The following is a 144,179-nucleotide window of genomic DNA, read 5'->3' as shown; positions in this document are numbered from 1 at the left end:
ATGTATTTCAGGTCATGTAAACCAGGCAAAACATGTTAAGCATGAGTCATTTGTTTCAAATGAGAACGAGTGCGATAAAGTACACACTCGACTCCATTTTTCAAAACCAAGTAGGCTAAGCATGTAATCAGGTAAGCCAAGCATGAATCAAGTCCATAGAGTTCAAGTAGCCATACACTTGACACTCACCACGTAAAACGAGAAGAAAAGGGCACTCGAAATTTAAGCGTCCACCGTGGGATCCTTTTGTGGGTCCTCGTGTGCGCCTGAGCAAATAATAGTGAAGCATCACTCATATATCCCAATTGTCAAGGAAAATTGTACACTAGTACAATCTAAGGAAATCTCATGAAATCGAACCTCAATTACTCGTAAATCGAGATTCGAGTGGGGTTTGATAACGTTCAAGAGTATTTAAGTCTTTATCTAGGAAATCGGGGATAAAACATTTAGATAATATCAAAAGAATAAAGAGTTCTTGAAAAACTCTATTTGCTTGAAAGTTGAAAAATTTCAGTTTTGTTATGAATTTTTGAAAAATCGTAACTCACTCGACATAAGTCAGGAATTGGAAAAATTTATACCGTTGGAAACCTCTTAGAAAGTACTATAAATTCCTAGAAGACACTTTTCCATGAATCGAAGTGGAAAGCGCTAAAAAATGAGCTTGAAGGTACTGTCTCGGTTCACAAGGCAGAATTAAGTCTTTATTTTGGCCAATTTTGAAAATTCTGCAAAATTCACACGTTGCGAACCGGCCTCTGAAATTTGTAACTCAATTAGAGTTGCAAGTGAGGTTTATAGCAGAGCAAGCGGATCAAGAATCAGAGTTTCGAGTACCGCGATACGGTAGCTCAAAGTTGGGGAAAATTCAAGACTGGAGAAGAATTTCCAGATTTAAACTTCCAACATTGGAAGTTTAGTTAGGTATCGAAATGAACTTGGATTGGTACCAAAATTGGAAGTATTTTACTCTTATATGAAGGGTATCTCTCTATCAAATTTCACAGAAAAATACCTTCGGGAAGGTAGTCAACGAACCAACTAAAGTTTGAAAAAATTCTTAAGGCAATCTGCCTTTAATCCTTTTCTTTCCAAATCCAATCGTTTGGCTAAGAAAATCCTCCAATCATGGTTCATATGTGAAAGGAAAGTCTAAGGAACATTCATGGTACATTTGGTAGGTGTTTAATACCAAGAATTTCATTTAGTAAGACCACAACAAGTCTCATCTCAAATCTGTCCAAAACTAGATTTTTCCAAAACAGAGCAGTGTTCTTGTTTTGATCACAACTCAGTCGACTTAACTCGGAATTGAGCATGGTTTATGGCGTTGGAAAATACATTTACAGGGATAAAAATTCACAGAAGAAAACGTTCTGAAATTTGGCAAACAACCAGCTCGAAATTGAGCCTCAAGTTGCTGCCTCTACAAATCATTCCAGCAGAACATAGAAACAGGATAGCTATCTTAAAACGAATGGTTCGGCTCCCACACATGGAACCAGAACGTGTATTTTATACCGTTGGAAAGGTATGGATGTCTAGTTTCAAATACCACCGACGGCACTCGATTTCGACGTCGGAGGACAAAGTTATGGTCAAAATGCTACCGCTGGACAGGGTTATCCGAAAACAGTTTTCCAGCTTGACTAGTTCACAAATAAATTCATTTTCCCAACCAAACGTTAATGTTTTCCAATGAAAATTTTTACACATCTAATACAACATATAAACATCAGATTCAAGCCATTAGATCATCAAAAATTGGCCTTATCATGGCCGAACAAAGCTGGGGCAGTTTCGGAAATTTTTGTCATGGCCTCAACTTTGAGTTTCCAACAATAATACTCCATAGATCTATCATTTTAACCACTAAACCACCATTAAATCCAACATTAAACCTCTTATCAGCAACAACCCAAGAGTGGGAGTTCATAGAGCCCACTTTTCAAATTTTCCAACAATATCAAGCCATCCACTTACATGCAAGTGCTTAGAGATGCATTTCTACTACCATAAACCAAGTTTAAGGTGTTGGATTATCTTATACCTCCTTAGTGCTTTAGATCAGAAAATTTCGGTCCTCAAGAGGCTCCAAGAAACCGTGAAATGCAGCCCTTTGCTTAGCTCGATCCAACCTCCAAGTAGTTTGCTAGTTGATCTACAAGTTTGGTGAAGATTGGTTGGAGTTTTGTTGTTGATTTGGTAAAGAAATTTTTGAAACAATGGAGTTAGAGAGGGAGAGGGGGCTGGCAGGCAATAGGAGATAGAAGAGAGAGTGTGATTTGATCAAGGTTAGCTTCCAAGAGAAGATTAAAATGAGTGGTGTAAATTCACTCCAAGGTCAACTCTCATTAGGGCTCGTTTGGTGCGTTTAGGGCTCGATTTTCTCTCGCGTTTGGTTCACTAGTGCACTAAACCTCTAATGCACTTATGTTAATATAAATATTATTCACTCTTAATTGTCCCGAAATAAGGGTCTAAAGTCCCTCAAATAAAGTCGCGCGTGTGAAAACGCGTACCGTCAATTTTAACGCTATAACGCGAAACCTCCGAAAAATGCTTATAACGACAATACTAATAACTGTCACTTGAGTATTTAAATATTAAAATACCTAATTTAGGTCCATTGTATAAGTCTCCAATATTCCAAGTTTATTGCAATCTCAATCGGTTAAAATTTCCAAGCACTATCCACTATTCTCACTAAACGTGCTTCCGGAAATTAAATTTTGAATCAAATCACTTTAAAAATATAATGAAGCTATAATTCCATGTAATTAGGTTCAATAGGTCTAGAAAATAATATTCGGAATAAATGGACGATTAAATCATTAAATAAGCCCAAATTAGGGTTTCAAAATAAATAAATTTCTTGGGAATCCTCACATGAGTCGAGTATTAATTCCTTAATTAGCCTTTCTTAATCTACCATTGATCATTCTTAACTCTCCAATATTAATACACTCCCGATTCAAGTATAGTCTCAAAAAACGCGTACTCTTCATTTCAAACTAAACGAATTTTCGAAAAGTGAATTTTTCAACAAAACGCTTTAAAAACATAAAAGAAGCGTCGTTCCATATAAATGGATTTAAAATGATCGAAATAATTAATTCGAAAAAAAATGAGTGAATAATAATTTAAATAGTCCAGTAATATTCTATAAAAATAAGAAAATTTTCGGGTCCTCACATCCTCCCCTCCCTAAAAGGAATTTCGTCCTCGAAATTCACTCTTAGAACAATATCATTACCTTCATGGTTAAGCCTATTAGATCAATCATTAACTTACGTTTTCCAACTCATATTTCAAAATTTCTACTCATCCTACTAGCAATCAAGTCTTGACCCCAATAGGCATTTTAACTTCCAAGTCGTATGGCAATTTAATCGGTTCCAGGTCTACCTCATATAGGTAATGTTTTCACTTCTATAATGCAAATTTATAACTACTAACTCCAAATCATGAGTTAGCTACTTTCTCTTGTGATATTAACTTTCTAGAGACATACACAATCGTCTCATCATGTATCGTTAGTATACATTCTAATTCTTCCTTTAAAGCATCTGGATAAATTACAAAACTACCTTTTCCGCTCGGTAGGGCTAACACAAGTGTATCGGTTAAAAAAAACACCTTTCACTTTTAAAATTTTTCCTCACATTTAGAATCCCAAATAACTTGGCAAGTCTTGCACTCTTGGAAAACTCCTTGAATAAATCAAAGGTAATATTCGACTACCTCGAAGAACTCCAATTTTCGGTAGAATTTCCTAGTTGTTTCCTCTTAAACAACTTCTACTGCAGCTGAGTTAATAACAATTCCTTCCTTAGATATTGTACAATCTAGAAAGGCTATTTCATTCCAATCGAACTCGCATTTATTTGACTTAACGAAAATTGGCATTCTCTCGAGATTTGTAAACTATCATCAGGTGTTTTTTTTTCTTCATGATTTTTCAAACCTTAGAGTATACCGATATATCATCAATAAACGTCACCACAGATTAATCCAATTACGATTTAAAACCTTGATGCATTAAAGCAACAATTGCTGCTAGTGCATTAGTCAACAAAAATGGCATAACTGAAAATTCAAGCATCCCCATCTTGAATTGAAAGTGGTCTTAATCACACCGGTCCCTAGGATTCCTGGTTGGTAGTAACTCTACTTTAAATCCCTTATTCACTGCTCCTGGCCATTGATTATAATTTTTGTTTATGTGAGGCTACGGAATATTTGTTCTTATTAGCCACATCGTTCAAGTCTCGATAATCTATATACATATAACCACAAGCGTCTATTCCAAATATGATATCCGGTCCTTAATTGTTAGGCTCATAGAATTTGTCAAATGTTTCAATTCACCAACTCAAATCTCCCGATTTTAATATCTCAAATTGGCATTCAAACATTGGATCCTACTTTAATACTAAGTTCTCATTTTGGTCCAAATCCCTGATTATCTTCAAGATCTCAAGTTTGCCTATGCTCTCAAGTACAATTTTGGTCATGTCTACTATCATTCATATCTTATTATCAATCTAAAGGTGTAGGGAAAGGTACGACCATACATATAAGTCATGAAATCGATTAAAAGCAATGTACCTCTCCGTAGGTCATGGAAAATCGTAATAGTTGCATCAAGTCGGGATAGATTTATCAAATTATTTCAAAAGGGAAAGGAAAACAACAAGATTATATCAAAACGTGCCAAGTCACCAAGGTACAAAATAACAAAAGACTTTTCCTTAAGCAAAAGATTGAGTTTCTAGAAGTGCTAGTCTAGTCTAGACTAACTATCACCTCTAATTCTCGAGTGAAGTTATCTACCCCCACTCGTAAATTTTCATCATTTAGGCCTCTTTTGGCACTCGATTACTTTGTGACGAATCTAGTTGGCCGCTAAGTATTTCCTCTTTTTAGATGCACTGGGGCAATTCGAAATCTTATGCTCGATACTACTGCACCTCAGACACTTTCCTTGCTTCATCCAGTATTTGTCCTCAGTGTGGTTAATCTTGCCACAGTATTCACAATTTACATGAGAATTGACGGCTTGACTAGTTTGAGGATTTTCCTTGTATTCCTTTTCTAGTTCCACATTCTTACGTAGCGACTCAGTTTTCTCTGCATATTCCTGCTTCCACCGTCCTTCCTAGTAGTCAGCCAATTTCTTTTGAAATTTCACCTCATTTCGAAGAACGTTCATCTCCTTACGCATTTCTTCCAAAGTTGTCATCTTATCGGTCGACTTAAGTCAAGTGCTAACCTGCCAGGCAAATCAAAGGATCAAAATGAGTGGCTGTTCATAATGAAAGCTCGAGCCGTATTACTCTTGCATTCTTTCACTTATAGGTTACCCTGACATATAAATTTTAACTATTCTCTGCTTAATACGGCCAAGTCCTTAGGTTTCCACGAGGTTACTGTCATCATTTACAAACACGACAAGATACGGGGCCTTATTCCCTAATATGAAGGTTCCATATCTTAATTCACTTTCCAATACTTATCTATAAAGTTGTTCGAGAAGAAATCATAACCTCTTGCTCACACTAGTGTCTTATTGTATCCTTTCAAATCAATTTTACTATTTCGAGATTAGGTCTTCCGTGAAACTTAGATAGGCGAACTTGAAGAATCATTCTATTTTCACATCTCTCTTGATTCTTAGGTTAGCGTATTAGTCTAGAGCTTTAGTACTCAACCAATCGTGCTGGAACATCAGTGATATGGTCAATAATAGTAACTACGTGATTATTTTTCTCCATTTCTAGGGTTTCGGTTTGGTCCAGCAGTCGCTCTATAATCATCCCCTTGAGCTTGGGGTTGCTTAACCTCTTACCCTCTGTCCCTTTTCATTTGTTTGGCCACTCATGGATTTAACATTCACAAAGGCATGTCATAACATAAGTGCACATAGACGAAGTTTGAGAAGTGGTACTTTAATCATGCCAAACAAATATAAAAATAAAAGGGAAGACACCGAAATAATCGCAAATGTGTACAACCCAATCATAGATTTGAAATCATGAAGTAATAAAATCAAGTGTCTCATGAGTAACATTCAATTGTTTCACAAGATAGTAAACATAATCAAGCAAAACACGAAATGCAATGGCCTTCGAGTAAGCATCACCCCGACCACTATGGCAAAGCCATTAAAGTGAACTACGTCACTAGTTTAGGGATTGGTAGAGCCAAAAGTCTCTACTATCTCGTAGGATCATTTTCGATTCCAGCACTAGGGGTTTTAATCTCATGTCCCTTATCGAATATCTTGTCATTCTCCACTTGTTCAACCAAGCCAACATACCCAACCATCGACTTATCCATTCGATTTTTAATTTCGAGCACTACCTTAACAAGTCGGTTCTTAACTTTTTAAAGTTTCTCACAAGGTGCCTTTGTTTTTCCCCACTCCTCAAGTACCCCAGTTCCTGCTTCAAGAACACTAGTAATCTAGGCATTCATAATTACCCTCGATTCTCGATTGTTCTTTCGAACTACCCTAGTTTCCTCGGATAGCCACTTCTAATGATCGACCACTATTAACACCCTATCATTTGGGTGCAAACATGTCCTTTGAAATCACGTGAAGTCCTAGTTCAGTAAATTGGACTTTCTCTCCAATGCTCCCTTAGGTCTTCCTCGACAATGGACCACCATAATGCGTCCCTGAGACGGTTCGATACCACCGTTACCTTCCGTAACTTACAATTAAAATTAAAAGCTTAAATGGGTCCAAGAATCTTAAACAAACTAGATTTGATCATCTCGTACTATCTCACATATCTCTTACAAGATCGAGACTCCCAATTGTCCATTAGTTCAAACCTAAGTTCCAATTTTCATCCCCACAAGTGGTCACTTTAACTTCCCAACCAGTTCCACAGTCCGACATCCTAAATTTCAAGCCTAGGATACACTACAGAGATCTAAAGCCTAAGCTCTGATACCAACTGTGACGCCCCTACTTCTCCCTAAGGCGAACCAAAGGGTATCCGCGGGACGCCTGCCCGACTCTCGCCAGGACTCAAGTAATTCCGTCCAAACTTAGTACAATACTAGACGTTACGATTAAATATCATAAATACAATCAGTGCGTAAGCATTCAAGTTTATCAATATTCAACTTCTGCCAAATCGTTACATCGGGTTCTCGAAATACATCAATATTCAAAATACACATCAATCACAAGTCTAGCCCCAAAGTGCAACGAAAACCCTAAAACAAAAGTACGCCAAGAGGGGTTTCTCCAACATTTCTCCAAGTCCAATCCTGTTAAGGAAAACAAATCTACAGGGTGAGCAAAAGGCTCGTGAGGCCAAGAACACACATGCAAGCACGTTGTTCAGATAACAAGCCCAAGTAACAATTCAAGTGATAAATTACAAGTAATTCATAAAGCCAACGAAATGTAAACAGAAACAATTCAAGGATATGGTAGCTCTCAGGAGCTAAGTTCCACTTGCTTTGCCAGTTCATTTGTATATCTTCCCACGATGACTCTCCGTCAACCGGGTTGATATTTCCAAATCGTAGATCACTACTTACTTCTCATCCATCCACCATACACCGCTTCGGGCCCGCACGACATTTATAAGGCTATACTCCACGAGTATGCCAAGCAAGATCTCTTCAATAGATCAAGCTTATCATGTGATTCTCATGACTCACCAAGGTTCCCGACCAAACCCATGCCGGCTCGAGTTCCAAGGTCGGCCTATGAGCTTGGGCGTCCCCCATGTATCAGGTAAGTGTCGAGGAGATTCACTCCAACGACGTATGCAACCATAGCATACCATGTCATGTAATAAAGCATTCGACAGGTTTAAGCATGTATTTCAGGTCATGTAAACCAGGCAAAACATGTTAAGCATGAGTCATTTGTTTCAAATGAGAACGAGTGCGATAAAGTACACACTCGACTCCATTTTTCAAAACCAAGTAGGCTAAGCATGTAATCAGGTAAGCCAGGCATGAATCAAGTCCATAGAGTTCAAGTAGCCATACACTTGACACTCACCACGTAAAACGAGAAGAAAAGGGCACTCGAAATTTAAGCGTCCACCGTGGGATCCTTTTGTGGGTCCTCGTGTGCGCCTGAGCAAATAATAGTGAAGCATCACTCATATATCCCAATTGTCAAGGAAAATTGTACACTAGTACAATCTAAGGAAATCTCATGAAATCGAACCTCAATTACTCGTAAATCGAGATTCGAGTGGGGTTTGATAACGTTCAAGAGTATTTAAGTCTTTATCTAGGAAATCGGGGATAAAACATTTAGATAATATCAAAAGAATAAAGAGTTCTTGAAAAACTCTATTTGCTTGAAAGTTGAAAAATTTCAGTTTTGTTATGAATTTTTGAAAAATCGTAACTCACTCGACATAAGTCAGGAATTGGAAAAATTTATACCGTTGGAAACCTCTTAGAAAGTACTATAAATTCCTAGAAGACACTTTTCCATGAATCGAAGTGGAAAGCGCTAAAAAATGAGCTTGAAGGTACTGTCTCGGTTCACAAGGCAGAATTAAGTCTTTATTTTGGCCAATTTTGAAAATTCTGCAAAATTCACACGTTGCGAACCGGCCTCTGAAATTTGTAACTCAATTAGAGTTGCAAGTGAGGTTTATAGCAGAGCAAGCGGATCAAGAATCAGAGTTTCGAGTACCGCGATACGGTAGCTCAAAGTTGGGGAAAATTCAAGACTGGAGAAGAATTTCCAGATTTAAACTTCCAACATTGGAAGTTTAGTTAGGTATCGAAATGAACTTGGATTGGTACCAAAATTGGAAGTATTTTACTCTTATATGAAGGGTATCTCTCTATCAAATTTCACAGAAAAATACCTTCGGGAAGGTAGTCAACGAACCAACTAAAGTTTGAAAAAATTCTTAAGGCAATCTGCCTTTAATCCTTTTCTTTCCAAATCCAATCGTTTGGCTAAGAAAATCCTCCAATCATGGTTCATATGTGAAAGGAAAGTCTAAGGAACATTCATGGTACATTTGGTAGGTGTTTAATACCAAGAATTTCATTTAGTAAGACCACAACAAGTCTCATCTCAAATCTGTCCAAAACTAGATTTTTCCAAAACAGAGCAGTGTTCTTGTTTTGATCACAACTCAGTCGACTTAACTCGGAATTGAGCATGGTTTATGGCGTTGGAAAATACATTTACAGGGATAAAAATTCACAGAAGAAAACGTTCTGAAATTTGGCAAACAACCAGCTCGAAATTGAGCCTCAAGTTGCTGCCTCTACAAATCATTCCAGCAGAACATAGAAACAGGATAGCTATCTTAAAACGAATGGTTCGGCTCCCACACATGGAACCAGAACGTGTATTTTATACCGTTGGAAAGGTATGGATGTCTAGTTTCAAATACCACCGACGGCACTCGATTTCGACGTCGGAGGACAAAGTTATGGTCAAAATGCTACCGCTGGACAGGGTTATCCGAAAACAGTTTTCCAGCTTGACTAGTTCACAAATAAATTCATTTTCCCAACCAAACGTTAATGTTTTCCAATGAAAATTTTTACACATCTAATACAACATATAAACATCAGATTCAAGCCATTAGATCATCAAAAATTGGCCTTATCATGGCCGAACAAAGCTGGGGCAGTTTCGGAAATTTTTGTCATGGCCTCAACTTTGAGTTTCCAACAATAATACTCCATAGATCTATCATTTTAACCACTAAACCACCATTAAATCCAACATTAAACCTCTTATCAGCAACAACCCAAGAGTGGGAGTTCATAGAGCCCACTTTTCAAATTTTCCAACAATATCAAGCCATCCACTTACATGCAAGTGCTTAGAGATGCATTTCTACTACCATAAACCAAGTTTAAGGTGTTGGATTATCTTATACCTCCTTAGTGCTTTAGATCAGAAAATTTCGGTCCTCAAGAGGCTCCAAGAAACCGTGAAATGCAGCCCTTTGCTTAGCTCGATCCAACCTCCAAGTAGTTTGCTAGTTGATCTACAAGTTTGGTGAAGATTGGTTGGAGTTTTGTTGTTGATTTGGTAAAGAAATTTTTGAAACAATGGAGTTAGAGAGGGAGAGGGGGCTGGCAGGCAATAGGAGATAGAAGAGAGAGTGTGATTTGATCAAGGTTAGCTTCCAAGAGAAGATTAAAATGAGTGGTGTAAATTCACTCCAAGGTCAACTCTCATTAGGGCTCGTTTGGTGCGTTTAGGGCTCGATTTTCTCTCGCGTTTGGTTCACTAGTGCACTAAACCTCTAATGCACTTATGTTAATATAAATATTATTCACTCTTAATTGTCCCGAAATAAGGGTCTAAAGTCCCTCAAATAAAGTCGCGCGTGTGAAAACGCGTACCGTCAATTTTAACGCTATAACGCGAAACCTCCGAAAAATGCTTATAACGACAATACTAATAACTGTCACTTGAGTATTTAAATATTAAAATACCTAATTTAGGTCCATTGTATAAGTCTCCAATATTCCAAGTTTATTGCAATCTCAATCGGTTAAAATTTCCAAGCACTATCCACTATTCTCACTAAACGTGCTTCCGGAAATTAAATTTTGAATCAAATCACTTTAAAAATATAATGAAGCTATAATTCCATGTAATTAGGTTCAATAGGTCTAGAAAATAATATTCGGAATAAATGGACGATTAAATCATTAAATAAGCCCAAATTAGGGTTTCAAAATAAATAAATTTCTTGGGAATCCTCACATGAGTCGAGTATTAATTCCTTAATTAGCCTTTCTTAATCTACCATTGATCATTCTTAACTCTCCAATATTAATACACTCCCGATTCAAGTATAGTCTCAAAAAACGCGTACTCTTCATTTCAAACTAAACGAATTTTCGAAAAGTGAATTTTTCAACAAAACGCTTTAAAAACATAAAAGAAGCGTCGTTCCATATAAATGGATTTAAAATGATCGAAATAATTAATTCGAAAAAAAATGAGTGAATAATAATTTAAATAGTCCAGTAATATTCTATAAAAATAAGAAAATTTTCGGGTCCTCACATCCTCCCCTCCCTAAAAGGAATTTCGTCCTCGAAATTCACTCTTAGAACAATATCATTACCTTCATGGTTAAGCCTATTAGATCAATCATTAACTTACGTTTTCCAACTCATATTTCAAAATTTCTACTCATCCTACTAGCAATCAAGTCTTGACCCCAATAGGCATTTTAACTTCCAAGTCGTATGGCAATTTAATCGGTTCCAGGTCTACCTCATATAGGTAATGTTTTCACTTCTATAATGCAAATTTATAACTACTAACTCCAAATCATGAGTTAGCTACTTTCTCTTGTGATATTAACTTTCTAGAGACATACACAATCGTCTCATCATGTATCGTTAGTATACATTCTAATTCTTCCTTTAAAGCATCTGGATAAATTACAAAACTACCTTTTCCGCTCGGTAGGGCTAACACAAGTGTATCGGTTAAAAAAAACACCTTTCACTTTTAAAATTTTTCCTCACATTTAGAATCCCAAATAACTTGGCAAGTCTTGCACTCTTGGAAAACTCCTTGAATAAATCAAAGGTAATATTCGACTACCTCGAAGAACTCCAATTTTCGGTAGAATTTCCTAGTTGTTTCCTCTTAAACAACTTCTACTGCAGCTGAGTTAATAACAATTCCTTCCTTAGATATTGTACAATCTAGAAAGGCTATTTCATTCCAATCGAACTCGCATTTATTTGACTTAACGAAAATTGGCATTCTCTCGAGATTTGTAAACTATCATCAGGTGTTTTTTTTTCTTCATGATTTTTCAAACCTTAGAGTATACCGATATATCATCAATAAACGTCACCACAGATTAATCCAATTACGATTTAAAACCTTGATGCATTAAAGCAACAATTGCTGCTAGTGCATTAGTCAACAAAAATGGCATAACTGAAAATTCAAGCATCCCCATCTTGAATTGAAAGTGGTCTTAATCACACCGGTCCCTAGGATTCCTGGTTGGTAGTAACTCTACTTTAAATCCCTTATTCACTGCTCCTGGCCATTGATTATAATTTTTGTTTATGTGAGGCTACGGAATATTTGTTCTTATTAGCCACATCGTTCAAGTCTCGATAATCTATATACATATAACCACAAGCGTCTATTCCAAATATGATATCCGGTCCTTAATTGTTAGGCTCATAGAATTTGTCAAATGTTTCAATTCACCAACTCAAATCTCCCGATTTTAATATCTCAAATTGGCATTCAAACATTGGATCCTACTTTAATACTAAGTTCTCATTTTGGTCCAAATCCCTGATTATCTTCAAGATCTCAAGTTTGCCTATGCTCTCAAGTACAATTTTGGTCATGTCTACTATCATTCATATCTTATTATCAATCTAAAGGTGTAGGGAAAGGTACGACCATACATATAAGTCATGAAATCGATTAAAAGCAATGTACCTCTCCGTAGGTCATGGAAAATCGTAATAGTTGCATCAAGTCGGGATAGATTTATCAAATTATTTCAAAAGGGAAAGGAAAACAACAAGATTATATCAAAACGTGCCAAGTCACCAAGGTACAAAATAACAAAAGACTTTTCCTTAAGCAAAAGATTGAGTTTCTAGAAGTGCTAGTCTAGTCTAGACTAACTATCACCTCTAATTCTCGAGTGAAGTTATCTACCCCCACTCGTAAATTTTCATCATTTAGGCCTCTTTTGGCACTCGATTACTTTGTGACGAATCTAGTTGGCCGCTAAGTATTTCCTCTTTTTAGATGCACTGGGGCAATTCGAAATCTTATGCTCGATACTACTGCACCTCAGACACTTTCCTTGCTTCATCCAGTATTTGTCCTCAGTGTGGTTAATCTTGCCACAGTATTCACAATTTACATGAGAATTGACGGCTTGACTAGTTTGAGGATTTTCCTTGTATTCCTTTTCTAGTTCCACATTCTTACGTAGCGACTCAGTTTTCTCTGCATATTCCTGCTTCCACCGTCCTTCCTAGTAGTCAGCCAATTTCTTTTGAAATTTCACCTCATTTCGAAGAACGTTCATCTCCTTACGCATTTCTTCCAAAGTTGTCATCTTATCGGTCGACTTAAGTCAAGTGCTAACCTGCCAGGCAAATCAAAGGATCAAAATGAGTGGCTGTTCATAATGAAAGCTCGAGCCGTATTACTCTTGCATTCTTTCACTTATAGGTTACCCTGACATATAAATTTTAACTATTCTCTGCTTAATACGGCCAAGTCCTTAGGTTTCCACGAGGTTACTGTCATCATTTACAAACACGACAAGATACGGGGCCTTATTCCCTAATATGAAGGTTCCATATCTTAATTCACTTTCCAATACTTATCTATAAAGTTGTTCGAGAAGAAATCATAACCTCTTGCTCACACTAGTGTCTTATTGTATCCTTTCAAATCAATTTTACTATTTCGAGATTAGGTCTTCCGTGAAACTTAGATAGGCGAACTTGAAGAATCATTCTATTTTCACATCTCTCTTGATTCTTAGGTTAGCGTATTAGTCTAGAGCTTTAGTACTCAACCAATCGTGCTGGAACATCAGTGATATGGTCAATAATAGTAACTACGTGATTATTTTTCTCCATTTCTAGGGTTTCGGTTTGGTCCAGCAGTCGCTCTATAATCATCCCCTTGAGCTTGGGGTTGCTTAACCTCTTACCCTCTGTCCCTTTTCATTTGTTTGGCCACTCATGGATTTAACATTCACAAAGGCATGTCATAACATAAGTGCACATAGACGAAGTTTGAGAAGTGGTACTTTAATCATGCCAAACAAATATAAAAATAAAAGGGAAGACACCGAAATAATCGCAAATGTGTACAACCCAATCATAGATTTGAAATCATGAAGTAATAAAATCAAGTGTCTCATGAGTAACATTCAATTGTTTCACAAGATAGTAAACATAATCAAGCAAAACACGAAATGCAATGGCCTTCGAGTAAGCATCACCCCGACCACTATGGCAAAGCCATTAAAGTGAACTACGTCACTAGTTTAGGGATTGGTAGAGCCAAAAGTCTCTACTATCTCGTAGGATCATTTTCGATTCCAGCACTAGGGGTTTTAATCTCATGTCCCTTATCGAATATCTTGTCATTCTCCACTTGTTCAACCAAGCCAACATACCCAACCATCGACTTATCCATTCGATTTTTAATTTCGAGCACTACCTTAACAAGTCGGTTCTTAACTTTTTAAAGTTTCTCACAAGGTGCCTTTGTTTTTCCCCACTCCTCAAGTACCCCAGTTCCTGCTTCAAGAACACTAGTAATCTAGGCATTCATAATTACCCTCGATTCTCGATTGTTCTTTCGAACTACCCTAGTTTCCTCGGATAGCCACTTCTAATGATCGACCACTATTAACACCCTATCATTTGGGTGCAAACATGTCCTTTGAAATCACGTGAAGTCCTAGTTCAGTAAATTGGACTTTCTCTCCAATGCTCCCTTAGGTCTTCCTCGACAATGGACCACCATAATGCGTCCCTGAGACGGTTCGATACCACCGTTACCTTCCGTAACTTACAATTAAAATTAAAAGCTTAAATGGGTCCAAGAATCTTAAACAAACTAGATTTGATCATCTCGTACTATCTCACATATCTCTTACAAGATCGAGACTCCCAATTGTCCATTAGTTCAAACCTAAGTTCCAATTTTCATCCCCACAAGTGGTCACTTTAACTTCCCAACCAGTTCCACAGTCCGACATCCTAAATTTCAAGCCTAGGATACACTACAGAGATCTAAAGCCTAAGCTCTGATACCAACTGTGACGCCCCTACTTCTCCCTAAGGCGAACCAAAGGGTATCCGCGGGACGCCTGCCCGACTCTCGCCAGGACTCAAGTAATTCCGTCCAAACTTAGTACAATACTAGACGTTACGATTAAATATCATAAATACAATCAGTGCGTAAGCATTCAAGTTTATCAATATTCAACTTCTGCCAAATCGTTACATCGGGTTCTCGAAATACATCAATATTCAAAATACACATCAATCACAAGTCTAGCCCCAAAGTGCAACGAAAACCCTAAAACAAAAGTACGCCAAGAGGGGTTTCTCCAACATTTCTCCAAGTCCAATCCTGTTAAGGAAAACAAATCTACAGGGTGAGCAAAAGGCTCGTGAGGCCAAGAACACACATGCAAGCACGTTGTTCAGATAACAAGCCCAAGTAACAATTCAAGTGATAAATTACAAGTAATTCATAAAGCCAACGAAATGTAAACAGAAACAATTCAAGGATATGGTAGCTCTCAGGAGCTAAGTTCCACTTGCTTTGCCAGTTCATTTGTATATCTTCCCACGATGACTCTCCGTCAACCGGGTTGATATTTCCAAATCGTAGATCACTACTTACTTCTCATCCATCCACCATACACCGCTTCGGGCCCGCACGACATTTATAAGGCTATACTCCACGAGTATGCCAAGCAAGATCTCTTCAATAGATCAAGCTTATCATGTGATTCTCATGACTCACCAAGGTTCCCGACCAAACCCATGCCGGCTCGAGTTCCAAGGTCGGCCTATGAGCTTGGGCGTCCCCCATGTATCAGGTAAGTGTCGAGGAGATTCACTCCAACGACGTATGCAACCATAGCATACCATGTCATGTAATAAAGCATTCGACAGGTTTAAGCATGTATTTCAGGTCATGTAAACCAGGCAAAACATGTTAAGCATGAGTCATTTGTTTCAAATGAGAACGAGTGCGATAAAGTACACACTCGACTCCATTTTTCAAAACCAAGTAGGCTAAGCATGTAATCAGGTAAGCCAAGCATGAATCAAGTCCATAGAGTTCAAGTAGCCATACACTTGACACTCACCACGTAAAACGAGAAGAAAAGGGCACTCGAAATTTAAGCGTCCACCGTGGGATCCTTTTGTGGGTCCTCGTGTGCGCCTGAGCAAATAATAGTGAAGCATCACTCATATATCCCAATTGTCAAGGAAAATTGTACACTAGTACAATCTAAGGAAATCTCATGAAATCGAACCTCAATTACTCGTAAATCGAGATTCGAGTGGGGTTTGATAACGTTCAAGAGTATTTAAGTCTTTATCTAGGAAATCGGGGATAAAACATTTAGATAATATCAAAAGAATAAAGAGTTCTTGAAAAACTCTATTTGCTTGAAAGTTGAAAAATTTCAGTTTTGTTATGAATTTTTGAAAAATCGTAACTCACTCGACATAAGTCAGGAATTGGAAAAATTTATACCGTTGGAAACCTCTTAGAAAGTACTATAAATTCCTAGAAGACACTTTTCCATGAATCGAAGTGGAAAGCGCTAAAAAATGAGCTTGAAGGTACTGTCTCGGTTCACAAGGCAGAATTAAGTCTTTATTTTGGCCAATTTTGAAAATTCTGCAAAATTCACACGTTGCGAACCGGCCTCTGAAATTTGTAACTCAATTAGAGTTGCAAGTGAGGTTTATAGCAGAGCAAGCGGATCAAGAATCAGAGTTTCGAGTACCGCGATACGGTAGCTCAAAGTTGGGGAAAATTCAAGACTGGAGAAGAATTTCCAGATTTAAACTTCCAACATTGGAAGTTTAGTTAGGTATCGAAATGAACTTGGATTGGTACCAAAATTGGAAGTATTTTACTCTTATATGAAGGGTATCTCTCTATCAAATTTCACAGAAAAATACCTTCGGGAAGGTAGTCAACGAACCAACTAAAGTTTGAAAAAATTCTTAAGGCAATCTGCCTTTAATCCTTTTCTTTCCAAATCCAATCGTTTGGCTAAGAAAATCCTCCAATCATGGTTCATATGTGAAAGGAAAGTCTAAGGAACATTCATGGTACATTTGGTAGGTGTTTAATACCAAGAATTTCATTTAGTAAGACCACAACAAGTCTCATCTCAAATCTGTCCAAAACTAGATTTTTCCAAAACAGAGCAGTGTTCTTGTTTTGATCACAACTCAGTCGACTTAACTCGGAATTGAGCATGGTTTATGGCGTTGGAAAATACATTTACAGGGATAAAAATTCACAGAAGAAAACGTTCTGAAATTTGGCAAACAACCAGCTCGAAATTGAGCCTCAAGTTGCTGCCTCTACAAATCATTCCAGCAGAACATAGAAACAGGATAGCTATCTTAAAACGAATGGTTCGGCTCCCACACATGGAACCAGAATGTGTATTTTATACCGTTGGAAAGGTATGGATGTCTAGTTTCAAATACCACCGACTGCACTCGATTTCGACGTCGGAGGACAAAGTTATGGTCAAAATGCTACCGCTGGACAGGGTTATCCGAAAACAGTTTTCCAGCTTGACTAGTTCACAAATAAATTCATTTTCCCAACCAAACGTTAATGTTTTCCAATGAAAATTTTTACACATCTAATACAACATATAAACATCAGATTCAAGCCATTAGATCATCAAAAATTGGCCTTATCATGGCCGAACAAAGCTGGGGCAGTTTCGGAAATTTTTGTCATGGCCTCAACTTTGAGTTTCCAACAATAATACTCCATAGATCTATCATTTTAACCACTAAACCACCATTAAATCCAACATTAAACCTCTTATCAGCAACAACCCAAGAGTGGGAGTTCATAGAGCCCACTTTTCAAATTTTCCAACAATATCAAGCCATCCACTTACATGCAAGTGCTTAGAGATGCATTTCTACTACCATAAACCAAGTTTAAGGTGTTGGATTATCTTATACCTCCTTAGTGCTTTAGATCAGAAAATTTCGGTTCTCAAGAGGCTCCAAGAAACCGTGAAATGCAGCCCTTTGCTTAGCTCGATCCAACCTCCAAGTAGTTTGCTAGTTGATCTACAAGTTTGGTGAAGATTGGTTGGAGTTTTGTTGTTGATTTGGTAAAGAAATTTTTGAAACAATGGAGTTAGAGAGGGAGAGGGGGCTGGCAGGCAATAGGAGATAGAAGAGAGAGTGTGATTTGATCAAGGTTAGCTTCCAAGAGAAGATTAAAATGAGTGGTGTAAATTCACTCCAAGGTCAACTCTCATTAGGGCTCGTTTGGTGCGTTTAGGGCTCGATTTTCTCTCGCGTTTGGTTCACTAGTGCACTAAACCTCTAATGCACTTATGTTAATATAAATATTATTCACTCTTAATTGTCCCGAAATAAGGGTCTAAAGTCCCTCAAATAAAGTCGCGCGTGTGAAAACGCGTACCGTCAATTTTAACGCTATAACGCGAAACCTCCGAAAAATGCTTATAACGACAATACTAATAACTGTCACTTGAGTATTTAAATATTAAAATACCTAATTTAGGTCCATTGTATAAGTCTCCAATATTCCAAGTTTATTGCAATCTCAATCGGTTAAAATTTCCAAGCACTATCCACTATTCTCACTAAACGTGCTTCCGGAAATTAAATTTTGAATCAAATCACTTTAAAAATATAATGAAGCTATAATTCCATGTAATTAGGTTCAATAGGTCTAGAAAATAATATTCGGAATAAATGGACGATTAAATCATTAAATAAGCCCAAATTAGGGTTTCAAAATAAATAAATTTCTTGGGAATCCTCACATGAGTCGAGTATTAATTCCTTAATTAGCCTTTCTTAATCTACCATTGATCATTCTTAACTCTCCAATATTAATACACTCCCGATTCAAGTATAGTCTCAAAAAACGCGTACTCTTCATTTCAAACTAAACGAATTTTCGAAAAGTGAATTTTTCAACAAAACGCTTTAAAAACATAAAAGAAGCGTCGTTCCATATAAATGGATTTAAAATGATCGAAATAATTAATTCGAAAAAAAATGAGTGAATAATAATTTAAATAGTCCAGTAATATTCTATAAAAATAAGAAAATTTTCGGGTCCTCACATCCTCCCCTCCCTAAAAGGAATTTCGTCCTCGAAATTCACTCTTAGAACAATATCATTACCTTCATGGTTAAGCCTATTAGATCAATCATTAACTTACGTTTTCCAACTCATATTTCAAAATTTCTACTCATCCTACTAGCAATCAAGTCTTGACCCCAATAGGCATTTTAACTTCCAAGTCGTATGGCAATTTAATCGGTTCCAGGTCTACCTCATATAGGTAATGTTTTCACTTCTATAATGCAAATTTATAACTACTAACTCCAAATCATGAGTTAGCTACTTTCTCTTGTGATATTAACTTTCTAGAGACATACACAATCGTCTCATCATGTATCGTTAGTATACATTCTAATTCTTCCTTTAAAGCATCTGGATAAATTACAAAACTACCTTTTCCGCTCGGTAGGGCTAACACAAGTGTATCGGTTAAAAAAAACACCTTTCACTTTTAAAATTTTTCCTCACATTTAGAATCCCAAATAACTTGGCAAGTCTTGCACTCTTGGAAAACTCCTTGAATAAATCAAAGGTAATATTCGACTACCTCGAAGAACTCCAATTTTCGGTAGAATTTCCTAGTTGTTTCCTCTTAAACAACTTCTACTGCAGCTGAGTTAATAACAATTCCTTCCTTAGATATTGTACAATCTAGAAAGGCTATTTCATTCCAATCGAACTCGCATTTATTTGACTTAACGAAAATTGGCATTCTCTCGAGATTTGTAAACTATCATCAGGTGTTTTTTTTTCTTCATGATTTTTCAAACCTTAGAGTATACCGATATATCATCAATAAACGTCACCACAGATTAATCCAATTACGATTTAAAACCTTGATGCATTAAAGCAACAATTGCTGCTAGTGCATTAGTCAACAAAAATGGCATAACTGAAAATTCAAGCATCCCCATCTTGAATTGAAAGTGGTCTTAATCACACCGGTCCCTAGGATTCCTGGTTGGTAGTAACTCTACTTTAAATCCCTTATTCACTGCTCCTGGCCATTGATTATAATTTTTGTTTATGTGAGGCTACGGAATATTTGTTCTTATTAGCCACATCGTTCAAGTCTCGATAATCTATATACATATAACCACAAGCGTCTATTCCAAATATGATATCCGGTCCTTAATTGTTAGGCTCATAGAATTTGTCAAATGTTTCAATTCACCAACTCAAATCTCCCGATTTTAATATCTCAAATTGGCATTCAAACATTGGATCCTACTTTAATACTAAGTTCTCATTTTGGTCCAAATCCCTGATTATCTTCAAGATCTCAAGTTTGCCTATGCTCTCAAGTACAATTTTGGTCATGTCTACTATCATTCATATCTTATTATCAATCTAAAGGTGTAGGGAAAGGTACGACCATACATATAAGTCATGAAATCGATTAAAAGCAATGTACCTCTCCGTAGGTCATGGAAAATCGTAATAGTTGCATCAAGTCGGGATAGATTTATCAAATTATTTCAAAAGGGAAAGGAAAACAACAAGATTATATCAAAACGTGCCAAGTCACCAAGGTACAAAATAACAAAAGACTTTTCCTTAAGCAAAAGATTGAGTTTCTAGAAGTGCTAGTCTAGTCTAGACTAACTATCACCTCTAATTCTCGAGTGAAGTTATCTACCCCCACTCGTAAATTTTCATCATTTAGGCCTCTTTTGGCACTCGATTACTTTGTGACGAATCTAGTTGGCCGCTAAGTATTTCCTCTTTTTAGATGCACTGGGGCAATTCGAAATCTTATGCTCGATACTACTGCACCTCAGACACTTTCCTTGCTTCATCCAGTATTTGTCCTCAGTGTGGTTAATCTTGCCACAGTATTCACAATTTACATGAGAATTGACGGCTTGACTAGTTTGAGGATTTTCCTTGTATTCCTTTTCTAGTTCCACATTCTTACGTAGCGACTCAGTTTTCTCTGCATATTCCTGCTTCCACCGTCCTTCCTAGTAGTCAGCCAATTTCTTTTGAAATTTCACCTCATTTCGAAGAACGTTCATCTCCTTACGCATTTCTTCCAAAGTTGTCATCTTATCGGTCGACTTAAGTCAAGTGCTAACCTGCCAGGCAAATCAAAGGATCAAAATGAGTGGCTGTTCATAATGAAAGCTCGAGCCGTATTACTCTTGCATTCTTTCACTTATAGGTTACCCTGACATATAAATTTTAACTATTCTCTGCTTAATACGGCCAAGTCCTTAGGTTTCCACGAGGTTACTGTCATCATTTACAAACACGACAAGATACGGGGCCTTATTCCCTAATATGAAGGTTCCATATCTTAATTCACTTTCCAATACTTATCTATAAAGTTGTTCGAGAAGAAATCATAACCTCTTGCTCACACTAGTGTCTTATTGTATCCTTTCAAATCAATTTTACTATTTCGAGATTAGGTCTTCCGTGAAACTTAGATAGGCGAACTTGAAGAATCATTCTATTTTCACATCTCTCTTGATTCTTAGGTTAGCGTATTAGTCTAGAGCTTTAGTACTCAACCAATCGTGCTGGAACATCAGTGATATGGTCAATAATAGTAACTACGTGATTATTTTTCTCCATTTCTAGGGTTTCGGTTTGGTCCAGCAGTCGCTCTATAATCATCCCCTTGAGCTTGGGGTTGCTTAACCTCTTACCCTCTGTCCCTTTTCATTTGTTTGGCCACTCATGGATTTAACATTCACAAAGGCATGTCATAACATAAGTGCACATAGACGAAGTTTGAGAAGTGGTACTTTAATCATGCCAAACAAATATAAAAATAAAAGGGAAGACACCGAAATAATCGCAAATGTGTACAACCCAATCATAGATTTGAAATCATGAAGTAATAAAATCAAGTGTCTCATGAGTAACATTCAATTGTTTCACAAGATAGTAAACATAATCAAGCAAAACACGAAATGCAATGGCCTTCGAGTAAGCATCACCCCGACCACTATGGCAAAGCCATTAAAGTGAACTACGTCACTAGTTTAGGGATTGGTAGAGCCAAAAGTCTCTACTATCTCGTAGGATCATTTTCGATTCCAGCACTAGGGGTTTTAATCTCATGTCCCTTATCGAATATCTTGTCATTCTCCACTTGTTCAACCAAGCCAACATACCCAACCATCGACTTATCCATTCGATTTTTAATTTCGAGCACTACCTTAACAAGTCGGTTCTTAACTTTTTAAAGTTTCTCACAAGGTGCCTTTGTTTTTCCCCACTCCTCAAGTACCCCAGTTCCTGCTTCAAGAACACTAGTAATCTAGGCATTCATAATTACCCTCGATTCTCGATTGTTCTTTCGAACTACCCTAGTTTCCTCGGATAGCCACTTCTAATGATCGACCACTATTAACACCCTATCATTTGGGTGCAAACATGTCCTTTGAAATCACGTGAAGTCCTAGTTCAGTAAATTGGACTTTCTCTCCAATGCTCCCTTAGGTCTTCCTCGACAATGGACCACCATAATGCGTCCCTGAGACGGTTCGATACCACCGTTACCTTCCGTAACTTACAATTAAAATTAAAAGCTTAAATGGGTCCAAGAATCTTAAACAAACTAGATTTGATCATCTCGTACTATCTCACATATCTCTTACAAGATCGAGACTCCCAATTGTCCATTAGTTCAAACCTAAGTTCCAATTTTCATCCCCACAAGTGGTCACTTTAACTTCCCAACCAGTTCCACAGTCCGACATCCTAAATTTCAAGCCTAGGATACACTACAGAGATCTAAAGCCTAAGCTCTGATACCAACTGTGACGCCCCTACTTCTCCCTAAGGCGAACCAAAGGGTATCCGCGGGACGCCTGCCCGACTCTCGCCAGGACTCAAGTAATTCCGTCCAAACTTAGTACAATACTAGACGTTACGATTAAATATCATAAATACAATCAGTGCGTAAGCATTCAAGTTTATCAATATTCAACTTCTGCCAAATCGTTACATCGGGTTCTCGAAATACATCAATATTCAAAATACACATCAATCACAAGTCTAGCCCCAAAGTGCAACGAAAACCCTAAAACAAAAGTACGCCAAGAGGGGTTTCTCCAACATTTCTCCAAGTCCAATCCTGTTAAGGAAAACAAATCTACAGGGTGAGCAAAAGGCTCGTGAGGCCAAGAACACACATGCAAGCACGTTGTTCAGATAACAAGCCCAAGTAACAATTCAAGTGATAAATTACAAGTAATTCATAAAGCCAACGAAATGTAAACAGAAACAATTCAAGGATATGGTAGCTCTCAGGAGCTAAGTTCCACTTGCTTTGCCAGTTCATTTGTATATCTTCCCACGATGACTCTCCGTCAACCGGGTTGATATTTCCAAATCGTAGATCACTACTTACTTCTCATCCATCCACCATACACCGCTTCGGGCCCGCACGACATTTATAAGGCTATACTCCACGAGTATGCCAAGCAAGATCTCTTCAATAGATCAAGCTTATCATGTGATTCTCATGACTCACCAAGGTTCCCGACCAAACCCATGCCGGCTCGAGTTCCAAGGTCGGCCTATGAGCTTGGGCGTCCCCCATGTATCAGGTAAGTGTCGAGGAGATTCACTCCAACGACGTATGCAACCATAGCATACCATGTCATGTAATAAAGCATTCGACAGGTTTAAGCATGTATTTCAGGTCATGTAAACCAGGCAAAACATGTTAAGCATGAGTCATTTGTTTCAAATGAGAACGAGTGCGATAAAGTACACACTCGACTCCATTTTTCAAAACCAAGTAGGCTAAGCATGTAATCAGGTAAGCCAGGCATGAATCAAGTCCATAGAGTTCAAGTAGCCATACACTTGACACTCACCACGTAAAACGAGAAGAAAAGGGCACTCGAAATTTAAGCGTCCACCGTGGGATCCTTTTGTGGGTCCTCGTGTGCGCCTGAGCAAATAATAGTGAAGCATCACTCATATATCCCAATTGTCAAGGAAAATTGTACACTAGTACAATCTAAGGAAATCTCATGAAATCGAACCTCAATTACTCGTAAATCGAGATTCGAGTGGGGTTTGATAACGTTCAAGAGTATTTAAGTCTTTATCTAGGAAATCGGGGATAAAACATTTAGATAATATCAAAAGAATAAAGAGTTCTTGAAAAACTCTATTTGCTTGAAAGTTGAAAAATTTCAGTTTTGTTATGAATTTTTGAAAAATCGTAACTCACTCGACATAAGTCAGGAATTGGAAAAATTTATACCGTTGGAAACCTCTTAGAAAGTACTATAAATTCCTAGAAGACACTTTTCCATGAATCGAAGTGGAAAGCGCTAAAAAATGAGCTTGAAGGTACTGTCTCGGTTCACAAGGCAGAATTAAGTCTTTATTTTGGCCAATTTTGAAAATTCTGCAAAATTCACACGTTGCGAACCGGCCTCTGAAATTTGTAACTCAATTAGAGTTGCAAGTGAGGTTTATAGCAGAGCAAGCGGATCAAGAATCAGAGTTTCGAGTACCGCGATACGGTAGCTCAAAGTTGGGGAAAATTCAAGACTGGAGAAGAATTTCCAGATTTAAACTTCCAACATTGGAAGTTTAGTTAGGTATCGAAATGAACTTGGATTGGTACCAAAATTGGAAGTATTTTACTCTTATATGAAGGGTATCTCTCTATCAAATTTCACAGAAAAATACCTTCGGGAAGGTAGTCAACGAACCAACTAAAGTTTGAAAAAATTCTTAAGGCAATCTGCCTTTAATCCTTTTCTTTCCAAATCCAATCGTTTGGCTAAGAAAATCCTCCAATCATGGTTCATATGTGAAAGGAAAGTCTAAGGAACATTCATGGTACATTTGGTAGGTGTTTAATACCAAGAATTTCATTTAGTAAGACCACAACAAGTCTCATCTCAAATCTGTCCAAAACTAGATTTTTCCAAAACAGAGCAGTGTTCTTGTTTTGATCACAACTCAGTCGACTTAACTCGGAATTGAGCATGGTTTATGGCGTTGGAAAATACATTTACAGGGATAAAAATTCACAGAAGAAAACGTTCTGAAATTTGGCAAACAACCAGCTCGAAATTGAGCCTCAAGTTGCTGCCTCTACAAATCATTCCAGCAGAACATAGAAACAGGATAGCTATCTTAAAACGAATGGTTCGGCTCCCACACATGGAACCAGAACGTGTATTTTATACCGTTGGAAAGGTATGGATGTCTAGTTTCAAATACCACCGACGGCACTCGATTTCGACGTCGGAGGACAAAGTTATGGTCAAAATGCTACCGCTGGACAGGGTTATCCGAAAACAGTTTTCCAGCTTGACTAGTTCACAAATAAATTCATTTTCCCAACCAAACGTTAATGTTTTCCAATGAAAATTTTTACACATCTAATACAACATATAAACATCAGATTCAAGCCATTAGATCATCAAAAATTGGCCTTATCATGGCCGAACAAAGCTGGGGCAGTTTCGGAAATTTTTGTCATGGCCTCAACTTTGAGTTTCCAACAATAATACTCCATAGATCTATCATTTTAACCACTAAACCACCATTAAATCCAACATTAAACCTCTTATCAGCAACAACCCAAGAGTGGGAGTTCATAGAGCCCACTTTTCAAATTTTCCAACAATATCAAGCCATCCACTTACATGCAAGTGCTTAGAGATGCATTTCTACTACCATAAACCAAGTTTAAGGTGTTGGATTATCTTATACCTCCTTAGTGCTTTAGATCAGAAAATTTCGGTCCTCAAGAGGCTCCAAGAAACCGTGAAATGCAGCCCTTTGCTTAGCTCGATCCAACCTCCAAGTAGTTTGCTAGTTGATCTACAAGTTTGGTGAAGATTGGTTGGAGTTTTGTTGTTGATTTGGTAAAGAAATTTTTGAAACAATGGAGTTAGAGAGGGAGAGGGGGCTGGCAGGCAATAGGAGATAGAAGAGAGAGTGTGATTTGATCAAGGTTAGCTTCCAAGAGAAGATTAAAATGAGTGGTGTAAATTCACTCCAAGGTCAACTCTCATTAGGGCTCGTTTGGTGCGTTTAGGGCTCGATTTTCTCTCGCGTTTGGTTCACTAGTGCACTAAACCTCTAATGCACTTATGTTAATATAAATATTATTCACTCTTAATTGTCCCGAAATAAGGGTCTAAAGTCCCTCAAATAAAGTCGCGCGTGTGAAAACGCGTACCGTCAATTTTAACGCTATAACGCGAAACCTCCGAAAAATGCTTATAACGACAATACTAATAACTGTCACTTGAGTATTTAAATATTAAAATACCTAATTTAGGTCCATTGTATAAGTCTCCAATATTCCAAGTTTATTGCAATCTCAATCGGTTAAAATTTCCAAGCACTATCCACTATTCTCACTAAACGTGCTTCCGGAAATTAAATTTTGAATCAAATCACTTTAAAAATATAATGAAGCTATAATTCCATGTAATTAGGTTCAATAGGTCTAGAAAATAATATTCGGAATAAATGGACGATTAAATCATTAAATAAGCCCAAATTAGGGTTTCAAAATAAATAAATTTCTTGGGAATCCTCACATGAGTCGAGTATTAATTCCTTAATTAGCCTTTCTTAATCTACCATTGATCATTCTTAACTCTCCAATATTAATACACTCCCGATTCAAGTATAGTCTCAAAAAACGCGTACTCTTCATTTCAAACTAAACGAATTTTCGAAAAGTGAATTTTTCAACAAAACGCTTTAAAAACATAAAAGAAGCGTCGTTCCATATAAATGGATTTAAAATGATCGAAATAATTAATTCGAAAAAAAATGAGTGAATAATAATTTAAATAGTCCAGTAATATTCTATAAAAATAAGAAAATTTTCGGGTCCTCACATCCTCCCCTCCCTAAAAGGAATTTCGTCCTCGAAATTCACTCTTAGAACAATATCATTACCTTCATGGTTAAGCCTATTAGATCAATCATTAACTTACGTTTTCCAACTCATATTTCAAAATTTCTACTCATCCTACTAGCAATCAAGTCTTGACCCCAATAGGCATTTTAACTTCCAAGTCGTATGGCAATTTAATCGGTTCCAGGTCTACCTCATATAGGTAATGTTTTCACTTCTATAATGCAAATTTATAACTACTAACTCCAAATCATGAGTTAGCTACTTTCTCTTGTGATATTAACTTTCTAGAGACATACACAATCGTCTCATCATGTATCGTTAGTATACATTCTAATTCTTCCTTTAAAGCATCTGGATAAATTACAAAACTACCTTTTCCGCTCGGTAGGGCTAACACAAGTGTATCGGTTAAAAAAAACACCTTTCACTTTTAAAATTTTTCCTCACATTTAGAATCCCAAATAACTTGGCAAGTCTTGCACTCTTGGAAAACTCCTTGAATAAATCAAAGGTAATATTCGACTACCTCGAAGAACTCCAATTTTCGGTAGAATTTCCTAGTTGTTTCCTCTTAAACAACTTCTACTGCAGCTGAGTTAATAACAATTCCTTCCTTAGATATTGTACAATCTAGAAAGGCTATTTCATTCCAATCGAACTCGCATTTATTTGACTTAACGAAAATTGGCATTCTCTCGAGATTTGTAAACTATCATCAGGTGTTTTTTTTTCTTCATGATTTTTCAAACCTTAGAGTATACCGATATATCATCAATAAACGTCACCACAGATTAATCCAATTACGATTTAAAACCTTGATGCATTAAAGCAACAATTGCTGCTAGTGCATTAGTCAACAAAAATGGCATAACTGAAAATTCAAGCATCCCCATCTTGAATTGAAAGTGGTCTTAATCACACCGGTCCCTAGGATTCCTGGTTGGTAGTAACTCTACTTTAAATCCCTTATTCACTGCTCCTGGCCATTGATTATAATTTTTGTTTATGTGAGGCTACGGAATATTTGTTCTTATTAGCCACATCGTTCAAGTCTCGATAATCTATATACATATAACCACAAGCGTCTATTCCAAATATGATATCCGGTCCTTAATTGTTAGGCTCATAGAATTTGTCAAATGTTTCAATTCACCAACTCAAATCTCCCGATTTTAATATCTCAAATTGGCATTCAAACATTGGATCCTACTTTAATACTAAGTTCTCATTTTGGTCCAAATCCCTGATTATCTTCAAGATCTCAAGTTTGCCTATGCTCTCAAGTACAATTTTGGTCATGTCTACTATCATTCATATCTTATTATCAATCTAAAGGTGTAGGGAAAGGTACGACCATACATATAAGTCATGAAATCGATTAAAAGCAATGTACCTCTCCGTAGGTCATGGAAAATCGTAATAGTTGCATCAAGTCGGGATAGATTTATCAAATTATTTCAAAAGGGAAAGGAAAACAACAAGATTATATCAAAACGTGCCAAGTCACCAAGGTACAAAATAACAAAAGACTTTTCCTTAAGCAAAAGATTGAGTTTCTAGAAGTGCTAGTCTAGTCTAGACTAACTATCACCTCTAATTCTCGAGTGAAGTTATCTACCCCCACTCGTAAATTTTCATCATTTAGGCCTCTTTTGGCACTCGATTACTTTGTGACGAATCTAGTTGGCCGCTAAGTATTTCCTCTTTTTAGATGCACTGGGGCAATTCGAAATCTTATGCTCGATACTACTGCACCTCAGACACTTTCCTTGCTTCATCCAGTATTTGTCCTCAGTGTGGTTAATCTTGCCACAGTATTCACAATTTACATGAGAATTGACGGCTTGACTAGTTTGAGGATTTTCCTTGTATTCCTTTTCTAGTTCCACATTCTTACGTAGCGACTCAGTTTTCTCTGCATATTCCTGCTTCCACCGTCCTTCCTAGTAGTCAGCCAATTTCTTTTGAAATTTCACCTCATTTCGAAGAACGTTCATCTCCTTACGCATTTCTTCCAAAGTTGTCATCTTATCGGTCGACTTAAGTCAAGTGCTAACCTGCCAGGCAAATCAAAGGATCAAAATGAGTGGCTGTTCATAATGAAAGCTCGAGCCGTATTACTCTTGCATTCTTTCACTTATAGGTTACCCTGACATATAAATTTTAACTATTCTCTGCTTAATACGGCCAAGTCCTTAGGTTTCCACGAGGTTACTGTCATCATTTACAAACACGACAAGATACGGGGCCTTATTCCCTAATATGAAGGTTCCATATCTTAATTCACTTTCCAATACTTATCTATAAAGTTGTTCGAGAAGAAATCATAACCTCTTGCTCACACTAGTGTCTTATTGTATCCTTTCAAATCAATTTTACTATTTCGAGATTAGGTCTTCCGTGAAACTTAGATAGGCGAACTTGAAGAATCATTCTATTTTCACATCTCTCTTGATTCTTAGGTTAGCGTATTAGTCTAGAGCTTTAGTACTCAACCAATCGTGCTGGAACATCAGTGATATGGTCAATAATAGTAACTACGTGATTATTTTTCTCCATTTCTAGGGTTTCGGTTTGGTCCAGCAGTCGCTCTATAATCATCCCCTTGAGCTTGGGGTTGCTTAACCTCTTACCCTCTGTCCCTTTTCATTTGTTTGGCCACTCATGGATTTAACATTCACAAAGGCATGTCATAACATAAGTGCACATAGACGAAGTTTGAGAAGTGGTACTTTAATCATGCCAAACAAATATAAAAATAAAAGGGAAGACACCGAAATAATCGCAAATGTGTACAACCCAATCATAGATTTGAAATCATGAAGTAATAAAATCAAGTGTCTCATGAGTAACATTCAATTGTTTCACAAGATAGTAAACATAATCAAGCAAAACACGAAATGCAATGGCCTTCGAGTAAGCATCACCCCGACCACTATGGCAAAGCCATTAAAGTGAACTACGTCACTAGTTTAGGGATTGGTAGAGCCAAAAGTCTCTACTATCTCGTAGGATCATTTTCGATTCCAGCACTAGGGGTTTTAATCTCATGTCCCTTATCGAATATCTTGTCATTCTCCACTTGTTCAACCAAGCCAACATACCCAACCATCGACTTATCCATTCGATTTTTAATTTCGAGCACTACCTTAACAAGTCGGTTCTTAACTTTTTAAAGTTTCTCACAAGGTGCCTTTGTTTTTCCCCACTCCTCAAGTACCCCAGTTCCTGCTTCAAGAACACTAGTAATCTAGGCATTCATAATTACCCTCGATTCTCGATTGTTCTTTCGAACTACCCTAGTTTCCTCGGATAGCCACTTCTAATGATCGACCACTATTAACACCCTATCATTTGGGTGCAAACATGTCCTTTGAAATCACGTGAAGTCCTAGTTCAGTAAATTGGACTTTCTCTCCAATGCTCCCTTAGGTCTTCCTCGACAATGGACCACCATAATGCGTCCCTGAGACGGTTCGATACCACCGTTACCTTCCGTAACTTACAATTAAAATTAAAAGCTTAAATGGGTCCAAGAATCTTAAACAAACTAGATTTGATCATCTCGTACTATCTCACATATCTCTTACAAGATCGAGACTCCCAATTGTCCATTAGTTCAAACCTAAGTTCCAATTTTCATCCCCACAAGTGGTCACTTTAACTTCCCAACCAGTTCCACAGTCCGACATCCTAAATTTCAAGCCTAGGATACACTACAGAGATCTAAAGCCTAAGCTCTGATACCAACTGTGACGCCCCTACTTCTCCCTAAGGCGAACCAAAGGGTATCCGCGGGACGCCTGCCCGACTCTCGCCAGGACTCAAGTAATTCCGTCCAAACTTAGTACAATACTAGACGTTACGATTAAATATCATAAATACAATCAGTGCGTAAGCATTCAAGTTTATCAATATTCAACTTCTGCCAAATCGTTACATCGGGTTCTCGAAATACATCAATATTCAAAATACACATCAATCACAAGTCTAGCCCCAAAGTGCAACGAAAACCCTAAAACAAAAGTACGCCAAGAGGGGTTTCTCCAACATTTCTCCAAGTCCAATCCTGTTAAGGAAAACAAATCTACAGGGTGAGCAAAAGGCTCGTGAGGCCAAGAACACACATGCAAGCACGTTGTTCAGATAACAAGCCCAAGTAACAATTCAAGTGATAAATTACAAGTAATTCATAAAGCCAACGAAATGTAAACAGAAACAATTCAAGGATATGGTAGCTCTCAGGAGCTAAGTTCCACTTGCTTTGCCAGTTCATTTGTATATCTTCCCACGATGACTCTCCGTCAACCGGGTTGATATTTCCAAATCGTAGATCACTACTTACTTCTCATCCATCCACCATACACCGCTTCGGGCCCGCACGACATTTATAAGGCTATACTCCACGAGTATGCCAAGCAAGATCTCTTCAATAGATCAAGCTTATCATGTGATTCTCATGACTCACCAAGGTTCCCGACCAAACCCATGCCGGCTCGAGTTCCAAGGTCGGCCTATGAGCTTGGGCGTCCCCCATGTATCAGGTAAGTGTCGAGGAGATTCACTCCAACGACGTATGCAACCATAGCATACCATGTCATGTAATAAAGCATTCGACAGGTTTAAGCATGTATTTCAGGTCATGTAAACCAGGCAAAACATGTTAAGCATGAGTCATTTGTTTCAAATGAGAACGAGTGCGATAAAGTACACACTCGACTCCATTTTTCAAAACCAAGTAGGCTAAGCATGTAATCAGGTAAGCCAGGCATGAATCAAGTCCATAGAGTTCAAGTAGCCATACACTTGACACTCACCACGTAAAACGAGAAGAAAAGGGCACTCGAAATTTAAGCGTCCACCGTGGGATCCTTTTGTGGGTCCTCGTGTGCGCCTGAGCAAATAATAGTGAAGCATCACTCATATATCCCAATTGTCAAGGAAAATTGTACACTAGTACAATCTAAGGAAATCTCATGAAATCGAACCTCAATTACTCGTAAATCGAGATTCGAGTGGGGTTTGATAACGTTCAAGAGTATTTAAGTCTTTATCTAGGAAATCGGGGATAAAACATTTAGATAATATCAAAAGAATAAAGAGTTCTTGAAAAACTCTATTTGCTTGAAAGTTGAAAAATTTCAGTTTTGTTATGAATTTTTGAAAAATCGTAACTCACTCGACATAAGTCAGGAATTGGAAAAATTTATACCGTTGGAAACCTCTTAGAAAGTACTATAAATTCCTAGAAGACACTTTTCCATGAATCGAAGTGGAAAGCGCTAAAAAATGAGCTTGAAGGTACTGTCTCGGTTCACAAGGCAGAATTAAGTCTTTATTTTGGCCAATTTTGAAAATTCTGCAAAATTCACACGTTGCGAACCGGCCTCTGAAATTTGTAACTCAATTAGAGTTGCAAGTGAGGTTTATAGCAGAGCAAGCGGATCAAGAATCAGAGTTTCGAGTACCGCGATACGGTAGCTCAAAGTTGGGGAAAATTCAAGACTGGAGAAGAATTTCCAGATTTAAACTTCCAACATTGGAAGTTTAGTTAGGTATCGAAATGAACTTGGATTGGTACCAAAATTGGAAGTATTTTACTCTTATATGAAGGGTATCTCTCTATCAAATTTCACAGAAAAATACCTTCGGGAAGGTAGTCAACGAACCAACTAAAGTTTGAAAAAATTCTTAAGGCAATCTGCCTTTAATCCTTTTCTTTCCAAATCCAATCGTTTGGCTAAGAAAATCCTCCAATCATGGTTCATATGTGAAAGGAAAGTCTAAGGAACATTCATGGTACATTTGGTAGGTGTTTAATACCAAGAATTTCATTTAGTAAGACCACAACAAGTCTCATCTCAAATCTGTCCAAAACTAGATTTTTCCAAAACAGAGCAGTGTTCTTGTTTTGATCACAACTCAGTCGACTTAACTCGGAATTGAGCATGGTTTATGGCGTTGGAAAATACATTTACAGGGATAAAAATTCACAGAAGAAAACGTTCTGAAATTTGGCAAACAACCAGCTCGAAATTGAGCCTCAAGTTGCTGCCTCTACAAATCATTCCAGCAGAACATAGAAACAGGATAGCTATCTTAAAACGAATGGTTCGGCTCCCACACATGGAACCAGAACGTGTATTTTATACCGTTGGAAAGGTATGGATGTCTAGTTTCAAATACCACCGACGGCACTCGATTTCGACGTCGGAGGACAAAGTTATGGTCAAAATGCTACCGCTGGACAGGGTTATCCGAAAACAGTTTTCCAGCTTGACTAGTTCACAAATAAATTCATTTTCCCAACCAAACGTTAATGTTTTCCAATGAAAATTTTTACACATCTAATACAACATATAAACATCAGATTCAAGCCATTAGATCATCAAAAATTGGCCTTATCATGGCCGAACAAAGCTGGGGCAGTTTCGGAAATTTTTGTCATGGCCTCAACTTTGAGTTTCCAACAATAATACTCCATAGATCTATCATTTTAACCACTAAACCACCATTAAATCCAACATTAAACCTCTTATCAGCAACAACCCAAGAGTGGGAGTTCATAGAGCCCACTTTTCAAATTTTCCAACAATATCAAGCCATCCACTTACATGCAAGTGCTTAGAGATGCATTTCTACTACCATAAACCAAGTTTAAGGTGTTGGATTATCTTATACCTCCTTAGTGCTTTAGATCAGAAAATTTCGGTCCTCAAGAGGCTCCAAGAAACCGTGAAATGCAGCCCTTTGCTTAGCTCGATCCAACCTCCAAGTAGTTTGCTAGTTGATCTACAAGTTTGGTGAAGATTGGTTGGAGTTTTGTTGTTGATTTGGTAAAGAAATTTTTGAAACAATGGAGTTAGAGAGGGAGAGGGGGCTGGCAGGCAATAGGAGATAGAAGAGAGAGTGTGATTTGATCAAGGTTAGCTTCCAAGAGAAGATTAAAATGAGTGGTGTAAATTCACTCCAAGGTCAACTCTCATTAGGGCTCGTTTGGTGCGTTTAGGGCTCGATTTTCTCTCGCGTTTGGTTCACTAGTGCACTAAACCTCTAATGCACTTATGTTAATATAAATATTATTCACTCTTAATTGTCCCGAAATAAGGGTCTAAAGTCCCTCAAATAAAGTCGCGCGTGTGAAAACGCGTACCGTCAATTTTAACGCTATAACGCGAAACCTCCGAAAAATGCTTATAACGACAATACTAATAACTGTCACTTGAGTATTTAAATATTAAAATACCTAATTTAGGTCCATTGTATAAGTCTCCAATATTCCAAGTTTATTGCAATCTCAATCGGTTAAAATTTCCAAGCACTATCCACTATTCTCACTAAACGTGCTTCCGGAAATTAAATTTTGAATCAAATCACTTTAAAAATATAATGAAGCTATAATTCCATGTAATTAGGTTCAATAGGTCTAGAAAATAATATTCGGAATAAATGGACGATTAAATCATTAAATAAGCCCAAATTAGGGTTTCAAAATAAATAAATTTCTTGGGAATCCTCACATGAGTCGAGTATTAATTCCTTAATTAGCCTTTCTTAATCTACCATTGATCATTCTTAACTCTCCAATATTAATACACTCCCGATTCAAGTATAGTCTCAAAAAACGCGTACTCTTCATTTCAAACTAAACGAATTTTCGAAAAGTGAATTTTTCAACAAAACGCTTTAAAAACATAAAAGAAGCGTCGTTCCATATAAATGGATTTAAAATGATCGAAATAATTAATTCGAAAAAAAATGAGTGAATAATAATTTAAATAGTCCAGTAATATTCTATAAAAATAAGAAAATTTTCGGGTCCTCACATCCTCCCCTCCCTAAAAGGAATTTCGTCCTCGAAATTCACTCTTAGAACAATATCATTACCTTCATGGTTAAGCCTATCAGATCAATCATTAACTTACGTTTTCCAACTCATATTTCAAAATTTCTACTCATCCCACTAGCAATCAAGTCTTGACCCCAATAGGCATTTTAACTTCCAAGTCGTATGGCAATTTAATCGGTTCCGGGTCTACCTCATATAGGTAATGTCTTCATTTCTATAATGCAAATTTATAACTACTAACTCCAAGTCATGAGTTAGCTACTTTCTCTTGTGATATTAACTTTCTAGAGACATACACAATCGTCTCATCATGTATCGTTAGTATACATTCTAATTCTTCCTTTAAAGCATCTGGGTAAATTACAAAACTACCTTTTCCGCTCGGTAGGGCTAACACAAGTGTATCGGTTAAAAAAAACACCTTTCACTTTTAAAATTTTTCCTCACATTTAGAATCCCAAATAACTTGGCAAGTCTTGCACTCTTGGAAAACTCCTTGAATAAATCAAAGGTAATATTCGACTACCTCGAAGAACTCCAATTTTCGGTAGAATTTCCTAGTTGTTTCCTCTTAAACAACTTCTACTGCAGCTGAGTTAATAACAATTCCTTCCTTAGATATTGTACAATCTAGAAAGGCTATTTCATTCCAATCGAACTCGCATTTATTTGACTTAACGAAAATTGGCATTCTCTCGAGATTTGTAAACTATCATCAGGTGTTTTTTTTTCTTCATGATTTTTCAAACCTTAGATTATACCGATATATCATCAATAAACGTCACCACAGATTAATCCAATTACGATTTAAAACCTTGATGCATTAAAGCAACAATTGCTGCTAGTGCTTATTATCAATCTAAAGGTGTAGGGAAAGGTACGACCATACATATAAGTCATGAAATCGATTAAAAGCAACGTACCTCCCCGTAGGTCATGGAAAATCGTAATAGTTGCATCAAGTCGGGATAGATTTATCAAATCATTTCAAAAGGGAAAGGAAAACAACAAGATTATATCGAAACGTGCCAAGTCACCAAGGTACAAAATAACAAAAGACTTATCCTTAAGCAAAAGATTAAGTTTCTAGAAGTGCTAGTCTAGTCTAAGCTAACTATCACCTCTAAGTCTCGAGTGGAGTTATCTACCCCCACTCGTAAATTTTCATCATTTAGGCCTCTTTTGGCACTCGATTACTTTGTGACGAATCTAGTTGGCCGCTAAGTATTTCCTCTTTTTAGATGCACTGGGGCAATTCGAAATCTTATGCTCGATACTACTGCACCTCAGACACTTTCCTTGCTTCATCCAGTACTTGTCCTCAGTGTGGTTAATCTTGCCACAGTATCCACAATTTACATAAGAAGTGACGGCTTGACTAGTTTTAGGATTTTCCTTGTATTCCTTTTCTAGTTCCACATTCTTGCGTAGCGACTCAGTTTTCTCTGCATATTCCTGCTTCCACCGTCCTTCCTAGTAGTCAGCCAATTTCTTTTGAAATTTCACCTCATTTCGAAGAACGTTCATCTCCTTACGCATTTCTTCCAAAGTTGTCATCTTATCGGTCGACTTAAGTCAAGTGCTAACCTGCCAGGCAAATCAAAGGATCAAAATGAGTGGCTGTTCATAATGAAAGCTCGAGCCGTATTACTCTTGCATTCTTTCACTTATAGGTTACCTTGACATATAAATTTTAACTATTCTCTGCTTAATACGGCCAAGTCCTTAGGTTTCCACGAGGTTACTATCATCATTTACAAACACGACAAGATACGGGGCCTTATTCCCTAATATGAAGGTTCCATATCTTAATTCACTTTCCAATACTTATCTATAAAGTTGTTCGAGAAGAAATCATAACCTCTTGCTCACACTAGTGTCTTATTGTATCCTTTCAAATCAATTTTACTATTTCGAGATTAGGTCTTCCGTGAAACTTAGATAGGCGAACTTGAAGAATCATTCTATTTTCACATCTCTCTTGATTCTTAGGTTAGCGTATTAGTCTAGAACTTTAGTACTCAACCAATCGTGCTGGAACATCAGTGATATGGTCAATAATAGTAACTACGTGATTATTTTTCTCCATTTCTAGGGTTTCGGTTTGGTCCAGTAGTCGCTCTATAATCATCCCCTTGAGCTTGGGGTTGCTTAACCTCTTACCCTCTGTCCCTTTTCATTTGTTTGGCCACTCATGGATTTAACATTCACAAAGGCATGTCATAACATAAGTGCACATAGACGAAGTTTGAGAAGTGGTACTTTAATCATGCCAAACAAATATAAAAATAAAAGGGAAGACACCGAAATAATCGCAAATGTGTACAACCCAATCATAGATTTGAAATCATGAAGTAATAAAATCAAGTGTCTCATGAGTAACATTCAATTGTTTCACAAGATAGTAAACATAATCAAGCAAAACACGAAATGCAATGGCCTTCGAGTAAGCATCACCCCGACCACTATGGCAAAGCCATTAAAGTGAACTACGTCACTAGTTTAGGGATTGGTAGAGCCAAAAGTCTCTACTATCTCGTAGGATCATTTTCGATTCCAGCACTAGGGGTTTTAATCTCATGTCCCTTATCGAATATCTTGTCATTCTCCACTTGTTCAACCAAGCCAACATACCCAACCATCGACTTATCCATTCGATTTTTAATTTCGAGCACTACCTTAACAAGTCGGTTCTTAACTTTTTAAAGTTTCTCACAAGGTGCCTTTGTTTTTCCCCACTCCTCAAGTACCCCAGTTCCTGCTTCAAGAACACTAGTAATCTAGGCATTCATAATTACCCTCGATTCTCGATTGTTCTTTCGAACTACCCTAGTTTCCTCGGATAGCCACTTCTAATGATCGACCACTATTAACACCCTATCATTTGGGTGCAAACATGTCCTTTGAAATCACGTGAAGTCCTAGTTCAGTAAATTGGACTTTCTCTCCAATGCTCCCTTAGGTCTTCCTCGACAATGGACCACCATAATGCGTCCCTGAGACGGTTCGATACCACCGTTACCTTCCGTAACTTACAATTAAAATTAAAAGCTTAAATGGGTCCAAGAATCTTAAACAAACTAGATTTGATCATCTCGTACTATCTCACATATCTCTTACAAGATCGAGACTCCCAACTGTCCATTAGTTCAAACCTAAGTTCCAATTTTCATCCCCACAAGTGGTCACTTTAACTTCCCAACCAGTTCCACAGTCCGACATCCTAAATTTCAAGCCTAGGATACACTACAGAGATCTAAAGCCTAAGCTCTGATACCAACTGTGACGCCCCTACTTCTCCCTAAGGCGAACCAAAGGGTATCCGCGGGACGCCTGCCCGACTCTCGCCAGGACTCAAGTAATTCCGTCCAAACTTAGTACAATACTAGACGTTACGATTAAATATCATAAATACAATCAGTGCGTAAGCATTCAAGTTTATCAATATTCAACTTCTGCCCAATCGTTACATCGGGTTCTCGAAATACATCAATATTCAAAATACACATCAATCACAAGTCTAGCCCCAAAGTGCAACGAAAACCCTAAAACAAAAGTACGCCAAGAGGGGTTTCTCCAACATTTCTCCAAGTCCAATCCTGTTAAGGAAAACAAATCTACAGGGTGAGCAAAAGGCTCGTGAGGCCAAGAACACACATGCAAGCACGTTGTTCAGGTAACAAGCCCAAGTAACAATTCAAGTGATAAATTACAAGTAATTCATAAAGCCTACGAAATGTAAACAGAAACAATTCAAGGATATGGTAGCTCTCAGGAGCTAAGTTCCACTTGCTTTGCCAGTTCATTCGTATATCTTCCCACGATGACTCTCCGTCAACCGGGTTGATATTTCCAAATCGTAGATCACTACTTACTTCTCATCCATCCACCATACACCGCTTCGGACCCGCACGACATTTATAAGGCTATACTCCACGAGTATGCCAAGCAAGATCTCTCCAATAGATCAAGCTTATCATGTGATTCTCATGACTCACCAAGGTTCCCGACCAAACCCATGCTGGATCGAGTTCCAAGGTCGGCCTATGAGTTTGGGCGTCCCCCATGTATCAAGTAAGTGTCGAGGAGATTCACTCCAACGACGTATGCAGCCATAGCATACCATGTCATGTAATAAAGCATTCGACAGGTTTAAGCATGTATTTCAGGTCATGTAAACCAGGCAAAACATGTTAAGCATGAGTCATTTGTTTCAAATGAGAACGAGTGCGATAAAGTACACACTCGACTCCATTTTTCAAAACCAAGTAGGCTAAGCATGTAATCAGGTAAGACAATCATGAATCAAGTCCATAGAGTTCAAGTAGCCATACACTTGACACTCACCACGTAAAACGAGAAGAAAAGGGCACTCGAAATTTAAGCGTCCACCGTGGGATCCTTTTGTGGGTCCTCGTGTGCGCCTGAGCAAATAATAGTGAAGCATCACTCATATATCCCAATTGTCAAGGAAAATTGTACACTAGTACAATCTAAGGAAATCTCATGAAATCGAACCTCAATTACTCGTAAATCGAGATTCGAGTGGGGTTTGATAACGTTCAAGAGTATTTAAGTCTTTATCTAGGAAATCGGGGATAAAACGTTTAGATAATATCAAAAGAATAAAGAGTTCTTGAAAAACTCTATTTGCTTGAAAGTTGGAAAATTTCAGTTTTGTTATGAATTTTTGAAAAATCGTAACTCACTCGACATAAGTCAGGAATGGGAAAAATTTATACCGTTGGAAACCTCTTAGAAAGTACTATAAATTCCTAGAAGACACTTTTCCATGAATCAAAGTGGAAAGTGCTAAAAAATGAGCTTGAAGGTACTGTCTCGGTTCACAAGGCAGAATTAAGTTGGATTTTGGCAAATTTTGAAAATTCTGCAAAATTCACACGTTGCGAAACGGCCTCTGAAATTTGTAACTCAATTAGAGTTGCAAGTGAGGTTTATAGTAGAGCAAGCGGATCAAGAATCAGAGTTTCGAGTACCGCGATACGGTAGCTCAAAGTTGGGGAAAATTCAAGACTGGAGAAGAATTTCCAGATTTAAACTTCCAACATTGGAAGTTTAGTTAGGTATCGAAATGAACTTGGATTGGTACCAAAATTGGAAGTATTTTACTCTTATATGAAGGGTATCTCTCTATCAAATTTCACAGAAAAATACCTTCGGGAAGGTAGTCAACGAACCAACTAAAGTTTGAAAAAATTCTTAAGGCAATCTGCCTTTAATCCTTTTCTTTCCAAATCCAATCGTTTGGCTAAGAAAATCCTCCAATCATGGTTCATATGTGAAAGGAAAGTCTAAGGAACATTCATGGTACATTTGGTAGGTGTTTAATACCAAGAATTTCATTTAGTAAGACCACAACAAGTCTCATCTCAAATCTGTCCAAAACTAGATTTTTCCAAAACAGAGCAGTGTTCTTGTTTTGATCACAACTCAGTCGACTTAACTCGGAATTGAGCATGGTTTATGGCGTTGGAAAATACATTTACAGGGATAAAAATTCACAGAAGAAAACGTTCTGAAATTTGGCAAACAACCAGCTCGAAATTGAGCCTCAAGTTGCTGCCTCTACAAATCATTCCAGCAGAACATAGAAACAGGATAGCTATCTTAAAACGAATGGTTCGGCTCCCACACATGGAACCAGAACGTGTATTTTATACCGTTGGAAAGGTATGGATGTCTAGTTTCAAATACCACCGACGGCACTCGATTTCGACGTCGGAGGACAAAGTTATGGTCAAAATGCTACCGCTGGACAGGGTTATCCGAAAACAGTTTTCCAGCTTGACTAGTTCACAAATAAATTCATTTTCCCAACCAAACGTTAATGTTTTCCAATGAAAATTTTTACACATCTAATACAACATATAAACATCAGATTCAAGCCATTAGATCATCAAAAATTGGCCTTATCATGGCCGAACAAAGCTGGGGCAGTTTCGGAAATTTTTGTCATGGCCTCAACTTTGAGTTTCCAACAATAATACTCCATAGATCTATCATTTTAACCACTAAACCACCATTAAATCCAACATTAAACCTCTTATCAGCAACAACCCAAGAGTGGGAGTTCATAGAGCCCACTTTTCAAATTTTCCAACAATATCAAGCCATCCACTTACATGCAAGTGCTTAGAGATGCATTTCTACTACCATAAACCAAGTTTAAGGTGTTGGATTATCTTATACCTCCTTAGTGCTTTAGATCAGAAAATTTCGGTCCTCAAGAGGCTCCAAGAAACCGTGAAATGCAGCCCTTTGCTTAGCTCGATCCAACCTCCAAGTAGTTTGCTAGTTGATCTACAAGTTTGGTGAAGATTGGTTGGAGTTTTGTTGTTGATTTGGTAAAGAAATTTTTGAAACAATGGAGTTAGAGAGGGAGAGGGGGCTGGCAGGCAATAGGAGATAGAAGAGAGAGTGTGATTTGATCAAGGTTAGCTTCCAAGAGAAGATTAAAATGAGTGGTGTAAATTCACTCCAAGGTCAACTCTCATTAGGGCTCGTTTGGTGCGTTTAGGGCTCGATTTTCTCTCGCGTTTGGTTCACTAGTGCACTAAACCTCTAATGCACTTATGTTCATATAAATATTATTCACTCTTAATTGTCCCGAAATAAGGGTCTAAAGTCCCTCAAATAGAGCTATGACGCGAAACCTCTGAAAAATGCTTATAACGATAATACTAATAACTGTGACTTGAGTATTTAAACATTAAAATACCTAATTTAGGTCCATTGTATAAGTCTCCAATATTCCAAGCTTATTGCACTCTCAATCGGTTAAAATTTCCAAGCACTATCCACTATTCTCACTAAACGTGCTTCCGGAAATTAAATTTTGAATCAAGTCACTTTAAAAATATAATGAAACTATAATTCCATGTAATTAGGTTCAATAGGTCTAGAAAATAATATTCGGAATAAATGGACAATTAAATCATTAAATAAGCCCAAATTAGGGTTTCAAAATAAATAAATTTCTTGTGAATCCTCACATGAGTCGAGCATTAATTCCTTAATTAGCCTTTCTTAATCTACCATTGATCATTCTTAACTCTCCAATATTAATACACTCCCGATTCAAGTATAGTCTCGAAAAACGTGTACTCGTCATTTTAAACTAAACGAATTTTCGAAAAGTGAATTTTCCAACAAAACGCTTTAAAAACATAAAAGAAGCGTCGTTCCATATAAATGGATTTAAAATGATCGAAATAATTAATTTGAAAAAAAATGAGTGAATAATAATTTAAATAGTCCAGTAATATTCTATAAAAAAAAGAAAATTTTCGGGTCCTCACATGCTCCCCTCCCTAAAAGGAATTTCGTCCTCGAAATTCACTCTTAGAACAATATCATTACCTTCATGGTTAAGCCTATCAGATCAATCATTAACTTACGTTTTCCAACTCATATTTCAAAATTTCTACTCATCCCACTAGCAATCAAGTCTTGACCCCAATAGGCATTTTAACTTCCAAGTCGTATGGCAATTTAATCGGTTCCGGGTCTACCTCATATAGGTAATGTCTTCATTTCTATAATGCAAATTTATAACTACTAACTCCAAGTCATGAGTTAGCTACTTTCTCTTGTGATATTAACTTTCTAGAGACATACACAATCGTCTCATCATGTATCGTTAGTATACATTCTAATTCTTCCTTTAAAGCATCTGGGTAAATTACAAAACTACCTTTTCCGCTCGGTAGGGCTAACACAAGTGTATCGGTTAAAAAAAACACCTTTCACTTTTAAAATTTTTCCTCACATTTAGAATCCCAAATAACTTGGCAAGTCTTGCACTCTTGGAAAATTCCTTGAATAAACCAAAGGTAATATTCGACTACCTCTAAGAACTCCAATTTTCGGTAGAATTTCCTAGTTGTTTCCTCTTAAACAACTTCTACTGCAGCTGAGTTAATAACAATTCCTTCCTTAGATATTGTACAATCTAGAAAGGCTATTTCCTTCCAATCGAACTCACATTTATTTGACTTAACGAAAATTGGCATTCTCTCGAGGTTTGTAAACTATCATCAGATGTTTTTTTTTTTTCATGATTTTTCAAACCTTAGACTATACCGATATATCATCAATAAACGTCACCATAGATTAATCCAATTACGATTTAAAATCTTGATGCATTAAAGCAACAATTGCTGCTAGTGCATTAGTCAACAAAAATGGCATAACTGAAAATTCAAGCATCCCCATCTTGAATTGAAAGTGGTCTTAATCACACCGGTCCCTAGGATTCCTGGTTGGTAGTAACTCTACTTTAAATCCCTTATTCACTGCTCCTGGCCATTGATTATAATTTTTGTTTATGTGAGGCTACGGAATATTTGTTCTTATTAGCCACATCGTTCAAGTCTCGATAATCTATATACATATAACCTCAAGCGTCTATTCCAAATATGATATCCGGTCCTTAATTGTTAGGCTCATAGAATTTGTCAAATGTTTCAATTCACCAACTCAAATCTCCCGATTTTAATATCTCAAATTGGCATTCGAACATTGGATCCTACTTTAATACTAAGTTCTCATTTTGGTCCAAATCCCTGATTATCTTCAAGATCTCAAGTTTGCCTATGCTCTCAAGTACAATTTTGGTCATGTCTACTATCATTCATATCTTATTATCAATCTAAAGGTGTAGGGAAAGGTACGACCATACATATAAGTCATGAAATCGATTAAAAGCAATGTACCTCTCCGTAGGTCATGGAAAATCGTAATAGTTGCATCAAGTCGGGATAGATTTATCAAATTATTTAAAAAGGGAAAGGAAAACAACAAGATTATATCAAAACGTGCCAAGTCACCAAGGTACAAAATAACAAAAGACTTTTCCTTAAGCAAAAGATTGAGTTTCTAGAAGTGCTAGTCTAGTCTAGACTAACTATCACCTCTAATTCTCGAGTGGAGTTATCTACCTCCACTCGTAAATTTTCATCATTTAGGCCTCTTTTGGCACTCGGTTACTTTGTGACGAATCTAGTTGGCCGCTAAGTATTTCCTCTTTTTAGATGCACTGGGGCAATTCGAAATCTTATGCTCGATACTACTGCACCTCAGACACTTTCCTTGCTTCATCCAGTACTTGTCCTCAGTGTGGTTAATCTTGCCACAGTATTCACAATTTACATGAGAATTGACGGCTTGACTAGTTTGAGGATTTTCCTTGTATTCCTTTTCTAGTTCCACATTCTTACGTAGCGACTCAGTTTTCTCTGCATATTCCTGCTTCCACCGTCCTTCCTAGTAGTCAGCCAATTTCTTTTGAAATTTCACCTCATTTCGAAGAACGTTCATCTCCTTACGCATTTCTTCCAAAGTTGTCATCTTATCGGTCGACTTAAGTCAAGTGCTAACCTGCCAGGCAAATCAAATGATCAAAATGAGTGGCTGTTCATAATGAAAGCTCGAGCCGTATTACTCTTGCATTCTTTCACTTATAGGTTACCCTGACATATAAATTTTAACTATTCTCTGCTTAATACGGCCAAGTCCTTAGGTTTCCACGAGGTTACTATCATCATTTACAAACACGACAAGATACGGGGTCTTATTCCCTAATATGAAGGTTCCATATCTTAATTCACTTTCCAATACTTATCTATAAAGTTGTTCGAGAAGAAATCATAACCTCTTGCTCACACTAGTGTCTTATTGTATCCTTTCAAATCAATTTTACTATTTCGAGATTAGGTCTTCCGTGAAACTTAGATAGGCGAACTTGAAGAATCATTCTATTTTCACATCTCTCTTGATTCTTAGGTTAGCGTATTAGTCTAGAGCTTTAGTACTCAACCAATCGTGCTGGAACATCAGTGATATGGTCAATAATAGTAACTATGTGATTATTTTTCTCCATTTCTAGGGTTTCGGTTTGGTCCAGCAGTCGCTCTATAATCATCCCCTTGAGCTTGGGGTTGCTTAACCTCTTACCCTCTGTCCCTTTTCATTTGTTTGGCCACTCATGGATTTAACATTCACAAAGGCATGTCATAACATAAGTGCACATAGACGAAGTTTGAGAAGTGGTACTTTAATCATGCCAAACAAATATAAAAATAAAAGGGAAGACACCGAAATAATCGCAAATGTGTACAACCCAATCATAGATTTGAAATCATGAAGTAATAAAATCAAGTGTCTCATGAGTAACATTCAATTGTTTCACAAGATAGTAAACATAATCAAGCAAAACACGAAATGCAATGGCCTTCGAGTAAGCATCACCCCGACCACTATGGCAAAGCCATTAAAGTGAACTACGTCACTAGTTTAGGGATTGGTAGAGCCAAAAGTCTCTACTATCTCGTAGGATCATTTTCGATTCCAGCACTAGGGGTTTTAATCTCATGTCCCTTATCGAATATCTTGTCATTCTCCACTTGTTCAACCAAGCCAACATACCCAACCATCGACTTATCCATTCGATTTTTAATTTCGAGCACTACCTTAACAAGTCGGTTCTTAACTTTTTAAAGTTTCTCACAAGGTGCCTTTGTTTTTCCCCACTCCTCAAGTACCCCAGTTCCTGCTTCAAGAACACTAGTAATCTAGGCATTCATAATTACCCTCGATTCTCGATTGTTCTTTCGAACTACCCTAGTTTCCTCGGATAGCCACTTCTAATGATCGACCACTATTAACACCCTATCATTTGGGTGCAAACATGTCCTTTGAAATCACGTGAAGTCCTAGTTCAGTAAATTGGACTTTCTCTCCAATGCTCCCTTAGGTCTTCCTCGACAATGGACCACCATAATGCGTCCCTGAGACGGTTCGATACCACCGTTACCTTCCGTAACTTACAATTAAAATTAAAAGCTTAAATGGGTCCAAGAATCTTAAACAAACTAGATTTGATCATCTCGTACTATCTCACAAATCTCTTACAAGATCGAGACTCTCAACTGTCCATTAGTTCAAACCTAAGTTCCAATTTTCATCCCCACAAGTGGTCACTTTAACTTCCCAACCAGTTCCACAGTCCGACATCCTAAATTTCAAGCCTAGGATACACTACAGAGATCCAAAGCCTAAGCTCTGATACCAACTGTGACGCCCCTACTTCTCCCTAAGGCGAACCAAAGGGTATCCGCGGGACGCCTGCCCGACTCTCGCCAGGACTCAAGTAATTTCGTCCAAACTTAGTACAATACTAGACGTTACGATTAAATATCATAAATACAATCAGTGCGTAAGCATTCAAGTTTATCAATATTCAACTTCTGCCCAATCGTTACATCGGGTTCTCGAAATACATCAATATTCAAAATATACATCAATCACAAGTCTAGCCCCAAAGTGCAACGAAAACCCTAAAACAAAAGTACGCCAAGAGGGGTTTCTCCAACATTTCTCCAAGTCCAATCCTGTTAAGGAAAACAAATCTACAGGGTGAGCAAAAGGCTCGTGAGGCCAAGAACACACATGCAAGCACGTTGTTCAGGTAACAAGCCCAAGTAACAATTCAAGTGATAAATTACAAGTAATTCATAAAGCCTACGAAATGTAAACAGAAACAATTCAAGGATATGGTAGCTCTCAGGAGCTAAGTTCCACTTGCTTTGCCAGTTCATTCGTATATCTTCCCACGATGACTCTCCGTCAACCGGGTTGATATTTCCAAATCGTAGATCACTACTTACTTCTCATCCATCCACCATACACCGCTTCGGGCCCGCACGACATTTATAAGGCTATACTCCACGAGTATGCCAAGCAAGATCTCTCCAATAGATCAAGCTTATCATGTGATTCTCATGACTCACCAAGGTTCCCGACCAAACCCATGCCGGATCGAGTTCCAAGGTCGTCCTATTAGTTTGGGCGTCCCCCATGTATCAGGTAAGTGTCGAGGAGATTCACTCCAACGACGTATGCAGCCATAGCATACCATGTCATGTAATAAAGCATTCGACAGGTTTAAGCATGTATTTCAGGTCATGTAAACCAGGCAAAACATGTTAAGCATGAGTCATTTGTTTCAAATGAGAACGAGTGCGATAAAGTACACACTCGACTCCATTTTTCAAAACCAAGTAGGCTAAGCATGTAATCAGGTAAGACAAGCATGAATCAAGTCCATAGAGTTCAAGTAGCCATACACTTCACACTCACCAAGTAAAACGAGAAGAAAAGGGCACTCGAAATTTAAGCGTCCACCGTGGGATCCTTTTGTGGGTCCTCGTGTGCGCCTGAGCAAATAATAGTGAAACATCACTCATATATCCCAATTGTCAAGGAAAATTGTACACTAGTACAATCTAAGGAAATCTCATGAAATCGAACCTCAATTACTCGTAAATCGAGATTCGAGTGGGGTTTGATAACGTTCAAGAGTATTTAAGTCTTTATCTAGGAAATCGGGGATAAAACGTTTAGATAATATCAAAAGAATAAAGAGTTCATGAAAAACTCTATTTGCTTGAAAGTTGGAAAATTTCAGTTTTGTTATGAATTTTTGAAAAATCGTAACTCACTCGACATAAGTCAAGAATTGGAAAAATTTATACCGTTGGAAACCTCTTAGAAAGTACTACAAATTCCTAGAAGACACTTTTCCATGAATCGAAGTGGAAAGTGCTCAAAAATGAGCTTGAAGGTACTGTCTCGGTTCACAAGGCAGAATTAAGTTGGATTTTGGCCAATTTTGAAAATTCTGCAAAATTCACACGTTGCGAACCGGCCTCTGAAATTTGTAACTCAATTAGAGTTGCAAGTGAGGTTTATAGCAGAGCAAGCGGATCAAGAATCAGAGTTTCGAGTACCGCGATACGGTAGCTCAAAGTTGGGGAAAATTCAAGACTGGAGAAGAATTTCCAGATTTAAACTTCCAACATTGGAAGTTTAGTTAGGTATCGAAATGAACTTGGATTGGTACCAAAATTGGAAGTATTTTACTCTTATATGAAGGGTATCTCTCTATCAAATTTCACAGAAAAATACCTTCGGGAAGGTAGTCAACGAACCAACTAAAGTTTGAAAAAATTCTTAAGGCAATCTGCCTTTAATCCTTTTCTTTCCAAATCCAATCGTTTGGCTAAGAAAATCCTCCAATCATGGTTCATATGTGAAAGGAAAGTCTAAGGAACATTCATGGTACATTTGGTAGGTGTTTAATACCAAGAATTTCATTTAGTAAGACCACAACAAGTCTCATCTCAAATCTGTCCAAAACTAGATTTTTCCAAAACAGAGCAGTGTTCTTGTTTTGATCACAACTCAGTCGACTTAACTCGGAATTGAGCATGGTTTATGGCGTTGGAAAATACATTTACAGGGATAAAAATTCACAGAAGAAAACGTTCTGAAATTTGGCAAACAACCAGCTCGAAATTGAGCCTCAAGTTGCTGCCTCTACAAATCATTCCAGCAGAACATAGAAACAGGATAGCTATCTTAAAACGAATGGTTCGGCTCCCACACATGGAACCAGAACGTGTATTTTATACCGTTGGAAAGGTATGGATGTCTAGTTTCAAATACCACCGACGGCACTCGATTTCGACGTCGGAGGACAAAGTTATGGTCGAAATGCTACCGCTGGACAGGGTTATCCGAAAACAGTTTTCCAGCTTGACTAGTTCACAAATAAATTCATTTTCCCAACCAAACGTTAATGTTTTCCAATGAAAATTTTTACACATCTAATACAACATATAAACATCAGATTCAAGCCATTAGATCATCAAAAATTGGCCTTATCATGGCCGAACAAAGCTGGGGCAGTTTCGGAAATTTTTGTCATGGTCTCAACTTTGAGTTTCCAACAATAATACTCCATAGATCTATCATTTTAACCACTAAACCACCATTAAATCCAACATTAAACCTCTTATCAGCAACAACCCAAGAGTGGGAGTTCATAGAGCCCACTTTTCAAATTTTCCAACAATATCAAGCCATCCACTTACATGCAAGTGCTTAGAGATGCATTTCTACTACCATAAACCAAGTTTAAGGTGTTGGATTATCTTATACCTCCTTAGTGCTTTAGATCAGAAAATTTCGGTCCTCAAGAGGCTCCAAGAAACCGTGAAATGCAGCCCTTTGCTTAGCTCGATCCAACCTCCAAGTAGTTTGCTAGTTGATCTACAAGTTTGGTGAAGATTGGTTGGAGTTTTGTTGTTGATTTGGTAAAGAAATTTTTGAAACAATGGAGTTAGAGAGGGAGAGGGGGCTGGCAGGCAATAGGAGATAGAAGAGAGAGTGTGATTTGATCAAGGTTAGCTTCCAAGAGAAGATTAAAATGAGTGGTGTAAATTCACTCCAAGGTCAACTCTCATTAGGGCTCGTTTGGTGCGTTTAGGGCTCGATTTTCTCTCGCGTTTGGTTCACTAGTGCACTAAACCTCTAATGCACTTATGTTCATATAAATATTATTCACTCTTAATTGTCCCGAAATAAGGGTCTAAAGTCCCTCAAATAGAGCTATGACGCGAAACCTCTGAAAAATGCTTATAACGATAATACTAATAACTGTGACTTGAGTATTTAAACATTAAAATACCTAATTTAGGTCCATTGTATAAGTCTCCAATATTCCAAGCTTATTGCACTCTCAATCGGTTAAAATTTCCAAGCACTATCCACTATTCTCACTAAACGTGCTTCCGGAAATTAAATTTTGAATCAAGTCACTTTAAAAATATAATGAAACTATAATTCCATGTAATTAGGTTCAATAGGTCTAGAAAATAATATTCGGAATAAATGGACAATTAAATCATTAAATAAGCCCAAATTAGGGTTTCAAAATAAATAAATTTCTTGTGAATCCTCACATGAGTCGAGCATTAATTCCTTAATTAGCCTTTCTTAATCTACCATTGATCATTCTTAACTCTCCAATATTAATACACTCCCGATTCAAGTATAGTCTCGAAAAACGTGTACTCGTCATTTTAAACTAAACGAATTTTCGAAAAGTGAATTTTCCAACAAAACGCTTTAAAAACATAAAAGAAGCGTCGTTCCATATAAATGGATTTAAAATGATCGAAATAATTAATTTGAAAAAAAATGAGTGAATAATAATTTAAATAGTCCAGTAATATTCTATAAAAAAAAGAAAATTTTCGGGTCCTCACATGCTCCCCTCCCTAAAAGGAATTTCGTTCTCGAAATTCACTCTTAGAACAATATCATTACCTTCATGGTTAAGCCTATCAGATCAATCATTAACTTACGTTTTCCAACTCATATTTCAAAATTTCTACTCATCCCACTAGCAATCAAGTCTTGACCCCAATAGGCATTTTAACTTCCAAGTCGTATGGCAATTTAATCGGTTCCGGGTCTACCTCATATAGGTAATGTCTTCATTTCTATAATGCAAATTTATAACTACTAACTCCAAGTCATGAGTTAGCTACTTTCTCTTGTGATATTAACTTTCTAGAGACATACACAATCGTCTCATCATGTATCGTTAGTATACATTCTAATTCTTCCTTTAAAGCATCTGGGTAAATTACAAAACTACCTTTTCCGCTCGGTAGGGCTAACACAAGTGTATCGGTTAAAAAAAACACCTTTCACTTTTAAAATTTTTCCTCACATTTAGAATCCCAAATAACTTGGCAAGTCTTGCACTCTTGGAAAATTCCTTGAATAAACCAAAGGTAATATTCGACTACCTCTAAGAACTCCAATTTTCGGTAGAATTTCCTAGTTGTTTCCTCTTAAACAACTTCTACTGCAGCTGAGTTAATAACAATTCCTTCCTTAGATATTGTACAATCTAGAAAGGCTATTTCCTTCCAATCGAACTCACATTTATTTGACTTAACGAAAATTGGCATTCTCTCGAGGTTTGTAAACTATCATCAGATGTTTTTTTTTTCATGATTTTTCAAACCTTAGACTATACCGATATATCATCAATAAACGTCACCATAGATTAATCCAATTACGATTTAAAATCTTGATGCATTAAAGCAACAATTGCTGCTAGTGCATTAGTCAACAAAAATGGCATAACTGAAAATTCAAGCATCCCCATCTTGAATTGAAAGTGGTCTTAATCACACCGGTCCCTAGGATTCCTGGTTGGTAGTAACTCTACTTTAAATCCCTTATTCACTGCTCCTGGCCATTGATTATAATTTTTGTTTATGTGAGGCTACGGAATATTTGTTCTTATTAGCCACATCGTTCAAGTCTCGATAATCTATATACATATAACCTCAAGCGTCTATTCCAAATATGATATCCGGTCCTTAATTGTTAGGCTCATAGAATTTGTCAAATGTTTCAATTCACCAACTCAAATCTCCCGATTTTAATATCTCAAATTGGCATTCGAACATTGGATCCTACTTTAATACTAAGTTCTCATTTTGGTCCAAATCCCTGATTATCTTCAAGATCTCAAGTTTGCCTATGCTCTCAAGTACAATTTTGGTCATGTCTACTATCATTCATATCTTATTATCAATCTAAAGGTGTAGGGAAAGGTACGACCATACATATAAGTCATGAAATCGATTAAAAGCAATGTACCTCTCCGTAGGTCATGGAAAATCGTAATAGTTGCATCAAGTCGGGATAGATTTATCAAATTATTTAAAAAGGGAAAGGAAAACAACAAGATTATATCAAAACGTGCCAAGTCACCAAGGTACAAAATAACAAAAGACTTTTCCTTAAGCAAAAGATTGAGTTTCTAGAAGTGCTAGTCTAGTCTAGACTAACTATCACCTCTAATTCTCGAGTGGAGTTATCTACCTCCACTCGTAAATTTTCATCATTTAGGCCTCTTTTGGCACTCGGTTACTTTGTGACGAATCTAGTTGGCCGCTAAGTATTTCCTCTTTTTAGATGCACTGGGGCAATTCGAAATCTTATGCTCGATACTACTGCACCTCAGACACTTTCCTTGCTTCATCCAGTACTTGTCCTCAGTGTGGTTAATCTTGCCACAGTATTCACAATTTACATGAGAATTGACGGCTTGACTAGTTTGAGGATTTTCCTTGTATTCCTTTTCTAGTTCCACATTCTTACGTAGCGACTCAGTTTTCTCTGCATATTCCTGCTTCCACCGTCCTTCCTAGTAGTCAGCCAATTTCTTTTGAAATTTCACCTCATTTCGAAGAACGTTCATCTCCTTACGCATTTCTTCCAAAGTTGTCATCTTATCGGTCGACTTAAGTCAAGTGCTAACCTGCCAGGCAAATCAAATGATCAAAATGAGTGGCTGTTCATAATGAAAGCTCGAGCCGTATTACTCTTGCATTCTTTCACTTATAGGTTACCCTGACATATAAATTTTAACTATTCTCTGCTTAATACGGCCAAGTCCTTAGGTTTCCACGAGGTTACTATCATCATTTACAAACACGACAAGATACGGGGTCTTATTCCCTAATATGAAGGTTCCATATCTTAATTCACTTTCCAATACTTATCTATAAAGTTGTTCGAGAAGAAATCATAACCTCTTGCTCACACTAGTGTCTTATTGTATCCTTTCAAATCAATTTTACTATTTCGAGATTAGGTCTTCCGTGAAACTTAGATAGGCGAACTTGAAGAATCATTCTATTTTCACATCTCTCTTGATTCTTAGGTTAGCGTATTAGTCTAGAGCTTTAGTACTCAACCAATCGTGCTGGAACATCAGTGATATGGTCAATAATAGTAACTATGTGATTATTTTTCTCCATTTCTAGGGTTTCGGTTTGGTCCAGCAGTCGCTCTATAATCATCCCCTTGAGCTTGGGGTTGCTTAACCTCTTACCCTCTGTCCCTTTTCATTTGTTTGGCCACTCATGGATTTAACATTCACAAAGGCATGTCATAACATAAGTGCACATAGACGAAGTTTGAGAAGTGGTACTTTAATCATGCCAAACAAATATAAAAATAAAAGGGAAGACACCGAAATAATCGCAAATGTGTACAACCCAATCATAGATTTGAAATCATGAAGTAATAAAATCAAGTGTCTCATGAGTAACATTCAATTGTTTCACAAGATAGTAAACATAATCAAGCAAAACACGAAATGCAATGGCCTTCGAGTAAGCATCACCCCGACCACTATGGCAAAGCCATTAAAGTGAACTACGTCACTAGTTTAGGGATTGGTAGAGCCAAAAGTCTCTACTATCTCGTAGGATCATTTTCGATTCCAGCACTAGGGGTTTTAATCTCATGTCCCTTATCGAATATCTTGTCATTCTCCACTTGTTCAACCAAGCCAACATACCCAACCATCGACTTATCCATTCGATTTTTAATTTCGAGCACTACCTTAACAAGTCGGTTCTTAACTTTTTAAAGTTTCTCACAAGGTGCCTTTGTTTTTCCCCACTCCTCAAGTACCCCAGTTCCTGCTTCAAGAACACTAGTAATCTAGGCATTCATAATTACCCTCGATTCTCGATTGTTCTTTCGAACTACCCTAGTTTCCTCGGATAGCCACTTCTAATGATCGACCACTATTAACACCCTATCATTTGGGTGCAAACATGTCCTTTGAAATCACGTGAAGTCCTAGTTCAGTAAATTGGACTTTCTCTCCAATGCTCCCTTAGGTCTTCCTCGACAATGGACCACCATAATGCGTCCCTGAGACGGTTCGATACCACCGTTACCTTCCGTAACTTACAATTAAAATTAAAAGCTTAAATGGGTCCAAGAATCTTAAACAAACTAGATTTGATCATCTCGTACTATCTCACAAATCTCTTACAAGATCGAGACTCTCAACTGTCCATTAGTTCAAACCTAAGTTCCAATTTTCATCCCCACAAGTGGTCACTTTAACTTCCCAACCAGTTCCACAGTCCGACATCCTAAATTTCAAGCCTAGGATACACTACAGAGATCCAAAGCCTAAGCTCTGATACCAACTGTGACGCCCCTACTTCTCCCTAAGGCGAACCAAAGGGTATCCGCGGGACGCCTGCCCGACTCTCGCCAGGACTCAAGTAATTTCGTCCAAACTTAGTACAATACTAGACGTTACGATTAAATATCATAAATACAATCAGTGCGTAAGCATTCAAGTTTATCAATATTCAACTTCTGCCCAATCGTTACATCGGGTTCTCGAAATACATCAATATTCAAAATATACATCAATCACAAGTCTAGCCCCAAAGTGCAACGAAAACCCTAAAACAAAAGTACGCCAAGAGGGGTTTCTCCAACATTTCTCCAAGTCCAATCCTGTTAAGGAAAACAAATCTACAGGGTGAGCAAAAGGCTCGTGAGGCCAAGAACACACATGCAAGCACGTTGTTCAGGTAACAAGCCCAAGTAACAATTCAAGTGATAAATTACAAGTAATTCATAAAGCCTACGAAATGTAAACAGAAACAATTCAAGGATATGGTAGCTCTCAGGAGCTAAGTTCCACTTGCTTTGCCAGTTCATTCGTATATCTTCCCACGATGACTCTCCGTCAACCGGGTTGATATTTCCAAATCGTAGATCACTACTTACTTCTCATCCATCCACCATACACCGCTTCGGGCCCGCACGACATTTATAAGGCTATACTCCACGAGTATGCCAAGCAAGATCTCTCCAATAGATCAAGCTTATCATGTGATTCTCATGACTCACCAAGGTTCCCGACCAAACCCATGCCGGATCGAGTTCCAAGGTCGTCCTATTAGTTTGGGCGTCCCCCATGTATCAGGTAAGTGTCGAGGAGATTCACTCCAACGACGTATGCAGCCATAGCATACCATGTCATGTAATAAAGCATTCGACAGGTTTAAGCATGTATTTCAGGTCATGTAAACCAGGCAAAACATGTTAAGCATGAGTCATTTGTTTCAAATGAGAACGAGTGCGATAAAGTACACACTCGACTCCATTTTTCAAAACCAAGTAGGCTAAGCATGTAATCAGGTAAGACAAGCATGAATCAAGTCCATAGAGTTCAAGTAGCCATACACTTCACACTCACCAAGTAAAACGAGAAGAAAAGGGCACTCGAAATTTAAGCGTCCACCGTGGGATCCTTTTGTGGGTCCTCGTGTGCGCCTGAGCAAATAATAGTGAAACATCACTCATATATCCCAATTGTCAAGGAAAATTGTACACTAGTACAATCTAAGGAAATCTTATGAAATCGAACCTCAATTACTCGTAAATCGAGATTCGAGTGGGGTTTGATAACGTTCAAGAGTATTTAAGTCTTTATCTAGGAAATCGGGGATAAAACGTTTAGATAATATCAAAAGAATAAAGAGTTCATGAAAAACTCTATTTGCTTGAAAGTTGGAAAATTTCAGTTTTGTTATGAATTTTTGAAAAATCGTAACTCACTCGACATAAGTCAAGAATTGGAAAAATTTATACCGTTAGAAACCTCTTAGAAAGTACTACAAATTCCTAGAAGACACTTTTCCATGAATCGAAGTGGAAAGTGCTCAAAAATGAGCTTGAAGGTACTGTCTCGGTTCACAAGGCAGAATTAAGTTGGATTTTGGCCAATTTTGAAAATTCTGCAAAATTCACACGTTGCGAACCGGCCTCTGAAATTTGTAACTCAATTAGAGTTGCAAGTGAGGTTTATAGCAGAGCAAGCGGATCAAGAATCAGAGTTTCGAGTACCGCGATACGGTAGCTCAAAGTTGGGGAAAATTCAAGACTGGAGAAGAATTTCCAGATTTAAACTTCCAACATTGGAAGTTTAGTTAGGTATCGAAATGAACTTGGATTGGTACCAAAATTGGAAGTATTTTACTCTTATATGAAGGGTATCTCTCTATCAAATTTCACAGAAAAATACCTTCGGGAAGGTAGTCAACGAACCAACTAAAGTTTGAAAAAATTCTTAAGGCAATCTGCCTTTAATCCTTTTCTTTCCAAATCCAATCGTTTGGCTAAGAAAATCCTCCAATCATGGTTCATATGTGAAAGGAAAGTGTAAGGAACATTCATGGTACATTTGGTAGGTGTTTAATACCAAGAATTTCATTTAGTAAGACCACAACAAGTCTCATCTCAAATCTGTCCAAAACTAGATTTTTCCAAAACAGAGCAGTGTTCTTGTTTTGATCACAACTCAGTCGACTTAACTCGGAATTGAGCATGGTTTATGGCGTTGGAAAATACATTTATAGGGATAAAAATTCACAGAAGAAAACGTTTTGAAATTTGGCAAACAACCAGCTCGAAATTGAGCCTCAAGTTGCTGCCTCTACAAATCATTCCAGCAGAACCTAGAAACAGGATAGCTATCTTAAAACGAATGGTTCGGCTCCCACACATGGAACCAGAATTTGCATTTTATACCGTTGGAAAGGTATGGATGTCTAGTTTCAAATGCCACTGAAGGAACCATAATTTGCATTTTATACCGTCGGAGGACAAAGTTATGGTCGAAATGCTACCGCTGGATAGGATTATCCGAAAACAGTTTTCCAGCTTGACTAGTTCACAAATAAATTTATTTGCCCAACGAAACGTTAATGTTTTCCAATGAAAATTTTTACACATCTAATACAACATATAAACATCAGATTCAAGCCATTAGATCATCAAAAATTGGCCTTATCATGGCCGAACAAAGCAGGGGCAGTTTCGGAAATTTTTGTCATGGCCTCAACTTTGAGTTTCCAACAATAATACTCCATAGATCTATCATTTTAACCACTAGACCACCATTAAATCCAACATTAAACCTCTTATCAGCAACAACCCAAGAGTGGGAGTTCATAGAGCCCACTTTTCAAATTTTCCAACAATATCAAGCCATCCACTTACATGCAAGTGCTTAGAGATGCATTTCTACTACCATAAACCAAGTTTAAGGTGTTGGATTATGTTATACCTCCTTAGTGCTTTAGATCAGAAAATTTCGGTCCTCAAGAGGCTCCAAGAAATCGTGAAATGCAGCCCTTTGGTTAGCTAGATCCAACCTCCGAGTAGTTTGCTAGTTGATCTACAAGTTTGGTGAAGATTGGTTGAAGTTTTGTTGTTGATTTGGTAAAGAAATTTTTGAAACAATGTAGTTAGAGAGGGAGAGGGAGCTGGCCGGCAATAGGAGATAGAAGAGAGAGTGAGATTTGATCAAGGTTAGCTTCCAAGAGAAGATTAAAATGAGTGGTGTAAATTCACTCCAAGGTCAACTCTCATTAGGGCTCGTTTGGTGCGTTTAGGGCTCGATTTTCTCTCGCGTTTGGTTCACTAGTGCACTAAACGTCTAATGCACTTATGTTCATATAAATATTATTCACTCTTAATTGTTCCGAAATAAGGGTCTAAAGTCCCTCAAATAAAGTCGCACGTGTGAAAACGCGTACCGTCAATTTTAACGCTATAACGCGAAACCTCCGAGAAATGCTTATAACGATAATACTGATAACTGTCACTTGAGTATTTAAACATTAAAATACCTAATTTAGGTCCATTGTATAAGTCTCCAATATTCCAAACTTATTGCACTCTCAATCGGTTAAAATTTCCAAACACTATCCACTATTCTCACTAAACGTGCTTCCGAAAATTAAATTTTGAATCAAGTCACTTTAAAAATATAATGAAGCTATAATTCCATGTAATTAGGTTCAATAGGTCTAGAAAATAATATTCGGAATAAATGGACAATTAAATCATTAAATAAGCCCAAATTAGGGTTTCAAAATAAATAAATTTCTTGTGAATCCTCACATGAGTCGAGTATTAATTCCTTAATTAGCCTTTCTTAATCTACCATTGATCATTCTTAACTCTCCAATATTAATACACTCTCGATTCAAGTATAGCCTCGAAAAACGTGTACTCGTCATTCCAAACTAAACGAATTTTCGAAAAGTGAATTTTACAACAAAACGCTTTAAAAACATAAAAGAAGCGTCGTTCCATATAAATGGATTTGAAATGATCGAAATAATTAATTCGAAAAAAATGAGTGAATAATCATTTAAATAGTCCAGTAATATTCTATAAAAATAAAAAAAATTTCGGGTCCTCACAAAACAAGCACGATTAGCAATCGATTTTATAGGATTATTAATCAAATTTTGCCTATTATACTATATATGTGTATGTTTATGTCTACTCTCAGTGGATTTCAATAAATTATATACCTATAAATGTTTTTTTCTTTCTGAAACTAAGCTTGTAAATCATTAACTATCAATGTTTTTTTAATAATAATGGTGAAAATTCAATTTATTACTTGTACATAAAGTCTTTGCTTCTATGCTCATGAACTTACATGACATAGTGGTCGTAATCAAATAATAAACATACATATTAAGATAATGTCATTTTAAGAGAACGTTTGATATGCTAAATGTTCAACTAATTTGAGTCAGTAATAAATCCTCCATAGCATTATTTTTAAAAAGTGTATAGAAGTGTAAAATATAAGCAAATGTAAATGGTCTTAGAAACTCATTTTGAGGTTTGAAATATGTATCACCTCTAACAAGTTCTTTGACTTTTTTTATATAACTTGATATGAGTTTGTAGTTTATGTCCTAAGACCACGTTAGCTTTTTGAAATAGCATTAACAACGATTCTTTGACGTTGATAAACTAATCAATTTTCATTTTTACAAAATTTAGAGGCAGGTTGGTTTTGGAATCAATAGTTTTCAATTATTATGATCTTATATTTATAATTTTCTCAAATTGCACAAATGTTGTACTCAAGAAAGATTCTTTTTCAAATTCTTTATTCATATCTGACTAATGAAAAGTTTGATACTTCTTAAAACAAGATCATATCTTCCATATGCATGCAATTTCATATAAATTACTTAAACCTTGAGTTATATTTATCACATGTTCTCGAATATATTTTAGTATCTTTTTGAACTCTTCAAAATATATTTTATTAGCCAAAATTAGTCTCATTCAAAACGAGGTATTTCACTCAAATTTTCTATCCATAAAATGAGAGTACTTATTATTTTTAAGCGATCTAAGAATGGAACTCTATCTACCAATTAAAGATTGTATGTTTCACTATGAATCAAATTCACATGCATAATAATCGAATAGGCTAATAAGATTACCATAATGTAATTCTTCTTATACTATTTGGGTGAAAGATATCTTACTAGCATTTAATATTAAAAAAAAGAAAAATTCATTCATTTATTGTACATAATAAGTAATATTTAGGAAAATTGTCAATTTCAGAATATTAAATTTTTTAAAAATACAAATGCATAATGTCTACTATTTAGGGAAGGGGATCCGATGTTAGCGTTGTATAGTGATTCCTCCCTATTCTTCATTTCAACCTTTACTGCTTTTTATTTTTGTACTATTTGAGTCCATAATTGAATTCCATTAGCATTTATATTGGAAGAACACTATGTAGATAAAAATGTCTTCGGAGGGCTTTACTAGACAGTGAGAATTATATAACAAAATATGAAAACTATTAGGTAGCAAAAAAAGATGTTGCTTTCTTATTAATTTTGTGATAGTCTTGAAAGTAATGAATGTGAGTAGAACTATAGATTCTGGTTGAGTCAATAGTTCTATGTAAATTGAAACTACTTATATCATATTTCGGTAGTTCTAGTTAAAATTTTGACAAAAGTTAATGGTTATGATAATATTGATTAGTAAGTCAAAGTATAAGATGAAACTTTAAATTGTAATTAATTAGTCAATGATACTAAAAGCTATAAGATGTTAAGTTTTTTTCTCACATGAGTTAAAGACATTGTGAATACAAACAAAAAAAAAGATACTTCATCGGTCCAAAATTTCAAGATTTAGGCAATGTTTGACATGTTTTATCTAATATATTACCTAAACACATAATTCTTTTTACATTAGCAGCTGAAGAAAATTTAAAAATCCTAAGTGTTGTAATGTGCAATAAATCTAGTTTAAAATTACAAACCTACTTGTAAGCAAGAGTACACAGTTTTTTGATTAAAATTTTGATAGAATGAATAGATAAAACCATGATAAATATGCATTAAATGCTGCAATTATGGAGTAGATTTTTTTTTCCATATTTGATTAGTCATTTATGGTTATTTTTTATTTACTTTTGGGGAATAATCTTACTCCCCAATCTTTTATTGCTATTAATCTTCTATGGTAAGTACTTGAATGCTTAATTACCTTCCTTATATTCTTGAGCAATTGTTATTGATATTGCATAAATAAGTTAGTCTTTTCCCAAAGTGAAACAAACAAAATCTCTTTAGGTGGCACACCCTACGTATAGTCAATGTTTTCAGAACCGGACTGGATCGGCCGGTTCAACCGGTTGGACCGCGAACCGGACATGTCAACGGTCCAGTCTAGTGCTAAAGTGGGAAGTTCATGGGAAACCGTTGAAAACCGGACGAATCGTTCGAACCGTTAAAAACCGTTCGAACCGTAAACCGACGGTTTTTTTAATTCCTCAACAAAATATCAAGAACGGTGTAGCTCTGATTCAAACCTGAGCCTCCAAGTTTACATATGACAATCTTACTGCTGGACCATAGTTGAGTTTTTTGACAATTCTACTTGACTAAAAAATATATTAAAACATCAAGTACAGAAAAAGCAAAGTGCATCAATGTAGATGAACTTTTCTAAATTTTCTTTCCATCACTTTCTTTCTCAGCTTCATCAGGCGGCGCTCTCTAGTTCTTCTCTTGATTTTTTTTTTCAATTTTTTTCTTCTTAACCATTTTAAACCCAAATATCCACAATAAGATTTTCTCAAGTCTTCACCATTATTATCAGGTTATCATCTTTAGCAAATTGTAAAAAAGTTGGAAATTTCAACTTTTCTTGTTTTCCATCATTTTGGTAAGTTTAATTTTTCTCTTTTCAAGCTTTTTTTCTATATTATTATCTTTAGTTGATTTTTTTACATTTTCTTCTTTTCCCCCCAATTTTCATCTGTTTCCCTAATTTTTGTTTTATTTTTATTTGATTAATTAAGGATGAAATTTTTGCAAAAGTAGCACACCTCTGTGTAGGAATTGGGTAGGACTTACAAATAATAACATTAGGCTGGTCAAAAATATGGTAGTTGGCACATAATCGAAGCTATTGATCATTGAATTTAAAATAATTAATTGTATAGGATCATTGAGTTTAATATAACATGTTAATTAGTGATGTTTAGTAGCAATTAATTTTTAATGTGTTTAGCTGTATATTTGTTTTTCAAAATTTTTTAGTTTTTTTTAGTTTGATCAATTAGATTTATATTTTTATAATAAAATTTTAACTTTTTCAAGTTAAGTTGATGAAATTGTGAAGGTGGTGTTGTTGCTACTTGTCATGCCACTAATGGAAGTTTGTTATTCAAATGGTTTGTCTTGAGTTGAACTCTTTTATGGATTTTTTTAAGGATTGTAAAAGAATTTCAATATTTATTTTATTTATTTTTTTGTGTTTTTATTTGTGATAATTGGTGAACATTTGGATTGTATCTATTTATGTTTATAATGAATTTATGAAAACTTGTGGTGACTTATGATATTTTAATTATGTTTATCATTCCATGTTTTATGTATAACTTTTAGGAAATTTATTATTATCTCAACTTAAATTTAGTTATGTTGGTGAATGCATTTTAGAAACTTAAGTTATCAATAATCATATTAAATTGTACATTAGCTGTCAAGTTCAAGTGTAGAATGAAACTTGCTTAGTAAAAAAAAAAAAAAAAAAACAATGAACCTGTGAACCGGCCGGTCGGACCGCGAACCGGCCACCTCTCCGGTTTGCTGACCGGTCCGAGTTTAAAAACATTGCTTATAGTCCTAAACCAGGTAGATGTTTTCTAGATTGAAGTTACTATATCTTTTTGAGCTTTCTTCAATGTCATGTTCTTCAAAATTTTGTTAATGTGCCAATTTTTAGCTACATACATATGTATGTTCTCAAGCACCAAAAGGTTTTTTTAAATAGGATCTAGATAATTAAGAATCTGCCAAGTTATTATTTATAGAGTTATCATTTTGAAATCATTTTTCTCCAATTGTAAGAGATCATGGATCCAGTAAATGGTGGAAATGGATCTGAAGATGAAGTTTCATCCAACAACTCACCAAAACACAAGAATCAATATCGTCGAAAATCACCAGATTTGGTTGCATGGCTTGAAGAGTAAGAATATTGTGAATTATTCATGCATATACAATAAAAAAAATTAGTGATTTGATGAACATGTATCACTTATTCACATTTATAAAACCTAAAATAAAAGAGGTACTTTGTTGTTATAATGTTCACCTTTTTTTATATATGTGGTGTTCAGTTTCTTATCACTTTTTTTTGGTGATTGAATTTGTTGAAGGTTTTTCAAGGCTAACCCTCAGCCAAATGAAAATGAGAGAAAAGAATTGGGCAATGAACTCGGAGTTGATTCAAGGGAAATCAAATTTTGGTTTCAAAACAAACGAAATCAAGTGAAAGTATATTACTATTTGATTTTAACCTCTTGACTTTAAAACAAAAAGAGTTTTTATGTTACTTTGATGTGTTCTTTAGAATCTTAAAATAAAAAGCTTCCTGCAGCACTTCCTTTTCCAATTGTAAACTCAAATTGGAAGAGCTGAGAATCAGGCGCTAAGAGAAGAAAATCAAAGAATTCATTTGGAGAATATGATGTTGAGGGAAAGAATAAGGTATCCTATTTGCTTGGCATGTGTGAGTTTAACCATTGCAAATGGGCAAGATGATGATAAGAAACTCATTTTACGCCAATTACTAATTGAAAATGCTCAATTGAAAGAAGAGGTATATTTTACACATTCTAATTTTTTAAGAATTTGTGTTTTGACTATTTAAATTTGCTTACTATAATATAATTCATGTAATTCTAAAAATGCATTTAATTTTCCAATTATAATTGTAGTGGGAGCGCTTAGTTTAGTTTGCAGCCAGTCTTTCTGGGGGACCTGGAATATGATATCCCAATAAATTTCCGTTCTTTATGCGAGCCCAAGAAAAGGAGAAGAAAATGTTGCCTAATTCTGTTTCTTCAAACCAATTGCAAAAAAAGTTTTCTTTTCTATATGGATTCTATTGAATATATCTATTTAAAATCATTTTTTCACAGCAATATGGCAATGCTTGGAACTTTCTTTTTTTTAATTTATGTCAATAGTTTGATCTCCGATTAAATATTTTCATCTTTTATTTTTTATTAATAATACCTATAGAATTACCTATATAAATTCTACATAATAACATACATATATTTAGATTAAAAAATATTTTAATCTTATTGAGTCTTAACAAATTGAATATTTGCAGAATTTGAGATCGCATGATTCAGTAATTTAATTGAATCCTATTTCTTATTGCAATTCCAACTTGAACTCGCTAAAACTCAAACACAATTCAAACCTTTAACAAATCAAGTCCAAACCATTTGTTAAAATCTCAATACCTTTAATAGGAATCTTAACATCCTTGGTAGACCTAATCAAAACTGACCATTATCAAAACCTATAAGCAACTTAGGATAGTAGAGATTGATGGAAATCAAATTTGATTTTTACATGTCTCCCTACAAGTAGAAGAAGTAGTTAAGAAGGTCAAAGAAAGTATTAATAAATGGCACTCAATTTTTTTCCACATTATAGCCATATTCTTTTTAAACTTGGATAAACTATATCTCATTTATTTTTCAAACTTAGTTCAATTACACAAATAAAAGTTTTACATGAAGAACCATTCAAAGTCATATATGTAGCAATATAAGATAAGTAGAAGCATTCCATTATCGGCTAGAACGAGATGAGTAGAAATTTGGATGATTATTGATTATTTGAAGTGCATTCAAAATAATCATGAAGTATACAATTGAAGAAATGCAATGAGTTCAACACTTGAGCAAGGAAAGGGAAGATTCGCGAAGAAAAAGTTATCCGAGACAATCCACGGGTGGATTCAAGCATGCCAAATAAGATTGTAGCGTGGATTGAAGGTAGTGAGTAAAAAACTTGCAAGAAACAAAGCAATATAATGGATCTGTGGGTGGATCCATGGACGTTCAACTCTTTTGCTCAACAAGGATGAAGATTAGAATAGTATAGGATTAGATTAGTTCATCCTTTCTTGTATTTAGCTCAACAAGAATGAAGATGGAGGATGAAGAAAGAATGATGGAAGGTCAAGTGACATGAGTTTCTTCTTTTTAACTATTTAATCTTGTATTTGATTCCTATGTTTAGTTAAATACAAGTTTATATCTTCATTTTCAGTTGGTTTATGATTTGCCAAGTTTCATGCTTGGGTCTTGATTAAACTATCTATGGATTGTTTATTATATTTCTTGGGTTAGTTGATGCTATTATCTTAAACAAACTATTTAGTACTTTTGCTTTTAATCACAATTGACTAGCCATTAATTGTGATAATTTCAATGTGTTGAATATGCAATGAGAATTAACATTTGATATTATTTGATGGAAGTGTTGGAAGTGTTAAACCTAGGGAGTACACTCACGAAAGTAGAGGTGCATTTTTGTGGCTTGTTTATTAGTAATTTCATAGAATTCTATGACATAGTAAATGATTTCATAATCTCAAAAGTAAATATGGATTAACTATTGGTATAAGTGATTCACTGGCGAAAATGGGTGTCACATACTTTAGAAAATTACACTATAGCCAGTTGAAGTAGTAACAATCAATTAATCCGAAAAATTCCCAATTAGAGTAGTTAGGAATTTAATAATCTTAGAAGCTTTTTATTATGATTTTCTTGTCTATTTATGGTCTAATTTTATTTTATCTGATTTGTTGATTCATCTAAATAATAAAAAAGTTCAATTGGTATGGTTAATTGATTCACTTTTTTTTTGTGGAATCGATCCTTAATAACCTATATTCAAACACGACCTATATACTTGTAGTTGTGTGTGGGGTATTTAGGAATTTATGAATTTAAAACTTGAAGCACAGCAAAAAGATGGTTTTTACATACACCCCTCACACTTGTTAAACTTTTGGTGCTATTGGAGAATATTTAGTTCAATATCGGCGCTAAGAATAACTTTATTAGTTTAAAATTTTTCCTTGCTTTTTGTGTGTTTGTTATGTCTAGTATCTTATTTTTTGTTAGCATCTTATTGAGTCTTTTGTTTTATGTTTAATATCTTATTGTTGGTTTCTTTTAATCTATTCTTCTTGACTAATCTTACTTTTGAGTTAACATAGAAAGCATATTTAGGGATTCAAGAAAGATGGTAAACATGAATGAATATGGCTTGAGAGAAGAAAGTTTGGCAATGGATCCTCAATAATATGAATGTTTCTATTATAGCGGTAATCGAAGGCCTATTGTAAGAATGTATGAAAATTATAGTTTTAGTGCTTTAAATACTAAATTGGACATGTTGACATCTATACTTGAACAAAAGAGGAATGTTCATACTTTTAATTCTAATAATGTGATTTATGACTTTTGTAAACAATATCATGCTACTCATTCATGTATGCAAGCATAAAATGTGGGTTATTGTGATAAATTTGGACATTGCAATTCTTATTTTGATCAATATGACCATAATTGGGGTAATTCTTATGATTATGGATGGAATCAATGTGCATATAATGATTCTCTGAATTTTTATGATTACAAATCCCAATGTGTCTAATATGCATCCAAACCATCTTGAAAATTAGATGTTGAAAGGTTAATTGGTGCACTTTTATCTTGGATGTTAGCATAGAAGAGCAAAAGAGTGAATGGGAGTTTGCTGTAGAATAATTGGATAATTAAGTGAATTCAAATATGAAAATGCTAGCTTTTCCAATCGCTTTGATAAGGTGGAGGAAATAATAGATGAATTAACTTCACATTTTAAAAGAATATATGACCAATTGCATGCATTATATGAAGTTATTTCATATAGTGATATGAAAGTTGGCCTTAACATATTTGGTAGGACTGTTGCATGTGAAAGTGGATATCTTTTTTATGATAATTATGCATCTAATATGAGGTTTAATGAGGAAATATTCATTTCACTTAATACTGTATTTGGAATCGAGTTTGAATCTTAAGAGACAATCATGAATGGCTTATAGTTAACTTGTTTTGAGGAGTACTTTGAAGGTGTCGATTCTAAAAATGTTATCTCCCAAGAAAGTCATGCGGACATTTCTTTGGTGAATTCTCAGGTGATGCACATTCAAGATAATTGGTTGTAGAAAATCTTAGGAAGTCTAAGCTTATTACTAAATACCAAAGGTATTCTATCAGTTTGGTATTCTATCAGCAAAGTAGCATTTTAAGAAAACAAAATGTGGGCATATTAGAAGTCATCATTTTAGAAAATCATAAATTTGTTACAATACTCTATTTATACATTCTATTTCTTGCAATATGAAAAGGGTAATTAATTTAAACTTCTAGAACTGAAAAGGGATGAAAATAATTTCAAAATATGACAAATTTAAATATGCAATAATATTGTGGATTTACAACTTTATTAGCTTAGCAAATATGTGGATGAAATCTTGAAATTTATAATGGTTAAGGAGATGTATAACGAAATGCATTTACTTGTCAATTAATGGTTGAAAGATAAAAAATTTAAAAGCATTTGCATGTCAAACAACATTTTTTGTTATATTTTCCTTGGCTTTATTCTCTAAACTATTTTCAAAAGATAAATACATTAAACAAAGTTTTTTTTTTAATCTTTAAGATGATAGGTAAGGCTAAATAAAGCATTGAAATAAGGAGGATAAATACTGTAATCCCATAACTATACCTCTATAATACCAAAAATGTTGAAAATATATTGCCAAATAATGAGATACAATGTCTATTTCTATTCAAATAATAAACTAAGAGTAAGTAAAAAGAATATAAATATTTTTTAATTAAGATGAGAAAGAATAATATGAATCAAAAGTAAAGTATCATAACAAGATTAAATCACACTGTGAAAATAATTTAAAATTTTCATAATTTTATGGGTTAATATGACAAAGCACAACTACTCTACATCATTATATTTTCACTAAAATAAGTTAGGCTTTGTTTGGATTAGAAGTTTTTTCCAAATACATTTTTCTAAATACAATGCTCCAATAACACACTCCTAAAACACCCAAATATAATAATAATAATAATAAATGCTATCACTCCTACATTTTATCCTCTACCAACTTCCCTCTCCATTCTATCTCTCGTCATCAACAATTATCTCCCACCTTTTTCTTCTCTAACTCTAGTCATCGCCTTGCACTTCCTTTTTCCCTCTTCCCCTCCCCAAGTTTCCCCTCCTACTGTCCACTGATTTCCCCATTCCCTCCTCCTCCCCTCTCCTCATTTTCTCCTCCTAGCCACATCCCACCTCCTTTTTTCCCAACTTCGACCACCACCTCGCATGTCCTTCTTCCTCTTCCACTCCTCTCTTCCTAGCCCCACCTTACTTCCTCTCTCCTCCTCTGTCTCTCCACACCACTCTTCGCCCATTTCTCTCGCAACTAGACCAAATCTGGTCATGGTTGGGAGGGAAGGGGGTGGGAGAAGAAAAGCTCTCCTCTCCTTCCGTACACCTCCTGGGACCCTCTCCTTTCCTTCTTTACACTCCTTCCTCTCTCTTTCATCTTACGACCCAATTTAGTAGTGTTGGTGGAAAGGGAGGAAAAGGGATAAGAGAAGAAGAGGGGAGAAACTTTCAAGGATGCATTAGAAAAGGAGGGGAGGGAGAGGAGAGAGGATGAGAGAGGGAGAAAAGGAAGAGGATAGGGGAGGAGAAGGGAGGGGTGGTGGCTAGTAGTGCCGGTAGAAGCAAAGGGATAGTAGATAATTGTAGTGAGAAGTTTTAGAATTTTTTTAAACTACCCCAATGAAATTTTGAATTTAAGAAACACCTTCGAAATACATTTACAGTGAAAATTTTCATATACAATACTGTAGTGTAGTTGTTGAAAAGCTCCCTAAAAATACCTAATTGATGCAAACTAATTTTTTTAAAAACAAAAAGAGTAATTTTTTTAAATTTTTTAGCCCTACCTTGCTCAAAGTTTAAACCTTGAATCTAGCAGCTGAGAAGACTTTAAAAGCCATGCCTTGGTCATTGGAACAACCCTAGTGGTTTATTATAATAAATTAATAATATTTGAAATTCTTTTCTTTATAAATAAGAAATGAGATTCTTAAGTTTAGACTACTAATCATCTAAAAAATTAAAAATATTTTATTAATTGTTTATAACAATTTAAAATAAATTCACTATCATATTGATTATAACGTGTATAAATTTATGAATTTACTAACAACTTTATATGAGTTTTTTCTTTTTTAACTTGCAATAAAAAATTACTCTACTTCAACTTTCCTCTTCCCATTATCCTCTGTCACTCTCACACTCTCCCTATCATTCATCTTTTATAACTACTACGTGAATAGTTGATCAATCATAGTTTTTTTGGCTTACAACTACAGAATCCTAGCCTTTCACATTAGTAATAACACTTTTTTTTACACTCTTTTATATTATGCTTTGCAATTCTTTCCTTCAATAGTCATGCAGAGATCATTACTTCACCAATATCTACCACAATATAAACAAATGAAATTTATAAGATATAACTAATATGTGCTAGTATGTGTATGCATCATATTTGCCATGATAACGCATCTTCTTAAATAGTTCATGTACTGTTATTCTATTTTGTTTATTATATATGCATCTTCTATCTCTTTTTGTGAGAGAGATGGAGAATTTACCTCTTTAATTTCTTGGGATCCATTTGCTATCAATGGTGTTGTTCTTTAATTTCTGTACTTGCAATTGCAAAGAGTTTAATATGCATCTAAAAAGCTTATCATTCTACTATTAAGTGCACCAATAGCAAGCGTATTAACAGTAGTAGCAGTGGTTGTCTTTTGTAGATCGAAAGAAATGAACAAAGTTGAGGTAGGCTAGCTGGCATCCGATTTTAGTTAACGTTATGGTAGACTAGCTTGCATCTGGTTTTAGCTTTGTGTATTTGTTGCATATGGTTTTACGAAACTTTTTCTATAGATATCACCTATATGAATTGTTGTTCCTACTTTAAGGCATCTGTCAAATTGATTTTTTTCGTTCCTCTTCTACGACAACCTTGCTCATCCATAAACCATGTATAATATAATATTTAAATGTTCATTAGGTAAAAGATATCTTTCTAAATACACGGTTACAAAAGATGATGATAAAGTAGTAATACTAGATTTTGATTTTCGAATGCGTAATCATTGCTTTTCAAGTATTATAATCTTACATAATAAACATACCATTATGAATTATCTATTTAGATAACTAAACTTAATTTTGTCCATTAGGTAAAAGATATTTTGCAAATAATATTTTGCCAATACATGGTCAAGAAAAATCGCTAGAAAATACTAGACTTTTGTTGTTCTAGATTTTGTTTTCAAATAATTAATTAGTATTTTTCAAGTGTAAAAATCATGTATATTTGATAAAGCACTATGAGTTATCCATTTAAAGGATTTGAATTAACTTTGTCTATTAGGTAAAAAGATACTAATATTTTCTCGAATGAAATTAAGGGATTTTCTTAGAAATAGTTGATTGTGCAAATGGTAATAGTACTAGTATTTTCAACCCTACCCCTTATGTTGTAATTGAGAAGAAAGTGTAGACTAAAGTGTACAAAAAATTTTTCCAACTCTATCCTCCTTTTTCACTCAATAACTTTCACCCAACACCAACAAAATTTTGCTCTTCATGAGACATAGGTGAAGTCTATTCCTCAAAGATTAGATAAAAAGCTACTCCATATTTTTCATATTAGTTTGGTTTCTTGGTTGATAACAATGATGAATTTTTTGTGGCATATATTCTTTAGAAGATTGGTAAATTACTTAGATATATTTGTGTGAGTAAGTGTTTACTAATTGCTGTAAAAAAGGGTCATTAAAACCTCCCATTTCCTTGTCCCTCTTATAAGATTCTAAGTTTCCCTTAGACATAATTAAAAATAAGGTATTTAAATAAATTGTCCAATGCTAGTAAGAGACAAGGATCATGAACTCTATAATTGTCGAAACAACCCGCAAAGTCCAATTAATAGTCCAAATCAAATCGACGTTATTTATCCTAATTCAAACTGTCAAATGCATAGTATCCTCATTTTGATATCAACATCAGACCTTTGTAATAGAGAAATATAACTATTTTATAGCATAAAAAGAAAAGAAAAGAATATAAGATCAATTTAGGATATTTTACTCACATAAGTTTTTTTTCTAGGGAGTTCTTCTTTTAGGTTACAACAATAGGTGTATGAAAAAAATAAAAAAATATGTGGGCGAAGTATGTGTAATTTTTCATACACGAGGGGAAGACACTGGAATTATCATAAAACTCAAATTAGCTTTTTGAAAAATTCACTGTTCTTGTTCTTCGTCTTCATTTCACCAACGGTCGTTGTTGTTTGGGTTCGGAAAAGCGAATCAGCAAAGAATGGCAAGAAAGCGAAAGGACTCCGCTAGCACCACAAGTGGCCACATTACTAAGGAAGGAGGAGGAGAGCAAGAGCATGTGAAGAAGAAGGAAAAAATGGTAGTGGAGGGATTGCTTTTATCAATGATAAAGAGCAAAGAGATGAGATCGGCCGTCCATACCAAGTTTAAACACCAGAAAAGGCTTGAGAAACGTAAGAGAGTTAAGACTCGTGAAGTGGCTAAGCAGATTGCTCTTGAACTTGAAAATGAGGTTTGCATTTCCTCTCTCTCTTCCTCTTTCTTCATCATGTGAATGCATTTTGTTTATCTGGATGCTTTAGGGTTTTGTGTGGTTTCCAATTAGATACCTCTAATCAATACTAATCATTCAGAATAAGTAATTTTTGATATCCAATAAAGTATGAACTATTAATTTGTGTGTTTGACTGAATTTATCATTTTTAGTCATAAATGAACTCTAATAAATACCAATGATTTGGATTGAGTAATTTCTAATATACAATGATTGTGAATTGTTATTATTTTATTTGATTGATTTTAACACTTTTAGTTATGGATTAATTAAGACCAAAGTGAACGGTTGCAAAAATCATAAACTAGGTTTGTGATAAGAATCTGGGTAGATACTAGTGGAAATGAAATTTATGTTTGGTCAGTTTGCTAAAGTAGTCAAGTAAAAGATTAGGCTGAGGAGAATGTATACATGCTATTTAAGCTAGTTGTTATGCTATTTATGGATTCAAACAATTATTTTACCATTGAGCATTAGAGGGTTTGATACAAACTTAATGAAGAAAGATTTTCAATGTTTAATAGCTTGTTCTTTTAGAGTGATCAATTAGAAAGAACATCCAATACTATTCTGATTAACATTAATTGTCTACAAGCAGCCTCCATCAAAGAAGATCTCTCACACAATTGAAAACACTAGGGAGCATGATAAGACTATTTTCAAGCCTGATGATGAAAAGGTAATTCCTTTATTCATTTTGAATTTTTGACTTTCTTTTCGCACTCAACCTACTTATTGGGAAAAAATTCTTGGAAAATTTGATTTAGTCCTAGGTTATCCTATATGTTTCTTACGTGCTTGTCTTGCCTTTTGCTTTTGGAACTATTTGCTAGAAATGATGCGGACGAATTTAGTTCAATTTTGAAATAGGATCATACTTCTAAGGTACTCATAACCATATGCCGTTTCAATACTACTGGATTTGTGCCTATTTGTCTATAGACTAGTGCCTATAGTTTCAGATAATCTTTAGTGGTTTTCTCTAATTAAACTCTTGCTCATATTTTTGTTAATCTATCCTTTTGTATAAATTTTATGCTGTAGAGGGACATGTTTTTATATCAGATCTACTGTTCGTGATTCTAAATGCACACTATTTCAAGAGAGGAACATAAGATCTTAAAAAGGTTTCTGTCTGAATTTCTGTTAATTCTTTTCCTTTCTTTAGAAAAAAACTAGAAGGTAGTTTTATTCTTTCTCGCTTTGCCTATGTAGACTGTAGAATATGCAAAAAAAAAAAATAAGAACTTTATATTTATTATCGTTGTCCACACTAACAGTCGGGAACTAGGTTAAAGCATGCAGTTTTTGTTTAGCATTTGTACCAAATCATTACCTTTGCTTTTTTTTTTTTCCTCTCCTGATGATTAAGTGTGAAATTTTAATGATGAACTTTCTTTAGATGCTTTATTGATAATGACATTACCTGTTGGACCTATTGGCCAATTCAAGCTATCAAAGTTGTTTTTGTGGAAGGATATCAAGGTTTGTTGGACCTTTATTGTCTTTTCAGAATCTTGTCTAAGCTACTAAATTATCTAATTAGGAAAATTTTTCTCTTAAGAGAAGAAACTAATAGTTTGATAAGATTAAGGAACATATCAATCGTGTTAGTCTGCACTCTAATCCACATGAAATATTGTAATTTCTAATCATTATTTAGCTGAAAGTACTTTCCAAAGACTTAGAATAGAACTCTAATTTCTTTGTTTCAATGTCCTGCTATTCTTCCCTCTTTTTCATTTATTTAATTTTTTGTGGTTATGTGGTAAGAATTTAAGATAAAGTTTTGACATGGGAACATAATTTTGGTATATAAACTATAAAGAGAAAAAGGTAAATTCATTTTAGAAATGATACGTCCAAGATTGTAATAGCATAATAGGAGAGGAGAGAATCATTTGAGAAAGATGATATTACTCATCATCCTTTCCATAAATCTAATTTTAAATATTATGCGTGATTTAACAATCAACAAAGCTAAAAAAGTATAGCATTTTTGTAGCAAAAAAGTCTAGTTCTCAAAATAGCTACTGCTAAAGGCACACTAAAAAAAATATAAATCTTCAAAAAATAATTTTAAGTTATGATATTGAATCCCATATTTTTATCCTATTGTATGCAATATAATACATCAACACTAACTCAAGGGGAAAGTCTTTATCTTTTCCCACAAATCTATTCCTAAATAGTTACTAAAGAATCTCTTTTCTTTTTTGAATCTATATGTATCGATAAAAATATATATAATAGATTGAAAAATCTTAGATTTTTTGTAACGAAAAATTCAGTTATTGAAAGAAAGCACTAATTCTAAGAAATATATTGAAATATCAGGAAACATTTTCTCGAAATAGTAAACAACAAAAATGAAAGAAATCTCCTTTGTTATCCAAAATATGAAAATGACAAAGAAACAGTTAAGCATGATCACAAGCCACTTAATCTACATTCCTTTAACTTAAACTCTCTTTTTTTGTTCTCTTGGTTTTTTGTCATTGAAAGTTTGACTTATAGGATACTTCCTTTTTGGGTCACATTCCTTGCTGTTTGCATGACAGGCATTGTGACGACTTGAAAATTTGCTTATATTTTCTTATAATTCGCTCTTATTTTGAACAATTTAATTTATAATTCATTTTACTACTAAATTTACTCCCTCAATAGTTGTAATAAATAATAGAATCGAGAGTTTTACTTTTACTTTTATAGTTAGAGTAAATTAGGATTTTTGTGCACTTTAATCGTGTGATCATTTGATGAGGTATGTGTACTAAATTTGGTGGATAAGAGTGAGTATTAGGTAAGAGGAAGTGTGTGTTTAGAAGTGCTAATGATAAGTTAGTGAATCATAAATTAAAACAAAAGTACAAGGCAGTTAAGGAAAATAGACTTGAACCGACGTGCACCGTTCGTACCAGCTGAGTACGCCACTTGACCAATACTTTCTTACCCTAATTTTCTTATTTTTATTTCATTTAATCATCCTTAAATTAACCCTTAAATCAGCCACCATTATTGACTAAGGAAAAGGAAAGAAAAGAAAAAAAAGAGGGAAAAATGAATGATTGCCAAGTGTTGGCAATCAAGACTACCATTGACCAAGCTTTCTTTAAAACTTGTCTTTCCTCTTGGACACAAATAACACTCCATTTTCTTACCTCTTGGCCGAAATTTAGTGAGGAGAAATGGAGAAAAAAAACTTCATTTCAAGCCTTGATTTCTTGCTCAATCCAAGAGAAATCCAAACAGCAACCCAAATTTGCCATAAATTCGTTAGAATTAGGTCTGCAAACCAATCGAGCAGCTCGCGAGCGGCTCGAGTCAAAGCTCGACTCGAGTTCGATCAAACTCGAACTCGAGTCGAACTCGAGCGGCTCGTTTATTAAGCGAGTCGAACTCGAGCCATCTGAGATTAAGCTCGTTAGCTCGTCGAGCCGCTCGACGAACCGTATGAAATTACAAAAATACCCCTATTTGTATAACTAATTACTAAGTTGGAACTTGGAATTCAAGCATCAGGGGGCCGAGGTTCAAAGTCTTCAGACTTCAGAGCAAAAGTTGTTTCCCCAAATTGAATTGCATTTCTAATTGCTTCTCCCGCTGTCCCGCATCTCTCTTTCGTCTTTCCTTCATAATTTCTCAAACAAACCCTAGCCACTGCCGCCACAGTGCACCACAGCCACCACCGCCACCGCCACCCTTCAGTCACCACCACCACAGCCACCACCGCCACAGCCACCACCTCCACGTTGTAAAGTTAATCGTCTGCAATTCGACTTCTTCGATCTCCTCAGCCTAGCTGTATTCGGACCCATTGCCATCAAAATAACACCTGGCGGCTCTCCTCGACCCAGCTGTATTCTCAACGACTGCTAACTATCCTTCTTCCTTTCGCGCCGCTCGTCCTTCATTTCCCACCTCGGATCCAGATTCTAAGAAAAAAGCCCTCAATTTGATTTCCAATTTAAGGTTGGTTCGGCGTTCTCCTAATTCCTACGTTGGATCCGGGATTTCATTTGGGTCACAGCTTCACTTGTTCAATTAAAGAATTTGTAAGTAGTAGATTATTTTCTCTCGTCTGAAGTTTGCTGCTTCCCTCTAGTTAGCAAGTACGAAATCAATCTTGATTTTGCCCAAATCATATATATATATATATATATATGAACACAATAAAACCGATAACTTGATGCATGCTGATGGTTAAAGTGGCAGAGTAGAAAAATGGCCTGCTTTATTGGTATCTCTGCACCATATGCGGTTTCTTGACTTTGAATATCATGTTCTTTTAGGTGAAAGTTGTGTCGGCTTAGTTATGTTGGAAATAAACAAATATACGGTTTGCATTTGTCATCTAGACTTTAAAAAGTACCTTTTTCGTGTGCTGGTTGGAATGAGTTTGCATTAAAATAGAACCGGAAGAGAATCATATCTACAGATACATCTCTTTTAAAGATTGCCTTTGTTATTTAATTAGGGGATGGTAATAATTTATCCGACTTGAATTGCGTAATACTAGCAGGGATCTTATATTTTTGGGGGCAGCTAATAAATCTCCTTAATGTGACTGAAGATCAATCAATCGACAACCACTTTTTTCCAAAGTGTCATATTAAATTGCATCTCTTAAAATGATGAAATACTAGTTGAATAGGAAATCATTTCCATATATCTCTTGGTCCAGTTATGGAAACAAAGAGACATGATTGGTGGGGTGATGTAAAATAACATGTCATTGAGGTCAGTGGTGTCCAACTAATCAATAATTTGGAATGTCTAGAATTTGATAGGACTTGGGACCTCCTTACTTGGTTGGATTTGGGGTGGTATTGGAATTTTGCCTAATCAAGAATTTTCTTTTCATTGTTTGTCATACTGGTGGCATTAGTCCAGTTGTTTGGATATCAAAAGGCTATAAAACTGTGGTCATCCTAGAGTCTGATCATTAATCATTTGGAGTACAAGAAGTCCAGTAGAATTCCATATATTTCTCAGTCAACCGTCATTACTTAATTAGTTTTATGGATATCGTATCCTTACCACAAAAACTGTTGAAATGTTGATGTGTGCTAGGGATTGGTGTCGTAAGCTACACGGGGTGAAGAAAAAGGATAAGGTAATTATGTTGCAAATTACTATTTCTTCTATTACAATATGTTTTATAGTTAGATTAATCTTGGTCATTATTTTTTTTTTTACTTTGCAGAAAATGAAGTCAGCACAAGAGATTTCATTGCCTATTCCTTGAACTTTTTCATGTTTTAGGTAATCTATATTCTTAGTTTATTGGCTATTGGTCTCTTTATTCATTTGGCTGCTGGTTTCTTTATATGTGTATATGATCTATTTGGTGGCTGGTTTTGCAACTAAAATGGAAGTTATTTGGTTGCTTTAGTTCCCTTTTTTCAGATGATTTTTAGCTGTTGTTTAATTTATTGTTTGGGCTGTTCATTAGTTGAATTCTGGGCAGGATTTTTAGCTGCTGTTTTTCTAGATTGTCTAAAACTTTGTGACTCTTTGCGCTTCAGACTGGGCCCTCCACATCCAGGCATTGCCATTGCCATTGCAAACTTATCCAGGTTCAATATGTTTCTGTTGCTGATCAGAAGAAGAGAAGAAGTTCGTGACTTCAATGATTGTGCTTAGTTTGTACTTTGTAGTTCACTATGTTTCTGTAGTAAGAAGTTCTTGGCTTGCTTTTGGTTGTTATTTACTTATTTTTTGATATTGAACTTTGTGACCGAGAATGTTGAACTTGTATGAAGTGCTGGGCATTTAAATTCTAGACTTTTATGTGGCATGTATTTCTAAATTTATGATTACATTTAGTGAAAAAATTTTAGGCCTTTTTTTATTATGATCATGCTTTGGTCGGAGTTTATGTGGGATTGCTTTCTGTTGATGGACTTCTTGCTGTAATTGCATTTACTTAGGTGAGGTTTCACCTCTTTCTCATCCTTTTCTTTCTTTTAGACAACGTGTAAAAGAGAAAATGTACATTGGGGTATTGATGATTAAAGTAACTGGCTTTCGTTTCTGGGTTTTGTTTAAATGGTTGAATTGTCGATTCTGCTGTACTGAGCTTCTTGGAATGGTGGGGTTTTAGTTGTCTTGTGACTTAGTTGAGACTCGGATGATTGGTGATTTCTGCACTCTTTTGTATGATTGCGTTGGATAAGGTGGAAATGTGACTGTAATCTGATGTGAGTTTCACCTTGGATTAGAAATGTGCTTCAAATTGAGGGATGGGAACGGAATTTCAGAGTCAGTTTATTTTGATATCAAATTATCTTTCATTTGTATTGATGCAGCTCCTGAGGAAGTGTCAAGGATCTGAAATGTGTTAATGTATATGCCGAATGGGATTTTGTTCCTTCATTTCTCCGTTCCTTCAATTCCTATGTTTTCTTTTTTGTTCTTGTATGATCCTGATGATGTACAATTTGTTATTAGTGACTCTGTTTAAAACTTAATCTAGGAGACGGAGTAGAAGCCTTAGATCTAATTCCAAAAAATTCGAGCTAACGAGCTGCTCACGAGTCAAAAATTTGAGCTCACGATTCGAGCTGCTCGTGAGCCAGAAATCGAGCTTCAACTCGCGAGCCGTATCGAGTCGAGCTCGAGCCTAGTATTTTTTAGTCGAGTCGAGTTCGAGCTCAATTCTTTAGGCTCGTCGAGCTCGAGCTCGAACTCGAGCCCACCTATTTTTAAGTCGAACTCGGCTCGATAAGTCCAAAACTCAACTCGACTCGACTCGTTTGCAGCCCTAGTTAGAATTGAGTTTTGCTTCAGAGTACTTTCTACCGTGATAATTTCAGAATTTTTTCTCAATTCCTATGAATATCTGTGATTTTTCAAAGTTGACTGAATTTCCATTCCTGTTCTGTCTTTCTACTGGATAAAGCAGCCACTTGAGATTGGATTTTGACTAATTTGTGGACAGAATCTTGCAAAGGTGTCTTCCAAGAAATTGTAACCTTTTGAATCTATTTTTCAATGGTATAAAGTTTATAAATTTTGGACTTAAAAAGTTTGAAATATGATTTTTCCAATAGCGTCGCACAAAACTGGAAAAAATTCTGTTTTCTTGAAACTGTCCTTAATTTCACTACCAACTTCAAGTTGGCGTTGTTAAACCATTTTGAGTTTGGTTTATGATTGGAATGAGAAAATTCTTGATTACTCATGTCCCTTCGGTTTAAATGTTCTCTTTTCACTCCAAAATCATATTTGCACCTTTGTACTAGTAGTTACTCGGATTTTCTTTGATTTACCTAAATTTTGGATGATTGAGCCATAATATTTTCTCTTGGTTATTCTTAGGGTTTGTCGGTGATCAAGGGCATAATCCGGAAGGAAACTTTTGACGTTATTTTGCTTAAACTGGTGAGTGTTATTTGCATGTTGTATTTCCAATGACTATGTGAATTATTGTGAATGTTTGCTTGAATGTTAAATGCTTTTCACTGATTGTTAAATGAATTTTCGATAGGCGAGTGTGTACTTTATCGCACTCGACCTAAGTGAACGTGAAATGTTCAATGATTAAATGATTGAATGCTACTTGTGCATGAATATAAGTCTTTTGGCTGAACTGGCCTCTTGCCTTTTGTTGCTAGTCGACTCGAGTCAAAAGCGGACTCGGTCGGGCGGCTGGTGACCCTGAGACAATGTTTGGTATACTCGAGTATTACCACGAAATCTGATAGAGAACTGGCCAGTGAATTCAATATAATGAAATCAATGAATGACTGACAATGAACACTGAAGGACTTTTCACTGTTAAATGTTTTCAAATGACGGAAGAATAAGGGAAATGGTCGGTGACTGAATGACTGAATGAATGGCTCCAAGTGAGCACGTATCCTTCTAATGATTGAATGTTTATTTCTTGAACGACTGGATATTATTGTGCAATGTGTTCAAACTGTTAAATACCATATCCATGGTTTCTCTACATAATTGCTTGTTTGGGAACCTCACTGAGCTTTTAACCCATTTCTTTAGTTTTTGTTTTCCTTACAGGAATGGAGATCCGAAACAATTAAATGTGAACTAGAGTGTATAACCCTCTTGTACTTATACTTTCGGTTGATAGGATATATTTTGGACATTTGATGCTGTATCATACGTTTGGCTTTTGGGTTGTAAATAAGTTTATATTTTGGTTGAATTGTAGAACTTAAATGATATTTTGGAGGCTTGAATGATTAATCTTGAGAGTTGATTGAGTGAGTGAGCGAGTCCTGGCGAGAGTTGGGCAGGCAGTCCGCCAAACCCTTGGGTACGCCCTAGGGGGAAAGTGGGGTCGTCACAGGCATCACCTATGGTTAAAGTTTCTCATTTAGCCATAATTGAATTCATGTATTAATAGTATACTTCGAATTACTTGCAAGTGATGAAACATGTTAGAAGATCAAAGATATGTTTAATACATTGTAGTTTTTTTAGATTTAAAGTACAAGAATTGATTTAGCATTTGGCTAAAATTTTAGTAACCTTGTTCTACTCATCATAATACTTTTATTAGGTTATATACTAAAAGAATATTTACGTTTTTTTGTTTACAAATATGGTGACATAAATTCTCATTATTCAAAATCTATAATGCTTTTATGGAAGATAATTATGGAATTGACAATAAAGATATTTGATATTTAAGTATTCTCACTTAAGTAGATAATGAGACTTACAAGATACGTATTAAATCTCTAAAAATGCTAGTTATTTACCAACTGTATATTCATTCAATCTTGATGAATCTTATTTTTGTAGCTAAAAACCAGTCAAAAAATACAATAAAATTTATGCAGAAAAATAATGTCAAAATTTTAAATCTTTATATTAACATCCTTATTTATGGTTCATATGCAATTTGTTAATTTATTGTTCAATCATAAGTAACGTGTAAGCTGTACTTCGAATTGGTCTTTCTCAGTGTGTAAAATTTGCTCCTATCAATAAAATAAAATAATTAAAAAAAAAAAGTAACGTGTAAGCAATCAATAATAAGAGTAAAATTTGAACTAATACCTTTCTTGATGATTTCTCTTGCTTCCTCTTTCCACAGATCCTATGTAATGGCCCCACCTCATTTTAAGACGAATCACAGGATTAAGCGGACCGCCTGCCTGACTCTCGTTAGGACTCACTCACTCACATTAACTTGAGAAATAACAATTCATTAACCAAAGCCATTAACAGTCCAACATACTTAAGTATAATTCCCAAACAAAAATAAAGTTGTCTTAGTTTAAGCCATTTAATATGTAAGTTCCCTTGAAGATAAAAGTTAGAATAACTATGACATTTGAGTACAAAAGGAATCTCTCAAGTATAATTTCGAATCTCGGATTAACTCTTGGCTATTTCGCACTCCTGTCTTTCCCTCCTGTAAGGAAAATAAATGGGTTGAGCAAAATCTAGTGAGATTCCAAGTAAACAAGTAACCTTACCCATACAATTTCACAATTTTAGTAATGTAATAGGAATAACAAACCAATTAATATCAAAGGATAATTCATGAAACAATTCTTAACAAATAGTACAATCCATGTCAAAGGATACGGTACTGATACGGACTTTAGAGGCGACTCTCGTCTATTTCTAGATGTAGCACTTAGTTCCATTCAGTAATTCAATCGTGATTTTTCCATTCTTCTCCATCTAGCATTTGGTGATCACCTTGGTAGGTAATACTTGAATATACCAATAAACGGTACTCAAGAACTATCGACCTAATCGATGGGGATTGGACCCAATAATGATCATGCACAGTTAGCCTTAGTAATTAAACAATCAATAGCTCCAAGAGTAATTAGGTCAAGTATGATAAAGTACACACTCGTCTTTTATAATAACAATTTAAGTTTAAATCTCAACATATGCACTTAGCAATTTTGCAACAATTCACCAAGCATTGAGCAACAACCAAACTTTAATATTTAATCATAAATACATACAAGGAACACTCACCAAATCGAATGAAAAGCCATGCCTCGGTTTCGGGGTTCCTCTCTAACTCACCGCCGACTCCTAAGACATACCCAATCTACAATTACTATACCTTTCGACACTACTAACTTTCTTTCAAAAACTACTAAATTATCTTAGTCAAATCAAGTACAATAACACATAAAACTTAGTTATAAAAAAGGTTATCAAACATGTGGGTAAAAAAGGTAAAGTTTTGTAACCAAATTCTTGGAAATAAGGTTGAAAACTTTACCCTCGCTCTCGACTTCTTTTGATAGAATTTTCTCACCAAGATTACTTCAAATATTCTCCAAAAACCAGTAAATTTATTCATGCATGTCATGATTAAAGCATTAAAAGTTCAATAAGCCAATATGTGTAAGTTTGCAGCCAACATTTTATTGTTAAATCTGAAAAACTTTCCTTCTTGATTCAAACATAAATCATGCAATATATCATAAGGTGACTATAGAGTATGAATCTCCTAGAAAAATCTCAACAAAATTGGAAGTTACAAGTTGGAAAACACAGCTTACATCCTATGATTTAAACTGGAATTTTCCAGCAAGCTATCTTCAATTTTTTTCTCACCAAACAGCACCCTAAACAGCTCAATCCATTTAGTTTGTTTTCTTTACAGGAAAGAAAGATGAGAGTGGAAAATAGCCAAGAGTTAAGTCAAGGCCCGAAATTATACATGCAAGATTCCTTTTGTACTCAAATGTTATAGTTATTCTAACTTTTATCTTTAAGGGAAATTACATATGAAATGGTTTAGATTAAGACAACTTTACTTTTATTTGGACTATACTTAAGTATGTTGGACTATTAATGGTTTTAGTTAATGAATTGTTATCTCTCAAATTAATATGTGTGAGTGAGTCCTAGTGAGAGTTAGGCAAGCGGTCCGCTTAACCCTGTGATTCGCTTTAGGGTGAGGTGAGGCCATCACAACCAGCTTGATTTGTAGCAGAACATAAGGTAATTTGGCTAAGAAAACTTCAGTTTTTTCATATACTTTAGAAAGATGTGGATGCATGTTTGTTGATTTGAAGATGGATAGAAGTAGAAACCAGTGGTAGAAACCTATTTGTTGTTGAAAATTTTCCAGATTCCATTGTTTAAAGTCTTATGGAAGCATCATGGATTGGAAGAAGCAATTTGGGAATTGGAGGATGAAATGCAGAAGAAGTATCCTGAGTTTCATGCAAATAAAGGTAAGGAATTTTGAGGTCGAAATTCTTTTAAGAGAGAGAGAGTGTGTGAGAGTCCGAAAATTATTTGTTTTATATGTTTTCATTTAGAAATTTGAATGTGTTGCAATTTGCTTGTTATTATTTAATTTATGTGTTTACTCATTTCTTGTGATTAAACAACTTTAATGTACCCTAAATTAGAGTAGGATCAACCCTTATAGGAATTAACACTGAGTAAGAAATTAGTTGGGTCATACCATGATAATATAGAAATGTGAGGTAATTGTTAGATTAAACTCTTGACTCATGCATGAGTGACAAGTGGTGTGGAGTATGTTCCAAGTGTCGATTACCTTGCAAGACACAAAACTCTTTTTGACCAGAAAATTTTTGTCTTGCCTCCAATATGCAACCGAGAGTGTAGAGAGATTGAGAGACCCCTTCCTCCTTCATTTTCCAGCTGAGAGAGTAATGATATTTGAGAGAAAAAAAATTGTGTCTTGCTCCAACCTTTCAGCCTAGAGAAATAGAGTGAAGGAAAGAGGTGAAGCTGTCCATTCAACCTGTTTGAACCGTGGGGAAGTAGGAAGGTGAGCCAACTTTCTAACTTGATTTGTAGCAGAAAATAAGGTAATTTGGCTAAGAAAACTTCAGTTTTTTATATACTTTAGAGAGATGTGGATGCATGCTTATTTGAAGATGGATAGAAGTAGAAACCGGTGGTAGAAACCTATTTGCTGTTGGAAATTTTCCAGCTTGAACCAATTTAGGGAAGGTTGTCCTTGAGTTGCACAAGCTATCTTGCAGTGACAGACGCTGTAGAAAAGATTGATCTAGATAGAAACCAGTGGCCTTCCCTAGATTGGTTCAACCTGAAAAATTTCCAACAAGAAACAGGTTTCTACCACTAGTTTCTACTTCTATCCATCTTCAAATCAAGCATGCATCCACATCTCTAAAGTATATGAAAAGACTAAAGTTTTCTTAGTCAAATTACCTTATTTTCTGCTACAAATCAAGCTGAAAAGTTAGCTCACCTTTCTACTTCCCCTTGGTTCAAGTAGGTTGAATGGATAGCTTCACCTCTTTCCTTCATTCTTTATTTCTTTCGGCTGAAAGGTTGGAGCAAGACACAATTTTTTTTCTCTCAAATCTCACTAGTCTCTCGACTAGAAAATGAAGGAGGAAGGGGTCTCTCAATCTCTCTACTCTCTCGGCTGCATAATGCAGGCAAGACAAAAATTTTCTGGTCAAAAATAGTTTTGTGTCTTGCAAGGTAATCGACACTTGGCATGCACTCCACACCACTTGTCATTCATGCATGAATCAAGAGTTTAATCTAACAATGACTCCACATTCTATATTATCCTGCTATGACCCTACTAACTTTTTACTCTAGTTAGTGTTAATTCCTATAAAGGTTAATCCTACTCTAATTTAGGGTACATCCAAGTTGTTTAATCGCAAGAAATGAGTAAACACATAAATTAAATAATAACAAACAAATTGCAACACATTCAAATTTCTAAATGAAAACAAAGATTATACAAATAATTTTCGGGCTCTCACCCCAAACTCTCTACATCATTTATAACTTCTAAGTTGAAGCACTTTGTGGGAGGAAATCTCTCAGTCATGCTCTTAAATGGATCATACGAAAAGAACTCTGCATAATTCCCATTAAGGTATGTAAAAAGAAACTTGCCATTTTTCCAAGATCCTACTAGAGATGCTGTCATTCGAAATGATTGTATTATGAATTGCTTTCTCCAAGAACTCTTAACACCATATTCATCACCATATTCATTCATTACCCATACTTCATATGAAAACTCAGATTGTTGATTCACATATGCAACAACAACGGCAAGAGATCCTTCAACAGTCACTAATTTACTTGCAAATAAGTTAATAAATTCCATACTCTTTAGCAACGTTCCATACTCTTTGGCAATGTCAGATATTGAAATTTCTTGTTGTTCACATCAAATGCTACAATTTTTAAATGTTTGATTCCATTTATAGTCCAATGCATGAATCGATTTAGTAAAGTTGGTGGGCCTGGTTGCAAAGAGGCATATAAAAGACCAACATCCAACTTCTTCCAAGAATTATAATTCAAGCTATATATCCATATGGTTGTACTTTTAGAGTTTGAACTTGAACTTTCCTTTTGTAATGTAGGAATTCTAACAATTCTGTAGTCTTTACTATCCAAAATAAATGAAATCCCAACTAAAGAACAATGATTATTTGATGGAAGCTCAAGAAGTCTAGACTTGTTGGTCGTAGGATTCCATAATACAATCAAAGGTTTTGAATCTATTTTTAATAATACTAATCCATTAGATGAAGCCTCAACCACCACCTTATCAAAATGACTGACCTTGAAAGGAAATGAGACATTGAATGCCTTGCCACATTTAGTAGTATCTTCACCGTCTCCAACATCATTAGGTGCAGATTGCAATAGAGAAATTGTTGAATCTCAGTACTATGTATTCCAAATCCAAGTAGCTTCTCAGTATTGGTAGGCAGATGTTTGAGCACATGCATTGACGTGAAACTAATGCTATTAATGAGTGCATACCAAGACTTGCAAACACTCTTAAAGCACACCAATGACTTGCCTGGAGGTCTTAAGAGTATGTTTACCATTATGTATGGTGGTAAATTGCCTTCTATGAGCATGTTTAGAGGTATCCCATAATTTTCTGTAATAATAAACAATGACAGAATTTAGAGATTTACAATGTATGATCTTTTTATCATTTATGATAGCAATTTGCCACAAGTAATATGGTGTTTTAGTTTCTTATTTTAATGCAAAATGTATTCAATTTTACTCAATTGGAATATATGTTGTAAATGAATTGACAAACCAAACCATGATACTTATTGTTTGGATTATTAAGTAAACAACTATGAGAAACACACTTTTCCAAATAAAGAATGAGTAATTGAACGTAAAAGATTATTTGAAATGTCCAAAATTCTTCCAATTTTCAAACATCTATCTCCTCAAAAGGAAAATATCTTTCTCAAATCATTCATGCATGGAAAGTTTCTTTACATTTCCAAATTGCCAAAACTTTGAACTTTTTATTTGAAGCTTTGAAAGGATCACTAATATATTGAATAAAAAGAATGTATTTAGAAGAATTTTATTATCACCATATCTATCCAAATGAGTAAAATAAAAACTGCTATTCTAACTTAAAAAATTCATAAATTTATACTAGTATAAAGTAAAAAAATTCACCTAAACTCAAACTTTATTTAGCAACTCTATCCAAAAGACATGAAGGATAGTAATCGAAAAAAGATTGAATGACAACGATTTGAAATGAGTTTAAGAAAATCAATATATTTATAAATCTAACTTGATTGTAGAAAATCTTAGGAAGTCTGAGTTTACTACTAATACCAAAGGTATTCTATCAACAAAATGGCATTTTAAGAAAAAAAAATGTGGGCATATTAGAAGTGTGACGCCTCCATTTCTCTCAAGGGCGACCCCAAGGGTATCCGTGGAACGCTTGCCCAACTCTCGCCAGGACTCGATACAATTTCAATTCAAACTTAAGATAAACAACTAAGGAATGATAGTCGAAGTAAGAAAAGTCACTTCCTTAAACAAATTTTGAAGTGTTACAACTCAAATTCTCAAAAGTACATCACTTTCCCCAAAATACAGTCTCCCAAAAGTCGTCTAATCAATTACATTAAAATTCTAATCAAAAGGGTCATCAAGTCGACCTCTCCATAATTCCTTCCATTTCGGCTCCTGTTAAGGAAAACAAAACTAATGGGATGAACTGACGCTCAGTGAGGCCAAGAAAATGATGTAAGCACGTAATCCAAGTAGCAATAAAACTTGCACGAGAAATAAACCTCTAACATTTAAGTACTTCGTGAATATTCACGAAACAGCTCATTTCCACTTGCTTTGCCAAAGTGCAATCTAGTATCTCCTCGTGATGACACTCCGTCACCCAACTGGATAATTAAGTCCGTAGAACTTTACTTATTCCATTTATGATTCTGAGTCGACATGAGAGGTACCTCCTACCCGAATTGGCGTGGTACTTACTATCGCCCAGGGAATCGATTATATGTTTATGGTTCTGAGTCGACATGAGAGGTACCTCCCATCCGAATCGGTGTGGTACTTACTATCGCTCAGTGGTCGATGATATATCGCTCCAATCGACTTATACTTTGTTTATGGTTCTGAGTTGATATGAGAGGTACCTTCCACCCGAATCAGTGTGGTACTTTCTATAGCTCAGTGGTCGATGAGACATCGCTCCAATCGACTTAGAATGGTTTGTGGTTCTGAGACGACATGAGAGGTACCTCCTACCCAAATTGGTGTGGTACTTACTATCGCTCAGAGAACCGATCATTTATTTAGGGTTTTGAGCCGACATGAGAGGTACCTCCCACCCGAATCGGTGTGGTACATGCTATCGCTCAGAGACCCGATTATAAGATTATAATTATAATGGTTGATGACATTCAGTCCAATCGACAAATACCGTTATAGGCCGATGAGCGCACTCCAATCGGCAGTCATACAGTTCAATTATGGGTCGAGGAGATTCACTCCAACGATATATGCAGCCATAGCATATAATTCAATTCAATTCAGGTCAGACAATTCAATTTAATTCAGATGTAAGTCGAGGAGATTCACTCCAACGACATATGCAGCCATAGCATATAATGCAATTCAATTCAAGCAATTCAATTACAATTCATTTAAATGAGAACACGTTTGATAAAGTACACACTCGACTCAACAGTTATAAACCATCCATTTCATAATGAGCAATCCACATAATTTCAACAAAACATGCACTTGATACTCACCTAATCAAAATAAGAGAGTGGTGCACAATCAAGTATTTAAGCGTCCGCTGTGAGATCCTCTTGAAGGTCCCCTTGAGTGCCTGAGAAAAAATAATCGGTGATTACACACTACCACTTAAAAATCCCTAACTATCGGAGAAGATTGAACCCTTATGCAATACTTAAAAAAATATCGTGAAAAGAGCTTAAATTACTCGTAAATCGAGGCTTAAAAGTGGGGTTTAATCATGCAAGGTAAAACGATTTTCCCTCAAGAAATCAAGTCTAAAATGGTCATTTAATATCGACGGAAAATGGAGAGTTTCTAAAAACTTGTTCCCCTTCAAGTTCAAAAATTTCGGTTTCGAGGAGTAATTTTTGGAAAATCATATCTTATACTCTGTGTGTCCAAAATTAGAAAACTTGATACCGTTAGAAACTAGTTCCAAAGTACTAAAAGTTCCTAGAAGACACTTTTTTAAGATTCCAAATGGAAGATACTCAAATTTCAGTTTAAAGCTACTGACTTGCACTTCCAAGATAGATTCGGGGTTGATTTTTGGTAAATTTTGGAAATTCGGAAAAATTCACAAAATGTGAACTAGCCTCTAAAATTTGAAAATCAATTAGAGTTACAATCACAGTTTAAAACACAACAAACGGAACAAGAATCGGAGTTTTGAGCGCCAAGATATAGCAGCTCAAAGTTGGTTCAAAATGACGACCATTGGGCAATTTTCCAGATTTGAAACACAAACTTTGGGACTTCAGTTGGCATCAAAATGGACTTGGAATAGCACCAAATTTGGTATGATTACACTACCATATAAGAGCTACTCCTTTGTCAAATTTCATGCAAAAATTCGTACGGGAAGTCAGTTAACAAGACCACTAAAGTTCCAGGAATTTCCAAGGCAATTTTGCCTTATGCTTCCATTTTCCTTTTTTCGAACCTTTGGCCAATAAAATCATCTCAAACATGGTTCATTTATGAAGGAAAGATCTAAGAAACATCCAAAATACATTTGATAGGTGATTAACACCAAAAGTTTCAAAATAACAAGTCCCAATTCGAGCTAAACCATTCGGCTAGCAAAAACTAGGGTTTTCTATCACTGGTGCAGTTCTGTAATTTGGCCATAACTCAGTCAATTCAACTTGGAATTGGGCATGGTTGGTGGCGTTGGAAATTACATTCATAAGGCTACATTTCATCAGAAGGAATTATTTTGAAATTCAGTTCATAGCTAGCTCAAATTCAAGCAACAAGTTCCAGCACATTACTGACTCTCCAGCACAGCAATAAAACAGAACAGGTAAATTTGAATAACTGGTACAGCTCACTCAAGTCAAATCAGGGGATACATTTTACACCATTAGAAAACTGGAAGTGTCTAGTTTCAAATGTCACAAACGGCACTCGATTTCGACGTCGGAGCAAGGAGTTATGATCATTCAAATTTCACTGCACCCGTTTCCAGCTTTGAAGGATTTTCGAAAATGCAACTTTTACCCAACCAAATCAAGTGATTTTTGGTGAAAAATCAAAATCAAGTTAATTTGATCACAAAAATATCGCACCAAGTGCTCTGTAAAAACAGGGCAGAATCGGCCTTTCTTAGCTTTCAACTTTCCTTTGATTTTCTTTCCACTTTTTCAACTTATATCCACTAGTTTAACACTTAATCAACATAAATAACACCCAAAATCATCATATCAGTCCAACATGTCCATTGTGGAATTTCATAGAGCACACTCAAATGATTTCCAACAAAATAAAGATACCCACATGAACCTACAAGCTTCCAAGTGAAATCTAACTCACTAGAATCAAGTTTCAAAGGTTGGATCATTTACTACCTCTTGGTTGATGAAACTCAGAAATTTTCGGTCACTTTGAGCTCCAAGAAACCGTGGATAAGTTGCTCTCTTCCTAGTCCAAGTGAAGCTCCAAGTTGTTGTGAGTTTGAGTGATAAATTTAGAGTGAAATGGTGCAAGATTTTGGAGTGAAATGAGATGAAATTTTTCCTTCTTCTTCCTTAGCTGGTCTCGGCCACAATGAGAGAAAAGAGAGAGTGTAGCAGCTGGTAAAGCTTCTTGGAGAAGCTTGGTAGGTGTGGCTTTAATGTGCACAAAAGTTAACTCTCAATAGTGCGCGTACGCCCGCGTTTCGTGCTCGTTTCCTCTCGGGTTTGTTTCACTTGTGCACTAAACCTCTAATGCACTTCATTTATCACTATTATTATTCACTCTTAGTAGTCTAAAAATAAATATTCAAAGTCCCTCAATTAGTCACACGCGCGAAAACGCGAACTTCCAACTCGCGCGCGATAAAGCGAAATTTCTAAGAAATTCTTGTAACGATAGTATAACTAACTAATACTTGGGTAATTAATCATAAAAATACCTATTTTAAGACTAACGCATGAGTCCTCCAATCCCCAAGGTCACTGTACTCTCAAATCAACTATTGCCTCCAAATGCGATTTCACTAAATCTCGCTAAACGAACTTCCAAAAATTAAATTTATTAACGGGACATTTTAAAAATATACGCAAGTCATAGTTCCATGTAAATAGTTCCAAAAGGGGTTGAAATAAATTATTCGAAAAAAATAGGTGGATAATTATTTAAATAAGCCAGTAATAGGAGTTTAAATTAACTAAATTTTTGGGTCCTCATAAGAAGTCGCCATTTTAGAAAATCATAAATTTGTTACAATACTCTATTTATGCATTCTATTTCTTACAACATAAAAAGGGTAACTAATTTAAACTTTAAGAACTGAAAAGGGATGAAAATGATTTCAAAATATGTCAAATTTAAATATACAATAACATTGTAGATTTACGCTTTTATTGGCTTAGCAAATATACGGTTGAAAACTTGAAATTTATAATGCATAAGGAAAAGTTTTTTAAATACAATGTTCTAATAGCACACTCCCAAAACATCCAAATACAAATAATAATAATAATAATAATAATAATAATATACTACCACTCATGCCATTTATCCTCCGCTACCATCCCTCTCCACTCTACCTCCCATCACCAATACCATCTCCTATCTCCTACTTCTCTAACTCCGGTCATCGCCTCGCACTTTCTTATTCCCTCTTCCCTATCCCCTAGTTTTCCCCTTCCTCTGTCCCTTGGTTTCTCATTCCCTCCTCCTTCCCTCTCATCCTTCTTTCCTTCCTCCCCCTAGCCATATCCCACCTCTTTTTTCCCCAACTGCGGCCACCACCTCACACGTCCTTGTTTCTCCTTCCCTCCTCTCTCCCAAATCTCTCCTCACTTCCATCCTCTCCCTCTCTCCCCCTCGGACCCCTCATCTCCCCTTCCTCCCACGATTAGACCAAATCTAGTCGTGGGTAGGAGAGAAGGGGGTAAGAAAATGAGAGTTCTCATTTCCTTCCTTGCACTCCCTGGAACCCTCTCCTCTCCTTCTTCACACCCCTTCCTCTCTCCTTTCTCCTGCGATCAAATCTAGTAGTGCTGATGGAGAGGAGAAATTTGAGAGGGTACATGGGAAGAGAAGGAGAAAGAGAGGAGAGAGAGGAGAGATGAAGAAAATAGAGAGGATATGGGAAGAGAAAGGAGGGGCAGTGGCCCGTGGCATTGGTGGAAGAGAAGAGGTGGTAGGCAATTGTAGTGAGAACTTTTAAAATGTTTTTAAACTATCCCAAAAAAATTTTGAATTTTAAAATAATCTCCAAGATACATTTACAGTAAAAGTTTTTCATATACAATTCTATAGTGAAAAGTACCCAAAAAAGTATCTAATCCATATGAACTAATTTTTTTTAAAAAAATAAAAAGAGTAATTTTTAAAAATTTTTTAACCCTATCTAGCCCAAATTTTAAACCCTGAATCTAGCAGCTAATACAACTTAAAGAGCCATCCCTTGGTAATTGGATCAACCCTAGTGGCTTATTTTAATAAATTAATAATATTTGAAATTATTTTCTTTATAAATAAGAAATGAGATTCTTAACTTTAAACTACAAATCATGTACGCAATTAAAATATTTTATTAATTGTTTAAAACTATTTAAATGAAATTGACTATCATATTGATTATAACATATTCAAATTTATGAATTTACTAACAACTTTACATGAGATTTTCATTTTTAATTTCCAACCCAAAATTACTCTACTTCAACTTTCCTCTCCCTATTATCCTCTATCACTCTCACACTCTCCCTATCATTCACCTTTTATAACTACTACATGAAGAGTTGATCAATCATAGTTTTTTCTAGTTTACAGCTATAGAATCCAAGCATTTCACATTGGCTCACACTTGGGTAGACTCGATTTTCAAAGATCCAATGGCCCAGATAGTGCCACACTATTTTACCAAGTGGTGTGGCATAATCTAGACCATTGGGTCTTTGAAAATCAAGTCTACCCAAGTTTGGGTCTTTCACATTAGTAATATTTGACTTTTTTCTTACACTCTTTTATATTATGCCTTGCAATTCTTTCCTTCAATAGCAATGTAGAGATCATTGCTCCACTAATACTAACCACAATATAAACAAATGAAATTTATAAGATATAACTAATATGTGCTGGTATATGTGTGCAAGTGTGTGCATCATATTTGTAATGATAATACATCTTCTTAAATAGTTCCTATATTGTTACAATGTAGAGATCATTGCTCCACTAATACTAACCACAATATAAACAAATGAAATTTATAAGATATAACTAATATGTGCTGGTATATGTGTGCAAGTGTGTGCATCATATTTGTAATGATAATACATCTTCTTAAATAGTTCATATATTGTTATTCTATTTTGTTTATTATATATGCATCTTCTTTCTCTTTTTGCAGCAGGGATGGAGAATTTACCTCTTTGATCTTCTTGGGATCCATTCGTTGTCAATGACATTGTTCTTCAATTTCTGTAATTGCAATTGCAAAGACTTCTAATATGCCCTTGGAAAGCTTATCATTCTACTGTTAAGTGCATCGACAGCAGGAGGATTGATAGTAGTAATGGTGGTTGTCTTTTGTAGATTGAAAAAAAAGAACAAAGTTGATGTAGATTAGGTGGCGTCTGGTTTTAGTTAAAGTTGTGGTACACTAGCTTGCATCTAGTTTTAACCTTGTGTATTTGTTGCGTGTGGTATTTATGAAAGTTTTTCTATAGATATCACCTATATAAATTGTTGTTCTTACTTTAAGGCATCTGTCAAATTCATTTTTTCCATTCTTCTTCTACGACAACCTAGTTCTTCCATAACCATGTATAATATAATATCTTAATGTGTCTGCTATAATGAACTAACTTTGTTCATTAGGTAAAAGATATCTTTCTAAATACACGTGGACAAATGATAATGATAAACTAGTAATACTATATTTTGATTTTCGAATAAGTAATCATTGCTCTTCAAGTGTTATAATCTTACATATTAAATAGACCATTATGAATTATCTATTTAGATAATTGAAATTAATTTTGTCCTTTAGATAAAAGATATTTTGCAAATACATGGTCAAAAAAATTCTTGAGAAAATAATAATACTTGACTTTTGTAGTTATAGATTTTTGTTTTAAATAAGTAATTAGTATTTTTCAAGTGTCAAAATCCTATGTATTAGATAAACCATTATGAGTTATCTATTTAAAAGGATTTGAATTAATTTTGTCCGTCAGATGAAAAGATGCTACTCCCTCCATCCTATTGAAAGTGTCATACTTTTCTTTTTTGATTATCTCAAAATATTTGTCATGTTTGATATTTCTAATTACTTTGTACTCTAAAATTCCCCTTATGCCCTTCATTAATGATGCATAAAGACAAATATGATGTGATTGCTTTTTACTTTTTACTTTGACCAGTACATGATTAAGGGTAAAAGTGGAACAAAAGCAAAAACTTTTTGGTAGAATATACTATGCATAAAAAACACATATTCCCAAACATGATTAAATATATGGGACGGAGGGAGTAATTTTTTTCTCGAATGAAATTAAGGGATTTACGTAGAAATAATTAATTGTGCAAATGGTAATAGTATATTCTGATCAAACTATAGAGCATTTTTTATAATTTAGACAAATCTTGAAGGAGGTAAATGTAGTTTTTTACAAAAGAGAATTATTTTGTCAATTTTCTACTTTCGTTACTTTCGTTTCAAGCTATCACTCATAGGGTTAAACTATAGGGTTTGTTTGGTATCATACTCAGTCTTCAAGAGTGGTAAATCTAATAACCCATCAACTTTTGAGGCTCAACATCAACACTAACACATTCTGATATGATATAAAAAAAAAAAAAAAAAGAATTTGTGTCAAAAAATTTTTTTTTTACTTTCTTATGTTTAATTAGGGTGAATTTATACATATTTCAAATATAAGTAAGAGGTATTCTAGAATTCGATAAAAGTTATAGATTCATGGATTTATATATAATTACATTTTTTTGTCCTAATTTGAGTTCAATTATGTCTGCTAATGTAACCCACTTTTTTTTGGTATTTACTTTAACGAGTCATTATGTTTTCTTCTTCAATATCTGTTGCTAGTTACTTCCAGTTCTCAATATCAATCCGTTAAAGTTCCTTTATCACCATGTGTCAATACCAATTAGTTAAAACTCTTTAATCTTCCTGTATCAATACTGGTTAATTAAAATTTCTATCAACTTTCTTTACTTCACTTCTAGTGGAGTTCTTATCTTCTTTGATTTCTTGTTTATGCCTAACCAATTATTGGTGTAATTTTCTCCTTTTTTATTTATTATTAATGCTTATTTTGGTTGATTCTTGCTTTCATATTCCTTTTATAGGTTGTCTTTTCAATTGTAATTAGAATCTCATACTATTTCATTTCCTTGCATCACTCTCGCTGTTGAAAGATCAAATATTTTGTGTTTTCTATCATTTCCATTATTTTTGACATCATCCTTTTACTACTGGAATATATGAAGCCAATCATGTGTTTTGTAATTACGGTTTTTTTTTAAAATTTGCATTAGTAATTTGATTGTTCTATACTTAATATTAATTTATGTGGTTATGTAAACTGGCCTTCTTGTTCACTTTTAAGAGAATATCAAATCCTTCTTGTTGTATGTAAAACAAGAATTAAATGGAAGAAAAGATACCCTAGAAGCTCTATCAGTCTTACAATTATAAAATTTGATATATAAATTTCTTTATTTGTTAAAAGATTACAAAATTACAGTAGACATTTTACACATGTAAACTAATTTAGGAGCTTTAATTAGATTTAGAACAAGTTTCTTGATTATTTAGACATGCAATTTTACATATTCTTTTCTTATGAATTGATAGAAGAAGCATCAATCATCCAAGAAACCTTTCTTGAACAAGAACACATGTAGTGTATTTGCTCGTAATCTTGTAACATAAGGATGAATTCATCATAGACTTATTGATTATTTAATATAAATTAACTTGTCGTCATTCAATTTGTGGCCAAATGCTTTTGACCCTTATCAATAGGATATTCGCTTCCATGACATTAGAAATAATTATTTGAAAAGTTGATTAGGTTGTTTAAAATGAGCAAAGAACTTCAACATCAAGGTGAATTTATATTATAGTTGTGAGAGAGTTTATAATATCTTTGTAGATTAAGAGTTGTATAATTAGATCTGATTAAAACTTGAGGTGAAGTTCATTTAAGCTGAAAATCCTTTTCTTCTTTATTGCTAATTAACTTTTGCTAACTGTACGCGATAAAAAATTTCAAGTCTGCAAAACGACAAGAAAAAGAAATACACGACAAATATGTAATATATAAATTTAGAAAAATATGTGGGTACAATCTCTGGAAGTTTCTCGAACTTATGGAGAGTTTCCTTCGATTCTTCTCCTCGAACACCAATCCAAGGGCTTCGCAGCTTGTTCTCGGATCAACCACCGATTCTTTCAAATCTTGATATGGAAGATTTGAAGAACTTGAGAATATTTGAAAGCTCAAGTCTTGATATGCGGAAGACTTGAGGAGTTTTGAGACCCAGACCTTCATAGCTTGGAGCTTCAATACTTGAGTGTATGAGATGCCTCTTGATATCTCTGTGTCTCTGTCTGTGTATGTGTCCTTGATTTGGTTGAGAAACCTCTATTTATAGTTGTAGCAAGGGGTAGAGGTTGAAGACCTGTGTACCACTTCACTTGTCTTGCAAGACGTACAATCATATTAGGACTGTGTTAGCCAAACATTATCTCTTCATTTTATATTTATTAATAAAGAGATAAGTAATTTCTCGATTAGCCAAACTCGTGGGGGCACGTGACGTGGCGTCGTTTGATTGGCCAGGTTATTGCAATATATAAGGAATAAACTTGGATTAAACAATTCTAAATATTATCCCTTTAATAAGAAATAAATATTTAGATATTTATCCAATAAACATGTGATATGATATGATTTGGTTGGTAGAAATACCCCTGCAATTTAAATCGATTCGGAACCCCTCACCTTGACACGTGGCAAAATATAATTGGCCATTTGATAACCAATTTTTCCCAAGTGTACATGACATATGGCAATTCCCGATTGGATAGAAATAAACCATAAAAATAATTTATAAACCAATGGTAATTTTTAGAATTTAATTAAAATTCCATTGTCTACACTAACAACAGCCAATAAAATACAATAGCCAATAAAATACTAACATCGAGGTGAAGTTCATTGAAGTTCTATGATTTTTTTTTTGTAGCTTAATTTTATTTAGCACTCTTGTTAGTAAAGGCTTATTATCCAGAATTCCTGATGAACCTATGTATTATACATATATCCAATTTTTTGCGAGTATGTAGAGGATTACTTCTTACTACCTTGAGAAAGACTCTTGAAAAGCTAACATGCTTGATAAATGACACACAAATTTTCTTGAATAAATAAGCATTTTTAAAAAATTTAATCTTAGTAAGCATATGGAAGTGTCACTATTTATCAACACATAAGTTATACTTGTACACTTAATATATGTAATTTTTAAATTTTGTTATTTGATTGTGCATCATTTGGTTCATGCTTTAAAAAAAGTTCAACATCAAGGTAACTTTATGTTATAATTGTGAGTATGTTGATCTTGATCCCTATCTTTTGATATTTACAAAACAATGGATAATACTAATATCTCTTCAAGAAATAGTTTCAGTTATGAAGCAAATCAGATTCAAAGATCAAGTGCAAATGAAAGGGACAAAGGCTGCTGAAAGCTGTCAGACGCTTGGTTCGGACGTCCGATAATCATTGCGCAACTTCGGACGCATGATGAACTCCACCACCGGACGTCCGAAGGAAATAAGACATTTCTCCTGACTCACTGACCGATCGTTCAAATTTGACGAAAGCTGTCGGACGCTCACAAAGACAATACCGGACGTCCGATAGAATTGAGATATTCCTTCTAACTCATTGTCTGCTTTCGGATGAAAGCACCGGACATCCGATACTCCAACGGCTAATTGACTCTTCAGCTATTTTCTATCTGTTGGAAGCATTAATGAAGCACTTTCTTGGTCTCCTATAAATAGAGTATGGTCAAAAACTTCAAATAAGTTTTGCACATTGAAGATACAAAAGATCTAGAGTAGTTTTAGTGAGAAAACACTCTCCAAAGAAGATTTGTAGTCTTGGTAGTGTGAAATTCATTGTAAGCTTTTCATTTGTAAGTGAATACTTTAATAGTGTAGCTCTGTGAGGGTTGTTCTGAGGGATAGTAAAACTTCCTTATTTGACAGAGTGGAGCTTAGGGTAAGGAGGAAGTGAATCTTCCTTTGTACACAAGATTGGTTGTACTTCATCAACTTGAAGAAGCTTGTTCTATAAATTGATCTACAAGCTCAAAAGGAGTTTGGTAGTCAATTGGTTTGCAATTCTTCCCTTCTTATTTACTTATTGTTATATTGTGATCTTTTAATTGCTTATCTCTTCTACTCCCAAGCAATCGTGCTTTCTTACTAATTGCTACATTATGTGGTCACTTAGAAAAGAGAGTAAATTTCATTTTGAGCAAAAAGTGCTCATAACTTGATTAACTTTTTAATCAACCTAATTCCCCCCCTCTTAAGTTGTTTTCGATCCTTATAGAGTAGGCGTGCTATACTTTTGTAGGTTTAGAGTTGTATAATAAGATCTGATCAGAACTTGAGTTGAAGTCCGTTTGGGTTGAAAATACATTTCTTCTTTATTGGTAATTAACTTTTGGTAGCAGTAGTCAATGAAATACTAATATCAAAGTCTTAACTACTTTACATTCTATGATTTTTTTCCTTTGTTTTTTTTTTGTGGCTTAATTTCACTTAGCACTCATGTTTGTGGAGGTTTATTATTTAGAATTCTATATTTTATATATTTCCAATTTCTTTGTGAGCGTGTAGCGGATAGCTTCTTACTATCTTGAGAAAGGTACTCTTGAAAAATTAACATGCTTGAAAAATGACACACTAATTTTCTTGAATAAATGAGTATTTTATAAACTTATGAAACTTAGTATACATATAATGTCACCATTCATTGGCACATCAGTTATACCTATACACTTAATAGAAGTAATTTCTGAAATTCTATTTGACCATAAATCATTTGGTTCATGATTATAAAAAGTTTTGCAACCATTGACTAGAACATGTACAACATTATTTAATTACATGCCAAAATAATCTTTTTAAATGATTGGCCAAAATGAATAGAGAATGCATTCTATATGGGTTGAAGATTACAAAATTTGAATAACACACTGATGCAGGACTAACTAATGTAGGACTATAAGATGATTTAGAAAAATTTGGCTCCTCAAATTTAACCTTTAAATTAGGTATCGCTTGACTAATTCTCTAGGATTTTCCCTTTCTAAGATATACAAATTACTATACAGCTATTGATTTGATTTAAGAAAGTATATATGGCATGCATGGCAGCTAATTTGGTAAAGGTTGGCCATTTAGTATTAAACTACTTAAAATTTTCAACCCTACTCCTTATGTTGTAATTGAAAAGAAAGTGTAGATTAAAGCATACAAAAATTTTTTAAACTCTATCCTCCTTTTTCACTCAATAACTACCATCTAACACCAATAAAATTATTATCTTCACAATACACAAGTCAAGTCTATCCCTCAAATATTAGATAAAAAAACAACTCCATCTTAGTTTGGTTTCTTGGTTGATAACAATGATGAATTTTTTGTGGCTTATATTCTTTTGAAAATTGGTACATTACTTGGATTTATTTGTGTGAGTTAGTGTTTGCTAATTGTTACAGAAAAGGATCATTAAAGCCTCCCAGTTCCTTGTCTCTCTTATAAAGTTCAAAGTCTCCCTTAGACATAATTAAACAAAAAAAAAGATTTTAAAATGAATAACCCAATGATTGTAGAGGAAGGGATCATGGACTCTGTAATTGTCGAAACAACCCGCAGAGTGCAATTAAAAATTCGAATCAAATCAAAATTATTTACCCTAATTCAAATTGTCAGTTGGGTGGTATGCTTACTCTAGCAACAACATCAAACCTTAACTTGTGATTCTGATAGAGGAATATAATTATTTTATAGCATAAAAAGAAAAGAGAAAAGTATAAGATCAATTTAGGAGATTTTGCTAACATAAGGTTTGTTTCCTAGGGAATTCTTGCTTTAGAATACCAAAATAGGGGCTTGGACAAAAATAAAAAATATGTAGGTGAGTTATGTGCAATTTCTCGTTCACAAGCGGAGGACTCTGGAATTATCATAAACCTCAAGGGAGTTTTCCAAAAATTTTGGTCCATTCTTGTTCTTTGTCTTCATCTCACCACTGGTCATCGTTGTTTGGTTCAAAAAAGCCAGTTAGCAAAGAATGGCAGGAAAGAAAGGACTATGCGAGTACCACAAGTGGCAGCAAAACTGAGAAAAAAGGAGAAGAGGAAAAACATGTGAAGAGAAAGACAGAGAAAATGGTAGCAAATGGACTGTTTCAGTCAATGATAAACAACAAAGAGAAGAGGTCGTGATGTGAGACGCGGAAGCAAAGATTGGATCTTAGAGGAACACGTTGCGAATTGACGGAGTTGAACCCAAACTTGGACCACTCAAGAGTGAATTCAACGGTAGAGGACGCCACAATCAAGTGTGTTTGCTTGATTGATAAGTCAACGAACAATCCTAGGATCAACTCTAGAATATTCAAACTAGCTTTCACAAGCTAAGGAATTCGCCACAAAGAATTGAACGAAATTTTGGAATTTTTATTAATAATATCGCAAAACTGAATGTAAAACATCACTTAAGGCTATTTATAACCTTGATTAAACCCTAATAAAGTTTGAAAATTACAAAGGAAATTCGGCCAACCCATTTCCTTCACTCAGCGTAGGTACTTTACTGCGACCCAATCCGCCGTTTGAAACTTGACTACTTGCATCTTCAACTGTAAGCAACACTTTAGTAGTCTCGCAAGGATCTTCCAACTCAATCCCTTCAATGGGCGATTTCTCTTGGGCTTGGGCGGCATAAACCAAGGCTTGAAGTGATTCCTTGAATCTCTTAACTCGTGCTCGTATCACGGGGCCTTGGGGCACCTTCACAGGGTCTACTTGAACGCCATGGGCCTTGACGCCATGGGCCTCGTCCGCATCAGGTCGCCTATCCACACCAAGTTTAAGCACTAGAAAATGCTTGAGAAAATGGTTGAGAAACATAGGAGGACCAAGGCTCGTGAAGCGGCCAAGCAGAGAGCTCTTGAACTTGGCGAGAAGGTTTGCATTTCCTCTCTCTCTCTCTCTCTCTCTCTCTCTTCCTCTTTCTCCATCGTATGAATGCATTTTGTTTATCTGGATGCTTTAGGGTTTTATGTGGTTTCCAATTAGAAGCCTCTAATCAATACTAATCATTTAGAATAAGTAACTTTTTATATCCAATGAAGTATGTACTATTAATTTGTGAATTTGACTAATTTTATCATTTTTATTTGTAAATAAACCCTAATAAATACTAATGATTTGGAATGAGTAGGTTTTGATATATAATGCATGTGAACTATTATTACTGTGTTTGATTGATTTTAACATTTTTAGGCGAGGATTTGATACGATTCTTGATACGCCAAGTCGAATCAAGAACATGAACCATAAGTCCTGGACCTAGGTTAAGGTATAACGGTTAAGGATAGAATTCGTAATCAATCAAGGACCGTGCGAGATTGATTAGAACAGGTAGAACGACACCATGATAAGTGACTAATTTACGTTATATTTGAATGACATTTTATGTTATTTTTAGTCACTTTTGTTATATTATTGAAAGAAAATGAATCATTTTGGCTATAATTGGGGAAAAAAGTTCTTAAATGATTAAATGAGGTTTTTATCACTTTTTACTTGCATTTTGTGTATTTTGACAGTTTTGATACATTTTAGTATTTCGACTAAAACTTGAGCTACAGTGATCGGATTGAGATGATTCTTAAATCAATTTGAAGATAAGAGATAGATCTATAACTTTGGTGAAGACATTGAAATCCAGTTTGAAGGTTTCCTAGGTCAAAAAGTCGAATTGCAGTAGCCAATTTCTATTGGTCGAAACTGAAACAGGGCATTGAGCAGTCAAGGGTATTTCAGTTATTTCTCAGCCTACACAAATCCAAATAAGGTGATTCTTGATACATTGGAAAGCTAACTCAAAGAGCTACAAGTTTTATGTTTTGGTCAAGAGTTAAATCAGCTTCTATCATCAATAAAAGTTCAGTTGAAGTTGAGGCAAAAATCGGAGCAGGGCTGGAAATTGAACAGAAATTGCACAAAAGGTCACTGTAGCAATCCGGCCGGAAATTGGCCAGATTTTTGGCTGGATTGTGGTCAGAAAATGCTTCTCTTTACGCGGACAACTTGATTTCACCTCCAACAAGTCACATGTAATGCTAAACATGTGACAATCACTTTACAGCTGTAAAAGAGAGGTGTAAACCTCATTCCTTGACCACTTTTTACCTTTATATAGCCAAAACCATTGCAAGATTGAGGAGAGACATACGGGAGAAAGCTTGAAGTCTGCAGAAATATAGTCCTTCTATTTTCTGAGTGTTAGGTTAGTATAGTATAGGATAGTTAGCTAGTTAGTTCATCCATCTTGTTTATTTGCTAGATGAAGAAGAGGTTGGAGGATGAAGAAGGCAAGGAGATGACCTCCTGTGACAAGGGTTACATTCCTTTCCAACTCTTTATCTTTTGTACTTCATTCCAAGTTTACTTAATATACAAGTTATGGATTTATATGTTATTATGTGTTTCTAAAGTTTATGCCTTGGATTTGGTTGAACTTTCTATGATTGCTAGTGTTTATTATTTGGCTGTTTGATGTTATTATTTTGAGCAAGTTATTTAGTACTTTAGCTCTTTATATCATGATTAATCTGGTACCATTAATTGTGATTATCTAAGATGTTGTTTATACAATGAAAAATTGAGATTTAACACTGGTTCAAGAAGTGCTAAACATAGGGAGTACACTCACGAGAGTAGAGGTGCACCTATGTGGTTTTAGTGATTCATTTCATGTAATTTCACAGAAAAAATAAATTTGTAGCTAATTTCATAACTATGAGAATAGGTATGGATTAGTTATGAGTATAATTGATTCACTACGAAAGCAGGATTCATATGCATAAGGAAATTACACCGTAACTAGCCAAGATAGTAGTTCTCCATGATCCAAAAATAGCACTTGCATGAGTAGTTAGGGATACCATAACCTAAGAAGCTTTCATTTGTTATTTTGTATAAGTTCAATAGGTTTCATTTCTTATAATTCATTGATAGTCTAAATAATAGAGAAGTTTTTGTAGTGTCGATAATTGTTCAATCTTTCTCGTGGGATCGACCCGATATATACCCTAAACTACTAGTTGACCTGTATACTTGTAGTGAAACGGGTGTATTTCAGATTTTTTAACTTGTACGTATAGCAAAATTTCGTCAAGTTTTTGGCGCCGTTGCCAGGGAAGATTTGGCAATATCGGTGTGAAGAGCAACTTTATTAGTTTAGATATTTTATTAGTTGTCTAGTGTGTATTGAATGTTATTTTCTTTTATTTTTGTGTTTTATATGTGAATCAGCTATTCTTCTTATTAATTTTGCTCTTAAGTTGTTTAAAAGCAATTTTAGGTGATGAGGAGGGTAGGTCTATTTGGAGGACAATGCTTGAGAAGTGAAAGATTGGCAATGGATGGTTACCAAGTGCAAAACTCCTTTAACAGAGGTAACCAAGAAATTACTGAAGGTATGTCTTTTGAAGATGGTTTAAGGTGCTTAAAGGCAAAACGTGATGTTGTCATGTTACAAGTTCAAATGGACACAATTATGCATTGAACAAAGAAGGAATGCTACTGTTTTTAATTCTTATCATAAGATTTGTGACTTGTGTGGAGGTTATCATGCTATTAATACATGTATGCAAGCATAAAATATGGATTACTATGATGAATTAGAACATTACAATCCTTGTTTTGATCAATATAGTGCTAATTGGAGCAATTCTCCTACTTATGGTTGGGATAATCAATGTTCTTATAGTAATTCTTCATATTTTTACGATTACCAACCTGAATGTGTCCAATATGAATCAAAATCATCTTAGGAGTTGGCAATAAAATGGGTAGCTAATGATTCTAAGTCATCTTGGGAGTTAGCTATAGAAAAATTAGCTAATGTGACTTTCGACCGTTTTGATAGGATTGAGGAAAGAATAGATGAATTAACTTCTCACTTTGGTAGAATACATGAGCAATATGTATTGTGTGAAGTTATTTCTTCTAATAATTTACAAAATGATCCTAACATGAATGGTGGGAATGTTGTATGTGAAAGTGGATTGCATTTTGGTGAAAATGATGAATCTAATGTGTATTTCAATGAGCAAATGTCCATTTCACATAATAATATCTTTAGAATTAACCTTGAACCTCAAGAGGTGAGTTTTAATAACTCATTTTTTACCCCTCTTGAGGAGTGTATTGAAAGTATAGGTTCTAAAGATATTGTTACCCAAAATATCCTCATTGTATTTCCCTTGGTAAGTTCTCAAGTGGTGCATATTCAAGGTAATATCTATGAAATACTTGGGATAGGTAAGTCACTTCCATTTCTCACATCATTAGGTCATGTGGCTTTTGCTATAATGTCACATTTTAATGATCCACCACAGCCTAAAATGATGGATTACTCGTTAACTAAACCTCCTTGAAAAATGAGGTGATGTAGTCAAGCTAATGACTATAAAGAAGCGCTTGTTGGGAGGCAACCCAATGATTTCTTGTTTTTAATAGCTTTTAAGTTGTTTAAACTAGTGTTTTTGTGTGTGTTATAGGTGGCAGTGGCAAAGGTTCATGCAAATGATTTCAAATGCAAAAAAAGTTTATAAGGAGTGGAGACCGATGTGAAAAAGGGAAGTTTAACCTTTATTTTTGAGTTTACAATGTTTAATTTCATGATATGAGGTTAAGTCAGTCTTTTGCATGAAGTTGAAGTGCATTCAAGTGTTTAAATGTGTTCATAACCTATTTGCACTCTTTTGAACCATTTGAGCACCATCATGTGCATTGAAAGTGTCAAGGAGACTATTTGATCCAAGAACCTCAACCCTCAAATTGTATTCTATATGTCTTTGATTTGTTTTGAGGTGTTGAGATTCATGTTTAAATCACTTTCATGTGCATTAAGTGTTGAATTGTTAAAAATTTCATTGTAAAGTACGAATTAGAGAGTGTGTTTCAAATTGGGGTCAAATTGAAAATTGCAAAAACTTGTACAATAAGTGCAGATTCAATGGATCCGAGACCTCGAATCTACTTCTGCAATCAGAAGATTTTTTGCAGCAAAATTCAGCCAAATTTTGGCCGGATTCATGGCTGGATTAACAGGGGAGGACGAAAAAAAATTTTCCAGCACATTGGCCAGAATCCGGCCGACAATCCGACCGGATATGCAACCATAAACTGGCCGAATTTTGGCCAATTTCGTGCAAAAGAAGGGCTGATTCCCCAAATTCTTCCCTCTTGTCTTCTTCAACCCCACTCACACACTAACACTTTAAACACATATCACTCACTAAAACACCACTTTTCACTATCTAATCTTCAAAGAACCTTCACCAAATCACTCCTCTTAACCTCTAGAGTGGATTTTATAGTTCACATTCTTTCAAAAAATAACTCTAAAGTGGTTTCAAGCTTACCATTAATTAGGGTTGCACCTTCTTTAATCACTCAATTGAGGCCGAATGGGGGTGAGTTTCTTGGAGATTTTCACATCATGTTCATCACTAAACATCACCAAACCACTTTGAGTAGCCAATTTTCACCTAACTTTGTCATTTAAACTTTGCCATGGTTGAATATTGTCTATTTTTAGGCAATTTTTAACATGTGAAGTTAGGTATATTTATTTGAGCTTATTGATGCTATTGGTGATTGTTAGTGATTAATACATCTTGTGGTTTGCACTTATTGTCTTTATTTGGTGAATTTTTGCTAGTTTTATGCTTAATTTGGCTTGGTGACAAAGTTGCATATTAAGTGGCTAATGTAGCATTTTAATTTGCTTTATGATATTCATGTGAGTAATTTAGATTATCTAATGAATGAAAAGGTGCTTGGTTGAATGATTTCTTAAATTTTTAGGTAATTCTAAAAGAAAAGGTGAATTGAAGATGACTTTAATTGATGAAATTCATAAATGCACTTATAATCCTTGTGGTTCAATGGTTTTTAGTATTTCATGAGTTCTCAAGAAGGTCATTTAAATTTTGATTTGGTGTGTTTGCCTCCATTTTGAAATTATTTTTGTACTTGAGGGAACTTGATCATTGATGACAAAATGTATAAATGGAACTTACTTTATTCATGATGGTGGGCTTATTTTGTGAAATTAGCTTTTCTTTGCTTTGGATACTAATGCATATATTTGATTAGAAAAGATTAGCTCATTTCATGTTTTTATCCCTTGAACATTGTATGGTTCCACATGCTTGATCATTTTTCTATTTTCCTTGAATTGCATGTTTTCTTCTTGTTGATTGCAACCTTTTATTTTTAAGAAGTTGATTTTGTCTTTTTTCAGGGTGCAATAATTGAGCTCTCCATTCTTTCTCAATTAAGGTTGGAAATTCGTCACATTGCCATGGATTCCGCTCGCGCAAGTCATAAGAGGGGTATTTTCTTTTACTCTTTATTTATTTTCCTTTTCTCACATTGAGGACAATGTGAAGTTTAAGTGTGGGGGAAGGAAATATTTGAACTTGCATTTTAATGCTATGTGATGATATTTTGTGGATTCGAATGCTTAGAAATATTGGAATTGTGCTTGAAAATTTTGCCATGTGGATAATTTGCTTGAAAATTGGTTTGTTGGCAGGGAGTTTCATCCATTTATAAGGGAAAACTCTGTCAAATTTTTTCAAAATTTTTTCCAATATTTCATTATGGCCCAAAAGTTCTTTAAATTTTTGCATTTTTATTCAAAAAGGGCCAAATTGTTCCAACTTTAAGTGATCTAATCTTCCATTTGTTGAAATGTTATATGTATTTTGGAAGGTTTAATCTTCATTTGACTTGGAAATGGTTATTATGCAATTAGGATTTTTGCATTTTAGAAAGTATATCTGGTAAAGTGGGAAAAATTATGCCTATAATTTTGCTTGTTTAATGAGATTTCTCCTCTTTACTTAATTTTCCAAATAAGTGATTGATATAGTTGATAAAAGGTTATACTACTCCTTTGATTATTTTTATATAATTTTCTATGAGGGACAATCTATTTATTTTCTTAAAAAAAGAAGAGAAAAATAAAAAGAAAATAAATAATAATAAATAAATAAATAAAAATTATTCTACTCTAATAATTCTCGTACCGAGTAACCGGGGGTTGGCATCTACAAATGTCAATTTTCGCATAAAAAGGTATTTGAATTACGAGTATGCATAGCAATTTAAATAAGTGAAATGTTGAGTAACTGGAGATCTTCACCTAAAAGTGTCGATTTTCGCGTAAAAAGGCATTTTCACTACTTAAGTAAAAAATCAAGTGTGAATAAGTCCCTCTTAGTTGTAGAATTTTTGAGAAAAAGATAATTATAGGAGGAGAAAGGCTATAAAACGACTATGTGATTTGCTTATTTGTAAAATTAGGTTAGGGTGAGAGATTAAGTTTAACTTGTTAAAATTAGGGTATAATTATCTTTCCTTTACTTGATATTATAAGTATTTAGTGTAATTTGAACAATTGTATAATGATTGTTCCCAAGTCATGAGGAATTAAATTTGCCAATAATGCATATATTGTTTCACCTCTTGAATTATTGTGGTTGATTATGTGTGGATTGCTTGAGGACAAGCAATGATTTAAATGTGGGGGAATTTGATAAGTGACTAATTTACGTTATATTTGAATGACATTTTATGTTATTTTTAGTCACTTTGGTTATATTATTGGAAGAAAATGAATCATTTTGGCTATAATTGGAGAAAAATGTTCTTAAATGATTAAATGAGATTTTTATCACTTTTTACTTGCATTTTGTGTATTTTGACAGCTTTGACACATTTTAGTATTTCGACTATAACTTGAGTTACAGTAATCAGATTGAGATGATTCTTGAACCAATTTGAAGATAAGAGATAGATCTACAACTTTGGTGAAAACATTGAAATCCAGTTTGAAGGTTTTCCAGGTCAAAAAGTCAAATTACAGTAACCAATTTCTATTGGTCGAAGCTGAAACAGGGCATTGAGCAGTCAAGGGTATTTCAGTCATTTCTCAGCCTACACAAATCCAAATGAGGTGATTCTTGATGCATTGGAAAGTTAACTCAAAGAACTACAAGTTTTATGTTTTGGTCAAGAGTTAAATCAGCTTCTATCATCAATAAAAGTTCAGTTGAAGTTGAGGCAAAAATCGGAGCAGAGCTGGAAATTGAACAGAAATTGCACAAAAGGTCACCATAGCAATCCGGCCGAAAATTGGCCGGATTGTGGTAAAAAAAGGCTATTCTTTATGCGGACAACTTGATTTCACCTCCAACAAGTCACATGTAATGTTAGACATGTGGCAACCACTTTGCAGCTCTAAAAGGGAGGTGTAAACCTCATTCCTTGACCATTTTTTACTTTTATATAGCCAAAACCATTGCAAGATTGAGGAGGGACATACGGGAGAAAGCTTGGAGTCTGCAGAAATGTAGTTCTTCCATTTTTTGAGTGTTAGATTAGTATAGTATAGGATAGTTAGCTAGTTAGTTCATCCATCTTATTTATTTGCTAGATGAAGAAGAGGTTGGAGGATGAATAAGGCAAGGAGATAAACTCATGTGACAAGGGTTACATTCCTTTCCAACTCTTTATCTTTTGTACTTCATTCCAAGTTTAGTTAATATACAAGTTATGGATTTATATGTTATTATGTGTTTCTAAAGTTTATGCCTTGGGTTTGGTTGAACTTTCTGTGATTGCTAGTGTTTATTATTTGGCTGTTTGATGCCATTATTTTGAGCAAGTTATTTAGTACTTTAGCTCTTTAAATCATGATTAATATGGTACCATTAATTGTGATTATCTAAGGTGTTGTTTCTGCAATGAAAATTGAGATTTAACACTGGTTCAAGAAATGCTAAACATAGGGAGTACACTCACAAGAGTAGAGGTACACTTATGTGGTTTTAGTGATTCATTTCATGTAATTTCACAGAAGAAATGAACTTGTAACTAATTTTATAACCATGAGAATAGGTATGGATTAGTTATGAGTATAATTGATTCACTACGAAAGTAGGATTCATATACATAAGGAAATTACACCATAACTAGCCAAGATAGTAGTTTTCAATGATCCAAAAATAGCACTTGCATGAGTAGTTAGGGATACTATAACCTAAGGAGCTTTCATTTGTTATTTTGCATAAGTTCATTAGGTTTCATTTCTTATAATTCACTGATAGTGTAAATAATATAGAAGCTTTAGTAGTGCCGGTAATTGTTCAATCTTTCTCGTGGGATCAACCCGATATATACCCTAAACTACTAGTTGACCTGTATACTTGCAGTGAAAAGGGTGTATTTCGGATTTTTTAACTTGTACGTATAGCAAAATCCCGTCACACCACAATCAAGCTGATTACTTGATTGATAAATCGGTGAATCACCTTAGGCCTACTCTAAAATGTTCAAAGTCGGTTTTCATAAGCCAAAAGAACCCTTTCTCTCAAAAAAGAAATCTGAAAATTTTCTCAAAATATTATTCACTGTATGACAAACATAAAACTAAGGCTTTTTATAGCCTTTACAAGACACAATACTCCTAATCATACTAGAACTCACTTAACTAATCCTTAACGACTTAGAAGTAACTAATCCTTATTATGGTCAACATGACCCTAACATTTTATTCTTCTAAAAGTAATGACTCAACTTAACGTGAAACCAACTAATATTACTCGAACCAACCTCAACCAATTGGCTAGAAACTTGGGAAAAATAAATGACTACTACAACTAATAAATCAATCATCCACTAAAACACAACTTGATGACCATTCTTGATGTAAACGACTTTGACAAGCTTCAAAGCTAACAAGATTTCGTATCATTTCCCTCCTCTTAAAAGTGATTTGACCACAAATCGATGCACGAAAGGACACAAGAAGAGTTACATACCATCAAGATTACCTCATGATGAACACGACCAAGAATTGCATCCAATACAAGGACCACCATGGGCAATGCTGGAAATGACCGATTACAGTACCTTGAAATTCCTGGACCAACTTCAATGCTTGTGTATCAATGAGATATGGATCTTCAAATTGGTGCGTAGCATCTTCTATGAAACCAACCTCTTCAAGCTCAATGAAACTCGTAAATTGCAAAATCTGATTTGGTGATGTTAGAACTTCACTTGGACTATCTACAAGTCGAAAATAGTAGTTGTAATGTTCATTGAGGAACGCAATCTTTAAACGAACTCTTGGTACACAATCAGTCCCAAAGGTTAGTAGACAACTCACAAAAACGAAATAAATGTGTAAAAGAAACATAGACATGATAAGAAGGAAGAAATGAAGGCAATAAGATATAAATTTCTAGAATTGTGTCATTGACATCTTCACGAAAAGGAATGGCAGCAAGGTTGGTTGAAATTGGACAGCAATCATGCAATTCCATGTCCTCTTGCTTAACCTGCAAAAAGGAAGGAAAACTAGTCGCAAACAAGTTAGTAAAGTTACAAGAAAGAATCTCACATGCTCAACTCATACTAGCAAACAATGTTTCCTATCTTTATACACCTCTTTGGCCAAACTAACTAATGCCTTTCTCTCATCACCACTTTGGGCCTCACTCTTTTCCTTTTTCCTCAACTCATACTCTAACTCGCATTCCTGATGTAACCTCACTTAATCCTCTTGGACCTGTCTAGGAATAAGGGGAACAAGAGTAACCTTTCTATCACCATGCATGAAGGAATACTTATTAACTCGTCCATCGAAGCGGATAGTTTTATCAAATTGCCAAGGATGGCCTAAGATCAAATGGCTTGCTTGCATTGGTACCATGTCACATACCACTTCGTCTTCATACTTACCAATGCGGAATGGTACTTTCACTTGCCTATAAACTAGTTCACCACCATTATTATTTAGTCATTGGAGTCGATATGGCTTTGGGTGCTTGGTGGTTGGAAGAGTCAATTTCTCAACCATGAACAAACTCATTACATTTGTGCAACTTCCACCATCAATTATTAGACTATACAACTTGTCCTTGATATGACAAGTGTCGAATAAATTCTCTCTTTGCACATCTTCCTTCTCTATGGCTCGAGTAGTAAGCACCTTTCGGACAACCAAGAAGCCAATTTTACCCTCAATAGGCAATTCTTCCTCAGAGTTATCGCTTTCCTCCACTAAAGGTGGCATACCTTCACAATCGTCCTCATTATCCGATACAACTTCTCTGTTTGGCAAGATAAGCATGGTCCTCTGGTTGAGATATTGAGATATTATGTGTCCAAAATCTTGACACTTAAAGCATTTAGTCTCTCTACTTCGTGGTTTTAGAGTCCGTGTACCAAACTCAACCTTGATTTTAGCTGCTAGTTTTACATCATGTAGTTTTTTAGTGATTGAGAAGGAACCGAGCTCTTTTCATCACTTCTTAAAGTAGAATTTCGGCAATTTTCAGTTTGATAGTTAGAATTAGGAAGAGTGTTACCCCTCCTCTTGAGGCACCTTTTCATCTTCACCGCTTTGTCCAACAACTCATTCATAGCTAGATAGCATTGGAACTCAACTATCTCTACAGTTTCAGGCCTCAGACCATTTAAAAACTTGGACATTGTAGATTCTAAATCTTCTTGCACGTAAACCCTCATCATAGCTATCTCTATCTCCTTGTAATAATCTTCCACGGACATATTGTCTTTAGTAAGAGTTTGTAACCTATTATGCAAGTCTCGATGATAATAGTTAGGGACAAATCTCTTTCGCATCAATCCTCACAACTCCTCCTAAGTTTCCATAGCCCGCTCACGATTCCTTCTACGACTAAGGCATAGTTGATCCTACCATACCGATGCATAGTCAGTGAACTCCACGGTTGCAAGTTTTACTTTCTGCTCATCCATGTAATTATTGCATTCAAATATCATCTCGATCTTCTTCTCCCATTCCAAGTAAGTCTCGGGGTCGGATTTCCTTGGAAAGATAGAATTTTCAGCTTTATTCCCTTGATTTGATCATCACCTCTGTTATTGATGTTTCGGACAGCCCTTGTTCGACCTTCATCCTCCTCATATTCATCATTAGAAGCTCTATTTTCTACTCTATTACTCCTTCCTTGGCTTGTTCCACTTTGATTTTGGCAATTTTCAAGACGATCTATCCGTTCATGTAATGAGTCAAATTCCAATCTCATCTTACTTTGGAGTTCACTCATCATAGCCTCCATGATAAGTTTAGAGTTAGCAATGCGTGATTCCTCTCAGATTGACATGTTAATGTAACCTGCAAAAAAGGTAAGCAAGAAACAAGTGTATATTGCCTCACACACTCCCTTACGTATTTACCCTCAATGCTTGTCTTTGCACTCAATCACTCTAATGAGCTGACAATCAAGCTCTAATGGATGTTATTTGGTGGTCTTGAATAACTTAGAACTATCCTTAAGATGAAACTTTACTTATCAAGTAGTATTCACAAGATTGTAGCACAATCAAAATTTTTCAATCAAAAACAAGAGTTGAACTCGGAAAAAAGGTGCTGGAAATTTGCTGAAATTAGACCTCAAGTATGCTAGAATTTGCGTGAAGTAAATGCTGGAAAACGGTACATAACAAAGATGAATTTTTTTTTTCAGATTTACGCCTCTAAAGATGCTGGAAATTTTGTTTAAGCAACAGCAAGAATGACTCTAGAATTCAGACCAAGAAATTTTGAATAAAGAAGACACGACTTTCCTAATTGCAAGCTGAATTGAATGTTGCACTTGGAGCAAGGAAAATTTCTGGTTTGCTGCGTTTTTTTTTCTGGTGGAACAAGAATTTATGGTGCTTTGGTTTATTTCCAAAAAGGTTTGGACAAGAAAGAATCAGTTATGGTAATACTAGGGGAATCCGATTTGAATTTGGATACTTGCACGCGGCTTTTCCTTCTTGTTTACAATAGCGTGCTGCCTTTTTCTTTCTTGTTTTCGAAAACAACTAATTTTCAGGTGGTTTTCAACGGATCAAGATATTCAAGGCTGCTGGAAATTTTTTTCCACTTTTCCCAAAACAGGTTCGGATTTGGTTTGAGGAAAAAAAAATCTGTTTTGGAGCAAGGACTAAGTTTAGTGCAAGAATTCGGCTTCAATGTTTGTCTTTCAAGACCTGGAAACCAAATCAAGATTCTTTAGTTTCCACCAACAAGATTTCAAGATTTCAAGATTTCAAAAATTCAGGAGTTGTTCTTCAAGAAAGTCAAGAGATCTTCAAGCTTGGTTTAAGAAATTCAAGAACTTCACAAGTTTAGTTCAAGAACTTCAAGAAACTTGCTGAAATTTTGGGCAACAAAGATTCAATCAAGAAACCTCCAAGAACTTCAAGAATCACCACAAAACAACAACTTTGCAATTCAAGATTTCAAGAAACGACTCAACACAAGAAACGACTCAACTAAGAACTTGAATTCCTCCACAAACCCTAGGTAAGTTTTGAATTTCTCAAGAAATTCTATGAACAGAATTTTTTTTAAAAATTTTCAGGAACTGTATCAAGATGAAACTACAAAACTAACAGAAAATTGAATTAGATGAATAGTGATTTTGGAATGAACAGTAGTTGCTATAGTAGCAATGAACAGTAATCGCTACAGTATGATGAACAGTATGATTTTTTTAACAATAATCAAAACTAAAAAACAAGACACGAATCAGGAAAGACCTAAAACAGCAAACAATCAAGAATACAAAGAAACAAGAAACCCTAGAAACTTAAAGAAAATAAGGATATAATGTTGATACCTTTCAACTAGCTCTAATACCAATTGATACGATTCTCAATACGCCAACATAAATTAAGAACATGAACCACAAGCCCTGGACCTAGGTTAAGGTATAACGCTTAGGGATGGAATTCGTAATCAATCAAGGACCGTGCGAGATTGATTAGAATGGGTAGAACGACGCCACAATCCGGGTAATTACTTGATTGATAAGTCGTCGAATTACCATAGACCTACTCTAAGATGTTCAAAATCGGCTTTCACAAGCCAAAAGAACCCTTTCTCTCAAGAAAGAAACCTGAAATTTTTCTCAAAATATTATCCACTGTATGACAAACGTAAAACAGATTTTTTTATAGCCTTTACAAGACACAATACTCCTAACCATACTAGAACTCGCTTAATTAATCCTTAACTATCTAGAAGTAACTAATCCTTACTATGGTCAACATGACCCTAGCCTTTTATTCTTCTAAAAGTAACGACTCAACTTAACATAAAACCAACTAACTTTACTCAAACCTACCTCAACCAACTAGCTGGAAATTTTGGTAAATAAACTACTACTATAACTAATAACTCACTCATCCACTAAAACACAACTTGATGACCGTTCTTGATGCAAATGACTTCGACAAGCTTCAAAGCTAACAAGATTCCGTATCAGGATTAATTAAGACTAAAATGAATGGTAGCAAAAATCATAAAGGAGGTTTGTGATAAGAGTCTAGGTAGATAATGGTGGAAATGAAATTTATGTTTGGTTAGTTTGCTAAAGTGGTTGGGTAAAAGATTAGGCTGATGAGAATCTATGCAAGTTGTTTAAACTAGTTGTTATGCTATTTATGGATTCAAACAATTATTTTACTATTAATACAAACTTAGTGAAGAAATTTCAATGTTTAATAGCTTCAGCTTTAGAGTGATCAATTAGAAAGAGCATCCAATACTATTTTGATTGACATTAATTTCTACAAGCAATCTCCATCGAAGAAGATCCCTCGCACGATTGAAAACACTGGGGAGCTTGATGAGACTATCTACAAGCCTAATGATGAGGAGCTAATTCCTTTTTGCATTTTTTACTTTCTTTTTGCACTCAAGGTACTGATTGGGAAAGAATTCTTGGGAAATTTAATTCAATCTCAGGTTATCATGTATGTTTCTTATTTGCTTTTCTTGCCTTTTGCTTTTGTAGCTATTTGCCGGAAATGATGCAGATGAATTTAGTTCGATTTTGAAGCAAAACAATACTCCTAAGATACTCACAACCACTTGTCATTTCAGTCAGTGGCAAAGCCAGAAAAAAATCTTAGTGGGGGCAAAAATAACACTAAAATTTTTTATCTACTCTTTTTCTAATTTTTTAAGCAAAAAAAAAATTCACCAACAAGTACAAATGATATGTATATTCCATTAAAAACAGAAAAAGACAAACTCAAAATTATTAATGTAATAATAATTTTATTTCGAAAACAAACTAAACTATTTACAATTATTCACGACGAGTTTTTATATTTTGATAACGGTTTACATATTGGGGAGTGAGGACAACCGAGAGCTAGTGGAGGAAAGGGAAATTGGGGAGTGGGGACAAAGGAAGTAAATGATTAATGATGATTGGATGAAGTGATAAAAAGAAAGAGTAGTTAGTTGGGTGTGGAAGAAGAGGAGCCATGGGTTGTGAAGTGAAATGGGGGACCAGAGGAGTAATGGAACTTGGGGAGTGGGGACCAAAAGTAATGACTGATATAATTGGTACTTGGCCCTATTGGGGGGGAAAAATGAGGACCAGAGGAGGAAAGTGAATGATATAAATTTTGTGATCCTTCTTTCACATTTTTTCTAAAAAAAATTCTGGGGGTACCGTTAAAATTATGTCAAAATTATAGAAGTATTATAGGAATTTAAGGAGCCCCCAGTGCCCCCCTTTAAATCCGCCCCTGATTTCAGTTCTATTATATGTGTGCCTATTTGTCTGTAAACTAGTGCCTGTAATTTCACATCATCTTTAGTGATTTTCTCTACTTAAACTCTTGCTCATGTTTTGTTAATCTATTTTTTTTGTATAAATTCTTATTCTCTAGAGGGGACCTGCTTTTATACCAGATCTACTCTCCATGAACCCAAATGCACACTATTTTAAGAGAGGAACCTACGATATTAAAAATACTTTTTTTTTCTAAATTTCTGTTAATTCTTTTCCTTTCTTTAGAAAAGACTAGAAAGTAGTTTTTATTCCTGCTCACTTTGCTTATGTAGATTGTAGAATATGCAAAAAATAAAACTTCACATCTATTATCGTTTTCCATACTAACTGTCAAGAACCAAGTTAAAGCATGCAACCTTTGTCTAGCATTTATACTTAATCATCACCTCTGGCTTTTTTTGTCTCATAATGAATTAGTATGAAATCTTAATCATGAACTTTTCTTCATATGCTTTATTAATAATGGCATTACCTGATGAACCTACTTTCATTTCAAGCTATCAAAGCTGCTTCTATGGAAGGATATCAAGGTTTGTTGGACCTCTGTTCTTTTTTCAGAATCTTGTCTAAGCTACTAAGTTATTTAATTAGGAAAAATTTTCTCTTAAGAAAAGAAACTAATAGTTTGGTAAGTTGGTGAACATATAAAGTGTGTTAGTCTACACTCTAATCCATATGAAATATTGTAATTTCTAATCATTCTTTAGTTAAAAGTACTTTCCAAAGACTTTGGACAGACCTCTAATTTCTTTGTTTCAATATCCTGCTCTTCTTTTCTCTCTTTCATTTATTTAGTTTTTTGTGGTAATGTGGTATTTTAAATAGTGATGTGCTTCCTCCTGGGGGCTTGTTTTGTGGAAATGGCCGTTGTTTTCATGAATATTTCAGCGTGTTTAACATTAATATGGACTGAGACCTTGCTTTTCTTTATTGCATTTCTTGTGTTGCAGTTATACTTGGATAATGTTTTAATCTCATTTGCTTGCAGAATCATGGTAATCCAACTAGCCACAAACTTGAGCTAGTCTTGAATAACTTCACAATGTGCTCGGGACATCATATTGGGAGGTGATTTCCTACTTTATCTAGATATTATGTTTAATATAGTAACACTAAATTTATTTCTGTCGTATGGTGTGGATTTATGTGGATCATCTTTCTCCCTCGCTCACTATTTTTGTGTATGTCTAAAAGTGTGTCTATACCCTTCCCCCTTAGAATATATTTGGATGAATAATTTCAGCAAATGGTTTGTATCTTTTGCCCATTAGGATATATCTTCATATTCAGTGAATGTGACTCTTCCAAGAATCATTTTTTTTGAATAGGTTGATACAATCACTTTCCTATATGATCCCAATTTTCGTGGTCATCGAGTTGTAACATTTCACAATTAGCGTGATTTTGTGTTCTTTCGCCATTACCGGTGTGTATTCTTCGCATTTAAGGAGTGTGTTCTGTTCCACATGTTCACTTGCAATTGTATTGTGATACCTAAGTGTCTTGTAAAGGAGTTTGTGTGAAGAAATAAAATTTTGTAGTGAAAGTGAAAGATCTAAAGTTGAGTCACTAATGCGTTAATAAGTGAAAGTTGAAAGAATAAAAGTTGTAGTGGGATTTCACTATTCATCTTTGCCAAAATTTCTTCATCTTTTTCGTTTCCTTTCTTCCTTCTTTCTCGAATAAAACCCTTTCTTATTGCTCTTCTTTTTCCATACAATCAAGAAGGATTCTTGACAAATCAAGCACAAGTAAGGAGTGAGGAGTTAGAAAATTTTACTTTGCCAACTAACCAAGGTATTTTCTTGAAACTTTGAGCATGATCTTGTTTTTCTTTGATTGTGGTGATTGGGTGGTATTTGGTTCAAATCCTTGGTTAGCTTCCATGGTTATGGTGTATAGAGTTTGTTTTGGTCTCTATTTTCATGTTGGTATAGGGCTATCATCAATATGAAAAGGAGAAATGTTGAGGGAAATGAATGACTTGAGTCAGTACTTCATTCTCAAGATTGTTTATGTATTTACATGACTTTGGGAGCTGAAATTTGTTGATTTTGACAACTATGAAGGTTGGAAGATGACTTAAGATGGAAATGGAATTTGAATATGGAATTTGGAACTGGTTTTTGCCCTGAAAACATGGTGAAAATTCATGGTTAGATTGTTCAAAAATATTGGCGGATTCAATTTTTTGTGTAGACATACTTCCGTGTTTTGGTCATAACTTGATGTAGAAAACTCGGATTTAGGTGCCGTTTGTTGCTTTGGAAACTAGATTCAGAGGACCTTAATTTTGTATAAATATCTTGCCCTATTTTTGTCTTTCTGAAAGTCAATGACCCTTTAAATTTGACCTTCATGTTCTGCTTTGATGAGGAAATGATCTTTTGTTAGGAATTAGTGGTTAACGTTTGTTGCATTGGAAACTAAATTCAGAGGGCTTTAATTTTGTATAAATATCTTGCCCTATTTTTGTCTTTTTGAAAGTCAATGACCCTTTAAAGTTAACCTATATGTTCCGCTTTGATGAGGAAATGATCTTTTGTTAGGAATTAGTGGTTAAGGGTAATATTAGGCTCCTTGTTATGATAATTTGGAGTAACTTGGTATCTTTTAAGATTGTGATTGAGTATTTTATTATTATGTCTAGGTGAGGAAGGCAACCATTAATTCAATTATTTGAACTAACGTGGATATCCATTGGACCGAGATTAGTGGTGCATGTATCCTTTATCTTTTGAAAGCTACTTGTTTAATTGCTAAAGTGGCATGAGCATGTATAATTTGTGATATTTGTTATTACTCTTGCCATGGTCATCAGTATAAGCGACTATTAACGGGACTAGTTCCTCACATGTAGTTGGTATATGAAACGAGTTAACCATGTTGTAGTTAGCAATATGAAACGGACTAACCATGTGGTAGTTGGCACTATAAACTGCATTAACTGGTTAAGTTAACAACTAGATATGTGGGGTCAATTGTTGTCTTATGGTTTGAACTCTTTTATATTTGTGATGTATGACATGCCATTAAGATGTTTGTAATGACCATGTTCTTATAAAGTTATATGTATACGTTAATAATGTTTAAAATGTACTGTGTATGTAACATGCTCAGACTAATAATAAGATACATGCGCTATTTATTGAGTGAGATTTCGCTCATCCTTTGTTGTTATTATGCAGTTAATGATGAGTTCATTAAGGTGGACCTTGATAGCTCATGGGCATGGTAATGGAGATGGAGATGGCTTTTGGCTAGAGAATGACTTTTGTACTTCTATATAAGATACTTTATGACAGGTTTTGAATATTGTATATATTAAAGAAGGTTTGATCTTGCTTTTACTTTGGAAAATGCAAAATTACTATTATGGATGATCTTGTGTTTGCAGAGGAAGAACACTTAATATAAAGTTGAATGTAGTTGCTTTGGAAATTTGTTGCCTTATGCTTTAATTTTGTCTGGGGCGTGGCGGTGTTACGTTCCGAATACAGTGCATGACATATATTTTATATGTGTAACCTCGTTCCGACGTGTTGTTACATTTTTGAAACCAAAGAAAGTAAGAAGGTTGCCTCCATTGGCAAACAGAGCAAGGATAATGAGGATGAGAAAATCTCCGAGAAGAAAATAAATGCACGGCTTCAGGTTTGTCTTTCTGGTTCATTTCATTTTTGTCTTGATGTGCAGTATCTTCTTTTCTTTGGGATAAGTACTTCTATCACATTCCGAATTCAAGAATAAGTTTCAGTGATTACAAAAGGCCATCTGGTTTATAAGAAAAGACTAAGCATTGTCACGGAATATAGTATTGCACTCAAATCATCATAACTTGCCTGTCATTAACTCTATTGGAAGTTTGAATCTACTGATCACTGGTACTTCCTGATATTTGGCATCTGCAGTACTCTTAATCCTTCTCCTATGACTATGCACACTATACAGTTGATGTTCAGACAATGCCAATCTTACATGTTCCTTCCGGTAATGGAATGGAGAAAACTCCTCTTGATATTTTCATAGTCCCCTATGATGGTTCTGTCATACTGGTCTTTTACGCTTGACCATTGGTGGTCTTCCTTTTTCATTGCTATTTATACAGATGGACATTTCATTTCATGCTTTAAGCCGTTCTTTTTAATGGTTTGAACTTGGATTAGAGACTAGGAATAAACATAAATTCACTAATTGCTAGAAAAATGTTGAAAAGTTTAGCAACAAGGTGGTATAGGGAAATAAATGGAAGACAAGACAACAGAAACTGTCGTTGGAGTCTATATTTGAACTACTTATATATAAGAAACTTAACATGGTAAAGCTGGATTTGCGCCAAGAGAACTTGGCTTCTTGCCAGTCTGCAAAGAAATGCATCCTTACCAAGAAGCAAACTACCCTGCCATTTCGTTTGACCGTTGAGTCAAAGAAAGGTTCATCTCTATAAATTGACAAGTCGTAGAAGGCTAGGCACAAACAGTGATAAGACTGGTAGGACATTAGAAACTGTAGAGCATTTATACAAAAAAATGTACGCTTACTCAGTTGTTGGTCGTTGAGCCAGTTCCTCTGGAAGCAGCGTAAGTTCTGTTTGTTTCGACTTTTGGGTATTATTTGGATTCCATCTATCTCTTTCCTTATTGCAAGAGAACTCTGGATTCAACTGAAATACTTTGAGGATATTCTTATCAATACTAGGCATGTCGTATTCGTATAAGGAGTGCTGACAGCAAAGTTTGGGTGTGTGGAGATACAGACCTATCACTTCCCTCGAAGGGAGTGAGTTGAACTTGGAATCACAAAGATGTCTTCATATTGATCTAAATTTGTACCACATTGTAAAAAAGTTTATAAGGAAATGTTCATGGTTTCTTGGCTGGGTTTGAAAAGCTAGGTACGCTGATGAGTTTTCTGACAGGATGGAGCTAATTAATGATGCTATTGTCGTAATATTGAGATATTGAACCCGTATCTGCCTCCACATGACTGCTGTTTGTGGTAGTTACTTGACAAACATTACAAAACAAAACAAAAAGGAAAAAATTGAAATTTCGGGCTTCAGATAGTGTAGAACATGTTGAGTTTGTCAATGTACGAGTTTGTGCATGAATTTTTCAGGTAAAAAATAGAAAAGCTTCCAGCTGCCAGTAACCATTAGGTGATATTGATAGTTCACTTAGTATCTCCTCTGCCTATGAGGCCTTTGGTGACATTTGGATTAAAACTTGCAGGAATGCAGTCCGCGATTCACATTAAAGCTAATCAGTCTGCAGCATGGCAACTTAAAGCTGGCAACTCACCTGGAGGATATAAAAGATCTTTGCTCAATGTTTAGGAAATGCTCATTTGATAGATTACCTGGTGATAGGGATAGACTCAGTGCTAAACTGAGTAGATTAGCCATACTTCTTCTTTGATGAGGAACCTGAAGCTCATCAGTGGCCCAGTCCACTTTTGTAAAGTCAAATTTGAGCCCTTGCTCATACAATGTAATTTTACTTCCTTATTATGAGAAAATTTCTATCGTTTCGGGAAAAAAAAAAAAAAAAAAGTCTGCAGCATGGGACGTTTTTTAATATGAGTGGGTTCACAAGGTGATTCCCCCTTGTATTTTATTCCACAACAATGCTTAATTCAGATTTAGCTCTTCTGAATTCGTTCAGTCCAATCATATTTATTCTTTTTTGTATTTTACTAATACATTTTTCTGTGTTGGTTTCTTTATCTTTTCAATACCAGCCAGAAATGGACACTAGTCGCAGGAAATTTTTCTTGTGAGAGAAACGTTGAGCCACTGGGTGAAAAGATTTTAGTGTGCAGGTTTACACCAAACTGTAGCTTCCTTAGTTTAGAAATTATGCCTCTACATTGGTTGTTTATCAGCTCCAACTCAAGGTCTGAAGGTTTTAAACTTGGCGTTGGCAGTCCTGTTTTTTGGGTTCTTTTGGGTGCATGTAATGTGATAGACTAGTAATTTTATCTAATGTACAGATTAGCTCTTGTAGACTGGTTTATTTACTTGCCATTTTGGCTGCAAAAGGGAAACTCGTGGTACGGACTCTTAACCAAAAACCATGGGAAGGTTGGTAATTAGAACTAGGTCAATCTTTCTGTGTGGCCAATGATTAACTCCCTGTATTTGAATTCTAGTACTGAAGATTTAATCTACAGTCTTAAAGATGTTGCTACTTAACTATTGGTCGAGGTGTCCATATGTTGTTGCTCTTGATTTTTCTTACCTTCACTTGATTAAATTAACTGTTCTTTGCTTGGAAGCATAGATGGCCTTTACAAATAAACCCCAGATAGAAACCACATTCGAAATGGGAAAGAACCTTGTGTCTTCCATGATTGAAATGATACAGATCTAAGAGCCGTTTGGAGTTGCGGTAGTTTATTGAAAAGTACTTTTCTAATAGAGTTTTTAATAAAAGTACTTATTAACTATTTAAGTGCTTTTAAATATATTGTGTGGAAGTATAGTTCAGTAAATACTTATTGTATTGAATAATGTGTAATTTGAAAATTTTTAAAAATGTTTGTCTCTTTATTTGATTCATAATATAGGATAAAATAATTAAGTTTTATGCTTTACTTTTTAAATCACAAAAACTACTCTAAAAGCACCAAATTTGAGTTTTTGCTAAAAGCGCTTTTAATATCAAAAGCTCTACTCCTAATTTTGTGGGATGATATTTACTAAACACTTTAAAAGTATTTTTAGTACTTAAAAGCGATTTTTTACTAAAAGCATCGCAACCCCAAACGAAGCCCTAATATGGGAGAAAAATAAGATGAAACACGGTAACATATGTAAATTACTTCTATAGGGAAACAACCCTTTACCCAGTTTGAGCAGGACTTGGGACTCATATGATTATGGTTTGTGAGATTCTTCACGATTGGTGTATTTATTATACTTAATGATGTACGATTAGACCATGTTATTGTATCTATCTATCTATATATATATATATATATATGTCAATTTATGCACATCAAATTTTGCTTAAACACACTACTATTTTGCTGTTGTACATCAAATATTATGATAATACCAAACCAAACCACAACCATATTGCGTCCATCTTTCTTCACCTCCAACTCAACCCCCATCCTTTATTGTTAGCTGCAATTGCTACCGCAACAAGGAACATGCACAATGTTCAACTAGTGGCTCAGAAAAGACTAGACTGGTAACAAGTCCCCACAAGCTTCCCATCATCAAGACAAAAGGCCAAGAGAGGGCAGAAGAAGCGCAAAAAACTGAAAAAGCAACACTAGCCTTAATATCCATCTACAGAGGCAGTTCCAGCTCATTAATTCCAGTCTTGCTATCCTCTTCCTCAATCATCATTAAAAACATAAGTGTCTACATAAACACAAATGCATCCTAACACCAAATTGTTTCTTTTTTGGTTCACCTTATAATCCAATCCGCTCAACAGAAAGTTAGTGAGTAGATACTGCATTTATCTGTTTCAATGGTGGGAGTTACACTCTTTTCAAGTTCCTCTTTTTTTTTTTTGCACTTCGATTTGCATGCACAAAGACACATTTGTGTATAGAAACTTATCATTATATTAGTATCTGAAAAAGGATGACAAATAGTCCTCAAATCCACCTCAACTGGTGGGGATGTTAGTTGCAACAAAACCCTTGAGTTTCTGAATCAATTGTTAGACCCTTTTCTTACAATTTCTTCCTTGCTTATGATCTCACTTAAATTGAAAAAAAAAAAAAAAAAATGGTAATCTAATTCAACTTGGAAGCCCTCATCTTACCCTTTTCTCATTGCTTCTAACCTCATTTAGAATCCAAAAAAAGGTGATCCAACATTAAGACACATTTAAGAGCAAAAAGTTTCTCAAAAATTGTGTGGTGCAGAATGGACAGAGTTGAGCTCTTTAATTGATCAGATGCACATTCAATTTGCTACTGTTACTTGACCATAACTGTCAATTTGAGAGGAACATGTGATTGCACATGTTGAATACCAACCTATCGCACTCATGTCTTCATAGCACATGGATGAGTTAAGTGAGCCTGGGGCCCAAAACTGTCTTTGTGATTTTGCTGATCTTACCATTTTAGCCTGAAAAGGGGTTTTTCTATATTGTTCAACTCTTGCTTTAGTATATTTTTAACTTCTTTTTCTGTATTTTACAAAGTTCAATAAATAAAAGGGTGTGGCAAATTTTTTTTTTTTTTTAGATTTAAGAGACTTGAATTTTTCTCGTCGTGCCACATTTTCAAAATCGTATTGTATTTTTTTCCCAAATTTGACCACGCAAGTTGGTTTCAAACGATAAGCCTTTCTAAGTGCAGTGCTGCAAGCAAATTGAGCACGTCTACATATAAAATAGAATTCTTAATTATACATTTCTTTTGAAGAGGTTTTAATGGACAAATACGTGTAATTTGTAAGGGCTAAAGAGGTTTTGATCCAGTGAATAAAGTCGAGATTTCAAAAATTAGATGTTTTGAATTCAATTTTCATCTACTCCTGCCTCACTTCTTAAATTTCATCCTTCCCTTACTCTAAAAGAAGGGTGCAATTTGTTTACTTTTCTGTTGGACAGGAAAAATGGTATACAAATATATATGGTAATATAAACTTATCCATTAAATGAAATAGCAAATTGGACAATTCAATGAAAAGAACCACATGTGAGTGACCTTGGGAGAGTGATGGTGATAAGTGACCACACAAAGGTAAATCATTTCTTTTATTAAAACAATTTTCAATCCAAGGTGTTTATTTCTATCATCTTCTTGATGATTCAGGTACCCAGACAACGTCTATAAATATGGGTTTCTTCCTTTCACAAATTCATACAATTCTCTATCTCAGCTTTTCCTACTCTTTCCATAGCAACAATGGCAACGAAAGCAACCCTCCTACTATGCCTAGCTTTTGTTCTACTCATTCTGGTGCAAAATCAAGTAAGCCTCACAATTGAGCCCTCTAGATCTCTCTCTCTCTCTCTCTCTCTCTCTCTCTCTCTCTCTCTCTCTCTCTCTCTCTCTCTCTCTCTCTCTCTCTCTCTCTCTCTCTCTCTCTCTCTCTCTCTCTCTTCCTTAAACTTCAATAATTCAATATATTTCATTGCTTCTTTTTATTGTTTGAGAATATTAGCTAGCTCTCCATTTTTGCGTGTTAATCATACAAGTTCATGCACGAAATGTATGCCATTATCTATCTTGTTATGTTAATCACATTAATGTATATCGTTCTTTAATTAATACACAACATTTTTGCTTTGCAAGTCATGCACAAATGACCATATTATGTAATCTTCTTATTTCCATGTGTTGCTTGTAAAGCTAAATTGCCAATATGATTCTTCTATTAGCTTGGTCTCCATTTCAATGATAATATTCCACAACTACTATGTTTGTCCAAGCAAATAATTAAGAGCTTGTAATTGTTCACAAACAATCATTTCATAACTTTCATCTGGTTCTTGCAGGCTTCTAGTGTTGGACTGTCAATTTCTCAGCATCAGCCTAAGGCCCTGAATGCCAGGGTGAGAGCATGTTTTATGATGTGTGTGTGTGTGTTTTAGGCATACTTTGTGCAACTTTGAGCATATTTTACCTTATTTTGCAGTATTTTACACAAATAATTTGTGTATCATAGACTCATACGAGATTCTAATGCATGATATTGGCATAATACAGCATGTGTCACAATTTTCTATTAACAAAATTCTCATTCTTTTGCAGCAATATGGAATCACCGAGGGAAGCCTTCGCCCTCAAGGTGGGTTAACTAAGAATTTTCATTATAATCAGCAAATTGTCAGTGGATTGTTATATGCTTGGAATTCTTACCAGCTGTTCTCTCATCCCTTGGGCTCAACAAAAGTGTATTATAATAAAGTTGGGTTCTGAATGGCCCCATTTAAAGAAAGACAAAAGGGAATAGTGAGCTTACTGTTTTTGAGGGAATCGAAAAAAGGGGTGGATTGGAAAAAATATGCAAGCCAATAAAATTAACTATGAATTCTAAACCAAGTATTACAAATGCAGAGCATGATCCTTGTATACCATAAAAGAGGAAATGTCTAGCAACTTAGGTATGTAACTCCATGACAAGTGACAGGCTTTCAATTTATTACACTAGTTTAACTTCTAGAATGAGAAGGCAATTTATTATCTTGAAAATTTTAAATTTGATCTTGGTGCTTTAATATAACACAAATTTAGATTACTTGACATGAAAACTGATTTTGATTGTTTTTATAATTAAAATAATCTAGTGTATTGCATATATAGCTCAAAAATCCGTGACCTTATTTCCTAGAACTACTTGCAAAGAAGAAACTAAAGAAATTAAAACAAAAACTACTTTTTGACCTAAGAATTGAAAATTGTATATGGCTACATGCATCTGTATTCCAATGTATTCTTTTCCTTTGTAACTCTTAGAATCTTTTGTTTTTCCTCATTACGTTTTATCCTTTGATGCAGAATGTGGACCTCGATGCGGTACTAGATGTTCCAAGACAGCTTACAAGAAACCATGCATGTTATTCTGCCAGAAATGTTGTGCAAAATGCCTGTGTGTCCCTCCTGGCACATATGGTAACAAGCAAGTTTGCCCTTGCTACAATAACTGGAAGACCAAGAGAGGAGGGCCCAAATGCCCATAACTTTATAGGAGTAATAATTTCATGCAAGAATTTGGTTGCCTAACTTATTGTACCCTATGCTCTGTAACCCTTTTCTTTACTTTTCTTTTATGTTTTTGGTTTTCAAGCTTTCCTAGAAGAATCCATTGGAAGAAAAGAAAAGTGAATTAAAATGAGAGTTTAGAAGATGAAAAAGGGAAAGACCCTCAATCGTTAGGCAGTATTGGATTCAATGTATCCATTGTAACCTATTCAATATCCATTTCTACTTATGCTTTCTTGATTAATAGCAATATCCATTTTTACTTTTACTTTCTTCATTGATGACTTGATGGTTAATTGATTCAAATATTTGGCGAACTGAATGCCGCAAACTACCAAAATCTGGCAAATCAATACTTTTGCAGAAAAGTAACAACCTTTATTGTTTTAGTTTAGGTAAATTGTATGACTGTTATCTAGTGATTGACGTACCTTTATAGCTAATGAATGAAGGTTGGTTGCTAGTGGTGCAAGACTCCGCATTTTAAGTGGTTCAGATACATAGGGCATCATTGACATGTTCATGCATAGTTGTTCCAAAAAACAAAAAATTAAAAAAAAAATGTACATGGTTAAGACATTTTTTTTAAATATGACATATATATTGTACATTACAACAATTCTTATCTTTTTTACTTCTTAAATACCTGATAGCTTGCTATTAGAATTTAAAAAAAAAAAAAAGGAAAAAGAAAACAATAACAACAAAAGAGCACTTGATAGCACTGGCAAAACTAGAGTCTGGAGATTTGGAAAGTGATATTTATGAAGACGTATATTTAAGGGGCATTTTTATATTTTTGGAAAAAATTTGGAGAACAAAGTATAATATTCACAAGGATATAAGTGAAACTTTAGGTATTTTAAAAGTAGGTAAAAGGACTTCTAAAATTTTGGTGGGTAAAACCTAATTTTTGTAAAGATATATGTGAAACATTTACAAATTTTAAGGGGGCTGTCATAGAATTTCTGAAATCTAGGGGAACGGGGATCCGGTCTAGCGTGTATTTACTATTTATGCACATGAAGTGAATCAAAGAACCAAAAAAGGGATAATTTCAAAAACCTCCTTTGTGATTTGTCATAATAGCACTTAGCATCCCCATAGTTTTGAAAATCTCTCTACCATCCACTTGAATGACATCTGCTATGACTTTGTCAGACCCTTTGGGTTGAATTAGGAATATAAAATGCATATCCCAGGAGACATAATATTCTGCTTCGATTTAGACCCTCATGTTGTCCTTTATATGATTTTTAGAGAAGAAATGAAAATGAAAACAAAACTGAAAAGCAAAAGACAAAATAAGAGGAGGTGTCAATGTAATAAAGAAAAGAGAGGCAGCAGTTTACAATTTTTGTTTGAGGCCTGATTTTCTCAAGAGTAGACGAGTCAGGAGGTCATCTCCAGCACACATTCAGCAGTATCACCCCATCCTTGTTCCAATCCAATTTCTTTAACTTGATTTCAAATTATGAATATGGTGTTTTCGGAGGCAGCTCTGTAAGATATTTTATAGCCTTTTACGAGCCATCTTGAAGAGTATTAAATTTCTTTATCCGATCATTGAGCATCATTATCTGTATAAGAATGCTAAAGCCAAAACAAATTTAAAACATGAAGTATATATGTATAGGTATTTTCAAGAATAATACTAAAATTCACTAGCTTTCATGTCAAATACTATTTATTATTCAATTTAAGCACAAGGAAAATCGATATTTTGCTTAGAATGAGACATAGTGAATATGATTGTAACCACAGAGCTCTAACTCAGTGGCCACCACCTCTCTTGGTGGGGTGGGAGGTCAGGGGTTCAACCCGTGCCTCCCACCAAATTGCCTGCCCCTCATAAGCAGCTCGGTTGGTCTCAGCAAGCCTCATTAGGAGCTGGTGTTTAGTGCCCGCAAGAGTTCGAGTCTTGTGGTTATCGTGTTCGGGGGGATGGAGCCTATCCTCCTGGGCCGGAGTGGGATTAGTCGGGCCCCGTAAGGATTGACCCGAATACCCACTCCGTCAGCAAAAAAAAAAAAAAATATGATTGTAGCATTTTGTATTGTAATTAGATTGCCCATGTAGTTGAATGATGATAGTTTACCTTATCTTTGTAGTGGTGGGATTGAAGAAACTCAAGAAGAAGACGGACCATATTCTCTTGGTCATAGAACATGGGGGGCAGACATATATTTGTTAAGAAACTTTGCTCCATTGCTGACGGACTTCGTTAGAGTTGGCTTGGGAACTGATGTAACAAATGGTTCAAAGTCTAGCTCGACGACAAAGTTATTGCCGCTACATATACAAAATGCTCAATCAATTCAAATTGGAGGTATAAATTAGATCATTAAATTTGCAACGTAACCGCAAAATGCAAAAGACCATACTCTTCGTCCACTAGCTCTTCTTTGAAGTGCAAATATTCCTATAGAGTCATTTCTTCAACGCGAAGGTCATTAACATAAACACCGACATATTCCCAAACGCCCGGCCTCAAACAAGTTGCAAGTGCAAAAGAACTACTTAATTTCAGTAGTCCTGATTTTTTTTTTTTGTCAATTTTAGCAAACAATTACTTAATTTAAGCAGGGTCATAGCGTCAATTCACCAGCTTTGATTGAGACCTCTTGTCTTGTCATACTGACAAGGGATACAAGAGAAATATTCAAAACCTCAAGGTGCTAGGTGCTATGATGGCAAACCACAAAGGAAGTTTCTGAAATTATCCCCTTCTTCCCAAAAAAAAAGAAAAAGCAAGACTTCTTCCAGGTTATATCAGAGCTATTATTGATGAGCTAAAACATGTAATTAGTACTTTTAGGTTATTAGCAAAATAGGTTTCACGTAAGTTAATTTATATTAGCCTGGGTAAAGCAAAAGCTCTTGTGTAGTAGAGTGCAATAGCTGTAGAAGGCGAAAAGATATATTTCGATCTTCGAAGTCGAATAGGAAATTGATGCTATGAGCTTGAAATTTTCATTCGACAAAGATGTGCACAGAGTTAAAGATGTTCATTCCAAGTCAAATAGAATTTTGTTTCATGGGATTATACTCCATTTTAAATTGTAAAATGTCTATCAGCACTTTGGAGACTCCAAACAAGTCTATAATGCCAAAAACTTCTACTTTCATGGAAAAGATGTTCAATTATTGGAGTTCAATTATTGGAACAAGTGCTAACGTTTGCTAGATTCTTAACAGCAGCTGAAAGTCATCGTTAGTATCACCCAATATTGGCTTATTTGGGCTCTTCGTTATAGTGACAATTAAATCTCCATTTATACACATAGACCAAGATTACGCAAGTATTTTCCAACTTACATTGAGCTCTCAAAGTAATGACTATGATAAGCCAACATAGAAAAAGAAAGGGAAAATCGTTCAAAACATTCATCACATTTTACAAGATGACTTTTTTTGTCCCTTACTTTTAAAAGTATAATTTTACGTCCTTTACAAATTCATATTTATCAAATTTGGTCCCTACTTAAGCTTTCAACTAATTTTTGGTCGGAATCCACTAAGTGCCTTGCACGTGATCATTTTTTAAGGGCAAAATTATCAAATCAAATTTTATATAATCCGATTCATAGTCCCTTACATTTCACAAAATGAAATTTTTCATCCATAACATTTTACAAAATGAATTATTTCATCCCTTACATTTCACAAAATAAATTTTTCTATCTCTCACATTTTTTTTAAATTGAATTTTTTCATCTCTCATTAATCATGTGTATTAATAGCTTTTTTCTTCTTTAAATCCATGTATATATCTATTTGATTTCACCTGAACAGTACGAATAGCATATAATATATTTTTATTTAATTTCACTTAAACAGGTTAATCGTAATTGTAATATGCTACTCAACATATATATACAGGGGTTTAAAACTAACAATTTTGTTTTAAACCATGTATATATCTAGATGATTTCACCATGTGAACCTATTCAATATTTGTGACCTTTCTCTTTTAGTAATAATTTATTTATTGAGTTGTATAATAAGGCCATCTAATTAATGTGCCCCAACTTAAATTCTATAGTCATGCTAACAAATTGCAGTTTAAATCTAAAATTTCTACTCGCCACTTTTAAGACCAAAAGTTGAATTACTTGCCTTGTGATTGTTTTAAAATTTGAAAGTGCCAATCACTTACTTCTTTTTGTCATACTTTTCCTTTGTTTATTTTATCTGTCCAAATTTAATTTGATATAAACACTCGATAATGTTTAGGATTAAATGTTTTCTTTGTTTTCAATTTTCGAGTAACAAAATGAATATAAGTGAAAAACTAATATTTTTTTTAAAATTCATGTATATATCTATTTGATTTTACCTGAACAGTACGAATAGCATGTAATATATATCTATTTGATTTCGCTAGGTGAAATCAAATAGAGATATATAATGTGTTATTCGTACTGTTTAGATGAAATCAAACATGTATATACATGGAGTTTGTTTTCAAAATAACTTTTGTTTTGGAAAAATATTCCCATAGTGATATACTTTTAAATCATATTCCCATCATAGCCTATTTAGTCCAGATAGGACTTTTCAAACTTTCCTTTTTTCCCTCCCTTCACAAAAAAGCTTTCAATTTTTTATTAACAATACTTTTCTTTTTCTAAATTAGTCCAATAAGTGAATAAATAACTATTATCTTCTTAAAATTAATGTCAAACAAATCACCTATAAGAATCTATCGCAAAAGTTATTCTATAAGGATGTATCTTAGTACGAAGGGAGGAAAAAAAGGGAAAAAGCCAATTGGAAAAAAAATTAATTGTATAAGGATATCTTACTAGGAAAGGAGGAAAGAAAAGAAGAAGTCAACTAAAAAAGTAGAAAAAAATTATGGGATTTTTGTGGAGACATATTTGGAAAAAAATTGAAAATCGTGTCTAAAATGCTTGATCAATGGATTAAATTAGACAAAAAAAAAAAAAAAAACCACCATACTTCAAGTAATTTGTATGATCATATAATAATACGTACCACTATTAATGACAAAATATGAGTAACATGTATCCCAAATTTAAACTCTTTTTTGCTTGAAAAAATTATTGTTCTTCTATCAATAGTAAAACAAATGCAAATGATTTATACTATTGAAATTTTTGTAAAGAGAACACTAATTGGGAACACTGAAGCTTGGAATTATTATTGTACGAAGTACATTTGGTGCACCTCATATAATAAAATATATCTTGTAATGCCAGAAAAATAAAGAAGAGGGTAAGAACAAAGATCGGATATCACGGAAACGTAGGAGTAGATATTTACATTCAACAACTTGCATTGAAAGTCCATGTGGCATCAAATATATTAGAAAGGGCATATTTTTCCAAATTGAGTTACCTTGGGAATATTTTTTTTCAACTGAATTATTTTAGCAAAAAACTCTATATACATGTGTATAAAAAAAAAATTATTCGCACACATGATCAATAGGGATGAAAAAATCCATTTTGTGAAATGTGAGGGACTTTGAATCAAATTATATAAAATTTGATTTAACAATTTTGCTTTTAAAAAATGATCACATGCAAAGCACGTAGTGAATTCCAGTAAAAAGCTAGTCCGAAACCTAGGTAGGAACCAAATTTGACCAATGTGAATTTGTAAGGGACGTAAAATTATTCTTTTAAAAGTGAAGGATAAAAAAAGTTATTTTACAAAATATGAGAGACGTTTTGAATGAATTTTCCAAAAAGAAATGCATGAAACTCTTTCAATGCAAAACTATTGAGTATGGCAAATAGAAGGAAATCCAATAATATAAAAATAAAGGGATAATTTTAGAAACTTCCCCTAAGATTTACAACAATTTTACTAGTCTTCCCTGAAATTTGCAAAATTATACTAACCTCCTTTGGGATTAAGGTTTTGGTAACAAAATCAATCCAAGTCAGAAGAAGTATCATTAAAAAAAGTACTTTAAAAAAAAGAGATGAAACTTTTATGAGTTAATCTTTCCTACACCGTCAGTGCAAACCTACTTTACACTGACGGCTCACCATATTGCGCCCATCTCGTTAATGAAAATTGGCAACCTGGTATAACCTGTAACCATTATTTATTACCAAATATAAAATATTTTAATGATAAATATCTTTTTCAACTAACATGATAGTAGGAGCAAATTCCACAGCATTCATCATCACTAGTAATTCACCTCTTTTTCTACCTCTTCCTTCTCTTTCTATTGTATTCTGGATTTGTAACCAAGTTCCTCCACTGATTAACTCAAAATTGGGATGACAGGTTAGACTTCTTTAATCTTTCTCTCTCTCTTTTATAAACCCACTTTAACTTAATTTTTACAAAGTGTAAACCCTAATTCAATATTTGTTCAAGAATGGATTTTGTAGTATAAAAGAAAGATGAAATAAATATGTCAAAAAATAAGGAAAGATTAACTCAACTTTTATTCCATAAGTATCTTTCATGCATATGTATAAGTCGTATTGATAAAAGAGTGAAAACAATTAAAAGTTGGAAACAATTAACACGCATATTCCGCTACTTAAAAAGTTCACATTTGATATATTATACAATACAAATAAGTAACAAAATTATACTAATGATCGCAAGATTTAGCAAAATAGAACACTCATTTCTCTTAACATGAGATTTCCTATGATTCTTATGATTTTGAACAAAAAATAAACTTTTTTAAATTTTGCCTTTCTTCTCCTTCCTCTCTCTTTTAGTTCCACGAACTTACTTTACAACTATAACAGTTTTAATAGTTTTAGAGAAAATTTCCTTATGCACAACATTCTTTTGCCATGTGTTTTCTTTCTTCTACTGGAGTCCTTCTCAAATTGTGTACAACTAATTTTTGGTCATTTTCAAGTTATATCAATCACAAAATGGTGCCATTTGATATATCAATTGGTATTATTTTGTAATTACAAGTTATTGTTCATCATTAAAAAAATTTAATAGTTATTTTCGTTAATTAGTGTCCTAATTACTCAATCATTAAACATTAGTTTCTAATAAGATATAGTGTCTTAAGATATATGAGTAATTTCTTCCATGTAATGTAAGCAATTTGATCCACAATTCTGTTAGGGAAGGTCAGTATAATTTTGTGAAACCTCAGGGGAGGCTAGTGAAATTGTTAGAAACCTCCCTTGTGAGATTTCTGAAATTATCACTAAAAGAAAAGATAAAGTTGAATTAATGGTTTAGAACCATACTATCATGTTAATTCGCAACTACACAACGATAATTTTTTTTTTTTTTTTTGCAATTTCCATGCATGGGAGAGGGATGCTAGGCTTCTTATTTTGTTAATATAAAAAATTAAATAAAAAAAAGATCTCCAGTATAAAGTATAGAGCAAAGTCAAAAAATGACAATTTAGAGCTATGGAAGTTGCATGTTTTTGTCTTCAACTAACTCATCGACCGATACCTAATCTAGCGTTTTCGAACCTTTTAAATGGATAGCAACAGAATGTCCATGTGTTTTGCTTTCACTGATTTCTTTGATTGCCACGACATATTCCGAATAGTCCGTGTAAGATTTTTCTTGAATATTTCCAGGGCAAAAGTTGATTAAGAATTGCCACAAGAATACTTAAGTGTTCATTAATTTTAGTATTTTAAAAGGAAAGTAATATTTGCACTCTTAAATTAGCATTCTCGTACTTCAATCTACTCTACAAATAAATTGCCGTCAAGGAAAGCGACTGGTTAATTTGGTAGTTAGAACGTCCCTTCACTTTCCAAAAACATTTAAGAAAAAAAAAAACCTTGAAGTTGTGGAAGGTCTGGATAAACCCTAAGTGTTCATAGATAACCCATTTATGTGTAATAATTAAGCGATCAGGTACTTTTGCGACAAATAACTAGGTCCAAACTACACAAGTCACCTATTTTGTCTGATGCTTATGAGTTTTAGCTTTCATTAAGCAGTCATTTCTTGTTATCATGTCTTGTTTTGTTGCTGATCTCTCTCCATCTATTGAAAGATACAAGTAGCACCAATTGACTACCTTTTATAGGCTCCCAAATAGAACTATGGGAGTATAAACGAATTCAGGTGCTTATCAGTGTAGTTGGACAGCTTTGTTCCATCCTGTGATTAATGTTTGACGAAGCCAAGAGATATATTGCTGAGATCCAGTCAGCAACTTAAATACACTACATTCGTTGTTGTGGGACAAACTCGGCTTTGCAACCCCGAACTTGTATCGCATTCCACTTTGCATCCTAAACTTCAATTTTGAACCTATTGTATCTTAAACTTTCAATTTTAGACACTTTACATTCTAAACTCTCAAATTTGTACTATTTCAATCCAGTCAATAACTACTTTTACAAAATTAACGGCATAGAGGACTCCAAAAAATTAATGATAATATGTAGAAAGTATTCAAAAGGTACCAAATATGATAGCAAAAACCAAAGAATACATTATCAATAATTTGTACCATCTTTTATTTCGTTAATTTTGCTAACAATATTAGTAATTGATACCATATAAATGAATGACAATGTGCTAAAAATGGTGAAAAAAGAGTTAAGGGATCGTAGTTGGAATAAAATTGTACATTATCATTAATTTTCATCGCCCTTTAACTCGTTAATTTTGCGAATGAGAACATTGTTTGGACTTAAATGAGACAAAAATTAAAAGTATAGGGTGTCAAGTATTCAAGATTTAGTGCTTAGGAGGCAAAGTGTCCAAAATTGAAGTTTAGGATACAAAGTGAGAAAGTGATACAAGGTCAGGAGCGCAAAGTGGAGTTAGTCCTTAATTGTGACAACAATGCAAAGTGTGTAAATCTCTTGGCGATTATTCTTATGCTTAATTATCCATTCTTGGTTAAAATCATACCACCGTCTTTTTGAGGTGACCGAAACAAGTAAATATGGAGGAGTTACGGGTAGGAGATAAAATCTGAGAAGACATACAAGATCAAACTACCAAAAGTTCTCCCATTACATTCACTACTGATGAGTGCTTGGTAATTGAACTTATAAATATATAGTCCACAAAACAGTAGTAAAACTAGATCTTATATATCTTTGAATGAATCTACCTTGGCAAGGAAACCATTGGCGTAGGAGAAGAACTTTAGTCTTCTTCTGAGCTCCTGTAAACTCTCCATCCATAGATTTCCCCACTGTGTTTTGATTATTGATTCATTTCCATTTTGTAATTGATGAAGCTATAGAAGAGTTAGCTAATGATGCCATGGTCTTTGCACAAAATATTTACTAATATTTATGTGGTTTGAGGTCTGGCACCTAACTTTTTGATGAGTTCTATAGGATCAAACTTTAAAACATCTTAATTGTGTGGTAAAAAAAGCAAATGTTGTGTATGTAACACTAGCTGAACATTATCACCTAATTAATCCGGACAAAATATATTCTCAATCAACAAAATTATTAGGCAACACTGTGCTAACTAATTATCAAAATGGAGACAATTGTTCTCAAGCAACTCCTGTTATTGAGGATTGAGAGTCAAAAAGTTGTAGCACTAAGAGGCACTCAGAAGTCATATTGCTGTCAACTTCTTTTCTGTACGCCTAGTTTTGCTGCATTTTCTTCATCCTAAGCAGATGGTAAGTTAACAAATTATGTTTCTCTCACTGTAATTATTTTGATCTATCTTTAAACCATACTAGTAAAATAATTGACTCATCTTTAAAGTGCAATGAAAGGATGTGACCTTTTCAGGTTATAATGCTTAAAGCAATACAAGTCTCCTGAAGTTCAACGGCAAAAAATGTTAGGCACAAGCTTTTTTCGCCTCAGGATACTGAAACTGGAGTGGAAAGTTTCAAGCAATGCCATTACAAACTGCAGTGGATGTATGGTAGAATGATCAGCTCCTGGGAGTCTTGGAAGTTAAGTAGGTAATTCTAAAAAAATTTAAGCTCCATTTCATAGGAATACACAAGCACGAGAACAGAGGGAAGCAACAAAGCAAATATTAACCCAAAGTAAAAGCACAAGCACTTAAATGACCGATAGAGCTTGATCAGAGGTATTGATTAGAAAGAATACACGCACCAGTGAGCAGATAGAATAGAAAAGCTAAGTTACACTCTTGATTTCATATCACAATTTCAGTTCCATTCAAGAGGGAAAAAGGGAGGAGGAGAAAATCAAACATTACAATTCCATTTCACTCAAAATCTCACCTCCTACATCTCCAAGCTGAAACCGAGAAAAGAGCTCTATCTTGCCAGCAAATTACTATGCAACCATTCTCTTCCTTGATCTTATATCCATCACAACTCCGATTTTGCAACAATCTCTTGGCTTGCAACATTGCATAATAGCTCAAAGCTACATTTCCAAAGCCAGCCAAGTCAAATCTTTGAATCCATTTTTCAAGTTTTTCATGCCTTTCTTTCCTCTCAACGCCCTCACATGCTATTATGTTTTTAATCTCCTCGCCAAACAACATTTTCTCCACCTTGAGTCTCTCCACTGACGTTCTTGGAAGCGTGGATTCCAGACAGTCAAACAATGCTGCATAGAAGTACAAGGATTCTGATAGCCTCTCCATCAGGTTTGCCCCATTGTGATTAGCATCTTGCTCTGCTACCACCATTATCTTTGGAGACAAACTCCATAAAGCATTCAAGAAACTATCCAGCTTTGCTGAAGCATTTGATGATAGTGGCGAAGATGATGCCGAATCACTACTTGGGCTGTAACCATTAACCAGATCTTTCTCAAGCAATTCTCCTAAAGTACCCTGGTTCATTTGTAGCACTCTTTGCAAATGATGACCATTCGAACTTTTTGGTACCATTGGTGACTTCTTCCGCATTTCTTCATCCGTGGCCAGAAGAGCATGCAGCTGAAGAACTGAACTAATTGCTAGAGCTTCACCAGTTTTAACTCGTAATTTCTCCACATCAAGATTCTCTAATTTGCTAACTATCGGATTGAACTGAAATGGAATATCCAATTTTTCAGCATCTTCACTCAGGATGTGAGCCATTTGGTCTAAGATTTCTTTCTGTTGATGCACTCCTGTTATTCTCAAATGGGGTGGACCTTCAGGCCTAGCACTCAAGTCTTGAAGAAGTGCACGCCATTGTGCAGGCTCTGATGCATTGAGATCAATAATGTGGACCATTTTTTCCCCTTCCATAGCTTCGATGATAGCTTGGTTTGTGATGACAAAAGCCACCTTCAGAAAAGGAAAGAATTCGAAAAACATTTTCCTCACAAGAACTTCCTCAGAAACCACGGATATCCTAGTTGAATGGAGGGCCTTATAAAGCCCAGGCCAAGTTTTCAGGACCCTATCAGCTAGAGCCTCCGTAAAATACGAAGCAATTCGCTGCATCGTATCGCCATCAGGCGTGGCAAGATGGGAAATTTGATCAAGGGCCATGTTCGCATTTTCAAGGCTACCAGTAGCTACATGATTTGCACAAGTGAGCAATAGATGAATCAAATATAGGCCCCTTTCTTCAGACTTTAGTTCTTTGAGCCATTGATATGGTGATCCCAAACCGGGTGAAAGTGACATCATGGGAAACATTTGCAGGGGTGAAGAAGTTACAGATGATGAACCATCATCTTGAAACATTGGTACAACAGAACGGTACAATAATCTCCAGAAATGGCTACAATCAGAAAGACAAATGTAGATGCAAATTTCTTACTCAAGAACTAAGAACAAGGCCAACTTCACAATTATTCAAGAATCAAGATTTGAAATAACTGACAATAACGGACTATATCTCAAAATCTCCAAACATACACTGAAGTTTCAAAGCTCAATCTTTCCAGAAATTCCCCAAGATTATACAGCAAAGAACTACAACTCAAATATGCAAAAACAAATTAGAAATGTACCCTTCAAAAACCAAGAACCACAGAGCAGTGAAAAACAGAGCAAAAAACAGAGTGAAAAAGGAACTCAACAAGACAGAACTCACCAATTAGAGCAAGAACAAACAATTCCTTAGTGGGTTTTTCAATTCACCAAAAACCCAGAAAATCCCTCAAATTGTTCCCCACAAATCACTTTCCTGGTTCGGTAATCTGTTGCCCACGGCAGCTCTGTTTTGTCTGGTTTCTTCTTCAATTTTTGAACTAAAGAGAGAATTAGAGAGAGAGAGAGAGGGAGAGAGTGTGTAAATTCACTAAATTGGTTAGGTTGAATTAAAGCTTGGAGGAAGTATTTGGTCAGTTTTGAAGGACTTTGTTTCCTTTCTTCATAGCTACGTTGTCGACAATGCGTGGGGGGTAGTTTTTGTCGTTACTGTTTTGGTGTCCTCCTTATTGAGTTTTGGCTTTGTAAGGAATATGGAATTTGTGAGAAGAAGAGCCTCTTTGTTGTACTCTACCATAATACTTACTTTTCTATCCCATCTATCTACACCTGTACCTGTCTTGTCTCTTTCCCTCTCTAGATTCATTTCTTGTCTCTTTTCTCTCACTAGAAAACCACTTTTCAAACTTGTCAATTTCTATTGTCATCCCAACCATAAAACAACAAACAACAAACAATTACTATTCCTATATAAAAAGACTAATATGTTTAGTTCTAAGTAGTAGTTGAATATGCATGATTGGGAAAAATAGTACTATTGTATATGCTAAATTTACAACTCTTTAAGCTACATCTTGTTTTCAATTTTTCGATATTTATTCAAGGATTTGTTTAATGTCAATTTGATACGACATATTTCTTCCCATGATCAAGAAAAATGAAAAATATTTAGTCCTAATAGTAGTTTGATTGTGTCTGTTTCAAAAAATAGTGTATTACTATTTTATATGTTAAACGTGTAACTCTTTGAGCTACATCTTATTTTCGATTTTTCGATGTTTACTCAACAATTTGTTTAATATTAATTGGATCAAAATATTTCTCCCACGATCAAGAAATATGAAGGGAGAGGGTTAGATTGGGTTGAATGGTAAAATTAGAGAAATTATAAGTAGGATTTTCGTTGGTTCAAAATTGACAGCAAAAAACGAAAAAAAAAAAGATCAAGAAATATGAAAAGAGCAAATGTATTATCTTTCAACGATATGCTCAAATGGCAGATTTTGTACTTGGTAAATACTACTTTTACCGGTCAAATTCAGAGTGATTAGCTATGTCAAAGCAATTCTTTGTTATTTTTTGTAAAGACAAACAAATTACAAAGAACAAGGTATTGCCGAGAAAACTTGAACCATATGAAGGAGGATGCACTTGTCTCAACATGCAGAACAACATGTGGAAGCTATATTTAGATTGGAACTCAAAGTCAAGAATTGCAACAACTTTTTGTTTTTCTACAATATAATCCGGTAACGTCTTGATAAGAAGCAATGAAGAGAAACCACTACTATTAAGTATTTAATTTATCTGCTTTATCATTTCTAGAGAAAAGGCCTCACTTTTGTGTCTTTCCTTGTGTCTCCCCCTCTCTCTCTCTTTCACTGTCTTTGCTTCTCTCTCTAGACTTTGTTTGGAACAACTTTCTGTTGTATGTTTGTCACGACCTAAGATGGATAGGGAATCAGGAGCTGGCCAAAGGAGCATAGACTTTAATATTCTCCAAGACCTGCACCAGTCCAAACATGTCCTAACAAAGACAAACAAAATGCCATCAGTTTTTGTTTCCTAGTGGGGCTATTGTGGGGGATTGCAAGAAAGCTATCCAATATGCTTCCAATCTATGGTTTTGTTCTTTTGTGAAAAATGCCAAATGCCCTCAAATTGTTATTATCTTCTCACATTCGGACAACGAGACAGGGAGGTTAGGCAACCATCCAAAAGTAGACACCACGCTTATGGTTCTCAATTCCCATCTCCACTTGTTAAAGTCCTAGGGTGGGCAAGATTGTGTCTATCTTTTCAAACCCCCTATTTCTTCTCTACCCTTTTGCCATCTTCCTTTTAATTTTATTTTTCTTTTTGGGACCATAACCAAAATGAAAAAAAATAAATGAGGATCCCAACCAACGAGGATACCAGAAAAGAAAATCATAGAATTTTTTAAGGTCAATGTCCAAGGGGTAGTACCATGAGAACATAGAAGGCCAAATCATTCAATTGTCAATAGTGGGAAACATTTTCAAAGTTTACCTAGGGGTATGGTCTAAGAAGTTTTTTTTTTTTTTTTGGTAAGTATTTATAAGAACACAATCATGTCCAAACGTTACCAAAAAGGTATATAAAAAAAAAAAGTTAGAAAGAGTTCACAAAATTGGTCTTGCCAAATTAGAGGAAGACACTAGCTAAATGTCACCGTGAATTACTGCTGCCTTCTTGATGACAAGAAATTTTTGTCTCAAATGAAACCTTTAATTATTCTTATCTTTACCATGTATAAATTTGAGTATGCTATAAACTTGATACATGAGCATCTGTTGGAGAAAAGGGAATACATGTTGGGATTACCAAAGCTTAATTGTAAGATTATCTTGAAGAAAATGAAGTGTGCAACAAAAAAATTACATCCTATAGCCAATTTCAAAACAACGAATTCCAAATTTTGTCAAGGGGTAATCAAAGTTTTGCCATAAATAATTACTAGCTCTCTGTTAAGAAGGCCAAGAAAGCAGTAGAAAATAACAAACTTATCACCTATTCATCTCATTCCACACCTAATTAGTCATATGACCTGTACAGGAAATTAAAATATGTATAATTCAAATTTCTAAATAAGCAATTTCTTGCTTTGAAATTTATTTTTTTTGTATCACATTTTTTTCTTTTTCCAAGCACAAAAGAAAAGGTAAATTAACGCCAATTAGAACAACACTTTTTTTTTAAAAAAATACTCTAACATGAAGATAACATAACCTGTCTTAAAATTTTTTTGATCCTACCTTCACCTAACGCCTACAGTAAGGTTACGAACGAATCAAGTCGAGTTTCGATTTAATTTTATCGAACTTGAAATCAACGATCTCTCAATTTAAAACTAGAGTTCGAGCTCAATCTTAAAAAAATAAAAAAAAATAGTTATTTTATTTTTTAAAAAATAAATAAATAACAAATAATAAAATATTAAAAATATATACATAATTTTACTATTAAAATAAAAATATATATATATATATAATCAAATTGCCTTGCGAGCTAATAAATTGAATATTTTTTAACTTGATTTCGAGCTCAACATTAATTGAGTTGAAGTCAAAGTTCAACTCGAACGACTCCGAACCGCTTGACTGCAGCCCCTGTCTACGGATGGAAGGATTCAATGTTTTGGACTGTGAGTTCAAAGTTACATATGGATGACGTAGAGATAGCAATAAATGCTCTCTTAGATAACTTAACAAAATTTATACTAAAATTAGTCATGTCTTATCTACTGTTGAGAGGATGTCTACTTCATCGTACAATAGGTCAAAATTAAGGCATCTGACCACCGCTTTTCCAAAGATAAAAAGGCAAAAGCTAGTGTGCACTTACATTAATTGTATTAGACCTGGTATTTAAACTTATTATTTTGTAAAGATGCAAGGCGTATCATGTTTCATCTGGTAAACTTTTAAGGGTAGTCTTCTCTTTAGCTAACCTCCCCTCTAGTTTTTGTAAAGCTTAGGAGGTTCGTGGTAAGTTGAATCAGAGATGGGAGTCTAGGGGTGGCAATGGGGCGGAGCTGGGGCGGGGGTTGGGGGATTTTAATTCCTCCCGCCCTTGCCCTGTCCCCCGCCTCCGGCTTCTCCCACGTAGGCATCCGTGGGGTTAAAAAAATTTTATTATATAATTTTATTATAATTAAATTTAAACAAATAATCAAGTACTAAAAGATCAATACATCACCAAATTATTATTCATTATAAATTTATAATTGAAACTCATAAAAATAATTAAACAAAGGTTATTTGAATACAATATAAAATAATAAAACAAATATAACTAAAATAATCAAGTTTTCACTTTTGATACAAATACAATCACTAAATTATTAGTGTTTTTTTTAGAAAAAAGTGTTATTGTATTAAGTGTAATTAGGAATTTAACATAAATATATTAATAAATTTAGTATAAACAATTAATAATTTTTATTAATAGACATGTATAATTAGTAGTATAATTGATAATATCATTATATATATAATTATGTACATATGTATATTTTTCAAACGGGTGGCGGGGCGGGGGAGTATACCCCCGCCCTCGCCCCGTTTCTAAGCGGGGGAAAAAATTCCACCCCGCCCCAACCTCCATCCCAATGACCCCCCGCGGGTGCCCGCCCCCGTTGCTATCCCTACTCCTTTATTAATGTTTTTCATCCTATCAATACTTATACTTGACTTGATTTTATAATTTTACCTTATATCTCTCTTATTCATATTCTTCATATTATACAAAATGATTATTGTCGTGCTAAAGAGTTCTTGTCCTTTCTCAAAAGGAAGAAATATAAAATAGGAGTTTTATCATGAAACTAGGGCCTATTTGGAACCTAAGTTTTTCGACGAGTGTTTTTTTAACAACTTATTGAACAATTTTAGTTACAAAAATTTCAAAAAACATCTTTAAAGTCATTAAAATACACACCTCAAATACTTAAAAACACATAAAAAAATATTTTCTTCTCCCTCCTCTCCTCTCTCCATCTCAACCCACCACCATCACAGTTGATGCCCAGCGTCATCATTGCTAGGTGCTTCTTTGTTTTTCTTTCTTTCTCCCTCCCTCCCTCTCCTCCTCCCTTTTTCCCCTTCTTCTCCCTCCCTCCTCCTTTTCTCTTCCCCCTTCTCTTTCCCCTTCATACTCGAAAGGCAAGGTGAGGGAAAGGTAGTGGCAGGAGAAAAGGCGAAGGAGAGAGCGAGAGAGAGAAAGATTGAAAAAAAAAGAGGTGATGCTGACTGTGCCGGCTGCGGCTATGGTGGCAGCTGACGACACTGACTAAAGCAGTGATAATGGCAAGGAGAAAGATGAAAAGAAGAAAGAATAAAAAAAGAAAAACTTTCTACAACTTCTATATTAAGTTACAATAAAATTTTATACAAACACAAAAAAGTCACCATTCAAATGGGCCTGTGCTTCTTTGTAGGTTTTCATTCTTACCTATCAAAACAAAGTGGTAAGCACGTGTCTGTTTTCTTATAATAAAACCTGATTAAAATTTATAAAATATATATAATAAAATCAAGACATGAACCCAAAGGCAAAGTTAATACATTAAAAGTATTGTGAATCTAGTTTTGCAGATAAGAGCACTTAATCTAAAATAAAGGATAAAATTGATGAAGGATCAATTTTTAAGGCTATACATACAATTAAGTATCATCAATTTTTTCTAATCATAAATTAAAAAAAAAAAAAACTAGCTCCACCCTCTTTTCTTAATTTTTTTTTTGAAATAATTGCTTATGTCATTGTAAGGGTATTTTCGGGACGTTGAAATGAATTTAAGATGCACCCATTTAATTTCCCTCTCTTAATTAAGAATATGGGAAGTTTTTGATGTTATGTAACAAATATGAGGGAAAGTCCCTAGTATTCTGAAAGCAAAAGGAGACATCCCTTAAAAAATTAGAGGGAAAATTACTATAATTCTTTTAATATTACACTTAATTTCTTCTAATTATTTGTTAAATGAGAAATAAATCACGCAAAACTCCAGGATCACTAAGTGACTTTTTCTTTTTTGAGGAAAAAAATGTCAATCTGGAATTAAAAATGTTGTAATGGTAACTCTACTAATTGACGCACAGTGCAAATTTAATGATGTGTGTGTGTGTGTTTTTTTTTTAAAGATACATTTCTCGCTCTTTTAGGATTTCAAAAAATTTCTTGTTTAAGTTACCTCTTTCAGAAAAAAACTAAAAGTTAGTGCTATTGTCAGAACTCTCAAATTTTATGTCACAGCAATTTTTGATAAAATGCCAACATTATTCTTCTCAACCCAAATCAGATGCCATGACAAAAACAAAACAATGTGAGAAAGATAGTCTTGTCTCCGCCCCCCCCCCCCCCCTCCCAAATACAATAGAATCTATTTTAAACATACTCTTGCTCTATACTAGGGAAAGGAAAATTTAAAGGGATCCGAGAATTGTGACCAAAATTCTGTCCAAGTCGATGCCTCCCCAGCCACTTGTTTTTGGCTGGAAACAAATTAATTATGGAGTTATTGTTTCAATAGCTTGTATAGTACGTAATGACAAATTTAAGTGCGGAAAATGTTATTCACACTTCAAATTTGTTAATTAGACTCCTATTATCATTCTAATTATATGGTTATCATTTATTAGACTATATAATAAATAAGAGTGCACCTAACAAAAAATTGAGCACAAATAACATTTTCCATCCATGCATGAAGTAACTTCACTTTACACCCCTTAAACTTGTACCACTTTTCACTTTGCACTGTAAATTTCAATTTTGTGCACCTTGCACCCCCAAACTCTCAACTTTAGACATTTTCACCTTAAACTCTCATACTTGTCATATTTAAGCCCAATCAATGACAATATGTTAGCAAAATCAATGGCATAGATCCTACAAATCAATGATAATTTATTGAAATGGTCAAAATGAGCTAAGGAATTTTTTGTAGAACAAAGTAATACATTTTTATAAATTTGCACTATATAAAAAGTTTCCTTAGCTCATTTTGGTCACAATTCAATAAATTATCATTGAATTGTAGGATCTATACCATTGACTTTGCTAACATTGTCGTTGATTGAACTAAAATATGACAATTTTGAGAGTTTAGGGTGCAAAATATCTAAAGTTGAGAGTTTGGAGTGCAAAGTGCCCAAAATTGAAATTTATGGTGCAAAGTGAAAAGGTTGTACAAGTTTAAGGGTGTAAAGTGAAGTTAGTTCAAGCATTAATTGTTATCCCAATAATTAGTGAGACCCTAGTAATGAGACTAATTCAATGTGGTTCTCTCCACAATCTACTACTATCAGGTACAATATTCAAATCTTGAACTTGATATTAAAATGTTATCCCAATAATTAGTAAGACCCTAGTAATGAGACTAATTCAATGTGGTTCTCTCCACAATCTACTACTATCAGGTACAATATTCAAATCTTGAACTTGACATTAAAAAAGATTTTAAACCTCTCCTAACTACGGGCGAACCCCAACGGTTTATGATTATCGGTTGATAGTATATAAAAGCAATAATAGTATGCCAATTAATTTTGACACCAGTGAAAATAGATTTTCACCAAACATGTTTTAACTTGTAATTGTGCCAAAAAATGTGTTTTCACTTATAACAACTCATAAAATTAATATCTTTTTTTAATAGTATGCCATGATTTTGTGTTTTCTCTTTTCTTTATCCTTATTTGATTTTTTTTTCTCGGTTGTGTTTTCTGCTAGTACTCTTTTTGTATTAAGCATATTATCTCGCTCGTGTAACTTTTTTTTAGCTCATTATACATATAATTTTTTTTAGTAGGGTATCACATATTTATGTACTAAAATACCCTTTCTTTCACTTTTGCGCTATATCCACGCAAGATCCACCCCCATCATGCGGAGTGAATATTTTGAAGAATTAAATTGTTGAACTGCCTAGACTGATGAGGGTAAAAATGTCAAAATGATTCTCATTTTCTATTTTTTCTTTTTAAAATTTTTTTTCTTTCTTCTTACATGCCCCTTTTTGCCTTCCTTTGATTCCAGCCCG

General features: G+C 34.8%; 2 protein-coding genes, 1 long non-coding RNA gene and 1 pseudogene across 3 annotated transcripts; 3 read left to right on the top strand and 1 right to left on the bottom strand.

Moving 5' to 3' along the window:
- The first annotated feature begins 70,055 nt into the window (after positions 1 to 70,055).
- Positions 70,056 to 119,656, top strand: LOC113693616 (uncharacterized; annotated as a pseudogene).
- Positions 73,719 to 76,161, top strand: LOC140009446 (uncharacterized). The gene is made up of 4 exons (XR_011816870.1): positions 73,719 to 74,404; positions 75,423 to 75,465; positions 75,556 to 75,614; positions 75,878 to 76,161. It is a non-coding gene; the product is annotated as an uncharacterized lncRNA (long non-coding RNA).
- A 2,975-nt stretch (positions 119,657 to 122,631) lies between the features above and the next one.
- On the top strand, positions 122,632 to 124,802 carry LOC113702776 (protein GAST1-like). Its single transcript, XM_072054930.1, has 4 exons — positions 122,632 to 122,824; positions 123,352 to 123,408; positions 123,608 to 123,644; positions 124,355 to 124,802. Exons 1-4 carry the CDS (start codon positions 122,759 to 122,761, stop codon positions 124,534 to 124,536), a joined length of 342 nt encoding a protein of 113 aa, XP_071911031.1. The 5' UTR covers positions 122,632 to 122,758; the 3' UTR covers positions 124,537 to 124,802.
- A 9,748-nt stretch (positions 124,803 to 134,550) lies between these two features.
- Positions 134,551 to 136,899, bottom strand: LOC113702768 (scarecrow-like protein 3). Its single transcript, XM_072054928.1, has one exon. The coding sequence runs from the start codon at positions 136,142 to 136,144 to the stop codon at positions 134,732 to 134,734; it is 1,413 nt and encodes a 470-aa protein (XP_071911029.1). The 5' UTR covers positions 136,145 to 136,899; the 3' UTR covers positions 134,551 to 134,731.
- Positions 136,900 to 144,179: the final 7,280 nt, after the last annotated feature.

Source organism: Coffea arabica, chromosome 1e (genome assembly GCF_036785885.1).
Source record: "Coffea arabica cultivar ET-39 chromosome 1e, Coffea Arabica ET-39 HiFi, whole genome shotgun sequence".
NCBI lineage: Eukaryota > Viridiplantae > Streptophyta > Magnoliopsida > Gentianales > Rubiaceae > Coffea > Coffea arabica.
Note: the sequence above shows the minus strand (reverse complement) of the source record. Positions and strands in the feature narration are given on the sequence as shown.

Coding starts and splice junctions, on each gene's coding strand:
- LOC113702776 (XM_072054930.1), top strand. CDS start 122,759: ATGGCAACGAAAGCAACCCTCCTACTATGCCTAGCTTTTGTTCTACTC. Junction 122,825..123,351: donor TCATTCTGGTGCAAAATCAA/GTAAGCCTCACA, acceptor TGGTTCTTGCAG/GCTTCTAGTGTTGGACTGTC. Junction 123,409..123,607: donor CTAAGGCCCTGAATGCCAGG/GTGAGAGCATGT, acceptor ATTCTTTTGCAG/CAATATGGAATCACCGAGGG.
- LOC113702768 (XM_072054928.1), bottom strand. CDS start 136,144: ATGTTTCAAGATGATGGTTCATCATCTGTAACTTCTTCACCCCTGCAA.